At 32.0% G+C, this 137323-nt stretch overlaps 6 protein-coding genes across 8 annotated transcripts; 2 read left to right on the top strand and 4 right to left on the bottom strand.

Annotated features, from left to right (window-relative positions):
- Positions 1–3969: 3969 nt before the first annotated feature.
- LOC127706975 (cleavage and polyadenylation specificity factor subunit 3-like) lies at positions 3970–30424 on the bottom strand. Its single transcript, XM_052211717.1, has 17 exons — positions 30339–30424; positions 29368–29431; positions 28421–28518; positions 28056–28184; positions 22333–22417; positions 20745–20837; positions 20033–20122; positions 19274–19424; positions 18868–19043; positions 18225–18383; positions 16273–16419; positions 14659–14811; positions 11085–11196; positions 10277–10470; positions 9160–9247; positions 6654–6817; positions 3970–4407 (listed from the first exon to the last, which is right to left on the bottom strand). Exons 1-17 carry the CDS (start codon positions 30407–30409, stop codon positions 4303–4305), a joined length of 2079 nt encoding a protein of 692 aa, XP_052067677.1. The 5' UTR covers positions 30410–30424; the 3' UTR covers positions 3970–4302.
- Positions 30425–30625: 201 nt separating this feature from the next.
- Positions 30626–44116, top strand: LOC127706980 (peptide chain release factor 1-like, mitochondrial). 2 transcript variants are annotated; one of them, XM_052211725.1, is made up of 8 exons: positions 30626–30666; positions 34553–35121; positions 35759–35835; positions 36688–36871; positions 38090–38253; positions 40186–40303; positions 42007–42082; positions 43807–44116. In XM_052211725.1, the coding sequence occupies exons 2-8, from the start codon at positions 34620–34622 to the stop codon at positions 44078–44080; spliced, it is 1395 nt and encodes a 464-aa protein (XP_052067685.1). In that variant the 5' UTR covers positions 30626–30666; positions 34553–34619; the 3' UTR covers positions 44081–44116. The 2 variants fall into 2 exon arrangements, with proteins under 2 accessions (XP_052067685.1, XP_052067686.1); XM_052211726.1 differs by having other exon boundaries at positions 42007–42113; positions 43807–43893.
- Positions 44117–61084: 16968 nt separating this feature from the next.
- Positions 61085–77494, top strand: LOC127706673 (inactive pancreatic lipase-related protein 1-like). Its single transcript, XM_052211330.1, has 6 exons — positions 61085–61288; positions 61905–62058; positions 66414–66563; positions 72214–72500; positions 74447–74675; positions 77361–77494. Exons 1-6 carry the CDS (start codon positions 61085–61087, stop codon positions 77492–77494), a joined length of 1158 nt encoding a protein of 385 aa, XP_052067290.1.
- A 6845-nt stretch (positions 77495–84339) lies between these two features.
- Positions 84340–94896, bottom strand: LOC127706989 (short-chain collagen C4-like). The gene is made up of 4 exons (XM_052211753.1): positions 94373–94896; positions 91871–91939; positions 86745–86981; positions 84340–84655 (listed from the first exon to the last, which is right to left on the bottom strand). The coding sequence occupies exons 1-4, from the start codon at positions 94695–94697 to the stop codon at positions 84414–84416; spliced, it is 873 nt and encodes a 290-aa protein (XP_052067713.1). The 5' UTR covers positions 94698–94896; the 3' UTR covers positions 84340–84413.
- A 6873-nt stretch (positions 94897–101769) lies between these two features.
- Positions 101770–114815, bottom strand: LOC127706985 (inactive pancreatic lipase-related protein 1-like). 2 transcript variants are annotated; one of them, XM_052211741.1, is made up of 6 exons: positions 114710–114815; positions 112554–112831; positions 106211–106439; positions 104099–104200; positions 102689–102769; positions 101770–102048 (listed from the first exon to the last, which is right to left on the bottom strand). In XM_052211741.1, the coding sequence occupies exons 1-6, from the start codon at positions 114756–114758 to the stop codon at positions 101807–101809; spliced, it is 981 nt and encodes a 326-aa protein (XP_052067701.1). In that variant the 5' UTR covers positions 114759–114815; the 3' UTR covers positions 101770–101806. The 2 variants fall into 2 exon arrangements, with proteins under 2 accessions (XP_052067701.1, XP_052067704.1); XM_052211744.1 differs by lacking the exon at positions 112554–112831 and having other exon boundaries at positions 114710–114807.
- Positions 114816–119330: 4515 nt separating this feature from the next.
- LOC127706984 (inactive pancreatic lipase-related protein 1-like) lies at positions 119331–133911 on the bottom strand. Its single transcript, XM_052211740.1, has 7 exons — positions 133684–133911; positions 126622–126685; positions 125841–126127; positions 124938–125166; positions 123625–123723; positions 120414–120494; positions 119331–119586 (listed from the first exon to the last, which is right to left on the bottom strand). Exons 2-7 carry the CDS (start codon positions 126668–126670, stop codon positions 119351–119353), a joined length of 981 nt encoding a protein of 326 aa, XP_052067700.1. The 5' UTR covers positions 126671–126685; positions 133684–133911; the 3' UTR covers positions 119331–119350.
- Positions 133912–137323: the final 3412 nt, after the last annotated feature.

Genomic DNA, 137323 nt, shown 5'->3' with positions numbered 1-137323 from the left:
ATTTAACCCAATTTGGCCACATTCATTATTAGGGTGTCTCCAAAAAATTATTTTGTATTTGCTTATTATCTTAAAAACTATTAAAGTTGGATAGACACTTTATGAAGCCAAAATTATCAGCAAGACAAGATCTACTAATAAGATAAATTTTGCAGAAATCATTAGTAGACTCTTTAATTTTATAGGAGTGATTGCCCTTAAATGAAGATATTTTCACCCTGTTTTGTGTTTTTGGCAAAAGCTAAAGAAGATAGAAACTGTAAACATATAAAATGATTAGCAATACTAGAACCTAAAGATACAACTCAAGTCTGTCAGTTTAGTACAAAGCAAGGCTTATATTCATATTACTTTAATTTTTGCTTTTAATTTGCCACCAGATGTTAAAACAGCCATCAAGCATCAAAATAATTTCACCTGCCCAAGTTTCACAGAAATATTAAAGTTGGAAGAGTGATTATTAAAAACTTATGATGCAGCGGCTCTTTTCACAAATAATCTCAAGAGTAAAAATACTCGTAAGTCACCATTTTAATTGTAAAGTTTTTGTGAAAAGAGTCTAAGATTCTTCTGTTGGTCTCTTAACTTTATAATTAGAAACCTAATATATCCTTTTCAGCTAACACTTTTTTGCAATATAATTTTTGAAAATGTAACAAATTGTTAATCTAATTTTCAAGACTTTTCAACACTGTAACAAAGCAAAACACTTACATTTAGAGTATTTATCTTAACAATTAATAAACAGCTGACACAAAGATATGTCTCACCTGTCAGCAGAAAATTCAGAAAAAACAGCATGATTGCTATAATAAATTCAAAGTTGCTGGACAATAAACTAGTTGGCAGGGCCTGGAAATTATCACAAACCTGAGATGTACTGATAATAATGCAACTTTACAGAAAATATCATTGTCCATCAAACAAACTTGAGCAGAAAACTTAACATTGTAAATTTCTTATAAATTCAAATTCACTGGACCATGACCTAGGGGGAAGGGCCTTGAAATAGTCTTCAAACAGACTTGAACTAATAGCAATGCAACTTTAATCAAAATGTCATTGATCTATCACAAGTAGTTCCTATCAAATTAGCTTATGCAGAAAACTTAACATTGAAAATTGCTTATCAATTCAAAGTCACAGGACCATTAACTAGGGGGCAGGGCCTCAAAATAGTTGTCAATGATAGTAAGGCAATTTTATACAAAATATCATTGATCTATGACAATTAGTTCCAATCAAACTAACTTATGCAGAAAACTTAACATTTTCATTGATCTACAATGTATCACAAGTAGTTCCTATCAAACTAACTTAAGCAGAAAACTTAACAATTAATGATGCCAAAGTTGCCGCAGCCAGAAAAGCAACACCTTAGTGTCGCCTTCCACTACTTTCTCCATACGCGAGACAAAAACAAGAGGCTCGCAGGAGCCTGTATCACTTAACTGGCATTTTTGCCAAAAATAAATTGATACATTGCAAAAAGATTATTTGGTAAAAAGTAGCAAGAAATTGACATTCTGAGCATCATTGCTACCATGTATGTCACCCAATCAGTGCAAAAATAAGATTCTAAATAGAAAGTCTTCTTTTCAGTTCAAAAATATTTATATTTCCAAGAATTTTTTCTTTCAAAATTGATTAAAATCCAGAATTGACTCTTGGGCCATATTATTTGTCCAATCACAGCAAATTAACATAATTTTATGAAAAATATCTAATATCATACTTGGTAAGTTTGGTCCAGTTTGTCAAAAACCAAGGAAAACATGTAACTTTCCATAGGATTAAGTGTTGGGAATTATTGCGACTTGAGCATATCAGAATAGTTCTTGTCAAGTTTATTATAACAGGAATTGATATAAGAAAATTGAGCAGTAACGTCAAGAACAACCTCTAGCAGCCAGTGTTTTGCCTTATCTGGACAAAATTAATTGTTCTTTTAAAGACCTACCATTGATTATTTCTTTCAAGTTTGATCTACAAAACATAATTTTCCATATGGTTGAAAGGCAACCTATGTGGCATAATTGCTTCCTTATTTCCTATACAATCAGTTTTAAAACGACTTACCTTTGTAAAGGGTTTCCAAATCATAATAACAAGTTTCAAAAGATAAGGCCTTTTTGTTTCACCGATGAAATAACCAGAATCAATAAATGCTACTGCAGGCCATTACTCCATGAGTTGGAAAGAATCAACTAGAGGCTCTAAAGAGCCTGTGTTGCTCACCTTGGTCTATGTGCATATTAAACAATGGACACAGATGGATTCATGACAAAATTGTGTTTTGGTGATGGTGATGTGTTTGTAGATCTTACTTTACTGAACATTCTTGCTCCTTACTATTATCTCTATCTATAATGAACTTGGCCCAGTAGTTACAGTGGAAAATATTTTGTAAAAATTTACAAAAATTTACAAAATTTATGAAAATTGTAAAAAATTGACTATAAAAGGCAATAACTCCTTAAGGGGTCAATTGACAATTTTGGTCATGTTGACTTATTTGTAGATCTAACTTTGCTGTACATTATTGCTGTTTACAGTTTATCTCTATCTATAATAATATTCAAGATAATAACCAAAAGCTGCAAAATTTTCTTAAAATTACCAATTCAGGGGCAGCAACCCAACAACATGTTGCCTGATTGGTCTGAAAATTTCAGGGCATATAGATCTTGACCTAATTAACAATTTTATACCATCAGATTTGCTCTAAATGCTTTGGTTTCAGAGATATGAGCCAAAAACTGCATTTAACCCTATGTATTATTTTTTTGCCATGTCGGCCATCTTGGTTTGCGGGCAGGGTCATCGGACACATTTTTTAAACTAGATACCCTAATGATGATTGTGAACAATTTTGGTTAAATTTGTCTTAGTAGTTTCAGAGGAGAAGATTTTTGTAAAAGATTACAAAAATTTACGAAAAATGGTTAAAAATTGACTATAAAGGGCAATAACTCCTTAAGGGGTCAACTGACCATTTTGGTCAAGTTGACTTATTTGTAGATCATACTTTGCTGAACATTATTGCTGTTTACAGTTTATCTCTATCTATAATAATATTCAAGATAATAACCAAAAACGGCAAAATTTCCTTAAAATTACCAATTCAGGGGCAGCAACCCAAAACGGGTTATCCGATTCATCTGAAAATTTCAGGGCAGATAGATCTTGACCTGATAAACAATTTTACCCCATGTCAGATTTGCTCTAAATGCTTTGGTTTCAGAGATATAAGCCAAAATCTACATTTTACCCCTATGTTCTATTTTTAGCCATGGTGGCCATCTTGGTAGGTTGGCGGGGTCATCGGACACATTTTTAAAACTAGATACCCCAATGATGATTGTGGCCAAGTTTGGTCAAATTTGGCCCAGTAGTTTCAGAGGAGAAGATTTTTGTAAAAGTTTACGGACGACGGACGCAGGACGTTGGACGACAGACGCAAAGTGATGAGAAAAGCTCACTTGACCTTTCAGGTCAGGTGAGCTAAAAAGGGCCTTGTATACATACCCCTTCAAAGTTTGTTCTACATTTGCTCAGAATTTTGGAAACAAAGTTTAAATGAGAAGAGTTACTGGACAGACAATTTATCAGATGGTAAGTGATGTTTTAAGCTCATATTGACCTAAACTAAAAACTAATATACTGTTGACATAGAGATATGTTGCATGTGGGCAAAAAATTAAGAAAAAGACAATCTAATGGACAGCAACATTGCTACATAATTCAAAATTGCTGCACCATAACCTAAGGGGCAGGGCCTTGAAATAGTTGTCAAACTGACATGTACTGATAGTAATTGTCCACCAAAGTTCAAATAAAGTGGATGTAAGCAATTATAGGTAACCGTACGGCCTTCAACAATGAGAAAAACCCATATCGTATAGTCGGCTATAAAAGGCCCTGACATGGTTCATGTTAATATCACTGGTCATGAAACACCAAACTGGATAACAATTTTGCAGATCTTTATTTTATAACAAAGTACATTATACAACAATGATACAAATCATTAACAAAAAAATAGCTGCAACTTGAATGGTGCCTTTTTGATACTTTTTACAAATTCATATTTCAATGCGTTTTCTGATGGAAGAAACACGGTTAACTCAACAGTTTCTTAAGAGACTAAGTTGGCTACAGCCTTGCTGCATTTTACTCTCATGATCAAAATAGCTTAGTTCCAAGACTAAAATCCTATATTTCTGAGGTTAACATTTTTCCATGATTCTTTATTCTATGACCTTAATTCCCATATAATTATGTCCTTGACATTTGCCACTGTCACAGATACTGTGTATTGGCTTTGAGTGGCGACAGAGCTAAAAATAGTTTGGATACAGCTGTTTGTAAAACTTGTTGTAATGTCTCATCCTCACAGGCCACATCCTGTAATGCAAGTATATAAAGTTAGATCAGAAAGTAAAAATTATTTACATTGTACATCCCAATCCTGGACAGCTAGAATTCTTAAAGGGTAGTCTCGCCTGCTATTGCTACTGTCAGATTAAAACAATTTTAAAAATCAAACTTTTTTCTTCAGATGCTATTTCTTGATCTTAAAGAAGCATCTATCCATGTTTCATAACAGTCCATGAAGGATTGACAAAGTTATTTATGTGTACATTATTTTTATTTCCCAGACTGTATCTAAATGTTAACTGATAAAATAAATTGCTTTGCCGGGCGCAGCTGGATACGACCGCATAGGTCCAACCCTGAACAGTTGGGGCAAAAATGGACACAATATTCGCGCTTGATACAGGTCTGAATTTGGATTGTAATTAAATATTTGACACATAATAGGTTTCTGACACAGAATAACTGTAGTCAAAGAACTTAGAATTGGTTATATGATTTGAATTTATATTCAATTTTTTGCTTTTGTGCAATACACTGTGCCTGTGCGAATTGATCTCCCCCCCAAAAAAAATAAATAAAAATTAACCCATGTTTTATTTGCTTTTGTGCAATACACAATGCTGTTGCTTATTGACCCCCCCCCCCCCAAAAAAAAAATCCCCCCCCCCACCTTCTTTTTGCAAAAAAAAAATGTGTGAAGAAATTTTAATTTCTGAAATCTGAAATGAGAAAAAATTGCCCCCCCCCCCCCCCCCCCCCACTTTTCCAAATAAAAAAAAATTCTTTCCCTCAAGATATGGTCATAATCTCAATTCAAATTACCAATGGAGCAACCATAATTACCCATTTAAATACATCATAAAAGTCTTAAATAGATAATTTAAAAGCAGTGTAAGGGAGGTAATCAAACATTGTACAACATTGTACAATTTTGTTTTTGGATTACCTCCCTTACACTGCTTTTAAATTGTCCATTTACCAGGAAACCCTTGTTTTCCCCCCTTTTTGGCCCCAAATTCCTAAACGGTTTGAGCCATAACCCCCCAAAGCCAATCCTAACCATCCCTTTTTGGTATGGAAACTTGTGGTATAATTTCAGAGAGATCCATTCACTTAAACACAAGTTAGTGTCTGGAAGTTACAAAAATGCTTATTTTTTTGCCCCTTTTTGGTCCCTAATTCCTTAACTGTTGGTACCATAACCCCCAAAATCAATCCCAACCTTCCTTTTGTGGTATTGAACCTTATGATAAAATTTCATAGAGATCCATTTACTTAAACTAAAGTTATTGTGCCAAAAACCAATGTGTTTTTCGGACGACGACGACACCGACGTCATACCAATATACGACCGCAAAATTTTTTTGCAGTCGTATAAAAACTTAGTCCATATATGAGTAAAATGTGGAAAACTGAAGAAAAAAATGTTACCAAATTTTGCATCAGACATTATCTCTTAATCTTAAAAAGGCTTCTGGCAAAGTATCATTAAATTTATGAATTTTTTTTAAAGTTATTGATGTCTAAAAAAAATTTAACACCAGACTGTATCTAATTGCCTCCTGCAAAAAAAAAGTCCCTTTATCAGGAAAATGAACAAAACTTTTTTTAATTTTCACTTATGCTTTGGATACTGTCTTTTAATCATAAAAAATATTCTGTCTAAGTTTTGTAAAATTTCATGAAAGATTGACAATGTTATTGATGTCTGGAAAACTTGAACCTTAGACTGTATCTTAAAGTCATATGATACTTCAAATTAAAAAAAAAAGATGAATACTTTTTATATACTTGAATGGCTAAGTTTTACTAAATATAAAACAAGTGTACATGGACTCTATTCTAAAAGAAAATCATTTGTCTTATCAAATTCTTCAGAAATGTACTGCTGTAATTGAAATATTGTCTGCTCTGACTTTAATTTGACAATAGCTTTTCCGTATGCAGTGACCTTAAACATGAAACCTCTCATAAGAACTTCAGCAACCACATAGTGCATGTGGGAAGAAAAAAAAATAATGATGGAAAATGTAAACAAACATGCACTGAAAGGTAGATAGTGTTAATTGATTTTGAAAGAAAAAAATAAATACACCCAATCATTTGCACTAGATACTGTCTTTTTATCATAAAACAGCTTCTGTCTATGTTTGACAAATTTATTGATGTTTAAATAAACTTTGACCACAGAAATTGTGCTTTTTGATAAATTGGTAAAATGAAAGGAGTTACCATCAAGGGCAACACCTTTCCAATGCTACGTTTATTCTTACCAATGTGTCTACATTAATTACAGCTGTCTTATCATCTACTGTAACTGTCATTCTATCGTTCCTGATGAGCTTACTGATGGAATTAGAACCAAACATATCATTTAACATTTCTAGTAAACATTCCTGTACATGACTTTTATCTACCAACAAAGCTGGTGGTACATCTACAAACAACAGACAGTCATTGTAATCATTTTTAAAGGTACTGTGGATTCATTATTATCGCTATTTTACGAAAATTTCCTTTGATCTTAATGACTGATAATTCCCTTTCTCAGCGGAGTCGAGTGATATGAAAATTATCACTAGAAACTAAGGGGGCACGTGCCATTGCTAATGAAATTGACAACGTCGTCAGAAGTAAAATAGCGATAAACAGATTACCATAGGTCATCTCAACTCGATTGAGAAAATCAATGTCGTTGAGATGATCAGCTATAATCTATAATTACCCCATGGGTAGTCAAGGTTGTTAAAAAAAACCCTTGTTGTCGATTCATTATTATTTGTTGTATAACAGTTTTTGTGAATTTCAATCGGTTCAGGTTAAGCAGGAATTTAAATATTAAACATAATACACATTTTCTAAAGGCTGGTATGCAGAATTCTGGCAAAACAACGAATTCAAATATCCACAAAATACAATATTTCCTGAATCAAAGAAAATTGGTATCCATGAAAATAAATGAATCTACAGTATATGATATATCTGTAATTTAATGGATTGATTGATTGTTGGTGTTTAACGCCACTTTCAGCACTATTGGCTATATATTGGTGGCCAGTTTTTATTGGTGGAGGAAGACTGAGAAATCTACGACCATCAACAGGAAAATTGCCAATCCTAGTCAATTAAGATTGGAGATTTAAGGCACCTGCCTTGTGTGGATTCAAACTCACAATCTCAGTACACAGTCGCATCACAAGATTTGAATAATTTTTTTTTCATTGTTTTCACTGAATATTCAACTTTCTATTTTTACCCCACATACTGAACACTACTAAGCTTGCCTTACTTTGTTTTGGATGAATGTATCCACTCTGAAAATATCCCTTATTTTACTATCAATACTAAAAGACATTCTGATGGACAGCAACATTGCTAATTAATTCAAATTCTATGGACCATGAACTTGGGAGCAGGGCCTCGAAATAGTATTCAAACAGATATGTACTGATAGTAATGCATCTTTATAGAAAATATTATTGATCTATCACAAGTAGTTCCTATCAAACTGACTTAAGCAGAAAACTTAACATTAATAATTGTTTATTAATTCAAAGTCACTGGACCATGACCTAGGGGGCAGGGCCTAGAAATAGTCATCAAACTGATATGTACTGATAGTAAGGCAACTTTATAGAAAATTTCATTGATCTATTACAAGTATTTCCTATCAAACTAACTTAAGCAGAAAACTTAACATTGAAAATTGCTTAGTAATTTAAAGTCTCTGGACCATGACCTAGGGCTTCAAAATAGTTGTCAAACTGATATGTACTGATAGTAATGCAACTTTCTAGAAAATACCATTGATCTATCACAAACTGACTTAAGCAGAAAACTTAACAATAGTTGACGACACCGGAAAAGCAACACCTATGTCCCCTGTTGGCAATGTTTTTCAGTATACTTGAAGGTTGTTTTTTTCTGTTATGATTTCAGACAATGATATTATCTTACAAACATCTATTTTATATTGAATTTACTGACCTTAACCTAGTGACTTCAAAATCATTATTTACCGTCTCGGTGGTCTCGTGGTAGGGTGTTCGCCCAGAGTGTGGGAGGTCGTGGGTTCAAACCCTGGCCGGGTCAAACCAAAGACTTTAAAGTTGGTATTTGCTGCTTCTCCGCTAAGCATGTGACATTAAGGAGTAAAATCAAAGACTGGTAGGCTCGGAGTCAGATTAATGTGTTCGGGTAAGATGACATGTCTTTCTGCAGACTGTTACCTTGTGAACTACCACGTTAAAAATTTGGCTCAGCATATCGGTCTAGTACATAGTAGGGTAAATATTCATATTACATTAACATGTTCTCGTCCTGAATATGCATATTAATTTTCCGCTGGACGTTATGCAGCCATCCATCATCATCATCAAAATCATTAGAGATCGCCCTCTTGTTATTTGTGACAATACATGTATATCCAAATAGGGTTGCAGTCCTATATGAGGTATATGATTTAGCATCCAGAAACCTCTTATCTATAAAAATTTCTGTCTTTTTTAGTAACTATGACCTTGACCTTAAATGTGGTGACCTCAAAATCATTAGGGATCTTGCTCTGATTATATGTGACCATTTATCCAAGCAAGGCTGTAATCCCATATGTCGTATTTGGTCTAGCATCTGGAAACCAAAATGACTGACTGACAGACTTGTAAAAAAAACTATCCCCCACTACTTGGGGTATAATAAATGTTTAAGGATGTCACATGACTTCAGAAAAAAGTTATTTGCTTACATTCCATAATATTATTTCTAATATGAAATACTTACTTCTTTGTGGCATAGGATCTGATTCTGCTCTGAGTACAACTGTCATTACAGCATCTGCATACATATCTGCTACTGGATTAGCCATCCACTATAAAATCAAACAGGGATAGACAAGGATAGATAAAGATAACATACATTTAAATGATTCTGAAACATACAACATGACATTTGACAAACTCTATCACATGTCAAATATAGACAACTGTACACCAGTCATTTTTGCCATGATTTGGTGTATTACTTTTTACAGGAAGACAGATTAACCTGGAATAATCCTCTACTTAGTCCATATCTAAACTACTAAAGGAAGGGACCGATTTCATTGAGCTGCAACTCCTCTGAAACCATACAAAGTCGGAAATATTTGTGATATGACGTATAAATGTAGTGTTTTGTACTTCCTAAACTTGTCTTTGAAACAATCTTTTTTCCACAGAAAACGCCAATTTTTGAGAAAATATTCAAATTATGAGACCGTTATCGATCCGTGTCTTATACGCTTTTACACATGCTCAGTCGATGTACTGAATTCAATCATTGTCACATTGTTTCCTATTGTAGTGTTTAATCAGCATGACTTTATATGATCACATTACGAATACTAAAAATCCAAATTTAAAGTATTATAAGGCATAGGTACAGTTTCCAATTTATTAGCCAGTATGACGTAAAAATGGTGAATAAAAGAATTCAACTTTATATATAACTAATATAGGACAATGGTGTTGATTAAAAAATAAAACCATTCCAGGCCCTCTTGTTTTCCAAATAATTGATATTACCAATAAGTAATAAGTTCCAGGTCGACGGGTTCAAACAGAAAGATTTTGAAAGCAGAGAAAACCGTGCATCTTATAAACAGCATGACTTTATCAGATGACAATACGAGTACTAAAAATCCAGGCTCAAAATAAGGCTTATATATAATTACTCTAATTCAGTCATGGAACCGCGATGTCGCGGGTGTGTTCTAGTATAATATATTTGAGGCGATTGCTGATGGCATTTTTAATTAACACTATATCTCCATCTTTTTGAAATAAACTGTTTATGGAGATATCAATTATGACATATATAATGTACAAATTTAATGGCATCATTAAATTACTATACTAACTTCTATCACAGCCATTCTTGCTTCAATAACAACTGTTATACATTTGAAGACTTTTAGAGCTGGTTTACCAGAGACTTCAAACTGCTCTACATCACCAGATAACTGCTTCAGGTAATAACGTAATAGAGGTAGGGTACCAGTAAAACCTATACTGATTCTTTGTGTCACAGTACTCATGGCTAGATCAGTATAATCTGAAATAAAAATAACTCATGTTTGCCATAAAGATCTAATACTATTTGAAAGATTGCAAAAAGCAAGTAAATCTGAAATAAATTTTACATATATACATTATATTTGAACCTCAAATAAATTAATCATTTGTTTTGGTATTATTAAAATGGAAACAATCATAAATACTTTTCTTCAGATGGAAGCACTGAAATTTCAAAATTTGATATTCTATTTTATGGATACATGATTAATGTTAACATTATCAACAACATAAATAAATCTGGCTTCAAAAATTAGGAATTATTTCTGAAAACAGTAAAATACTCCAAAGGGTCGGGGGTAATAAGTTATATTCACTGTTGTTTAAAAAGAAAAATTCCCTTTGGTAACCAAGCTTCAAGCTTAAATAGGGGCCTCGGTGGCAGAGTGGTATAAGTAGTCCAACTACTGTCTCAAAATCATGTCAACACTGAGGGTGTGAGTTTGAATCCCTCATGTGGCAGGTGTGTTCGACTCCGATCTTAATTGACTAAGACTGCCACCAAAAAGCCAATAGTGCTGAAATTGGCATTAAACACCAATCAATCAAGCTTAAATATTATACCAGTTATATCAAAATAAACTAAATGCTTACTAGACAAATCTGATGGATCCAATATATGATAGTTGAAGTTCCTCTTTAATAAGATACCAGATATTTTCTTATTCTGTACATTTGTACGGTCTGCTGCCAATTTACCTACAACCTGAAAAAAACAAAAAAAAACATTATTAAAAACTTGATGAAATGATCATTTAAATATATGAGGTTTTCAATGATATTTCAACTTTAGAAAAATATTTTTTTATTTTAAATATTCATATGTAAATATTTCAGTGGTCTTTGAAACTATTAAAAAATAATAAGATATGCAATAAAAAAAAAATCTACAATATACATATCAATTGGGAATGGGTCCCATCTATAACAAATAAGTTACAGATCAAAGTACAAAGAAATTTCTAATAGATTAACAGCTGTACCACTCTAGGACAATGACCACTCTGAAATAAACTAAGGAGTTGCTTACTATACCCCCTATTCACTAGAAGAAATTGACAAGTAAATCTTGCTCAATTGGTGTCTTGCTCAGTTGGTATAATAAAAATTCAAAGTTTGGTCAAACAGGAAGACGTGCAAATTGTATGCACTGTACAACTCTAAATAGGCTTTAGAAATTAACATGAAACTTTGAAAATATTGTTTTGATGTTAGTTACTAGTTGGTCTTTGTGTTACAATTCTCATATCTAATATTTTGTAATAACAAGAGGCTCTCAAGAGCCTGAATCGCTCACCTGTTATTTTTTTGGCTTAAATCTTTCATCAATGATTATTTTTGCTTTTTACCCATATGTTCCATTTTAGCCATAGTGTCTATGTTTCTTGACGTATGTCGTAATTTCTGCTTCTTGCTATGTTTTTGTATAGTTTGAAAGCCAGCAAATACGAATAAACTCACAAAACTTGTGACTAAACTAAGGGATAAATAAATACGGCCGTCAAATCTGTTGTCTGTTCTCTCTCATCATTGGTAGCGTGAATAAATAATCAATAGTAGAAAATGATACTTTTATTAAACTTCTAGAACAGCCGATATATTTCCATACATGAACAATATTCGAGCAACAATTATATAGTTTACATACGGGGCGGAGCTACTAAAATAACATTCTTTCTCTTGTATTTTTGTACGGACCAAACAGGATTATCTTAATAAATTCTACAATGACAACGTAAATAAATGCAAGGAATACAGCTATCTGCGCTGCTTCTTACCTCTAAACTACGACCCTTACTTGTAATATAAACTGCAAGGCATACAGCTAAATGCGCTGCTTCTCACCTCTAGGAACCCCCGGGCTGAGCCTTGCTGCAAGCCAAATGTAAACACAGCAAAGACTGACGAACGTGACGTTGCACAGGTATTTATTTGAAATTCCCGGAAGTAAATATTCTTAGCAGGAAGAAAAACATAACATCAAACGCTGACATAAAATATACAAGTCCTCGACTCAAAATGCTTATAATAATACACTTTTGTTACTAAAACAATCAAGACATATTATTTCTTCCAGTTGAGAGCTCACAAATGAACACTTTTGGGTTCATGATTACAATATTTACCAAACGGTAACGTTCTGAATAATACATGACAAATTTGCGCCATATATGACGTTATCGATACATCTAATAACATAAAGTAAAACGTACGTTAATTACTCATTCAATATACTAGAAATACTAGAAATAACTTCTGACAACTCATATAAACTCTCTTAATACAATAATAACAATATTTCTTTACTTAGAAATAACCAATACACACATTTACAACAACGTACAAGGAAATGAAATACAAAATTTATACTTGATTCATTTGAGAAGATTTTTAAAGTTAAAAAACAAAACAACTTGTGTAAAATTGTCCTTAAAGGGCAATAACTCCTTAAGGGGTCAATTGACAATTTTGGTCATATAAACTTTTTTGTAGATCGTACTTTGCTGAACATTACAGTTTATCTTTATCTTCAATAATATTCAAGATAATAACCAAAAACTGCAAAATTTCCTTAAAACAACCATTCTAGTGGCAGCAACCCAACAATGGGTTATTCGGTGTGTCTGAAAATTTCAGGGCTGATAGATCTTGACCTTTTGAACATTTTTACCCCTGTCAGATTTGCTCTAAATGCTTTAGTTTCTGAGATATAAGCCAAAAACTGCATTTCACCCCTATGTTCTATTTTTAGCCATGGCGGCCATGTTTGTTGATGGATAAAAATTTTGGATACAATTCATAAACTAGATTCCTAAAGGAACATTCATTCAAAGTTAAGAAGTATTAGGCACAATAGTTTCAGAAGAGAAGATTTTTAAATGTTAGCAAACTTGATGAACACATTGCGTAAAATTGTCTTTAAAGGGCAATAACTCCTTAAGGGGTCAATTGACAAATTTGGTCATTTAACATTTCTGTAGATCTTACTTTGCTGAACATTATTGCTGTTTACAGTTTATATCTATCTATAATAACATTCAAGATAATAACAAAAAACTGCAAAATTTCCTCAAAACTACAAATTTAGTGGCAGCAACCCAACAATGGGTTGTTCGATTTGTCTGAAAATTTCAGGGCTGATAGATCTTGACCAATTGAACAATTTTACCTCTGTCAGATTTGCCTTAAAAGCTTTAGTTTTGGAGATATAAGCCAAAAACTGCATTTGACCCCTATGTTCTATTTTTAGCCATGGCGGCCATGTTTGTCGATGGATTATATCTTCGGATACAATTTATAAACTACATATCCTAAGGAACATTTAGATGAAGTTTGAAGGTATTTGGCCCAGTAGTTTCAGAGGAGAAGATTTTTAAATGTTAGCAAACTTTATGAACAAATTGTGTAAAATTGTCTTTAAAGGTCAATAACTCCTTTTAAAATGGGTCAATTGACAATTTTGGTCATACAAACTTTTTTGTAGATCTTACTTTGCTGAACATTATTGCTGTTTACAGTTTATATCTATCTATAATAATATTCAAGATAATAACAAAAAACTGCAAAATTTCCTCAAAACTACCAATTTAGTGGCAGCAACCCAATAATGAGTTGTTCGATTCGTCTGAAAATTTAAGGGCTGATAGATCTTCACCAATTGAACAATTTTACCACATGTCAGATTTGCTTTAAAAGCTTTAGTTTTTGAGATTTAAGCAAAAAACTGCATTTGACCCCTATGTTCTATTTTTAGCCATGGCGGCCGTGTTTGTAGATGGATCAAAACTTCGGATACAATTTATAAACTAGATACCCTAAGGAACATTTAGTTAAAGTTTGAAGGTATTTGGCCCAGTAGTTTCATAGGAGAAGATTTTTGAAATAGTTTACGACGACAGACGATGACAGACGACGGACGCCAAGTGTAGCATAAGCTCACATGGGGCCCTTTGGGCCCCGGTGAGCTAAAAAAATTGGACAATCCTTTAATCAATTTTGGATAAAACACATGCAATTAAATAAGCGATTTAGTTGTAATTCCTGAATAGATAATAATGAGAGAGCTTCTATTTGATTTTCATCAGTGATTTTTAATACCAAAATACAAGATATTTTGTTTTGATCCTTTCCAGCATCCTATTAGATAAGAACTGGTTTTTTCCTTTACCTTCGCCATTTTTTCTCCTCTAAAGTTTAATTCTACAGACACTGTATTACGAGGATTATGTACAAATGGTTGATATTCAGTGTCATCTTCATACTCTCTAACTAAAGCTGCCTTTAATCTGGACATTTCATTCTGTTCTCCATGGACAAGAACCTATGTGTAAATAAAACTCTGATATATAGATGGGCATAAACACATATCATGAGGCACATTAATAAAGATAGTTAGTTCAGTATTATCAATTTTAGTGTCGTCCTTTATCATTAAACATCATGCATCAACTAACCAAAGATCTTCACTCTATAATGTGTTGTTGCTTAGATCTTGAACTGAACTTGAAATTTGACTATAGCCATTCATGCATAAAATGAAGACCATGGTCACCTATTCTAATGTGGAGCTTTGCCAATAAACATGTGGTTGTTCAGATTTGACCTTAATTCAAAACTTAATCAAACACATTCATGTGTTAAAGGGTAAAGGTAACTTAGTTTTAGTCTGGACCTTCATCACTAACCATGATAAAACATCAGACAAAAGAGCATGCATCTGTGGTTTGTAGTTGCTTAGACCTGGACATTAGTGTACAACTTACCCACAGCCATTCATGCATAGTTCTTCTTGTTTGAATTGTTATGCATTTGTCATTTCAGGGCCTTTTGTATCTCACTATGCAGTATGGGTTTTGCTCATTGTTGAAGCTTGTACAGTGACCTATAGTTGTTAACTTCTATGTCAGTTGGTCTCTGGTGGAGAGTTGTCTCATTGGCAATCAGACCACATCTTTTTATATAAAACAATTGTAAAGGTCAAACAGTTTTCATGTGGACCTTTGCCACTAAAATTCATCAACAGACAAAAACATCATTCCTTTATGATTTGTAATTGCATAGACATGGAATCAAAAAAGAGTGCACACAGTGAAATGTTTCGCCTGCTTTACTGACCATTGATTTTATGCTGAGAGTTTTAAAGATAAAGGTTTTACAACAAGTATCACATAAACTAAACCATTTTTAAAGATCCATTACAATGAGGTGCAGGTCAGATAAAAACTGTCAGACAGACATGTTCACCTTACAATTATTCCATGCACCAAATATAGTAAGTTGACCTATTGCTTATGGTAATTGAAACAGACCAAAACACAAAAAATTTACATTGAACAATGAACCATGAAAATGAGGTAAAGGTCAGATAAAACCTGTCATACTGACATGTGCTTCCCATTTGTCTTGCATACTGCGACTATCGTCGCAGGTGAGACAACAAAAACCTTAACCTGGATTGAAGAAAGAAAAAACAAGACTGAATAGATTAAATGCTGTTATCACATTCCCAACTTTGTAAGACAAGGGGATAAAAAAAAGATGATGGGTTGTGTGTGAAATAATAATTTTGAATAATGTTTAAAAATTTCAGTGGATTGAGGAATTTTTATTAGCAGTTTTGATCTTGAATCAGAATGTTATTCATAAACATATTTTGATCCCTTAAGTCTCATTTGGTAGGTTCAAACTTTATTTTTTAACAGAAGGGTAATTATTCACAGAAGACACTTTCACTCAAAAATCTAAATTTTATGAGTTGTAAGTTGTAATATTGCTCACTTACTATATGTGTTGGTTTGAGTATTCTGATGAATTCACTAGTCTGTTGATAATCTGTATGAGCTGAGAATGAGATATAATCTACAGAACATTTCAAGGGTAGCCTGGCACCAGCCATAGTTACAATATCCTCTGGTTCTGATAAGATGTGCTGTAAAGAAAAGTAGCATTCATTTATTAATTTTATAACAATAATTTGTAACATAAAAACTTCTTCCGTTGGAGGGAGCTTTTATACAACACTCAGACAGGTTTATAAAAATATTGTTACCCAGTGTGAGTTAAATTCTCTTGTGCTATAAAATGACCATTTGTGTTGCTGTGTTTGGTGGCTAATTTATTTTTACATCACATTACTGGATTCAACATCATTATTGTCCTACTCTATTATGGGGTTTTATTCAAGAGAGAAAGAACAAGAATGTGTCCATAGTATACGGATGCCCCACTCGCACTATCCTTTTCTATGTTCAGTGGACCGTGAAATTGGGGTCAAAACTCTAATTTGGCATTAAAATTAGGAAGATTATATCATAGGGAACATGTGTACTAAGTTTCAAGTTGATTAGACTTCAACTTCATCAATAACTACCTTGACCAAAAACTTTAACCTGATGAGGTAGACGGACGAACGAAGGAACGAACGAAAGGACGAACGAACGGACGCACAGACCGAAAAACATAATGCCCATAAATGGGGCATAAAAATAGAAACAAAATAAATCTCTATTTGCTCATGAGATACAATATTTCTACTCTTTCCATAGTGAAGATTAATTCAATGACTGAACAACTAATTTCCTAAAATTCATCTCTTTTGAGTGAAGAAATTTCATAACCAACACAATAAAGAATCTATATTTACATGTATACCCTGAAACAACACAGGTTACCATCCATATAAAATATTAAATTTTGAATTCAATGAAAATGAATTAAAGTCATATGAAACTTCAAATTTAAAAAAAAAAAGTTGAATATGTTTTATATACTTGATTACCATCCATATAAAATATTAAATTTTGAATTCAATGAAAATGAATTAAAGTCATATGAAACTTTAAATTTAAAAAAAAAAAGTTGAATATGTTTTATATACTTGAATGGCTAAGTTTTACTATAAAACAAGTGTACGTGAACTTTCTTGTAAAAAGAAATCCTTTATATTATCAAAATCTTCATAAATGTACTGCTACTGAATAATATGGAAAATATAAAAAAAGTATCATGGCTCTGTTAATTCACTTATTTGTCTCGTGTTCCACTTGCTCTGTGTTGATTGTTTATCAATGTCACGATCCAGTAAACTAAAGTTAATTAGCTTGCCATCAACAATCACTGAATGAAATATTATTTGTCGATAATACATTATAGGTTCGAAAGGCCATAAAAAAGAATATGTTTGTTTGTCCTAACCCTACCTACCCAGAAAATAGCTGCCTACTCAAAATTTTGTATTGTCCTGATGTGAAAAAGTTTTTTTTTTAATTAGATAGGCATGAAGACTAAAAAACATCTGACACTTCAATTTCTCTTTGCGGAAAAAAGAAAGAAAATGCCTACCTACCTAACCACTGTCTCTACCTTTGGGTAGGGTTTTGGCAAACCAAAATATTTTTAAGTGTGGCCTAATATACATGTATATAAAAATGTGGATACAGGACTTAGTTTAGTATATATGCATGCATTGGTTCAATAATTTTGATAACATTAAAATTACAAGAAACTCTTTTCATATGACTTAAAGGCTAGCTTGTAGAGTAAGAATACATCAAAGAAAAAATCTATTATATTTGTATAAAGTAAGATGTAGGGTATATGTTAATGAGACAGCAACCCAATGACAAAATCAAAAGACATCTAAATATTTTTAGATTTGAGGGCACAAAAAATTAACAGGAGCCAGTATGTGACAATGATCATTTTTACAATATTTCAGATTGAACTGCTTATCACCTTTGCTAATGTACCCTCTACGCAATAACCAGCAATTATACAGCCATTTCTTTTATCTGTACACCAATTCTCAAACAGTTCCCTGGAAAGTCCACTCTGCATCATACCTGGGCTAGCCAGTACAACTGAAGGTCCAATATCTTCAAAATGTTCCATGCTCTATAACAAGAGATTAGATATATGTAGCTAGTACATATACAATTGTATCGAGAATTTTAATTGTATGCCCAAATTTGCTAGATGTTTTCTACTAACATCTTACCATTATGTTTTTAATCATCCAAACTAAATAAAATCTTGTACAATTACCACTTCCATGAAAAGCATTGAAAACCATAAACATTACTAATTCTCCATAAATGGTTAAGGTTTTATACACAATTTTTTTAGATTTTATTACAACTGTAAATTTAGAAATTTTTGTGTGCATTTATTATTGCTATTTTTGAAGAATGGACAAAAACATGAGATTAATTATTGCAATTTCCATTAAAAACTGCATACAAAAATTATGCAATCAAATTTATAATGCGATTTTTCATTTTTGTGGTACTGATTCCTTCTCATTTTTCGAACGATAAAAACATCTCAGAAATTTCAGACTTAACAGTAATTGTCAAATGTGCCTGATTAACATACATACCTTTAAATTAGATATATGTTTGAAGACAAATGGGTTGCTGATGCTGATCTGTCGTTTGATTTTATCGTTCATGGCATTGATATAAGTCTGATAGACTGTCATACATTTCTTAGCCAGGGATGAAGCATAGTATATAGGAATATCATGTAATTCAGGGTGATTACTCCAGTATTCATCTAAAAAGATATTTGTAAAAATAAATTTTCAAAACTTAATATTAACAATAGCAAAGACAATTTCAAATCATATCTTCTGTGTTGCTGATGAAATACTTTAAAGTATAGCATAAATTTCAACTTTTGTCTGTGAAGTTCTTTTGAAATTTTGATTGGACTTGCAGAAATGATATTAAGATAACATTAATTTAATTTTTATATCTTTATTATATTCTTAAGCATACACAAACCTAGAATCAGTAAAAGTTCCTGAGCTCTTCCAAGTGCAAATACTGGAATGAGACACCTTCCACCCCTACTGACTATATCATGGACCAGTCCAGTAAATCTTGCTTCCCTGTCTTCCCTCTTCTCATGAATGTGTGTGCCATATGTAGCTTCCTGGGAAAATAATATTCATTAAACAGTAAAATGTACAAAATGAAGGTGTACTGTAGGAGTTATATTGCATTCAAAACCATTATTTCTAATTCAATAGTTATGTGACAAAATCAGCTTTTTAGAAAAATTTAAAAAGAACTATTCAAACTTAATGATGCTTGAAAAAAGTTCAAGTATTTCACACATTCTGTTTCTGTTCTGTACTTATCAATATCAAGTCAACATCCTGTATTAGTAAAATGTGATTTTTAAAATGAAAGTCGTTTCTTATTAGTGTGTTATTGCATTTATAAAGAGTGTAGCATGAATGTAAGTTCACTGATGCTGCACACTTTAAACGATGCACTGTCAATTAACAGAACCACCATTGTACGAGTTAACGTTGTCCAAGTACAAAGTTATTGTTTTTGAGTCAGTCATTGTCAAATTATTACATTGATTGCCTTTTCTTACAAAGTTAAAAAAGATTAAAAATGGGATTTTTTCTTTATATTGATATTTGACATTTAATTCTAGTAGACCAGGTTCTTTTTACCTCAGTAGTAATTAACATGCAATTAACAAAATGAAAGCTGACATAATTTTTAAATGTGATAATGATAGCTTACAACAATCAATATATCTGGGTGAACATTTGGTATTTCTGCTTGCATTAAATGTCTGTCTTCTTGTCTGGAGAAATCACCTGTGTATAAAACCTGGAAAGAAACAAAAATAGAAATATGGTTCTATAAGATGGTTTTATATTAAATTATTGTATGTATATTTGTGGTCAGATATTTCAATATTTTTAATGTATTTCTACTGACATTGAAAGATTTTCAGATTTGAAATATGAATAAAATTTCATTAAATACTGAAAGTATCTTTTTGTTTTTTCATTGAGTGTAAAAAATGACCACAAATATGTTTGTATAAAGTAGGAAGTGTCAAATGAATATTGTGTTATTTAAAAAACACTGATACATGTATAAAGTAATGTTTTGAATTAATGTAATTAGATTGCTTTGGAACGTTTTCATTTTGATAACCAATAGGCTTCAAATAAATTTTGTTCCAAAAATAAAAGAAGTTTAATTTGAAGTGTGACTGACTATCCACATTTGACTTGCAGTTAAATTTTTAATTGTCTTTTAAATTTTTCTAGTATTTGTTCACAAGAAAAGCTCTCATTGCAACAGATGTAGCAAGGACCATGTATACTATGAATTAAAAAAAAAAGATTCAATTTGATATGCATGTAGGAATGATAACCATGGCAGAACAAATGTCAGATGATATCTGCTCATGTTTTCTAACAATTTGACCTGTGGCACTGACCTTGACACCAGCTATTTCTATCATAAACATGGCAGCTCCAAGAACATGTCCTGCTGTGTAGCACCAAAATTTAATTCCATTAACCTCTACTTCCTGTAAATAAAAGATTCCTCTATTAATGTGCAAAGTACATGTACATAACATCACAGAAGATATTTTGTTCCGAAAGCTTGCTTTCAAGATACAATGTAGGTGGTATAATTGCCAATAAGACAAATTTCCACCAGAAACCTCAACCAGAAACCATATGACATAAAAGTTAGCATCTATAGGTCACTGTACGGCCTTCAACAATGAGCAAAACTCATACCGAATAGTAAGCTATCAAAGGCCACAAATGTATAACAATTCAAACAAGAAAACTAACGGCCTGTTTTATGTACAAAACTATAAAAACTACAAAGAAATATGATGTTTCCTATTTTCACATTTTCATCTACTTGTTACAAATTAGTACAATTTCTGAGGCATGTTTTTTCTTAGCAATACAAGCACAAACACAATTTAACACATACCAGTTAATTAAGACTTGCTGTGTTATCAAATATCTACATAGTTCATAAATTGTTATTTTTTTTTAATTATTTCACTTTTTACAAATGTTATCCCCTGGTTTATGTTAACTTCAATACATAGAATTTTGTCTTAAAGTAATAATCAAAGAATCATATGCTGAGAGCTAGCCAGATAATCTGACTTGAATATGAACATTTATACACATAAATTATTAAATCAAGTTATTTCTTTTCAAATGTTTTGTTCAAAGCAGTTGTTGGAAATTTTCTTTTCCAAAATACTGAAAGGAATATAAACTTGCTACTTAGTGAAAATGTTTACTGAAATGAAGCATAATCAACAGTTAAGTAAACTTTGTGGATAGTTATCTCATTGACAATCATACCTCATAATTTTTATATTGTAAATGTCAACTTATCTTCATTTTGGATAACTGAGACTTAAATGTCACCCTTTTATAAAGGGGTTCAGAAAATCTAGAAACAATCAGCAAGGAAATCAGGATACCGTGTCTACCATAATGCATTAAGCACACCTCTATTAGGCATTTGAATCTCTGTGTAAAGAACAACTGACAGGTCTAAACTCAAAACTATCAAACAGGTCATTACCAGCAAATATGACCAATTAATAAGAATATGAGTACTGTGGATACATTATTATTCGTGGATGACTAATTTTGGTGGATTTTGTAGGTAGTGTAGGTGAACAATGAATTTAAATGTTCAATGAAGTAGATATTTACTATAGGCTTGTATACATGCCGACTTCAGCATTACCATGAAATCAAATATCCACAAAAATAAAGTTTTTCTCAATCCACGAAAATTTGAACCCACGAAAAAAATAGAATCCACAGTATATCATTGTATATCAGCTTCATTTTTTATTCAATTCAGGAAAAATGACTTGGTAGTACATGTAGATGATTAAAATGATGTTTTTTACTTCCTGTTAGTCATCTACTCATACATGGTTTTATTAGTTTAAAATTCTGCCCAATTTTAAAATCTAGAGAGATGACAAAGACACAATGGTTGGCTCAAAAAACTTCAATATGATTTTGTCTTACCTGATGAAAATTCAAAGTCTCAATTTTGTCCATACTTTTCTCTATATCACTATCTGCATATAGCTGATATTCTGTGGATATATTACTGCAAAATACCAAAACATATGATACAACAGTTTGCTGATAATATAAGAAAGAAATGAAAAGCCGAAGAATCATCTCAGAGGAAATGATTATGACTAATTAAAAGGTTGAAAGTCTTTGATGGCAAGGTCTTACTACATGTATCAAAAAAGCTTAACATTGATCAATGAACAATTAAATGAAGGTCAATGTCAGTTGACCCCTGTCACATGGACATGTAAACCATCCAATAATTCTACAGACCTAATACAATTCACCCAATACTTGTAGCAACTGAGAATTTTACCCAATCCTGAACACCTACCATTGATCATTGTTACAATGTACATGAAAATGAGGTCAAGTTTGGGAGAAACTTATCAAACAGACATACACACCCTAAGGTCAAGGTAGTGTAAGCGGGCTGTGTCACATATTTTGGTAAAATTTTGCATACAACTTAGGCTTGTTGAACTTTAAAAATAGAAAAAGTAATGCATCCATCTCTTTATTTTCTGAAATATTACTGAATGATTTTTCTTTCATAATCATAATAATAGGTGAACATTTGTATAGAAAGCACATAAAATTGACAAAAAATGTTCTTAAATTTGCCTTAAAATCATCAAATCTACAATTACAAGTCCATAGATTTTTCTTACCAAATTATATGTTGTTGATGTATACATAAATTTCTGTTTTAATGATGTAAAATAACTAGAGGCTCCAAGGAGCCTGTGTCGCTCACCTGATTTTTTTGTTTACAATTGATGCATGAAATAATGCAACCATTATACTTTTGCTTTAGTTTCAGTGATATAAGCCAAAAACTTCATTTTACCCCTATGTTCTGTTTTTAGCCATGTCGGCCATGTTGGTTGGCAGGCGGGGTCATCGGACACATTTTTTAAAATAGATACCCTAATAATGATTGTAGCCAAGTTTGGTTGAATTTGTCTCAGTAGTTTCAGAGGAGAAGATTTTTGTAAAACATTACAAAAATTTACGAAAAATTGTTAAAAATTGACTATAAAGGGCAATAACTCCTTAAGAGGTCAATTGACAATTTTTGTCATGTTGACTTTTTACAGATCTTACTTTGCTGAACATTATTGCTGTTTACAGTTTATCTCTATCTATAATAATATTCAAGATAATAACCAAAAATTGCAAAATTTCCTTAAAATTACCAATTTGGTGGCAGCAATCCAACCACGCATTGTCTGATTTGTCTGAAAATTTCACTGCAGATAGATCTTAACCTGATGAACATTTTTACCATTGTAAAATTTACTCTTAATGCTTCAGTTTCAGAGATATGAGCCAAAAACTGCATTTTACCCCTATGTTCTATTTTTAGCCATGTCGGCCATGTTGGTTGGCAGGCCGGGTCATCCGACACATTTTCTAAACTAAATACCCTAATGATGATTGTGGCCAAGTTTGGTTGAATTTGGCCCAGTAGTTTCAGAGGAGAAGATTTTTGTAAAAGATTACAAAAATTTACGAAAAATTGTTAAAAATTGACTATAAAGGGCAATAACTCCTTAAGGGGTCAATTGACAATTTTGGTCATGTTGACTTATTTGTAGATCTTTCTTTGCTTAACATTATTGCTGCTTACAGTTTATCTTTATCTATAATAATATTCAAGATAATAACAAAAAACTGCAAAATTTCCTTAAAATTACTAATTCAGGGGCAGCAACCCAACAACGGGTTGTCTGATTTGTCTGAAAATTTCAGGGCAGATAGATCTAAATCTGATGAACATTTTTACCCCATCAAATTTACTCTTAATGCTTAAGTTTCAGAGATATAAGCCAAAAACTGCATTTACCCCTTATGTTCTATTTTTAGCCATGGCGGCCATGTCGGTTGGCAAGCGGGGTCGTCGGACACATTTTTAAAACTATATACCCCAATGATGATTGTGGCAAAGTTTGGTTAAATTTGGCCCATTAGTTTCATAGAAGATTTTTGTAAAAGTTAACCAACGACGACGACAACAATGGACGAAGACGGATGCCAAGTGATGAGAAAAGCTCACTTGGCCTTTCGGTGAGCTAATAATAGGGTCACCGACTGTTTTAATGGCATTCATGGTTCAAACTGGTGTGATATGTGAAAAAATACCACAAAACGTTGAAATGATTTGATTTTGATTTTTGGTGTTTTAACGCCACTTTTAAGCACCGCTTTTGGGCTATTTCGAGGCGGTCAGTTTTTATTGGTGGAGGAAGCCGGAGTGCCTGGAGAAAACCACAACCTTCAATAGGAAAACTGACAATCCTAGTCAATTAAGATTGGAGTCCAGTGGACCCACACGAGCGGGGTTCGAACTCACAACCTCAGTGTTGACTGGCTAGTGATTACAGTAGTAACTACTTAGACCACTCGGCCACCGAGGCCCCTCAAAACGTTGAAATGAGCATAACTACATCGATTTATAAGCTGTAAAAAGTAGATTTTTAGCATTTTAACTACCAAGTAGGTAACAGCTTGGTAAATACACAAAAAAATTAACGGTCAGTGATCCTATTATTTTATATCAATCAATTAAGAAATGAATGCTCCTTTTTGTAATTTTATTGGGGTTTAAAAGTGTTGACCAAAGCACATATAAACACTTTTACAAACCTATCAAATTACTAAAAGAAGCATTAATTTCTTATAATTACATTTTTATGCTAAGTATATCAAGTTTTTCCTTTATGTACCTGTCCACGTTTTTGTGGAAGCACGTGTCATCACAAATGTAACATTTCATTTTGATATGAAGGTTAATTTTTGAATGATGCGCGATTGTTGTTAAACAATCAAACTAATGGATTCTCGTGAAACATAAATGTAATGTAATTATACAGAAATGAATGAAAAAGGAAAGTATGCTAGATACACTTACTGGAAATGTGAAGATATGATTGAAGCTTTAAATTTTCTCCTGGACAACATATATGTACGTTTCGGCAATAAAATGTATCGACAAGTAGTAGGTATTCCTATGGGCACTAACTGCGCCCCTTTAATAGCAGATTTATTCCTGTATTGCTATGAATCTCACTTTATGACCAAACTCAGGAAAGACACGTCATTGTTACATTTGGTTGATACATTCAACAATACTTTCCGTTATCTAGATGATATTTTTTCGTTAAATAATCCAGAGTTCTGTAAATATACTACCGAAATTTACCCAATAGAACTTACTTTAACTAAATCTAACATAAACAGCAGTAGTTGTCCTTTTCTGGATTTTTCAACCTCTAAAGGAAAACTCCATACGAAAATTTACGACAAAAGAGACGATTTTTCATTCCCTATTGTTAATTTTCCTTTTTTAGACGGCGATGTTCCTTTGGCTCCATCATACGGTGTTTATATATCCCAACTCATTCGTTATGCCCGTGTGTGTGTAGTGATGTCATAGATTTTTACGAACGTAATCAATGCATCACTGGTAAATTATTAAGTCAGGGATTTCGCTACCATAAATTACGTAAAACTTTTGCTAAGTTCTTTCATAGATACAAAGATTTGATTAGTAAATTTGGCTGTACCTGTAGAAAACTGATTAAAAACAGTATTTCACATCCTATATTTTACGGTAATATTGTACTTAAAGGGCGAAAATCACTATGTGATCCGTGTAAACTCATCAAACCTTTAAACAAACTTATTAGTAAAGGTTATCTTACCAATGTTGTAATTAGATCTTTGAATATAGTTTACATTAGTACTAATATCGATTTTGTCATCAGCAAATTAAAACATAATTAAATTTGTATTCTTTTCAAACGGGATGTATAAAGACACACCCATGTTCATTTTGATCTATAAAGAGGTTAAACTCCTAACAATCCTACTGCCTGTCGATACATTTATTTTTGGCATTGCACAAGTCATGTCTTCTTTGACTGTCCATGACGTTAAAATACTAAATCCCTGGGATGTGTTTTAGTTGATTTTAGTCTCTGATGCATGATTTTTTATTATTAATTGTTTTGGCTTTTAACTAACTGTCAGTAACTGCAAGTACTCTCAAATCGTACGTTCTTGTATATTTGACCTGTTGATACTAATTGTACTGCTTTTTTGTTATTAAATGTTATTCAGGGTTATATCTGGTCTATATACCAGCTTTGATAAGTGTTTGGTATTACTATAAATTTTCACTTCGTACTATGAACATCAAAAATATTTCCTTTTTCTATTGGAACTGTACACGTATACCTAACAACAAAATATTTTCATTTACCTGTGTTTAAAGGAATTGCAAATGGCTAAATTTTTGTTCGAGCATATTGTTTTTCTTAAATTGTTTAACATTTCATACCGATATAACATGTTACTTTTATTATTCTTCCCTTAGTTTATTTATTTTGTATTTACATTGTATCATAGGTCAAATTTATTTGTTCAGTGTATGTTCACTGGTGTTAATATGTCCTTTGATTGAGTTAAGCTATTTCAGTTGATATTTTATAGTGTGTCTTTCTATGTTGTGATGTTACACTATTGTTTCAGAAAAAGGGTGAAGGTTTGGTACCATTAAAACGTTTAAACCTGCTGCATTTGTTTGCACCTGTCCTAAGTCAGGAATCTGATGTTCAGTAGCTGTCGTTTGTTGATGTGGTTCATAAGTGTTTCTCGTTTTTTATATAGATTAGACCGTTGGTTTTCCCGTTTGAATGGTTTAACACTAGTAATTTTTGGGGCCCTTTATAGCTTACTGTTCGGTGTGAGCCAAGGCTCCGCGTTGAAGACTGTACTTTGACCTATATTGGTTTACTTTTATAAATTTTGACTTCGATGGAGAGTTGTCTCATTGGCACTCATACCACATCTTCTTATATCTATTCAATAACATATCATTTTTCCTCTCGAAACCTTGCTGACTTCTTTCTCTTCAAATCCTCATCTGTATAAAGTTAAAACTGATGATGCATATAAATTGTGGAAAAAAGGCGACCTTTTTGGGTATAATTCAATTTACATACGTATAAGTGTATTCTGGGAACAGTATATCTAACGGGAAATGAATCTGATACGCTTTTCAGTATAAAATTGATAAAATCTCGGACTCCCCGAGACTTCCCAAGATTTACGGATTTTGGTAGCGTCTGACTGAAAAACTATCAGAACTGCTCAACATATAAACCACATAACTCTAATTGTAAATAAATACAAGTTTTATCATTTAGTAGATATATTTTGTCATATAAAATTACCAAAATAAGTTTGATTTATTTGATGTGAAGTGTTTTATAATAGTTTGGGAATTTGTAAATCATCGCGGCAATGGCCGCCATTTTTTTATTACCTGGTTTGCATTCTGCACAATTCTGTGATGAAATGCTTGCGATTTTAACAAATTTGAAGTGACAGAATACAAGTTTGATACACTAGCATCGCTATAAAACTAGTTTGAATGACATTATATTGATAATATCAGAAATCATTAGGATAATAGCATGTCCGTTTCTGTATCGTATCTTTATTAACTATGGCACGACGATAAAATCGACTACAATCAGGTAGTGTCAAGTCCCATCAATATATATGTTCCTGGTGTATTTAGTATTTACTGTTACTTTACTTTAATGTAAGTGACACAGATAAAGGTGACATTAAAATCAGTTGGAACTATTTAAGTCTACCTGACTTTGACGTAATCTGACAACAGCCATCTATAAATAGCTTTTGAAGCATGGGTCATGAAACATCTTCCTTTGAATGCTGTTTTCTCTAGGAAATATGGCAATGCTCCACAATGATCTAAATGAAAGCTATAAAATATAAAGAATACATAATTTTATAGTTCTGAAGGAAAACTTAACTTAGTGTACCCTTAATATTATAACTTAGAATATACTACACTTATCAGATCTGTTTTATCATGTTTATTCTATCATTTTTCATAAAATCATAGTATACGTTTTTTTTCCTGGAATTATAATCACCGCATGAAATGTGAAAATTTGAAATGTGTATAAAAAACAAATGCTTTCAATTAAACACTTACTGACTGATCAGCAATAAGTCTATGTCTTCAACATCTACACAATCTAGGTATGGAAGGGAGGCAACTCCATGTAGTCCTGGGTGAATACCACAGTCCAACTACAATATATGAAATATGTCTCTTTAACAATATACATGATATATATACACTTACAATTGCTACATTTGCTTTAATTGTTAATTGTATGCATTGCAAGTTGACCTCTGTTAATTGATGCATTAAGCTTGTGGGTCAAGCCATAATTTTAATAGTAAAAAAGATGTGTCTAAAACCAAAGTCCTTTGAAGAGTTTTCTTTTTGGTAACATTCTGCATAATACACTCACAAGGCAATATTTAATATGTGAACCTAAATATCTGCCATTTTTGGTTACATGTATTTCAAGACTCCTACTTACAACTGATTTGACCTTTTTCTCCAAGCTAGCGGAGTACATATTGACAGAACTGATCCTCAAAACCACCTTTACTTACAACATATATATATGAAAGAGGTACTTTATGGACCCTTTTATGTAATATGTACATTTATTGTTTTTTTTAATGACAATATTGTGAATTAATCCAAGCTGTTGTATTCTTTCTTAGATAAAAGGATGGGGGTCATCTATATTATGATGAAGATTTTCCTGTATATAAGTACACAAATGTGATTTTGATATTTGATCTTACAAGGTTGATTTCTTAATGTTAAAGGAATTATTACAATCAACACCAGAAAAAATTTAATTAATATTATTAGCTAAAATATAATATCAGATAGCTCAGGCATTTTCACATGACAAACAACTCTTTATGGTTTCATTATTGTATGAGTTAGATAAATTGGGATATTTTTCCTCAAAAGTGAAAGATTTGAACTCCCAAATGTCCCAGGAAAGTGAAACAAACAGAAAAATAAAATAGCATCTATAAAGACTTAAGTGGACACTAACACTTGTAACTTACCATAATTTTCTTTCCTTTGAATTCCAGTATGTGACATGATCGACCTACTTCTTGACCAGAACCTCTGCAATAAATATTAGCAATATGAGAGATGTATGATATATAATTAAGGTTCATCATAACCTTTTGGCTAATATGGCCGTATTTACACCACAAATTTTACTCTCAGTACAGACAAACCTGTTCACCTGGAAAAGTTTTAAGGCATGGCAGGAACTAGATAATTAAATTTTAAATGCATTTTATGTTTCAGAAAATTATAAACTTTTCTGGATTTTGCTATTCATTTTTTTTCATTCCTGCAAAAGGTGCCAAAATAAACTAAGTTGGGAAAGAGGTTTGAAAAGCTCCCCTCATATTATAAATGTTGTGAGTAGTATTGATTTAAATGGACAATAGACATCTGCAAACAATAGGTGATTTAAACTGTGCAACTGAGTGGACCGTATCAAATGAAACTCATGTGTTAATTTTGCTATCTTCTGCAAACTGGAAAAAAATGCACATCAAAATCCAGGTAAGTTTTTAATTTTCTGAAACATAGACTACATATAACTTTTATATATCTAGGTCCTGCCATGCATTAAAACTTTCCTAGATGCTTCAGTTTGTCTGTACGCATAGTAGATTTTGTGGTGTAAACACGGCCATATTTTTCAATTCCTTTTGATGAACCTTAAACTTACAAGTTAAGTCAAGGAAAAGAAGTTTAATCCCAAAGAATAAAGGTCTGCCAAATCGCCCCACGCATGAAAAGTAGTTTAATCCCTATGAATGTCAGGCCTCATATCCCACTGAATAAAATTAGATCTGCCAACTTGCCCCAATAATGAATACTAAATTATGAAAACCTTAGAAAGACACAACTTGATGTGTGTAAAGGCTAAGCACAGTTACTATACTTTGCATGAGAGGACAACAAACTAAGTACTCTATAATATATATATCTGAGTGAAAATATATATGCTAACAAAGGTTTTATAATCAACTGATCACTTTCTTCTATAGGAACTTGGCCTTCTGTTGTTTCATTAGAAGCCATTTTTTTCAAATTGATACTTCTTTGTATGACAAACAGAACTTACTTAAATGCCCTAAAATGTCATTAATTTTTATACAATGATACAAAAAATAACTTTGAATCATACAATTTTACATATATGTTTGAACTCTTTATATTAATTTTATTTTTTTATTTAGCAATACATTCTTTTTTTTAGTTTCGTTTCTTTTAAAAATCTGCTTTTGTAAAATTCAAGATGTCTGCGCCCATGAAAAAATGCCGAAGAGTATAGCATTGTACATCTTAAAATTTAGTGTTCAGTTTGAATTCAACTTTGTACATTTCATATCTGTAGTCTTCTTATGGGACACAATTGATTTTCTGGGGGTGGGGTGCGGGTATCAGGAGATTTTGAAAATGAATATCCTGTCCTGAATGGAGGCCTAGAGCTGAACATGCTGAACATAAATAACCTTGCCAAAGGCAAAGACAGGACGAAAATGAATATTCTCCAACACAAAAATTAATGCAGAAATCAATCGTGTTCAAATATTTGCCACAATGCCGTGGAAAAATAAGCATGCATAGCAACAGATGTGATCCCCTATCTTAGCTTTAATCATGTTAATGGAATCAATATGCATCAGCAGCAGGGTAAAGCTCAATTGCATGTAATTTGCATATTTTGGCAAATTCATGTACACGAAAATTATACGAAAACAATTCAACATGGTCAGATGATAAGAGTTAATATCCATGAAGGTAGAAATAAAATTTTCCAGTTTTATGCTCCAATTTGGATGTTTTTTCATCTTATTTGGGCCCAGAATTGGTTATTTTTGGAAAGCCTCCAGATACACTGGTTTGCTCAAAAACACTTTTAAATTTATTCTTATTTTTGTTGCTTTTTAACCCTTACCATGCTGGGACTGTAATATTACACTCGTACCCAAAATACCGTTATTTGGCTCCAATGGCTCTCCATACTTTTAGAGGTCAACATTTTTACATTAATTTTGAAGTTTATGTATGTTCCCTCAACCTTAGGCTATTTATTGTCTGTTTCACAGGTTAAAGGTACATTTTGAGATCAAATAAGAACTTGGAAAACTGAAATCTGATAAAACTGTTTTTTTGGAGGGGTGGGCATCCCTTCAGTGTCTGACACTTGCAGTTCAGAGGTTTAAAACTTCCAAAAATAGTGTAAACCTGCAGGAATAGAACTAATGATTGAGTTTATTATTGAAATACACTTAGTGAACGACCACTTCCGGTTGCAGGTCCAGTTGAAGCCAAAAATTGGAAAAATCGTGAAATTTTGGATTTTTTGTACAAATGACCTTCTTTAGATTGCTATATCCAGATCAGTTTCACTCCGACCTAAGCTTTGTTGTGGTTAATGTGTTCACTGGGGTCCACTCTACATGCAGACAACAGTGGCCCTGGATACAAATTACAAATTACAAATATTTATTAGCACAAACTCATCAACAATAAATGGTTAAGGCTCATGGTATATTAATTACATAGCTGATCATACATAATAAGTATTGCAAATAATGACTATATTAATATGTAATATTATAAACAATGATTATGAATTAGACATAATGACAATTTTATAGAGTTTGTTCTGCTTTACGCAGGTTCAGACTGTCTGAAATGAAAGAGGAAGTCAATTTTAGGATTGTGTATGAATTATTATTTAATAAAAAGATTACATTATTTTCATTTTTTTGAAATTTTGTAGGATCAACGATTATGTTTGAAACTTTTTGGTAAAATATGGCCCTTTTAGTTGAGTATTTTTCACAATGTAAAAGAAAATGTTACATCTATCAGTCTTCCTGGTGAAGACATAGGACAAAAAAATCATTATTATTTTTATTGCAAAATACCAAAATTGTGCCGTTCGTTTGCCAAATTTTGGCAGTCAAATCCTTCAGACCACCATATTTCGTGAACTCTGGATTTAATAGTATGTAAAGAATTATAGCAAAATTCCATTTTTTTTTGCACATTAAAGGACACATTTTCATATTTTTACAAATACTAATGAAATATTTGTTATTGGGAAATAATGAGTGCTTGCAAGTACCACAAGGTCCACAAAATTATTTACATGAAAGTTTTTGGTCATATAGACAACATGGACAAACATTAATGTGGTAAATTATTTAAATGGTACTTGCACAAATGTTGCATGCGCTCTATATCTGGGGGTCCAAAAACTATATAACTATATTTGAATTTTCAAACGAAAAAGAAAAAAAGGTCATAAATTAATTGGACAATCAGTCACAATTAATAAGTTTACAGTCGTATAAATATATAAGAGAAATTCTAGTATGATGTGCTTCTTTTGCTTTTATCAGTCAGGGGACTTACTTAAATGAGTGATTTTCTAAATCACTGATTCAAGTAACATTATGTCCATAAAGGTTGGAAGTAAGGGTTGTCTTTCTTTAATAATCACCTATTTCAGTACATGTAGTACAAATTAATCACTAGACTAAGTGATTTAATTTTATTGTAGCTTTAAATATAGAATACTAATGATCCAGGGACTAATTATGTTGCTAAAATTATCAGAACCAACATCTGTGTTGATAGGATGACCGGGTCATGTCAGGTGATGATCTGACCTTGTACTAAATCTAGGATAATGACATAAAAATCACTTGTTTAAGTATCATACCTCAATTTCCTTAAAAAAAAATCACTTCTTTAAGTATCATTATCTTAATAACCCCCACTAATTTCAACACCCCTGAACAGTGAAATTTTTATCGTGAACAGTAGAATTTTATTACATAATCTATAAGAAGAAACCTTGAATTTAACAGGAAAAATACTCCCATTGCTGGGAAAAATCTGTTAAGAAAGTATCAGTTCATTATGTAAAGCCATTTTTATAGCATTTTTTCAACTAAAATAGAATTTGCAGCTAAATGATTACATCAAAGGCATAAACCTTGCTGCTTAAAAGAAGCAAAAAGCTCATTTTTTTCAATTTTACTAATGAAAAGATGTGATCTAAACCTATGTGCTTAAAATTTTGGTAAAACTACAAAATCACAATTTGTGACAAAACTTTGAATTTGCTACTTAAATAAGTGATTTTAAAATCACTTATATCAATAAGTCCCCTGACTGTTTATAAACAACAGAGTGGTAAAATCCTCAATATCTGTACTTAGTGCAGACTAACACGACTAAGAGATGGACATATTAATGGTTGTTACAATTTACCTCCCACAAATCCATATGTATCATAACCTACGTGCAAACGCTATATGGATTTCGATGTGTTAAAATTGAAATTAAAAAAAAAACACAGAATCGTTTTTCCTATTGTATTGAATAAAAAATAATCAATGTATTAGAGCTTGGAAGATTTGTAAAATTAGAATCAATAAAATTCCACTAAATACCATGAATGAACCTCCCAAAATATATTTTATATTGATGTAAATCAAAATAACCTCTTTTTAGCTCACCTGGCCTGACTGCAAAAATGGAAGGTCGCGGACCTCGGACCACCGCTAATTTGAACCCCTGAGTTATTGCCCTTTTAGTCAATTTTTAACAATTTTTTGTAAATTTTTGTAATCTTTTACAAAAATCTTCTCTGAAACTACTGAGACAAATTTAACCATACTTGGCCATAATCATTATTAGGGTATCTAGTTTAAAAAAAATTTCCGATGACCCCGCCTTCCAACTATCATGGCCGACTTGGTTAAAAATAGAACATAGGGGTAAAATGCAGTTTTTGGTTTATATCTCTGAAACTAAAGCATTTAGAGCAAATCTGACAGGTAGCAAAAATGTTCATCAGATTTAGATTTATCTGCCCTGAAATTTTCAGACGAATCCGACAACCCGTTGTTGGGTTGCTGCCCCTGAGTTAGTAATTTTACAAAAATTTTGCAGTTTTTTTTGTTATTATCTTAGATATCATTATAATATCTAATATCTAATACTATTAATTATGATTTTAACCTTATTTTACATGATTTCCAAAGCATCAGTAAATACAGCTGAGCAATACAGGCTCTTGAGAGCCTCTAGTTTAAGTGAGTTGAAGTGACAATTCAGCTTTTTTCTTGTTGACAGGCATACATGTACCTACTCAAGTATTGTCAAATAATACTCCATATATTTCACCTCTCTTTTCAGATTTACCTTCTCTGTAAAATGTACAGTAGTAATTGATTGAAGATTTTAAAGAATCTTTTTGAATACAATGGTAATGCAGAGAATAAACTTTTGTTTTGGAAAGACTTTGTACAGAATAAAACAAAAATGGAATCCAGTTATGACTTGGTGTAAATATTCACACATGCTCAGTTCTGTTAGGGCGCCATGTTGTATGTTAAAGACCAGGAAAGGATTACTATTATCCCAATTAACTGTGAGGTGTAGGACTCTTCAGACACATGTTCATGCAGAAACTGCTATAAATTCAGGCAGACATTGTAGACCATTACAGAAGTGTTATATGAGAAATGGACTCTTTATTTTTACACGAGAATATGCCTCCTTACAAAATGTAGACGATGGCCTCTTGATAAAGTATTTGGACAGTTTGAATGTGGAATATAATGATATTTTAGAATTATACAGGACAGGAAAGAAAACAAAGGAAATGGGTTCTAGAAGAGTATTTTTAGAACCAATTGTGGATGTTTATAGTGGAATGAAAGAAAAATATAATGAATTAGAGGAATTAAAACTTCTTGTTGAAGGTAAGCTTATTTATGGCTTAAACAGATTTGTCATGTTTGTCATGTATTATCTCTTCATTAACAGAAAAAGAAAAAAAAAATCACATTGTCCCAAAATATTAATATAAATGAACATCTTTGGTCGGGTTGTTGTCTTTTTGACATATTCCCCATTTCCATTCTCAATTTCATTATAATCTGCATATACCACCTTCATAAGTTTGGGCATATATGTTTTTGATTGACATCCAGGTCAAAAGATCATTTCAACAATTGAACTTCACCGAATAAATTACCATGAGATGGTCATGATATACCTACATACATGTATTTCTTGTTTGCATGAAACATATGTACATGTAATGGCTTACACTCTTCATTTCTGAGATCTCAATATCATGAATATAATCATCTTATATTTCTCACATCATTCTTATTACATGTATTAAGAGCATCCTCTTAATCTAAAATCTATATAATATATATCATGTTTAAATATCTGCCTTTACATAATGAATATTACACATATTGCAAAATTTTAAGGTTGTAGTTTAACAAAAAAAGTGGATATAACTACAAATGTATATGATTTTTAAGTTTTACTTTTATTATTTTTTTGTCTGTCATGTTTGTTATACCATTAACTATGTTTATTCAGAAGATGAAGAAATGAAGACAATGGCAGATTCTGAATTTAAGGCAATAAACCAACAGATAAACGACATGAAACAACAGGTTAGTGACTAATCATCAAAAGATGAATGTTTATAAAACATATCAAACATGTCCAATCCATATCCTACAAAAGTTAAACATCTTTTTACATGCATCCTCCCAAACAAAAAACTCCAGAAAACATTATTTTTTTGCATCATACTACACATGAATATACATTGAACACACATTTTTCAATTTTTTTAAAAATAGACAGCTGAAGGTTACTTTAATTAACTCCCATTTGACATGTTTGAGATATATGAATTTGAGCATGTTGAGGATGTTTTCTAATACATTAATTTATTAAATATTAAAATGACATTTTAGTTTTATTCAATGAACATTTGTGAAAGAGTAATAAAATGGTTAATACAAGACAATTTGTCATTTTGAATTTCTCTCTTTTGAATGGAAGAAATAATATATATACAAAGTCAGGATATTACAACTGAAAAGACTATCAAACTTATCTGACTGTTACCATAGATATCTTCCACATATCAGAACACTATCGATGCTGTCTTACTGTTTAATATATGAACTGCGTCGGATAGAAATCGACCTTATGCAAATGAATATCAATACATCTGTTAACCTATTTCAGGTTGAAAAAATCTCTACAGAAAATCTGTATACATAACTGTTTGAAAATTGAGTTGTTATAAGAACCCTACAAGTCGGACTAAAATTCATCTTTTATTTCATATTTTAATGTTCCTAAATCAATCAAAGTCTATTCATGTAAATGTATAGGTGAACTCTAAGGTAGATTTCTATCCAACACAGCTCATATATTCTTACATCTGAAAACTAAATTTCTGCATGACATATTGTTCAGGATTCAAGATTTGATACATTCTGCTTTATTAGATTTTAGATATCCTTGTACCCGACCTGAAGTATGATAAAAATGATGCTATATTGGAGATAAATCCAGGAGTAGGTGGGGAGGAGGCTAAACTATTTACCTTAGACTTGTGTAACATGTACCAGAAATATATAAGTTATAAAGGATGGTCAGTTGAGTTAGAGACTTCTCAGTCAAAGGAGAGTGGTAAGAATGATATATTTTATTACTACAATTAACACACATAAAGTAAGAAGAGGACTGCTACACAGTAGCCATATTTCCCTGGTTTCCCACACAATTTGTACCAGTATGTTGAAGCCCTCAAATGCACTGATTTTCCTGTAATTGCAATAATTATTTTAACATTTTGGTCTGTCATGTCGAGATCGCAATAATAAACATGATAAATGCACACAATCATTTCTGAATTTACAGTAATATGAATCTTTCATGTGAATTTCCTTTTCACACCATTAAGGCATTTGTAACTGAATGTTGAAGCCAAACAAACCTCAATTTGTAGTCATATTTTCAAATTTAAATTAGATATGTGTAAACGTAGTATAGATATGTCATGTTTATTGTATGGAAATCCATCAACAAACATAGTAAAGGAGTACTTTCAAAACTATTGCCTTGTAAATTACATTTTCTATGGTAATTACTAACATGCATATCTTCCAGTGGTGATCAATTTCTAATTTGGCAAAGATATTGGTACAAGATGTACTATCATAACTATCTTTTATATGAATTTCATTAAAATGAATTGACATGTTAGGATAAGAGTGCTTACAAGATTTGTTTTCTATGTAGTATACATTTCTAGAGGCCACAAATCCCATGAAAGATAATCTAGCATACTTATTGGAATATGAATAATATTAATCTTCCATATATATATTTCAATTGAGAACAACACCTGAGCTTGAATATATGAAATTTACAATAGCTACTTCCATTAGGAAAAAATGCATATATATATAAATTTGTTTTTTATATTACATATTTTTTTAGTAATTCAAAAGATTTTTTCACACAGTTTGTTATCTTCAAATCATTATTTATGTGCAATTTGTGATTTAAATTAAGTTTATAAAATATTGAAAGCATTAGTTTTCATGTTTTCTGATTACAAAAAGAAATACAAACAGGTTAAATTTGTACTAACACCAATTTTGAATGTATATATATTACTTTTAGTCAAAGACAGTTCCTAAAATCGGTATGTTATGGTTTATGATTATATATATCACTTTAGACAAAGCTTCAGATCTACAAGGGCTTGCCTATAAATTAAGTGTTTGAACTTTAAAAAAAAAATCATTACATGTACATGTTTCCGCAGAAGCACATGTAAAAAAATAACAGTTTAGCAAATTAGAACCATGTTTATCAATGTGCCATTTTTCATTATTTTAGGTGGTTTGGCGTATGCTAGATTATTAATATCTGGTTATGATGTTTTTAAAACTTTAAAGTATGAATCTGGTATTCATCGTGTTCAGCGAGTTCCTGAGACAGAACGTGGTGGGCGTATCCATACAAGTACATCAGCTGTTGCTATTTTACCACAACCAACAGAGGTTTGTATGCGTTATGCCTACAGTATATAGTTTATGAATGTCTATTCTAAATGATGGTGATAGATCTATAAAGTAATGGAAATCAGTCAATGGCAATATAACAAATCAAACATGATACCTTTCTTTTTTGCCCTTTTTTTTGCTTTGAAGGAGGGGTGTATGCTGTTTAACCTCTGTCAGTCCGATCATCCATCCCATGAAATAACGTCACATTTTTTCCTGGGACTACAAATCAGAGCTTCCTGAAATTTGTCATCAGTCTTCTTGTGATAATGCTTTACCGTGTAATGCAGATTCAGATTCATCAATCCCCAACTTCCTGTTTACAGAATACTTATATACTCTAACACATAATTGCCATGTGTAAAATTTTCATAACATTTTTCTATGGAATTACAAATAAGAGCTTCCTGAAATTTGTCATCAGACTTCATGTGAACATACTTAAGGATGTTCGCTACTTTGTTTCAAAATAACAAGCTTTTTAATAGACTGTTATAAATTGAAAGTATATGAATAAAGGAACTGAAAAAGCAGAAAAAATTGAAGGGTCCGTGTGCTTGTTTTCGAGATATAAGCCATTGAAATTTTGGCGGGAAGTGATTCTCTCTAGACTTTTCATACATTTAACATTGACACCTTTTTTCTTTCAAAAACTATGAAAAATAACAAGGATTTTATAAGATTTTCAAATATGGCCTTTAAACTATATGCAATAAAATTATGAAAAGAAAAGTAGGGTTTTGTGGGCAAAATTTTTAATGGCACTACATGGATAAAATCAGAGGATTCCGAATATCTGGCAAAAATTCAAAAACAAGAGGAGCGAACATCCTTAACAGTGTGATGCATTTTCAGATTCATTACTCCTCAATTCTTAAATTGAATCTTGAATTCTTAAAGGTGGTAATTATTAGCGAGCAGTATCTTACAGTTTCACTTGTTTTCTTCTTTGTTTTCTTTGTCTCTCCATCTTGATCTATTTTATTCTTCCCTCTACCCCTCTCACTTTATACTTTATAACCTCCATTTTCCACTTGTTATCTTTTTTAACTATTACCACCCAATACCTTATGGGGTTCTGTTTCTTTTGCATAAGCAAATCAAGATTTGATTTGAAACATTATTTAAGTCACTTTTACCTTGTATTGATGCTTGATTGAATAGTATTGATTTTTATGTTCAGGTTCATTCTCCTGGAACCCAAAATGGTGTGCATGTATCTGATATTTAAAAATTACACTTCCTTACCAGTATATAGTCAATGCATTACAATTTTGATTTGGACTAACAGTGATGTTTTACTTATCTTGTCAGTTACTTATTGAACAGTATATCTTGGAATATTAGAATCACAATGACTGCTATTTACCATCAACTAGCTTATCTTAAGATATACACCAAGGTCCAGCAACTCTTTTCACAAAAAATCTTACCATTAAAAGTTATACTGAAATGTTCATGACTTAAAATTTTTTTTTCACTCGTAAGATTTTTTGTGAAAAGAGCCCCTGATGGTAGCTTTTTAACATGGTTCTTTTCAGGTTAGGATATTCATTAGTTACAAATATCACTCATGAGATATAGCGTTTCAACCTAAGTCATGTGACTGCCACCATTTGCATTAGACAACAACAAATGAAGGAAAATAACTAATAATTCCTTCAATGTGGAAAAGCCTGCCAAATTTTAATGAGTTATCTTTACAACATCTTTATTATCGATCAATAAATTTGCTTACAAGTAGTTTGCCGCTGTAAAAAGGACTATTTTGGTTAAAGGAAAGAAAAAATGCTGTATTATCTCTTTTAATTTATTAGTGGTTACAATTATAGTAAAGTATATATAATAACTTGTATTATTAAAAAATTCATAACTCTTTTGTAGCAAATGTTATTATTTAATCACCCATGTCTATTTATTCTGTTTCAGATTGATATAATAATAAATCCTAATGACCTACATATAGACACATTTAAATCTAGTGGTCCTGGTGGTCAGAGTGTCCAGAAAAATGACACTGCTGTCAGACTTACACATACACCTTCAGGTAAAATACAAATGTACTTCTGTCAGACTTACACATACACCTTCAGGTAAAATAAAATATTATATTATACTGGCGTGAAATATCACGGTGAATCCTGCAATTTGATTGGTTACTTTGACAGGGAATATGAACCTATATACCCTGTGAACAAAATAGAAGATCAGAATGGTTATTAATGTTGAAATCAGGACACTCCAGTATTATATAATTGTTATTCGGGCTTCCCAGGGGATATGAGCTCAATTCCCTGTTAGTACTCTACAGTCCCTTTGCCGACAGCTCAGGAGATATAAAACACTTGCAGGGAGTATGGCCCCATATCCCCTGTGAAGATCCAGAATAAAATATAACATTAAATGTATATTTGGATACTTATTAAAGTTTAATTAGTTTGTTGTTTTTGTATCATGTTTTATATAAAAATACAAATTATAACTACCAGTCCTGAAAGTATGAAAGGCTTTAAAAGAAAATGAAAGAAATTAATGTATATTCATTAGTTTTACATTATAGAATATTAAAACCTATGAAATAAAAAAGAATAAGTACATGTACTATAGATAACAAAGCCACAAACAAATTCATTAGGCAAAGAAGGAAAAAGAAAAGCACATCCGAAACATAAATATTAAAAGACAACAAAAGACCACAAAACAGTAAACAGTACACAGGAAATTATAGATTTAGCAACCCCAACCTCACCAAAAACTATGGGTAACCTGAGTTGCTACAGTGTTCACTCTAGCATGTTTAAATTGCACTATAACATTTAAAATAGCATGGTGCTAAATAGCCCTAGCCAGAATACGGTGACAGGTATGGAAGAGTGAGCAGTTCCTGATTTGTAAAAGGCACTCATCTAGTTGCTCGAGATAAGTAAAAATATAGGGATAATCATTTATCAGGTATTAAAGGACAACCATTGTGGTCATCTTTAATTAGCATTTTCTATAAATGTCAACATGCAAGAACTTTATAAATTAAAGATAGCATGTTTGTAACACTATATATCTTTGTTACCTTTCAGTACTTACCACCATATAATGGTTAAACCTTTAGTAATTTAATTTAGAATTCATTAGTTTACCAATAATTTAACACGATATAGACCAAAAGATTATTTTTTTTTATCCAGTTTAATCAGTAATGGCAATGATCAAGAATTGTTTTTACTTTATTTGTTAAAACGTTTTTCAGTATTTGATAAAGCTTACAAATATTACTATGAATTTATTATTATCTATAGATTATCAATGGTTTTTCAAATGAAAAGATAATTTTTCTCAGCTACAATCTCATGGAAAGGCGACATCCCTGAGAAGAGATGTGGCAGAGAAACACCCTTCAGTTTGAAAGACCACTGATAATCTGTTTATCACTATTTTGCCTATGATGTTGTTGAAAACATTACACATGCCCTTAGTTTCTAGCAATAATGTTCCATCTCAAGTGAGTAGCATGATATGAAAAATTATCACAAAAAAAGATCAAAGGAAAAATACACAAAATAGCGATAATCATGGGATATCAATTTTTGTAGATTTCATGGTTAAAGGTGAACCACAAATTAAAATGTTTGAACAAAATACAAATTTTTCTATAAGGTTGTATGCAGACTAATACAACACCATGAAATAAGTTATCCATGAAAATGCAATGTTCTTTCAATCCACAGTATAAAATTTACAAATTTATTGTTTCAGGTGTTGTTACTTCTAGTCAGGAAAGTAGATCACAAATACAGAATAAAAAGAGTGCAATGAACAGATTAAGAGAAAAGTATGTTTTACCTGATTCAGGAGGGTTGAGTGTCAGTTCACTTTTGGTATCCTTGAAAAATAGACAATAGCATCTCACTATTTGGTTCTTAATGTCGTTATTATTTCTTCATGATTTATAATAAAAGGGGTTTATGTTTTGTTAGTGAATTTAGAGTTTATCCTTTTTTACTTACCTTTAAGTTAAAAGCAGCTATTATGTTCATTTTTATGACAGGAATTATGCAAAAAGCTTGTTTTATGAATGAGTATACATGTATATACAACCATTACACATTTAAAGTATTCTTTACCCCTAGATCTTATAAAAATTTGTTTTAGCTTGATTTCTTCTAGCTAGTCGATTTCAGACCTTGAGCAAGTTTGTTTCATGAGACTATGGTCAGTTCCTTGATACACATTTGAATTAAGATGTACTTACTCTATGCATAGTTGTTGGTGAAATGTTACAAAAACTTACATTTTGTGTTATAAAAAAGCATATTATTCACCATATTAAGATAAAATTCAACACAAAATAGTTTAAAAAATAACTGTGACTTTGTGTTTAAGAACACCAATAACAGTGATGTTCCTTTGCTTTGAGTGCTGTCAAAGTGTATGAAAGGTTTTGTAGCATGAAATAAAAACACCACAACCCTGTCTTTTCCTTTAATTCTTAATTTTATAACCAGTATAAAATAATTTTATAAAATTAGACTATGGTCAGTTAAAAAACAACGTAGACTTAAGCAAATCCCACATCTTCTTTAATTCAAATACATTGTGTGATAAATACTGTTTTCAAGTCACTATGATAAATTGAATAAATTATAAGAATATGCAAGATACTAAAGTTCATTTTACCTACCCTTGCATAGTATTTTATTAGAATCATTATTTCTGTGCATATTATGTGTTATTAATACTTGGATATCAACTTTGAAACAGTAAAAATCGTTTTTTAAGTGAGATTTTTGTACCTAGAAAATACTTGTATCAGTTATATGTTAAATAACGCAAAGTTTAAGTAGAAACCCAAGGGCGGTCAGAGAAAATAAGGACATATAATTTTCCTCAGAACAGAGTGACTGATCATAGAATTCATCATACTTCTAATATCCAGGGCATCTTAAGTCAAGAAGATGTTCCGGCTGAATTAATAAACTTATTACATGAGGTTCCTTGCCTGGAAGAAGAACCTTTCTACTTTGTACTTGAATTGATGTTTTTAGTGAAAACAGACCATACTAGTCAGTCAAATGGTCACACATGGAGATTAAACTGTAGTACAATAAAGGTTTATCACTTTCCAAAGAGAGGTGAAAGAAACCAAAGGGACATGTCATACTCATAAGTCGAAAACAAACGGACAATGCCTTGGAAAAAATAAAAAAAACGATGTAGACTTAGGCAAATCCCACATCTTCTTTTATTCATATACATTGTGTGATAAATACTGTTATGAATTACATTATAACTATATATTTACTTATTTTTCAAAATACAATTAAAATAATTTTCAAGTCACTATGATAAATTGAATAAATTATAAGGTTATGCAAAATACTAAAGTTCATTTTACCTACCCTTGCATAGTATTTTATAAGAATCATTATTTCTGTTCATATTATGTTATTTAACATGTAACTAATACAAGTATTTTCTAGGTACAAAAATCTCACTTAAAAAACAATATTTACTGTTTCAAAATTGATATATCTAAGTATTTTTTTCTTTTTTCAGGTTATATGAGATTGAATTTAATGCACAAATGAGCAAGATGAAATCTCAGCGCAAAGTACAAGTAGGAACCAAAGGGCGGTCAGAGAAAATAAGGACATATAACTTCCCTCAGAACAGAGTGACTGATCATAGAATTCATTATACTTCTAATATCCAGGGCATCTTAAGTGGAGAAGATGTTCTAGATGAATTAATAAACCAATTACATGAGGAATCTAGAAAAGAAACTTTAATTGAAATGTTACAGGAATTCGAGTCAAAGGGAACAATGTAATGTTAATTTTTGTATTAAAGTCAAAATAATGATTTACATCTTGCATTGTTTTTATTATCAAATTTTTAGGTTGCAAATTAACAACTTTCATTGTCACTGGCATTTTAAAAGTTGAGCATCTAGATATTGTTTAATATATATTTCTTATGTACTTCTTAATATTAACATGAAAATGGATATATCTGAATATTGATCAATAATGGTCTTAATGTTCTAAAGTAATAACTTTATATTGCAATCACTTAGTCTATATGTTCAACAGTCCATTCAACAAATATTTTCTTCACATTTTTCCCTTGTACTCCTTAGCAGAATAACTTCATATTTGGTTAGCAACTTAACAGTGATAACATGTGAATGCTTTTTCAGATCACACGCATACCTCCTGTTTGCCAATACAATGAATTTGCAATATATTGAATGAAATTAATAGTTATGTCACACATTTTTCCGGTACTACAGAACAGGATGACTTCATATCTGGTCTGCATCTTGAAAGTGGTGACTTGTCATGTGTAAGCCAATTTCAGTCTGTCAAACACTTACTTCCTATTTACAGATACTTTCAATTGTTAGTGTGGGTACGCTTAGCATGACAACATATGCAATTTCTAGTTTGCCTATTTGCTACTGGACATAAGCAAACAGTAATCAATCAATCAGTTTTGTTTGCTTTGACTGCTGACATGACTTTCTTCACTTTAAAATTTTAAAACTGATAAAAAAAAAGCTGAATATGCAAAAAAAAATAAATTATAAGCTGTTTTGGATTGTCATTAAAAAAATCCTATTTTGCTGGGCTAAAGTTTTAGTTTACTTGACTATGAGGGCCACATGTCATTTTTTGTCAGTTTTGCATCTATGATTCTCAGAAAAATTTGAGCCAAATACCAAAGTTTGAAGACGTAATCATTAGTTTGTCCTCACACAAATATGCCATTTTGGTTAGAATCCAGATATGTGTAAGCAGCTTTTCTTGGAAACCATTTCACATGCTGACATAGTATTTCACATGCTGACATAGTATTTCACATGCTGACATAGTATTTCACATGGATGATGTTTGTTACTAGTAGTTCTTGCACAAATTTGCTATTTTGGTTAGTATCCAAATACATGGAAAACATTTCACAGGCTGATGCTATAATGGCTGTTCTTTAAAACAAAATTGGAACAGAGTTTAAAATTGGACCATATGGGAATCATATGTTAACACTTTCTTATGAAATGCCTTCAAACTAAATCAGGATACGATAGTCCTTTCTCAAGTCAGCTGTTGTCAGGAAGCATAGAAGTAAATAAATGGTATTGGAAATACATGTTTTTGTTTATCTTAAAACACATAATGATAAAGAGCCTGAAGGTTTATATTACATAACATATATATGCATGCTAAGTCACTGAATGGAGTGGTAAAGTTAACTGGTTACACAATAAGGGCCTAAAATTGGTCTAGAATAAAAACTTGCACAATGAAGCCTTTTTTTATGTAATTCCATCAATAACTGAATCCAGTTTCATTTGTACATCAATAAAAAACAATCGGGTCCAACCCTACAATTTTGATTCTCAGAGGCATTGTTTCTATTTATGGATAGTGTGTTAATTAACCAATAAAAATAATTTCTGAAGAATACACAAGTTTTTGTCACAACAGTTGATGTCCAATCACCTTTTGAGAAGTGAAACATGTTACTGTAAATTCAGAAATTATTGCGTGCATTTATTATTGCGATTTTGCCATTTTAGACTAAAATGCGATTTTAACTTTTGCGATATTTAGAAAAATACTGTTTAATTCATATTAAAAATTTCAAAATGCGAGTTTAAATTATTGCGATTATAACCCTGTCGCATTTTTCGCAATAATAAAAACATCGCAATAATTTCTGAATTTACAGTATTTTTTTCAATAAATTTTGGACCAAAATATTCTACCAGATCATTGGTTATTACTCAATTAAGTATATGTGGTGACCTATAGTTGCTTGCATCCATGCCATTTGGTGTATAGGTTTCTCATTGACAATTATACCACATCCTCTTTTATATATATATACCAAGGGAGACCAAGAATTACAAACTTTTATAACAAATGCTAACAATCAACACCCTACCATCAAATTCACCCATGAAACATCTAATTCCACCATAAACTTCCTTGATACATCTAGCACCCTCTCTGTAGGTATAATAAACACAGATATATACTCTAAACCTGCAGATACTCATCAATACTTGTCGCCTGAAAGTTGCCATCCTCCACACTGCACGAAGAGCATTCCATACAGCCAAGCTCTCAGAATAAGGCGAATCGGCTCCTCTGAAGACACTGCAAAACAACGTCTGGGGCAGCTCAAAGGACATTTGAAAAGAAGGGGATATAAACACAAAAACATCAAAAATAGTTTTCGAAAAGCGGAATCCATCCCCAGAAGCAGTCTGCTAACTTACAAAGAAAAACAGAAAAGTAAAAGAATCCCATGTGTGCTCACCTACCATCCATGCCTGAGAAATAGTTTCAAGACCATTCGTGATCATTGGACAGCAATCGAGAAACATTCTAAGTTATCCAAAATCTTTCCTGAGCCTCCCATGATTGCCTTCATACAACCTAACAGCCTGAGAAATATACTTGTCCGTGCTGACCTTTCCAAACCTAACCATACTGTAGGTAATTGCCAGCCTTGTGGGGATAAGCGCTGCAAATGTTGCAACCAATTGCAGCATTCATCAACATTTCACAGTAAGACCACAGAAAAGACATACAAGATCTTCTGCAATGTCAACTGCAAAAGCTCAAACGTGATTTACGTTCTTGAGTGTCCTATATGTGGTCTCCAATATGTTGGTGAATCTATGCAGCCATTTCACAAACGCCTTAATGGCCACAGGAGTGACCTCACAAAAAAAACGTATATTCCTGTCAGCCAACACTTCAGGTTACCAGATCACAATCTGAAAGATTTTGATCACATGAAGATCCTTGTGATCGAACAGGATTGTACATGGCAAAATAGGCAAAGAGAGAATCGGGAGAAGTTTTGGATAAAAACACTGGGTGTCCTCCATCCAGATGGAATCAATAGAAAGAAATAATTAAATTTACAGTCTAATGTTTATATTATGATATTCAGGATTTTGGATTAAAATCAATCGACCAAAACTTACCTGTATTATTATTGATCTATGTTTACACCTTATACATTATATATCAGTATTGTTAAAACTTTTAACACTGAGGAAGGCCATTTGTTGAGCCGAAATATTTGCAATTATTGTATAATTTATATCATCTGTTCAGTTTTTCCATCTTTGTGCGATGATATTCAACACTTTTTAGTGTTTTGTTTTCCATCTATTTATCGGTATTGTTACACAATCTTTTAGACTCATATATATATACAATATATATATATATATATATATTCGTATTGAATCAAATGTAAAATGGATGGGAGGTTTCAGTGGCAGTTTCAATTTTGGACAAGGAGGCATCCTCGCAACTCACTTGAATAAACTCTATGTACAAAACCTAATTGAAGAACTAAAAACTTACTCAATTGGACCTCATCTTGGAAATACCCAAAGGGCTTGTAGGCTCACCTACCTTTGCAGATATATACAATACTGCCCTGTTAAGTTCAGATCCACTTGAAATGAATTAATGATTGACATTATTGCCAGGTATGCTGATCAACACAAATAAAACATTAATCCTACCAAAACTAAAGTTATACAATGTAACTGCTAGATTATTACACTAACTGTCAGTGGTTTCTAAAGGGAAATGTAATATAACCATTACCATCTACAACACATCTACATGATATTGGAATTCAAAGATTGCATACATTAGAGAATGAAAGTAACATATATCAGATGATAAAACTAGTAGAGGAACAAAATTCGCCTTAATGACCTGCTTACAGGATACATACATCTATGGGCCAGAAGTTTTACCCATGACGAAAATCCAATTTTGATGTTGGGGGAAAATGTAATAGGAATACTTCACGACAAGTACAATCTTTGCCACAGAAAACCTCTCACAACATCTATATATATATATAATGCCAGTAGGTGCCATTCGAATAAGGAAAGAAATACAAAAGAGACAGTTATTCTTATTTATTTATATAATCGGCAAAAAATAAAACAATTCAAGAATTAATAGAGCGTCAACAATCAATTAATTTTGACTGCTATTTCTATACACATGTGTTATAGTAATCTCAGATTTTGATAATATTAAAAATATTCTACTGTGCAATGGAATTACTTCAACAATATGATAATTTACCCATAAACCTAAACGGTAGAGAACTTTGTGAATTCTACACTAGCAGACTACTGGATAAATTATGCTCTCTGTAATAACGCAGAAGGAAAGACTTTAAAACTATCTGTCTGTAAAACATCTTGTATTGAGAACACCACATACTAGTATTATATAAAGAACATTGAAAACATTCGGTTCTGATTGTTTGCATGGTCTCATAAAAAGTAGGGTATGAGTAGAATAGGCATTGTGCAAACCGACAGATATACGTTAGAACCTGCTTGTCCACTGTGTAACCACGAACAAGAAGATCTCCATATGTTACCTGCATGTCCAGCACTTAGTGATGCTCGAAAAGAAACTTTTCTGCCAATGAAAAAGTCCATAGTTAAATATTTATTTATTGAATTACATAGAATACGACAAAATTTAGTTTACGGCCAGGAGCATGTAGTCCATTACCGTCTACCATGGTTCGCGAAACTGAACATGCTCACTTAAGATTACGTAGTACCTGATATCATTTAGGTTTTCACCATAATTACCATTTACCAAAGCTTATGTAATTCTAAGTGTTAGATATTGTATGTATCTTTTATTTGCCTTTGCCAGACTTGTCACCTATTTCCTGTTCTTTTGATTCATATTTGACATTTAAAATAACTTTTCTTATACAGAAACACGATAAAAGTATCTTATGTACTTGTTAGTAAAATTGCACATATATCAAAGACATTTAATTATACATGTCTATAATTTTCATCAACAGACCTAGGTCAACACCGTATAAGTTTTAACGGCAATCCCAGTATTTAAGACGAAATATGGATTTTTTCTTATATACTACACCCCGTCACATCATGGCAAAAAAAAAAAAACCCAACATATTTTCCTTTACCTATAGCTTAATTATTATTGTATCAATTTTGTAAGTCACTTCTATACCATTGAAATTGCAAAGATGTTTTTTTTTGTCAATCATTAAAAACTATCTCAATAAATTTTGTTTCTTATGAAGTAAACAATCACATGACATTTAATCTGTATCTCATATATGTCAGAGCTAAGATCATAAAACATGACCCAGTGTAAGCATATTATATGAAAAGCAATAGTGAGATTATCAAAACAAGCAATTGTTATTTTGTATTACCAGTTCATGACACAAAATCTATACACGCACTTGACATTCTTAAATTAAAGAAACAGCGCTTTCAAAGTCACATTGATACTTCAAAAAGGGAGCAAAATTTCACACCTCCCTGCAAGTTCAAACGTCCTATAGCATGTATAGCACATATCAGCGTAAGGATTTGGTAGATGTCGAGAACGTTAGATTTGAAAGAGACAAATTAATGACAAATGTATGCAGCATTCTGTTTTTTTTTACTTAAAAGAAATGCAAACAGTTAAAAGTTATCACTGAATAAACGATGAAGGAAATGATAAAAACTCACAATCAATGAGGAAGATGACACTGAAGTTTATATATTTGATAAAAGTAAACTTTGTATATAGGGTATCACAAGATTGTTGATACCTTATTTTTGTAATGTATATCTACCAAGGTAAGGGATATTCTAATGGCGATATGAACAAACTAATACTAATTGAAATTGATATTTTGTGTTAATTTGAAACAAAGGAAACCGTGCTTAATATTTTTCAATGTGTATTTCTATAGAAGCAATTTAGTTGCTTCTTTTCGTCTAGAAATAGGGTGTAAAGCAAAATTAATATGGACGAGACATCCCAGATGTTAAGAACATAGACAAACCATAGTTTTTATGTAAATAAACATGATAAAAAGAGGTATAAACATGCGTAATTATTCAATGAGACAGAAACACAACGAAACAACATGGTCTTTAACAATAGACCCTTTACAGTATGCCAAACTCTCAATTGCCCCGCGTCTAAAATCTCATGCCATTTCTTAATGACCACACAATTTTGCGGTTCAGATAAAGGTAATGCGGACCAAAGATTTTGCATCTGCGGGAGGAGGGGGGTTTGTTACAACACCAAAGACGTAAAATATTTGTGGCATACCTTTGATTACCATGATTATATTATGGTTCTTAATTAAAACCTAGGTATCTTCCCCACTTTTTAAAAAACAAAAAAACGAAACCGTTTATTTTCCCCGATGTCATTGGGAGTTCGACCTTCGTTATAATTACAATATTATTGAAGAATGTTCTATTAAATCAATGTGAAATTATGTTACTGTCATATAGTCTGTGTATGCACATTATTTCAATTAAATATTTCATGCCTATTAATATATATTTTAAATTCAAGATTTGAGTCTCAAACATCAAAGACAGTTGGTATGGATTCAGTATATGACATAAGTATTACCCGCGAACAAAATGAAACTTTTGGGTTCACTGTAATTACCTCTGAAGACGGCGGGTGTTGTATAGGTAATATAATTCTGAGATTATTACAACAGTTTTAATTCCTCACATCAAACATTAGAACAGACTAATCATGTTCTATTTCATGCCTCGTTCACACGTACATTTAATTCGAATTGAATTCGAATCGAATTCGCTAATCGCGTTCACACATTCTTCTTTTCTTAATTCGAATCGAATTCGAATTGGCTTATTCGCGTTATCCAATTCGCATTAGAAATGCGTTTTCGTTAATGCGAATTAGTTACTTCGCTTTAATTCGAATTCAACGGTGGTGTAGACACTGTCTATTAAAATTGTAATTCGAATTAAATTATAATTATTTAATTCATAATGCGAATTAAAAGTTAACGTCGTTCGGACAGTAAGACAAAAATTAAACAAATACAAATTTGCTTATACTTCGCTACGATGGTTTACATCATATTTGGCTGACAGATATCAGATGGTATCTATTTCAAATACATTTTCAGACTTACAAAAACAAAAAACCGGTGTACCTCAAGGATCCATTTTAGGACCTGTGTTGTTTTTAATTTTTATAAATGATCTTCCTTTGTCTAATCCTAATCATAACACCGATTTATATGCTGATGATAGCACCATATCAGTCATTGGACAAAATAAAAGTTGTATCAGTCATAAACTTAATACGGTTTTACAAGATATTTTTCGCTGGTGTGATGACAATAAAATGGCTGTAAATATATCTAAAACGAAGGCTATATGTATTGGCTCTAAACAGAAGCTTTCAGTTACATCAAATGAAAACATTAATATTGCTATGAATGGACAACAAATTAAAGAAAGTACATGTGAAAAGGTTCTAGGTATTTTTGTTGATGCATCTCTATCCTGGTCTTCTCATATTGATTATATCATAAAAAGGATTAACTCTTCTTTAGCTTTATTAAAAAGGATAAAGAAATATTTAAATCACAAAGCTAGACACATGTTCTATTACGCTTACGTTTTACCTCACTTAGATTATTGTTGTTCAATATGGGGAAACTGTAATAACTTTCTATTAGATAGTTTACTAAAACTGCAAAAGAGGGCAGCAAGAATAATTTTAGACGAACATGCTTACACCAAACCTTCAAGCGAATTAATTAACGAATGTAACATTGTGCCGATTACACAAAGAATACATTATCATAAATCATTACTAATGTATAAGGCAAAACATGGCTTAGCTCCAGAATATATGTCCAGTCTTATTTTATCAGCTTCTGCAAACCAAAAATACAATACGAGATTTTCGTCCTCAGATAACTTTATAATTCCAAAACCAAATACAGAGCTGTATAAGTCTAGTTTCTCGTACAATGGACCAAAAGTATGGAATGCTCTTCCTAATTCAATTAAAAAATCAAACACAGTATTAGAATTTAAACATAACTACAAATCTATGTACTTTTAACATTACCATGATATTTGTACTGTAATGCCATATATAATAATTGTTTATTGTATTTAAATTGTATTACATCTTTATTTATCATTATTATTGAATATGTATTGTTTATTTTTAATGTAATTATTATTGTATTAAGAGAGCCTTATTGAAAATTGGTGTAATCCAAATGAGTTACTCTCTCTAAATAAAGATATTATTATTATTATTATTATTATTATTATTATTATTATTATTATATGGCGAATTTGACGCGCATTGCAATTCGTATTAAAATTTACGTTCGGACGTAAAACGTTTCGAATGTGAATTAAACTAATTCGAATTAGTTAATGCGAATCGAATTCGAATTACGTGTGAACGCAGCATCAATTAAAAAATTACATATGATAACCACGTGATAAAGGTAAATCTAGAAAAGCGATTCGGACACATAGAATTTATAGCGTGTTGTTTTCATTTTTTATACTTGAATGTTGTTTATAATAATTTTTGGGGGTAAACTATATATAAATGTTATGTCATCGTGAAAACACTTTGAGTCGTTACTCTTTTCAAAATGTAGATGCCAAGAGGTTTTATCATTTATCTTTTCTGGCGGACTAGTTATTTACATTAATGTCCTTTGGTCCTTGTTGGGAGTTGTCGCATTGGCAATCACACTACATCTCCATCTTTTTAAGACTGCAATTTTGAAAAAATATATATATATCCAGCGCCTATATGTATCGGATACAAAGTTTCCTAATATATATTTATTGGCACTGCCTCATACGATCATTTCACCACTGTTGTAAACAGGTCGTATCACCAAAGACGGTCCTGCTGATCGTTGTGAAAGATTACACACAGGAGATAAAATCCTTTCAGTCAATGGAATAGACATTACATCTTTGCAGCACAACGAAATTGTCACCTTAATCAGAGATTCTACAGAAACGGTCTCCGTCCGCCTTATACAACGAGGTTTGTGTTCACTTAGGTTATATTAGTCTTTTACGACTAGGAAATCTTAGCTTATCGGTTTTACTACATTCGTTGTTCACACACATATATATATATATATATATATATATATATATATATTGTTAGACGTAAAAAAGTTTGACAAAATACCGAACTCCAATATAAATTCAAAAGGGAAGTCCATAAAAAATTAAAAAATCAATCGTCATCACTAAGTACAGGCATTTTCCGAAGAAAATGTTGGGTTAAACCTGGTTTTATAGATAGATAAACCTCCCACTTCTATGTACTGTGGATTCATTATTATTCGTTGAAAACCAATTTTTGTGGATTTCGTGGGTACAGGTGAACCACGAATTCAAATGTTCAACGAATTACACAATTTCTATAGGCTTTTTAAGCAGAGATTGGCAAAACCACGAAATCAAATATCCACGAAAATGCAAGTTTTCCTCAATCCACGAAAATTGGTACACACCTAAATAAATGAATCCACAGTATATTCTATTTATCTAGTGTTGCTTTATTGTTTTTCATATCGACCTGACGATTTCGTCAGAATGAACTTTGACCATTTTATAATAATAAAGTTTTCTTTATCAAATGAATGACAGCTACAATAATATTTGTCGGTAAAAATCATGGTATAAAAAAAATGCATGAAAAAGAATTTATTTGCTTAAGTGCCATTGGGCATAAAGCATTGAAGAAAACCATTATCGCCTTAAAACTTATAAACGTAAAGAAAAGAGTTAATGATACAAGACAGCTTACCTATATTCAGATTATACCTCAAAAAGCCAGGTATAAACATGAGTAGTCCTTTGTAGACGAAACGCGCGTCTGACGTACAAAATTTTAATCCTGGTATCTTTGATGAGAATAATAACAATAATATCAGATTGACAAAGTGAACATGTATGAACTGTCAGAATGTCCCTTGCTGGTTGAGAAACTGAGACACTAACGATCCATGATTCCTAAAGTATTTTTTATTTCCTGCTCAGGTAGTTGCAGATGCCTTACTGCTCCTTGTAAAGAAGATAAAATTGTGAAAAAGACAACTTGAACATATCCAAGGTCATCTGTGACACAGATATTCTATAAAACAATTCACAAGGAAGTCTGTAAAACTTTTGACGAGATAAATTTTAAAAGCTTGGCAATTTAGAATTCTTGGTGCAATAGTGTACTTGTGAGCAACTGCCTTATGTTCAAGAAGTCATGATAGGAAATACAAGCACTGAATTTAGTATCAACTTGTAAATACATACTTCATATAAAGGCAGCTTAAAAATGACAAAGTCACAATGGCGAAATTAAAATCAACTGTTTTCTCGAAAATTTGAGTTCTCAATTAAACCTTAACTGACCCTCAATTTTCTAGATTTAAGGAAAGATATGAGGCAAACCTAAATCTAAATGTATCTGTTATATGCGGTAGATGCGATCGGAATAGTCACAAAACCTTGATTTTCTTTGGTGACAGGATACATCTATCCAACTATACAGCGGAACGTAACGTTAAAGGGTAATGCTAGTTTCTTTTCCATTATCGTGTGGACAAATGAATGAGACTTTATACGAAAAAAGAACAAGTCGAGTAGAGTGGCACAGTTGATTCAGATAGGAAAACAAAAAGCTATTAAACACGTCAAACATACGTAACAAGAATTTTGTCTATAAAAACGAGAGTTTCAAAGATGCTTTTATTTTGATCCACGTGTTTTTTTAATTACAAAAAAAGAAACTAATGTCTTAAGTGTATCAAAGAGAGAGGAGAAAGATACAAAAGGGACATTCAAACTGATTAGTCGAAAACAAACTGACAATGCCATGGCAAAAACCGAAAAACGACCAAAAGACAAACAGCAGTATACAAAACATAACATAGAAAACCAAAGACCGAGCAACAAGAATCCCACTAAAATCGGGGGTTGATCTTAGGTGCTCCGGAAAGGGAAAAAGATCGTGCTCCACATGTAACACCCGTCATGTTGCTCATGTAAGTACAAACCCGGTAATAACTCTTATTCGGTAGGTCACAGTCGAGGAAAAGAGGATGGGATTGTGGTTAAGACAAAATTGAAACATACCCGTCGTTATCTGTGAAACTGACTTCTCATAACTGTTAACCAAATCGTGATTGCGTCTGCAAAAATTTGCAAGGGATGATTTCACCTTCACCACTTTTAACTCTTGGTTTAATAGCTTCCATGTAGGCAGCAATCCTCTACCAAGGCAATCATGATATAGTACATATGGAGGCGCTCCTAGAATGTTGCTACATCGAAATGGAAAGCTGAAATCCTCTCTTTTGTCGTAAAGTTTTATTCTCAATCGACCCTCAATTGTCAATTTCTAGATACTAGTATAAGTCAAGAAATAAAGCAGACTTAATTGTATCTGTTTGTATCCTTTATTTCACGTTCGATGGAATAGATACGTTCAACATAGTCATCAAACTTTGAATTATTTAGTGAAAGGACATTATCCATATATCTATATTAAAGCAATTCACTAAACAAAATCACATTGACAATTTAAATTGAGACGTCTAATTCATATGCGGCTAAGAAACCTTATAGGTCTTCCTGGACTAGAATTTCGTCTTCCGAACCCCCGCCTCCTCTTTTTCTTCACAGTGATTTGTCCTTTTTCACCTATTTTCGTCTTAATATCGTTTCATACATGTCTATAAATATGAATGGTGTATGTGTTTTTACTGAGCAGGTACTGCGAGACCGAAACCATACAGTAACAATAAAGAACTGTTATTCAGTAGGATGAGAACTTTATATTTAATCAAATGCAGTAATAAGAGTTATAATTCTACACAGGTTATATGTCGAACATCAAATATGCATCGGTAAAACCTGTTAACGATACATTGGATGTACAAGACAAGGGGGATAATATAGAACAGACAAATAAAAAACAAACAGAAAGACTAAAAGTACACAACCAAGAGGATGGTAATGGTGAAAAGACGAAAGGATTTAAACTGACATTGGCGAAAATCATTAAGCGAAACAAATCAAAAGAAAAAGAACAAGAAAAACTTATTGAAAAGGACAGTGAAAAGTCTGGACAAAGAGATACAGAAAAACCCCAAAATGAACCAAGTGAGTTGATCTAAAAAAAAATGTTTGAGTGTTTTGGAGCAATACTAATTGTCCTTTAACCTCGTATGACGAAAATCTTGTTAATCAGAATGCGCAATTTAAAAAAAAAAGAAATACTAATAACCCATTCGTTGAAAATTTTGTAAATTGTTCATATCGACCCTCTTTTACAACAATTTTTGTAAATTGTTTACTTTCAAATGTTTGGATGTGTTCCTAATGTTCAATTTTCGTTGCCATTTTTCAGGTTCTTTTTTATTAAAGTGCCTATATCCAGAGACATTTTCTATCTTCGATTGGCCAATTGCCAAACTCTGGTATATAACGCGGCCCTCGAGATTTCTTTTAAAACTTTTAAGTATGTATAAAATTCTTTAAATCTAAAAAAAAATATATCCAACTATCAAATAACTTAGATAGTACCTCTATTGTTTTACCAGATACTTTTTCGAAACTTTTAAAGCATGTTTGGAAATGGGGAAACACTTTGAAAAGAGGATATGTTAATTAATAATAGTATATTTTAATGTGGGAATTTAATGTGGGTGAATGGGTTTCCAATCTGCTATATGTCCGTGCTTTATTTAACATTTGAAAAACGCTAATCAAAAGTAAGATTCATTTTGTTTTAATTCATAACTCAAAAGGAGTTTTCCTACGAAAATATTTATGCTTTATATTTTCTGTTTACAAAATTTTGAATTATTAGAAATACTAAGGGTTTTCTATCCTGATGCCGTAGCCGTATTTGGCACAGTCTTTCGGTATTTTGGGTTTTCAATGCTTTTCAACTTCGTATTATACTTGGCCTTCAAACTGTTTTGATTCGATCTCCAACAACGAGTCGTATGTAAACGAAACTCGAGTCTGGCGTAATAAATTATAACATTGCCATATAAGCGAGAGGTTTGGCTAGCCATAAAACCAGGTTCAACCCACCATTTTTTCTTAAAATGTCCTGTACCAAGTCAGGAATATGGCAGTTGTTATCACATAGTCCGTTTCTATGTATGTTGGCGTTTGTTTTTGAAGCAGTTCAGTGTTTCTGTTGTTCCGTTTTGTATCCTCTTATAGTTGATGTGTTTCCCTCGGTTTTGGTTTATGACCCGGATTTGTTTCAGTTTAATCGATTTATGACTATTGAACAGCGGTATACTACTATTGCCTTTATAAGCCTGGTATCCTTTATGAGTTTGGTAGGTTTACGAACAATATGTATCATATTATTTTGAATACAGTTATTTGAGTAGTTATCTGATTAAAATATGTTTATGCAGTTTTTTTTTATACATGTACCAAGTTTCAAAGCAAATAGACTGAACGGAAATAATCAGATATAAAAAAAAAAGAAACTAAAATTTATTAATTTACCGAAACAAACTCACATGGACAAGACAATTCTACAAACATACAAAACATACAGATACAATAAATGGTTAGAAATTACATACTTACCAAAAAAGCTGCAATCGAACAGGATTATTATAATAGTATACGACGTTTAACGGCAGTTTTTGAAGCAGTAAACGAAAGGCAAACACCTAAATCTACACTCATTAAAAACAACAATCAAAACCGTGTTTGATATTTTGGGTTCTACAACGGTTAGTAAACGACATTCCCCGCATTGATATTTTGCAGCAATGGTATCTGATTAAAAATAATATCACTCTAACAGGTATTACAAGTTACAACACTGATTGCACTCTCTCAGAGATTTCACTTTGTGAAGATTGAAGCTCTTCAAAAGCGAAACAACTGTAATTTATGTGGTTGGTCATGAACGCTATTGATCTAAAAAAAAAAAGCGTATGTAACCAATTCGCGTAGAATTAGTTCTGTTAGTGCCTCAAGATCTTTTATCGATTTCTCTTTTACCGACTTTGACTCATTACTGACTTTTGCCAAAATTCCCGAAGATAAATATGGCAAATGAGGTAGAAAATGTTCTCCATTTAAAGATACCTGATTTCATTTCATGTTCAGATTGGAATTCAGTTGATATAATTTGTCCCGTATGTTTATTTGTATTTGGGTTTTTTCTTGTTTGATCGTTCAATCATATTCCATATTGTTGGTTTCATTGACTAGCTTGTTACCGAAATATTTAAGGCAGATTAACTGTATACCGCCATCTTGAATTGTAAATAGCAGTTCACAATAGGTCTAGTTCTTTGCTTAAATCTGCAAATTTTGAGACAGATTGGCAATTAATATGTTAGACTGTTTATTGTTATAAAGGAAAATAAGTGATTTATTGCATTATTCAGACTGATTTATCAAATACCAAATATTTGTGTTTTTTCGTATCAAATTGTCAACTTAGCCATTTATGGAGAGATAACTCAAATAGTAAAATATTTATAAAGGAATGATAGAGAAATTTTCAATTTTTACTTATAGCAAGAAAACAAGGTCGGTGACACCATTTTTTATTTTTATTTTCTTAAAGTATATTTTAAAACCTATCTTCTCATATTTTATTTGAAATTCTATCTCATAGATTTCTTTTTATTTACAAAAAAGTGTTTTTCATGAACAATCTATGCAAATTTGTGCAATTTTGCACGACTTGTAACTTGAAAAATAGCACGGTGACCCATACCTTTTTTTATTATATTTTTGAAAAAGGCATGAACAAATCTACATTCTGGCAAAGTATAAGAAAATTCTATCTGAGGAAATATATACCAATGATACCCCCTTAAATGCAGTTTGTTATCAATTTCCATCTGTTATAACTAAACAATGTTGATGCAATCATAAATCGTCAAGTAAAATATTTGTTACTTTATTTCAGAGTTTAATACTGGGATGCCAAGTACGACTATTAACTCAGCTCAAAATATCAAAAGAAAGGATTCTAAGTCAGCAGATGATTATTACGAAGGTTTGTGATGTAACCGATAAATGATATAGTTTATAGATTAAGAGTTACCTGCCGACACACCTGTTCGCCATCCTCCAAATAAAAGACTTGTGAGTTTGAATGTCCCTTTAGTATCTTTGGCCTCTCTTTTAATCTGATATAAATGGATTTTTGCTACGAAATGACCCTTCGAAAAAACCAAACAAAGATATAGCGGAGGGTTGAAATCTCAAAGAACAAATTTTACGCCTCTGTATGTTCATTTGTATACCCCAAGTTGGGATCTTATTATTTGTCCTAATTTTTATCTGATTGTTTCTTTCCCTAAGGAATAATTGTTTATGGCAGATCGTTTAAAATCATTATTAAATCTGTTAATAACTAATAATTTACGTTACTATGTGCCAGAATTGAGATCTATACATTCAATCAAACTTTGTTCTGCTGTCAAACACAAAAAAAGAAAGAAAATTAGCAGAGAATGCACATAATACACGAAAAAAGTTTTGTATACAGCCATTAATCAACATTTAACAGTAATATAAAAACAGAAAGTCAAAAAAACCTTGACCTATTCTTTTTATATATAAAACGCATTTCCACACGTCCGCACTTTTTTTTTTAAGTGTTCAGGTCCTATCTGATTGGTGTGTTTACAAGACCTTTATTTATTCATATTAGATGATATAAGTAATTTCTAAGTGGAACTTTTAAGATTGAAAATACTTCATATATATGTTAGTTACTTTTGTACTTGTTATCCCTTTTCCAGTTAGTAGGGACTTACATATTCTGAGATTTTGCAAAAGTTCTAGGATGAAGATGTTATTGTTGTTTGATATTACGATTTTTTTATTTAATTATGTCTTTACATTTAGAATCCCTGAACAATAATTATCTTCTTGTTGCGGCACTGGATTTTGGTACAACCTATTCGGGATTTGCATTCTCCATGATAGCGAATATGAATGACAATCCCTTAGATATTTATATTAATGAATCATGGAATGCTGGCGGAAGGCAACTTTTGTCTTTGAAGACACCAACGTGTTTACTTTTAGACGCCGAGAAGAATGTGGCTGGTTTCGGCTATGAAGCAGAAAATAAATATACTGATATTGTGTTGGATAAAAAGCAAGCTGATTATTATTATTTTTATCGGTTTAAGATGGAACTTTATAATAGAAAGGTTTGTTATCTTGACAATTCTAAAGAATTTTTTCAATATTTCACATCATATTATTTTACGAAATATGTTTCAATGACCCTCCTATTGTTGTCTGTTATTAATAACTGTATTGAATTTAAACAATAAGAAAAAGTCAATAAAAAATAAATAGTCTTCTTATTGTAAAGAAGTACTGTTTTCTTTGTTACAAAATCCAATACAGTATAAAAATCAACAAAAATGGAAAACATAAAATTGCCAAAGATTCATGAAATAAAACATTAGAAAATAATACAGGCAAACCCCATTTAGTGAAAACAGAAAAGAAAAGTAAATAAATTATCTGTTCTCTATAACAAGTTTGCTTTACAATATTAACCACGTGATATTACAACTCTAATGTTCGTTTTGTTGTCAATATAATGGAATTTCTTTACGACTGTCATACAAGTGAGAGGTTTAGCTAGCTATAAAACCAGTTTAATCCACCATTTTCTACATGTGGAAATGCCTGTACCAAGTCAGGAATATGACAGTTGTTTTCCATTCGAATGGTGTGTTTGAGCTTTTTATTTTACCATTTGATAAAGGACTTTCCGTTTTGAATTTTCCTTGGAGTTCATTATTTTTGCTACTTTACTTTTACCTATATTCCAACACTTATGATTTTTTCAAAGTGTAACAAAATTACATGACCCGAAGGTAGTCTTCCATAACACATTATTTTCTTCATTTTCAGAACGTTAAAGCCGATATGGCACTTCAAGATGTTACTGGAAAGTCTATACCAGCCATTGAAGTTTTCAGTAAATCCATTAAGGCCTTGGCAGATAATTTGTTTAAACTTGGAGTAACGCGTGGTTTCAAGTTCAAGATGGATGATATTAAGTGGGTTCTTACTGTACCAGCAATTTGGTCAGATGCTGCAAAGGAATTTATGAAAGAAAGTGCTACCAAGGTAACTAAGGAATGCACATTTTCCCCTAAACTATGAATTATGGACTTATCGTAGAAATATCTTTTCCTTCTCTTTGTTCAAACATTGTCTTTTCTTCAATGTAGTCAGGTTTTTGTTTGAATTCAATGAAACTAAATAGTTAATGTGCTGAAAACATAAAATGAAAAGAAGAAAACCCTTTTCCGAATAGAATATATCGATTGGTCCATGAAAACTTGTTTAAATGAGCCATTTAGAAAAGTTAATCCTGTGATATCAGGGATCAGTTTCTGGTGTTTCAGATGATTAGCACATTGACCTGAAAAGGAAGTGTTTTCTTACAATTGATAGCACTACGAAAGCTCATTTCTTAAATAGTAAGGACTGCCTTAATTTTTATACGTCGGCTTAGGAAAAATACCTTAAGTTCTATTTTTCTTGCAACTCGAGACAACTGTACTTTTTACATTGGGTTGCTGTTAAGACGTTTCTACATGTTGCATATTTAATACACCCTAAACACCTCGTCCAATTTATAGGGCGCATTAAAACGCTAGAAATTCGAGTAGTCAAATTTGTAAAATTTAGCCCATGTTTACCGAATGCTCAACATACGACATCACATTCATTATTTTAGGCAGGTATTCCAGTCCATCAACTGTATTTAGCTCTTGAACCTGAGGCAGCCTCTATATATGGTCAGTATTTTACATCAAATGAAGTCGAGAAAAGTGCAGTTGGAAAATTTATTGCCAAAACAGGCACAAAATTTATGGTTGCTGACCTAGGCGGTAGGTATTTTAATATATATATATATATATATATACTAGTAAACATATTAATGAATAGTAAGATTTATTGGATGCACTTATATGGTGTTAATATAGAAAATCTTAGATTACTTATATGGTGTTAATATAGCAGATCTTAGATTACTTATATGGTATATAATAGCAAGTCTTAGATACACTAAGATATTTCAGAACGTTTGGCATTGAAAAAAACCGATCCTTTCTAAACTTTTCGTTACCAACTTAAGCAATAGCCTCCATCATTTATTTGTCAAGTATGAAATAGTCTCTTTTACAAAAGTCAGTTTGTTTAAATCATCACTTATACTTATATCACACCTATTGCGACTAAAAATTCAATTAAAACAATACACCTGTTTCACTTGTATACTAAAAAATCCGAAGATCTGTTTGAGTACAAACAATGTATGTCACTCTTCTCGTGAAACACACACTTGAACTATGCACCCTTTACAAAAGTATACCTTATTGTAATATTACAGCCGATTTCAATGAGTGTGTAGGCAAAGGTAATATCTTTAGTTAGTTTGCTTGCTAGCTGAACCGTGAAGTCATTATTAGGTTAGGTAAAGTACCCTCCTTTAAGAGTAGACTAGTCCGACAGAAAACCAATCTATCTGTCTGTTGGACTAGTCTACTTCTAAAGGAGGGTAGTATACCTGACCTAATAATGACTTCACGGTTCAGCTAACAAGCAAGCTAACCAAAGATATTACCTTTGCCTACACACTCAATGAAATCGGCTGTAAGTAAGATTGAAAGAATTGTTTCAACTTTGTTTTATAGAAAGAAATGACGAACGTGAATAAAATGTTTTGTTTAAGGAAAGGGTAAATCATACTATATGTAAACAAACAATGTGAATCAAACAAAAGTTATTGGAAACTGACAACATCAAGATGCTTAAGTTTGTTTTATTGACAACATATTTGTAACGTTTGGTTTACAAGTTTTATAACAGACAGTCGGAAATCTCTTCTCTCTCATCTTTCTGGCTTGAATTTTGGTTTACAAATAGTATACTCCATACAGGGCCGTCTCAAGAAGAATGAAAAAAGCTAGCATTACTATTTTAAGCTCATGTTCCGCAATATAGATGACGTCCTTTTACTGAATAAGTTACTATGATGATCGTTTCAAATCAAAGTGTATTAGGTAGTTTATCCATGAATTGCGAATCAAATTGACACGTTCATTACTAAGTTTGGTCAATTAGAACTGAATACTTATTCATTACTGAAACTCTGCCAATGAGATTGGCTGCAAATATTAATTTTAATTGCTATGCTTGTTTCCGTTAGGGGAAGACAATTTGGTATGTTTTAGGGATATAGGGGGCACGGTAGTATTTCCTGGCCCATAAGGGATAATGATAACCTTTTTAGAATTTTCACCACATTCTAACACTGCCAAAAATTCTACTTAAACAGTTAACTGAAGTACTTTCATTATACTATTCAGAAATAAATTTGAATATGTATCATGACCATTTACTTTTTTTGATATCTTTAAAAACCTAAGGCCACTAGTGCTTTTAGGTCTTTCATCATGCAGTGAATACAAAATTTAAAAATTTCTCAAAAATTCATTTTTACCTGTATGTAAAATTATTTCATATTTTTCTACACCTGATTAATCCCTCAGTTTGGGAAAGTATGTTCAGTTGATACTGTATTTTTTGTCCAATCACACTGTTCAGATACATTGACCTAATTAGGGGACACAAAAGAGCCACCTAAATTCTGGAATGGAAATACTACCGTGCTACCTATAAATGTATATAAAAGTTAAAAAAAAATTAACTCGGAAAAGATCGAATCAGGTAAAATGGAAATTCCGTTACAAAAAAATCCTCCCGAATATCAAAGGGTCGTCCCCTATTCTAGAAAAAGTCGCTAAAAAAGAGGGACGAAAGATACCAGAGGGACAGTCAAACTCATAGATCGAAAACAAACTGACAACGTCATGGCCAAAAATAAAAAGACAAACAGACAAATAATAGTACAGATGACACAACATAGAAAACTAAAGACTAAGCAACACGAACCCCACCAAAAACTGGGGGTGATCTCAGGTGCTCCGGAAGGGTAAGCAGATCCTGCTCCACATGTGGCACCCGTCGAGTTGCTTATGTTATTACAAATCCGGTAAATAGTCTAATTCGGTAAGTCACATTCGTGAAAAGGGAAAGGTATTGTAGTTACGACATAAGGAACATATCCGATATCATCTGTGAAACGGTTATTCCATAACGGTCAACCAACTCGTGATGGCGTCCGTAAAATGTACGAAGGAATGACTTCAACTTCACCATTTGGAACTCTTGGTTTAATAGCTTCCTTGTGAGCAGCAATCCTCTATCAAGGAAATCATGATAGGAAACACAAGCCCGGGAATATCGTATCAATTGGGAGATATATACTCCGTATGCAGGCGCTGCTGGAATGTTGCTACATAGAAATGGAAAGTTCACAATTGGGAAGCTGAAATCATCTCTTTTGTCGTAAAGTTTTGTTTTCAACCGACCCTCATTGTCAATTTCTAGATATAAGTCAAGATATGAGGCAGACTTAACTGTATCTGTAGTATCCTTTATCTCTAGTTCGCTAAATGTACTAACATTTTTGCCTAGAATAAGTAGAAAAATATTAAGTTATCTTTTGGTATCATGCATCACCTGCAATTCGGTGTTATTTTTATCGGACAAACTGAAGATTTTGTTTTATCGTAGCATATACTTTCCAATGTCTTTTTTCATTTCTTACCTTGAATACAATGATTTTTTTGTTAAAGATACCGTTTAATAAAGATAGGCGAAATATACCAAAGGGACACTCAAACTCATAAGTCTCACATAAACTGACAACACCATGGCAAAATAGAAAAAGACCAAAAAACAAACAACAGTATACAATACACAACATAGAAAACTAAAGACTGAGCAACAAGAACTCCACCAAAAACCGGGGTGATCTCAGGTACTCCGGAAGGGTAAGCAGATCCTGCTCCACATGTTGCATCCGTCATGTTGGTCATGTATGTACAGACTCTAATTCGGTAGGTCACATTCGTGGAAAAGGAGGACGGAATTTTAGTTACGACGATTGGAACATATCCGTTGTCATCTGTGAAACAGGTATTCCGTAACGACCAACCAAATCGTGATGGCGTCCATAACATTTTCGAAAGAATGATTTTAACTTCACCACTTGGAAATCTTGCTTTAATAGCAACCCTTTATCAAGGAAATCATGATATGAAACGCAAGCCCTGGAAAATCGTATCCACTGGGAGATATGTATATTCCATATGCAGGCGCTGCTGGAATGTTGCTACATAGAAATGGAAAGTTCACAATTGGGAAGCTGAATTCATCTCTTTTGTCGTAGAGATTTGTTCTCAACCGACCCTCATTTTCTAGTCAATTTCTAAATGTAAGTCAACATATGATGCAGACTTAACTTTATCTGTTGTATCCTTTATACCAAGTTCGATGGGATAGATGCATTCAACATAGTCATCAAACATGTTAAATGAACTGATGTTAAAATCCCCAAAATATAAATATACATACTAGTATCCCAAAACTAATTTGTACAGTTAATAATTATAGTTCAAACTGTTTATCTGAGACTTTTAACATAAGTTTAGTAATCCATGAAATTTCTTTGAATATTCGAAATCAGCATACAATCATAACTCTTGGTAAACTAACTACATTTGCATTTGACTTATTTCATAACTCTAATATTAGCCATTCAATGTATTCTTCAATATCAAATTTTTCATAATTTTCATACAATCGTATAAAACTCCATTCGAAATATATATTAAAAAGTGAATAAATAGATTACGAATTCATTTCAATACAGGAGGAACTGCTGATATAATAATACAAGAGAAACTTGACAATGGTCATTTGAAAGAACTCCATCATGCAAGTGGCAATGATTGCGGTGGAACGTCAGTCGACAGATCGTACCTCCAAATATTTGAAGAAATAATGGGAGCAAAAACAGTTACAAAATTACAGAAAGAAGACCCTTTAACATTTTTGGATCTTTGTCGAGAATTTGAAGTATTAAAGAGAACTATTAGTCCATCAAAGGAGGACAGGGTTAACATAACAATTCCAATTGTAGGCTTAAATGATATATGTGAAAAATACCTAAAGAAAGATTTCAAAAACGCACTCGACATCTCGCCATATGTCGACAAGATAAGAGTGTGGAAAGACAAAGTCCGTATTGATGCATCTTTTATAAAGGCTCTGTTTACACCAACGATTAATGGTATTATTATGGTTATCAAAGAAATATTACTTTCTGTGTCAGGAGTAACTCAGATATTACTAGTAGGTGGATTCTCAGAGTGCATACTAGTTCAAGATGCAGTCCGTCGGTCATTTGAAGATTCGCATAACATAAAAGTCATTGTTCCTAAGGATGCAGGAATGTCTGTGTTAAAAGGAGCCGTATTATTTGGTCACAAACCTAATTATATAGTTTCTCGAAAAATGAGGTACACATACGGCGTATTTACGATGGAGGATTTTAACCAGGAAATTCATGACAAAAAGTATATGATTCGTGTAAATGGTCGAGTGAAATGTACCAAGCTATTCTCACCGATTATCAAGCTGGACGATACCGTCAAAATAAGACAAACATTTATATTTACTCTTAGTACAAACAGGGAATTCCAACCCGACTTATGCTTGCCTGTTTATTGTTCCTCTAAAGCCAGTCCAAAGTACACAGATGAGGAAGGTTGTTATGAGTTAGGAAAAATAACGATAGTCTTCCCAAATCCATCAAAAGATAAACGATTGGTACAAGTAAGCTTTATATTTGGACACACAGAACTTGAGATTAGCGCTGTAGATCAGACATCCGGGCAAGCGATATCATCGCGGTTAAACCTCATTTAAAGCAGCATATATAACAATACTGGAGAATGTGACAAATATTTGCATGCAATAAAAAGATTAGCGGCAATACATCTGCAGTTCATTTTTTTTACTGACAATTAGTACTAAATGGAATTTTTGAGACTTACCAAATCAAAATTTCTTAAATTCACAAAATTGTCCAATGAAATTCCTCTAAATGTAATCAAGAAATATCATCATTTCTTTTCGCTGGTGTCACCTTTTTTTTTTTTTATACTTTTACATTGATTATTCTTTTTGATTTGAGATTTGAAAATACACCTGTGACAAGCATGTAAACAATGTTACATATATCTTTTCTTTGTAGTAAGTCTTTCAATCTTAAAAAAATAAAAGTATACCAATACAATGTACTTGAAAATATATAAAAACAAATCTTAGTCATCGTGATGCAAAAAGAAATATGAAGTTTCATTTTCTGAACGAATTACTTGAATTATTTTTAGGTCTTTTTAGTGTCAAATAGCTTTTCAATTGTTTCGGTTCTTATACATCCTTGGCTTAAAATATTCTGCTTTGAGCGTTCCTGATGAAAATAAATCCAGAAAAGCGCTACGGACGCATTAAATTATAAAGTGTTATTTTAATTTTTTTTAAATGTCGTATTAAAAGCAAGGCGAACTATGAGCTATATTTTTATGTTTATGCTCATTTGTCAATCAGAATATTGCTAGCAATATACTTGATATTTCAAATTTTCTCATTCTGATTATGTCGGGTAAATTTGTGCCATGTTAGACTATTGTTCAGGTATGGACAAACCCGTGATTAATCACAGCAAAATTTGTAAAAAAAAAAAGAATCAAATGCAGAGAGCAATCAATAACAACTTAAAAGTCCACGGTCAAACAACCCTAGATGTATGCGATAAAGCAGCATTCGGAGGATACCAATTATTTTCATGTTTCACAATTCGGAATCGATAGAACACTATATCACAGATGCATAAACAAAAATATATTAAATAAATGTCAATTATGTAGTGATACAAACAACAACAGAAACAGATGCAGAGGTGGAGTAGACATGTTTACCACACTCTACGTATTATCTAGTGGTACATAATCATTGGGTTATGTGACAAGTGCAAAAACCAAAGGAAAACGTATAGTTCGTTGATCTTTCTTGACAAATCTTCATGTTGAAAAAAAAAATTTAGTATAAGGACACCTGTAGCAATAATTGACTAACAGAACGACCAAAGCCTTCATAAATTGCGAAATTTCTGAGTTTGGAGTTTGCCACCTGAAGTCAACTTTGTTCACATAAAAATAGGAAAAAGAACTTGGGGGGGGGGGGGGGGGGGGGGGGCAAATATGATGTTGGTCATCTATTGAATGAAGAATGAAAATCATAACAAAAACAGACAACCCCATGATAAAAAGGACAAAACACAAACACCAATAACAAAACAAAACGTCGTGTTGATCATGTGAGTTAAAATACAATGATAAGTCACTGTCGGTATTGTCACCACCCCATCAAATACCGGTAGTGCACTCAGGTGTTCTGGAAGGATATTCAGCTCCTAATCATTCACATGTGGCATCCGTCATGTTGATCATCTAAGTTAAAATACGGTGAAAAGTCACTTTCGGTATAGTCACAATCGTGGGAAAGCGGACATGTGGAACATATCCGTTGGCATCTGCGACACAGATATTCCATAACGGTCAACCAAGTCATGATGACGTCCATAAAACTTTTGAAGGGAAGAATTAAACACTTGAAACTCTTAGTGTAATAGTGACCTCTATCAAGGAAATTGAACATTCACTGAGGAACATTAAAAGTATTTCTTTTGACATAACTTAAAGATATCAAACGGCCTTCTTGTCATTTTCTTGATATTAGTTAAGATATGAGACAGGCTTAACTATATCTATTGTATCCTTTATTTCAAGTTCATTCAGATCCAATTTAAAATTATCAGCAGTGGTTGTCTTATAATGTATTATCTTAATGTTTTAGTTATAAGAATAACTTGGTATTGATGGTAGATCTTTGGTAGTGTCTGTTTAATTAATTTAACATCTTTTATAGACTTGGAGCGTTTTGTATGGTCACATTTATATCATTGAAGACTGTATCTAAGCATTCAGATATCGTTTGGTTATATTTTTCTGATGTTGCTGTCTCGTTAGAGTTCACCCGTATTTTCTTGTAGTTATACGAAACCTACCAAACACAGGGAACCATGTACCACTAGCATTCTTCATTTGTTCATGGATTAAAATCCGGTGATACGTGGTAATCAACGAAACAAAGATGGTTTCATATTTTTGTTTGGTTTATTTTTTTTTTAATTTTTAATGAATGCAAATTTGACATTTTCCTAGTTATATGTTTTCCCTTTTGTGAAGTGTCTGTATTATTATTTGCTGTTTCATTGTAGAAGCGCGCCAATCAGCCTTAACAAGTATGTTGCTCGACTCGGCATTCCGTGTATGAATTTCTATTGATACCTTATAATAAACTCATCATAGATACCAGGATTGAAATTTGAAGAGCTTAGTTAAGTAAGTTAACCTACAAGTATTCCGAAAATTTGTTTAATCTGAAATTCTTGATGACACTTAGCAGATTCAATCTATTAGGTTACTAGTTTTTTTTATGACGTTCAACAGTTTTTGTAGTATTTCAAATGGAGGAGATATTTAATTAATCAAAATAATGAAACAGGACCAATATCTAAATCAGGAGCTTTATGTTTAGAATTTTATATATCTCATCTATTTCTGTTTCCTTGTTGCAGCGCAAATCTGATTGTGCAGTGAAATATGTATCAATCATACGTGCAAATTGTCCTTTACTTTGTTTGTAAGTTAATAAAATTGAGAATGGAATGGGGAATATGTCAAAGTGACAACAACCCGACCAAAGAGCAGACAACAGCCGAAGGCCACCAATGGGTCTTCAATGCAGTGAGAAAATCCCGCACCCAGAGGTGGTCCTCAGCTGGCCCCTAACTAAAATTGTGTGCTAGTTCAGTGAAAATGGACGTCACACTAAACTCCAAAACATATAAATGAACTAAAATTACAAAAACATACTAGACTAACAAAGGCCAGAGGCTCCTGACTTGGAACAGGCGCAAAAATGCGGCGGGGTTAAACATGTTTTGTGAGATCACAACCCTCCCCCTATACCTCTAGCCAATGTAGAATAAAGAAACACACTGCAATACGCACAGTAAAACCCAGTTTAAAAGAAGTCCGAGTCCGATGTCAGAATGGGTAATAAAAGAAACTAAGCAAGATGACTATGATACATAAATGAACAAAGGACTTCTAGCGGTTACTGACATGCCAGCTCCAGACCTCAATTAAACTGATTGAAAGATTATGTCTTCATCATATGAAAATCAAGTACAATCCCTCTCGTTAGGGGTTTAGTATCATACCATCATAAAATATATGAGAAGAACATAACCCGTATCATGCCAACAACTGGTTTTAGAATAAATGTGTTTATTTTCGATGCAAAGACCTTATCAGTGAATCAATATTAATACCAATATATGCAATCCTTAATGACTTGACAACAGTATCGTAACTTTATCCTTTCCGAATAAGTCTGTTTAAAGGTTTGATTAGCTTTTGAGGTGAATGCCGACATGTTTGTGCTTTGTAAAGAATATTACCATAAAATATTGGAAGTGAAATACCTGAACGTACATACTGAAGTCGTCATTATTGAGAGCCAATATATCATCTAAATATCTAAAAAGTGTTATTAAATTTTTTAATCAGATGTTGTTTCGATGGGTCTTTGCTGATTTTAGTCATAAATTGTAACTCATAACAATACAGAAACAGGTCCGCAATAAGTGGTGTACAGTTAATCCCCATGGGAATTCCGATAACCTGACGATATACGGAATCTCCATAGCGAACAAAAATGTTATCTAGTAAAAATTCAAGGGCAGTTATAGTATCAAAGCAGGCCCAATTGACATAGTTCTTTTGTTTGTTGTTACTAAAAAATGACCTTAAAGAGTTTGAACATATATATTCGCATTCCGACTTTTTAAATGCCCATTTAATCAGGTGTGTGAATTTTTTCTTAATAAGATTATGAGGCAATGTGGTATATAGGGTAGAAAAATCAAAACTTTGAACAGATTCGAAATCACCAATATAAGCATGCAATTTATCAAGTACTTCCAACGAATTTTGACACACCAAAAGTAATTAATTCCACTATTTTCAAAGGCCTTATTTGAACAATTTTTTACCAAGTTTTTGATTGTACCAAGTGTACTAGTACGTAGAATAAATAGTTTAGTAGTGGAACAATGGCTTGAAGACGAAATAAATCTATATTTGTATAAATATAGTTGTAGTCAAATGACAGGAATGTCACTGATATGTCTTTCTGTGCGCTCTGACCTGTACTTGATACATATTCTTATCAGTTACTATTTAAACTAATATAATGTTTATATTAACTGTTCCGTTTCTGCACAACGTAACATTCCATTATGTGGTGTGTAAGTCTATTTGTTGCATCACTATTGCTCGTAGCGAATGGTAAGTCAACAAACGAAATTATGAATGGATTTTTCTACACTAATTTTTTAATAAAACATGAACTATGATATTTTGATATAATCAATTCCAAATTTGCTGATTTTGCATTTTTCATCTTTTATTATTATGATAAGCCTCAAAACGGGAATGCGTAAGAAATGAAATATATATTTCTCATGGTATTTTGTAGAATATCGCCGTTTCAGAATATGATGCATTCTTGGTAATATTTTTTTCAAAACTGAACACCAAAACTTTGTGATTGGCTGACAACGTCCTAAACAATAGAATTTCAACCAACGACGTGACGTTATTTTCATTTTGGGGGTACGAACAATGAAATTACCAATAGTCCTTTTGATTCCGAGTCGGCGAATTGTAAGATACTTATTTCCTAGTATATAACCAAACATTATCAAACATTGGACGTAATCTTTGATTAGAGACATAATCATAACATACGTATTTGTCATAGATGACAATTATTAAGATGAATTCTTTATCATAAAGAGCTTTGGTAATGTGCATTCTGGGATATTGTTTTCATAGTATTACTGGAAAATCATTTATTAAAAAAAAGCAAATGTTAGAACTGATAATGTAGTCTAAGAGATAAGTGTTGAATATACTAATTTAAACATGTTTTCATAGCTAAGCAAGTATGTTATGGTCATATTGGATGCTTCAGTAATGCCGCCCCTTTCTGGAACACTTTTGGTACGCTCCCGCTCTCTCCAGAACACATTGGAACCACATTCCATCTGTATACACGAGCCAATCCAACCAACGGTCAACTTCTGGATCCAAATGGAACTGGATCAACTGTAAAATCGACACACTTCAATGGTGCACACAGAACAGTGTTTATCATACATGGTTTCCATGGAGAAGAAGATAATAATTGGATTAAACTTATGACAAGTGCCCTTGTAAAATATGTAAGTTGATGAATATTTTTTTTTAATCATTATCGTTTCTATAAATATACCTTGAAAACCCTGCTTCAACAAATTGAGGGATAATTACAGGATGTCTTCAGAAGAAAAGACATAGAGGATCATAGAGTCAGCTTAAAACTCATCAAAGATACTAGGCGGATAATTGTGTACGGCAGACGTGCGATATATTTACAGATATGCTATTGATTAAATGTAAACACATGATATTATTTACATGTTTTATTTTTATGAAAATATTTCATATAATATAAAAATAAGACTATGTGGTATGATTGCCAATGAGACAACTCTCCACAAGAGACCAAATGACACAGAAATTAACAACTATCGGTCACCGTACGGCCTTCAACAATGAGCAAAACCCATACCATAAACAATGAACGAAAAACAAATATGATACACAGCAACAAACGACAACCATTGAATTACAGGCTCCTGACTTGTGATGTATTTGATCTGAGAGAGTTTACAAAGCCCGATTTTATGATCCAGTCAACAAGTATACTCCATTGTATTGTGATATTCGAAAGCTGTTACTGTATGTTAATATTGTGTGTTGTAGGTTTACTCGTATGTCATTTGGCTACATCTTTTTGCTGTTATGTAAAAGAGTTTAGCCTTATAGTTTTTCTTCTGATAGAGAAGGCCTGCAAATCAAGATGATAATGACTAGCATTTGATTAATTTCTACATTTATAAGTGATAAAACCAGCTGCTCTTTTCTGGACTCTTTCAACTGTATTAATGTATTGTTGGGCCCCTCACAGAACAATCATACTGTAGAGTCTGCCTAACGATGTAAATGCATTCTCTGTGATCGACGTTGTTATTTGTTGACATTTATGTACGGCAGTGCTCTGTTGAGTGAAAACATGTGATCTTTCAAACCTTGATTTATCAATAAGGTAATTTGTGTGTGTTTTTGTTCAAAACTACAGCTGTGTCCAATTTACGTATGGCTGTTTCGAACTATTTGGGAAAATAAAATCTAAAGCGCTTTCTGTGCTTTCATACCATATACAAACCATGGAATATCAACTTATAATACTAAATAGCAGAAAGAAACTACTGCAAAATCTAACCTTGGCACTTATGCCACATCTTCTTATTCATTTTGAAATATATTAACATTTTATAAAAATATTTCCAAAAAGGGAATATATTCAGTTTATTTTCTTGAAATCTAACATGCAAATGTTGTTCCGTTCGATGAAACTTTCTGATACATATATCTTTTTTTTGGAAGGCTGCAAATTTAGTCAATACATGCATATATCAGAAATAAATATCTTCAAATATCGTCCTTCTTCCCTGTAAGTGTATTTTACAGATGAAAGTTTTATCTAATTATATTCAATACATTTCGAACAATATCAAATCAATCAATTCGATATTAAGTGGATGAAACTATCCAGATCTTCACCATCAGTTTTATAGAGACTGAAGAAAAGTAAAGATAACACTAAATTAGGATATAACAGGAAGTACCAACATTTTTGGAGAGTATAACAGATTCCATCAACCACCATCAACCAGACAAGCATTCTGAAATTCATTTTCGATAGGAACACTTAGGTCATAAATCTTGATTTGCCAAACAATATATGCATACTGTTGGAGGAATTAATCCGAAAGTTTTTAATAAAGATATAAAAAAACTATAGTTTAACTTTGCCTAAGGGAGTTGCAAGCTTATGTTTAGAAACCTTATAAAATTACTTGCAGAGAATTGATTGAAATGTACGGTAATCGAGAACTGCAAACACGGAATAATACCATGCAAACGAGAAACTATCATTCATTGCTTGACAATGAACATTGACCCTAAAACCATATTTCATAAACGGATGATTCTTTTTTAAAAGTATGTAACTATGTTCCGCTATTTAAAGATTAAATATTTTTATTGTGTGTTCATTTGGCAGTTTAATGTAAATGTGATCGTTGTGGTTTGGACAAAAGGAGCTTATGATGATTACAACCAAGCTGTAGCAAACACTCGTGTTGTTGGTGCTATTACTGCTAACATGGTCAAACTGTTACACAGTTCCGGTGGTCTGACATTGAACCATGTACATTTAGTTGGCCACAGTTTAGGTGCCCATATTGCAGGTTATGTTGGTGAGAAAATTCCAGGCATAGGTAGAATAACAGGTACTTAGTTGTTTATATACAGATTACTTCTTCCTTCCTCGTTGATATCTTTTTGAGCATTTCTCCAAAAATATTTGGGCTTACTAAGTGATTGTTCGTTTGTATTTACATGGAAGTATTTAGTTAATGAGTATGCATTGATTTAAAAGAACTTGCTTTAAAATAATTAGAGCTAATTTTTGATTATGTAAAAGATCATTGTATGTTTTATGAAATTGGCTTGTTTTAAGTGTTTTTTTTTAAATCAAATTGCAGTTCATTTTCCCGAACTGGAAAAATAACTGGAAAAAACAGGAACGATAACTGCCCATCTTGCCAACATTTAATGAAAGTTCTCAAAATAGTTGTCCATTTCAATAAGTTTATCTTAAGATGTGAACATTTCAGAAAAAAAACAAGTTTGGTACTCGTCTTTTGTTTTTCTGAAGTCATATTGGTAAAATCGACAAAAGAATTTTTTCTCTCTCTCAAAAATATGTCATCAAAGATATCTTTGTCAACGCTATACTTTTTCAATGTATAGGATTTTGCATGAGTGTTAAGGTTTGGCAAGCATGGTAGGACATTTTGAACAAATAAAACTATATAAAACTATGTTTAATCAGCCCATTCAAAATAGTCGTCGTATTATTGTATTTTTGGTCCATCACATTTTTAAAATAACCGCCAGTTGACAAAACTGACGCATTTACCTATTTACGCTCAATTTATATAACATTCAAATCTTTTATGGTAATATTCTTTACAAAGCACAACAATGTCGGTATTCACCTCAAAAGCTAACCAAACTGTTAAACAGACTTATTCAAAAGGGATATAGTTACGATACTGTTGTCAGGTCATTAAGGATTGCATATTTTGGTATAAATATTGATTCACTCATAGGGTCTTTGCATAGGAAATAAACACATTTATTCACTCATAGGGTCTTTGCATAGGAAATAAACACATTTATTCTAAAACCAGTTGTTGGCATGATACGGGTTATGTTCTTCTCATATATTTAATGATGGTATGATACTTAACCCCTAACGGCAGGAACTGTGCTTGATTTTCATATGATGAAGATATAATCTTTCAATCAGTTTAATTGAGGTGTGGAGCTGGCATGTCAGTTTCTGCTAGTAGTCCTTTGCTAATTTATGTATCATTGTCATTTTGCTTAGTTTCTTTTGTTACCTATTCTGACATCGGACTTGGACTTCTTTTAAACTGGGCTTTACTGTGCATATTGCTGTGTGTTTCTTTATTCTACATTGGCTAGAGGTATAGGGGGAGGGTTGAGATCTCATAAAACATGTTTAACCCCGCCGCAATTTTTGCGCCTGTCTCAAGTCAGGAGCCTCTGGCCTTTGTTAGTCTTGTATGTTTATTAATTTTAGTTCATTTATGTGTATTGGAGTTTAGTATAAAGGTCCATTTTCACTGAACTAGTACACATTTTTATTTAGGGGCGAGCTGAGGACCACCTCCGGGTGCGGGATTTTCTCGCTGCGTTGAAGACCCATTGTTGGCCTTCGGCTGTTATCTGCTCTTTGGTCGGGTTATTGTCTCTTTGACATATTCTCCATTTCCATTCACAATCTTAAATGTTATAACACTGTAAAAGACATCGAAAGTACATAGGTACGTTAAGAGGAAAACAGCACCAAATCATTAATTTAATTTTTATATTTGAAATCAAACTTACAACACTACCCGTTAGAATTAAAGGTGTATGAGCTCAGTCATAATGACAGCATGTAGTCAAATACTATTGAAAAAAAGTATTGATCCATGAGAAACAAAAAGGTTCAAAATGAACTCAAATCCCCTTATTTGAACGTGATCAAAGTACGGCAAATGGTATGAGTGACTGCATTTTCTTTTACGTTACAACCCTAATTGAATTACTGTATTTCTATGATTTTTTGTGTGTTCTCAAGCAACTTACAGTAAATAATTGATGTCATTGGGGATCTCTAAAATATTAATTGCGTGATTGAAATGCTAGTATCATGAAAAATTGATAGAACTACTGTAACAGTTCGAAATAAAGGTCTACTAGATAAGGGTGAATATTTATAAAACTTTATCTTGTGTCAGAATGTAAGACATACCTTTCGGCATTTCTGGTTATAAATTTTGAACCCTTAATTACGTACGTGCGTTTATCTATACGAGTGCAATCGTCTTTAATTGATTTTCACATTTCACTTGGAACTTATTAGAAACTCAGAAGTTAGAATTTTTTCATCAGAATGTCCCTACCGTTTTTTTTTTAATAAGCAGGTTAACAGTTGCGGATTAAAAGCTAAACACAAATCCTAGAGGACTAAGATTATAATTTACTGTATCACTCTTGGTTCATTATATACCTGAATTGTGATTATTTTCAAACGCGTTTTTTATGGGGGGGGGGGGGGGGGGGTCTTTGGTTGATAGGTTGACTTTGGCAATTATACCTTACCTCCTGTTTATGTGAATTCAAATAGTTTGCCTATCTTTCCTCAGATGAATTTAATTTGTATATTTCTTATCAATCTTTGTACATTGTCAGTATATTGATATTATAGTGTTACTGCATCGGTAATGGTGAATATTGTTGAGTATATTTGTACGAGCTTGCGAGTAAAATATATAGTAAACGAGGGATAATAGACAATAACAGCGTTCATACACATTCCATTTCATTCATATTTACAGGTCTAGACCCTGCTGGTCCAGAATTTAATCGGGCGGATCATAATGTAAGGTTGGACTCTTCAGATGCCACATTTGTCGATGTCATTCATTCAGACGCAAGTAAATATGATATTCAATATAACAGTTTCAATTGATGATGCTGTACTTACCGAATTTGTACATAATGAAAAACACGACAAATACTATTTGTGAAGCAGGATCTGCTTACCCTTCCGGAGCAACTGAGATCATTCCCAAGTTGAGTTGTCAGTTTGTCTTAAACTTATGAGTTTGAATATCCCTTTGATATCTCCACCTCTCTTTTGTACAAACATGATCCCAATATTTTGACGCGATGCGCTTTTGTTAGACGGATCTCAGAAGAAATAGATTGTCCTGTGTTTGAATCTCTCCGAAGTTTTATTTGTATTTGTATTTTTTTAAGATTTGAACTAGCAAATGGATTGAATGTTAAAATCAAGTTCCATACTTTTATTCATTGTTTTATTGATTTTTATATTAGTGGTGTTTAACGCCACTTTCAGCATGTTTGCTACAACGTGGTGGTGAGTTTTTTTTATTGCTGAAGGCAGCCAGAGTGCCCGTAGAGAACCACCAACCTTCGACAGCTAGGAAAACTGACAATCCTAGTGAATTAAGATTAGAGTCGAATGCACCGCACTTGCAGCGTGCGGCGTTCGAACTCACAATCTCCAGTGTATATAAAGTGCGAATCCAGTTAGTTCATTTTCACTGTTGTATGCGAGTATGTCTATTGTAGAATAAAGGATGATGAGAAAAAAACTGCGTTTGTTTACTTTTTGAAAATACAAAATAATTGATTTGAATATATGTTTTATCAGAATTTCAATAGAATATAAATTTTTAATTTATAATAACAGGATTAAAGTCCAAAAAAGTGTAATTTAAGCAGCAGAATCCATAATATTAATTTCTGAATGCGATTCATTTTAACTATAGATGCGATGAATTATCACTGTAAGTGCAATCATTTCTGATGTGGAATTTTTGGAGATGCGATGAATTTTCATTGTCGTTTTATATGATAATTCGACATGCAACAACTGGAAATAGTTTTTAAATGACTTTAAATGATATTGGTGATATTTACAATTTAAAATGCAAGCTAGTCGTAGATGCTTAATTCAATATACACGGGTATAACCACGTTCATATCATGCATATTCAAAAATTGTTTGCGTGTTTGTTATTAGCTTGTCATGGATCCGAAAATTTACTGGAGCAGAACATCCATGAAATTAACGTATTTCTACGATGAACAGTTTAAGAACTCGCTTAAAAAAAGCTTTGAAAATTTGTCACGCCGTGTCATACATATTTCTACCATATTGATATCTACAATGAACGGTACTAAAGAAAGTAAACAAAATACAAAGAGAATGAATCGTACAGTGCCAAAAATTCTGAGGTAATTTTTTCAGGTAAATGTCTTCAAAAAAATTAAAACAATGGGTTTTTCATTCGTATTATGTATTTTAAAAACAACAAAGCACTAAACACACGGTCGCATTCAGTGTAAAAGCCAACCAACTATGCTCTATTTGTAGTTTAATCAAGTTTGAGTTACACATAGTGTTTGTTTCGCGATGTTTACAAGTAATTCACAGACCTGTCTATTTAAAAAAGTCACATGGAGTTCATGTAATATAAATGATATACAATGCTGCTGTTTTCATAATCATTGAATACTTAACTGAACAGTACAACAATTATTCTTTGGTGAAAATATAAGAACGGTCTATCTACCAACATCGCATCGCGATGTAACGATTAACGTCCGCAATCAACTGTACGGCGGTTATACCCCGTGGTATAAAACCATATAAACATGTAACAATAAACTGTTTTCAATATTTCTTTGTATTCTTACTTTGCGTATTTGCTTATTTGTAACACCGACTTATAAGAAATTCAAACATATTTAAGGTGACTAGACTGTTGCTCGAACTTCCTTTACTGTATACAAAATGACATGATAAATATCAATTATCCAGTCATCCAAGCGTCAACTGTTTGTGCAAATTGAAAACGTTTCCACTCATTCAATCGTGAAATGAAGATCGTTTTGTGTTTGCTCAATCTTAATTACAATGCTAAGGGCAACATTTACACAATCAAAGCAAGCAAGCCAACCACACCTTTAAACTACAAGCATTAGGAAAATAGCTATCATGACGTTTTAATTTATCAGTATGCGATGTACATTTAGACCGAAACAGAAACTTTGCTTTTTCGGTGACGTGGATTGGCTTAACTGTCCAAGATATATGTATTTAATGATGGCGTGTCATAGGAAAGGATAAATTTTATCCTACATATAGATCTGGATCTGGACAAATTATTAGAGAAAATAAAATTGACTATATTAGCAATAAATACCATTTTAAAGAAATTTATTGATATATTACCTCAGACTTTCACTCACTAAGTTTCCATAAATAAGCAATCCTTCTAACTTCATAAATTTTGTTAAAGAGTCGGCTGAATCAAGACTTTATATAACGAAAATTAATTAATTTCCTTCTGTGAAAATACATCGCATGTACAATAGAAATGAATCGCTCTACAGTGAAAATGAACTGTATCATTATTCGACAGTAAACATGAATCGCATAATTAAAACAGCATAGTGGAATTTGATTCAATATCAACAAGCTGAATAACAAAACCTGTATTAAGTTAAACAACATTAATAACTATGTTAAAAGGTACATTTTTCTGCAAACGAAACTTAACTGCTACTTTTAAATCTCTTGCACGCTCTGTTCTTGAACTATTCTTAATATTTATCTATTTGTGTATCAATTTTTTACCTGGATGGCTCTAGGCGCGATGAAAACCCGTCAGCATCTCATACCTATATCATGAATTTATAAAAACAGTACACAATATATATCATTTCTTATTTTTTTTCAAAAATCACGAATTTGTCGTCTGTTTATTTATCATTCTACATCAGAAATTCATCACGGATACAGTAAAAATGACATTTCAGGATTCGCACATTACATACACTGACCTCCATTTTTTAAAAAATCGTTATATATCAGCACGTGTTGATAAATGTCAGCCTTAACGCACTCAAAAGTCACACCCATTGTAAAAGATCTGTGTAAGTGATAAAATAAAAATTCCCTTTTCATACTGCATTTCAAACATTAATCCATGGCGCATATTGATGCTATAGCTAATTACGGGCTATAGCTTATATGAATACTGTTAGTATAAAAGGAACCCAATTTTATATTTTCATTAATGTTGTCATCACCTTATGTTGTGAACATATTTTCCGTGTTTGAACATTTTTTTTTGTCCACAATTATTTTTAATGAAAATCCATGAAATATTTGCCACTGGACGATAAGCAAGTAACAATCAATATATCCAGGCTTTGCAGAATCAATGTTTCGGAATTGAAAACACAAGACATCACACGGATAAAAAAGACGGTGCATGATCAAATGCATGCTTTGTAGATTGATTGATTGATTGATTGACGTTTTACGCTACTTTGAGCAATATTGGCTATTTCGTTGTGGTATGTAGTAGTTGGATTACGTAGACCACTCGGCCACCGAAGCCCCTGCTCTGTAGAAGAAATTGTGCAAGTTTAAAGAAATTTTTATTAGAGGGGTAAGGGGTTGACACTCTTGACTTACGTAAGCAGAAATTGCTAAGTCATTTTTTTGGTATAGAAAACACCAAAATTCACTCAAATAAGAAACTAAAACAGCAGGTACACAACTTCGTGTTCTGTAAAAGAATATATGCAAGGTCATTGAATTCTAAGCCATTTCCAAGGAATAACTCATTATGGTGCAGCCGACGAATCACGACGCTAGAAGTGATCCCTGTGTGTCGCTACAGCTTTGTTGTAATAAACACTAGCACCACTGAAGAGACACTCCTTCACTGTTTCAGAATCTTATGCATTTTTGGTAATATTTTCCAAAACGTACATAAAAACCTTGTGATGGGCTATCAATGTCATATACATTGCAAATTCAACAAAGATGACATGACGCAATTTTCCTTTTGGGGTACGATTTTGAAACGGCGAATTGTCGAAATTAGCATCTAGTGCATTAAAATTGTACTGTTAATAATATTAAATTTGGTAGATGATCAATGTTAGTGTGAAGTAGCAGTGGAGGTATGTTGTGTCAGTCATTAATACGGGTAAAAAGATCTAATTCAACATTAAAAGTATGAAAGTTCATTCTATGTTAATTTCTTATTTTCATAAAATGTGTACATGTATTTTGATATATATATTCATAGCATAGGGAATCTTAAATGCAACGGCACCCTTTCATTATAACCTAAATTTTACATTTTGTTTCTATCTAACTGTTAAAATACTAAGCGTGTATATTTTGCATTTTTTTCATTTTCTCGATTGCAGTTTTGGGATTTCAACATCGTATGGGGCATGCAGATTTTTACCCAAATGGAGGAAAAAGCCAACCTGGATGTGCTTTTGACCGTATAGTATATCTTTTGACCGTATAGTATATCTTTTGACCGTATAGTATATCTTTTGACCGTATAGTATATCTTTTGACCGTATAGTATATCTTTTGACCGTATAGTATATCTTATAACATCATTTTTCTTTAAATTCAATGAGTGTATCATATCATTTTGCCAATAAATATATTTCGTATTGCCCTATAGAATTCATTTATGTAATACAATTGCAGTAATTCACCAGCAATTTTTTTTTTCTTTTTTTTCTGATTTATGTGATTTGGATTGTTTTTTTTTATCAATTTTGGCAAGGTTTGTTGTTTCTCTCATTCCATCCAAATACCTGAACTTTAAGGAAGGGTCCTTGTTTTATCCAGGTCATTAAATGTCATATGAATTCCCCACGTTTATTAGTATTTTTGTAACACTCACCCTTTGGTATGCATGACAGAAAAGTCATCATTATATCCAAATATCTTTTTCTTTATAGCAATAGCACCTTTCTACAGTTGTGGTCACATGAGAGCGGTTTACTACTTCATTGAATCAGTGAATTCAGACTGCCATTTTACGTCCCACCCATGTAATAGTGGGGATGATTATAAGAATGGACACTGCGCACATTGTGGAAAGGGCTGCCAAGAGATGGGATATAACTTGTCACTCTATGCACGTGGAACTTACTACCTTAGGACTAATTGGCATTATCCCTATTGTGCTGGTTCACATTAAAACTATTGTTAAATTCCTTTTTTTTTCTTTCCGAAAAAGTAGTTTGCGAGATGCTTGAAAAATTACATCTTTAGAACTGACAAAAACGTCAAGCACTTTGTGCTTAGAAGAAAACTTTCATTTTTATTCAAACGGAACGGTATTAGGAAACTTCAAATCAGTGGATTAATTATTATATTTCAGCCTTATGTTATAATTGTTTGATGAATCTTGAATAATCATATGCATTTCCCATCGCATATCAGCTTTAATGGATCCAAAAACAAACAAAAAACCTGTGAAACAATTCTATGAAGAACGGTTTGATTTCAGCTAATAACATTTTTTATAGAAACCGAAATACAGGCTCCTGGCTTGGAACAGGCACATAAAGAATATGGAGGGATTAACTGCACAACACTAGAACACAAACTTTAAAATTGATTGAAAGAGCTTGACTCACTGTGCACAATATAACAATACAATCTACTAACAAAATACACAAAGGACCCCTAGATAGTTCCAATATATAGAGTTTTCATATTGCATACTTTTGTGATAATTTTTAAAACAGTTTCTAAGTTTCAAAAAAAAATTAAAATAATAAAAAATACCGAATTCCAAGGGAAATTCAAAACGGAAAGTCCTTAATAAAGACGGTTTTGTCTTTATTAAGGACTTTCCGTTTTGAATTTCCCTTGGAATTCGGTATTTTTTATTATTTTAATTTTTTTTTGAAGAAGTACAACCCTTCCGTTTGTTCCAAGATACTCATTATTACCTTTTTCTATGTTGAATCTGATATGAAAAATGTTCATATTTTGTTCATATGGCAATTTCCATCCAATTCCTACCAGATCACGACTTTGAGCACTAAATTCACGAAAAAATTCTATCACAATCACTTGCTGGAACCGAAGAGCGTAAACGTATGTTGCAATTGTGTTATCAGGAATGAATCTCATTAACGATACCAGTTTGTGAATTAATATGTCAGCGCGTTTCGTCTTTATAAAAATTGTACTTGGCACTCAAACAGTTGAATTCCAAATACAATCAAATAGGTTTTGAAGTTTATGATTTAGCCATTCAAAAATTAGAAAAGGCCATGAAGCCGAGTTAATTGACGAACAAGGTCATAAGTAGCAACACTGGGAAAGAAGCATGTCAAGCATGTCAGGATTATTTCTGCCGTGTTTGGCTTCATTTTATGCAGTAGTTCTCAAGGAGATCAAAATGTGAAAAGCTAACGGATGGATATTACGTATACATGATGCTAAAAGCTGGCATTGCAGCCTTCCAACTAACAGTCAATGTGTTATGTCGCATTGCAGCCTTCCAACTAACAGTCAATGTGTTATGTCGCATTGCAGCCTTCCAACTAACAGTCAATGTGTTATGTCGCATTGCAGCCTTCCAACTAACAGTCAATGTGTTATGTCGCATTGCAGCCTTCCAACTAACAGTCAATGTGTTATGATGCTGTTTCCCTTTTTGTCTGTAAAGTTTGAACATGTAATAAAATTACATTTTAGAAACGTTATGCATGATCATACATGAATATTTTTTTGTCGTCAGAAATTTTAGGTGATGCCACAATATTTTTCATTATTACGTATAGATACTGCTTCCTTGCACTTTGTACGTTAAAGATAATTTTTTCAAGGCGTCGTTCAAATATATAGACCAGAAAGGATGATCCTGACATAGAGGAAATGTTAAAAAAAAAATACTACAAGGTTGTTTCGTAAATTTTAAGTCAAAATATAAGGTAGGGAAGGTAAGTAATGTATTTATTTTAAAGTTTGATACATTTGAAACTCGGGTAGCACCAGTCTAATAATAGTAATTTTACTTGGAGCATACCACGCAATATACGTCTGCCTCTGCGTTATACGGGGGGCATCTCAAACTACCGCAACTGGTTCTAATTGGATAGAAGAGAACACCGTCACTATGATAGGATGATTTATTGTCGAATGGTTCGGCATTAACATCAACACATGCGTAATCAGTCTTTTTGTGATCGTTATGAGCGGCCATCAAGTATCCTTTGTATTCAGCATTCCAGTCTTTATAGCAGGTTTTTCTACCTATAAGCATATATAATTGTATCATGTATATGTAGAAAGCTGCACATTAAAAACTATTAGTACAACTTGATGATGAATATTTATTTCAAAAGATATCCTCTTAAATGATCATTTTCATATTGTGAAGTTCCTTGATAAACGTACGCATGTTGACCTTTCAAAGATCTGCTAACCCTATAATAATTCTGATTTCAAACGTTAATAGGTATATGACTTCGGAAGATTATGATACAATCGCACATGATAGAAGTAGATCTATGTTATAAAACAAGAAATGGAAATAGTTTTAGATTAAGAATGTATTTCCTTCATGCATAGCTGATTCAAGGTTCAGATTTTGGCCTACTTTTCTTTCTGTTGGCCCTGTTTGGGTTTGTTGCATCGTATTAAAAAATGAAATATCAATCTGTTTTCTTATTATGGGGAATATGAAAGCATGTTGTTATATAAAATATATACAATGGATAAGCGTTGGTTCGTTAAAAAGATACAACTATCCAACGCTTATCCGTTATGCCTATTATTTAAACTATTGTTGAGATGTCTATTCAAAATTACAGTTCTTTCATTAATTAGGCCGTATTGTCAGTGAGTTTTAATAATCACATAATCATCTTGAATGATTCACAAGAAACAATCAATAGTTAGAAGTATACAGGTAAGGATTTAAATAATGAAATGATTTTAAAAACAAAATCGCATGCACTTCTAGTATACTGTACTGACATGTCCATTAAATTATTATGTATCTGACAGAACATTATCCTCAATTCACAGAATAAGGCATATTCGAACTAATTTCTAAGTTCATGTGTGTTACCGATTTTTAGCAAGAAACCGGATAATATGCACATTACGATTTACTCTCATATTGATTTGTGAATATGCATTTATAAAGATATGTATTAAAACAGACGAAATCACCCTTTATGCATAAAAAAATGGACATGAATGTAATCATTTTCTTTTGAAATACGTGAAATAGCCAATAACCAAAAATAAACGGGAAGATTTATTCTTCTTACAAAAAATATCAACAATAACACACAAGATAAGGAAAAAAGAAAAACTAAAGAAAAGGAACAACAAAGAGAAAACAGAGATTCTAACCTAAACCAACCCGACAAATCTCTACTTACTTTGTCTCTACAACTAATTCGTCTAAACATCGCGGCTACCAACTCATACTACACGATTATCAATTATATATGTATATGTGTTTGTCTGTATGTGTGTGTGTGTGTGTTCACTGTACCTGTGTGTATCATATTCTAAAATTAATTTATGTTTATCGATACAATTTAAATCTAAATTGCAACCCATTGGTAGCTAAGAGGATTTGTCGATGTGTTTGATATCAGTAATACATAACAGACTTCAAGGAGGGATTCGTTTCCCAGTGAAGGCAAAGAAAAGTAACGAAAGTTAAAGGTAAGTTTTTAAATCAATTCCAGTAGTTAAGTGAAATCAGTAAATTAGCCAATGCAGCAAATTTAATGAAATGAAGCACACAAAGGAACTAATTGCAAATAATTTGGTGAGTCCATTTCAGCAAGAGATTCTAGAAAATTAAACCACCGTTAATGAATAGGCTGACGTCACGGCACTGGTTCAATTTGTTTTCGTTTATAAAGAGGCAAATCATTGTGATAGGAATGTTTTACTGTACAATATTCTATAAAAAGGACATCAGGAATTACCAAACGCATTGGACAGTACAACAGACCTCACCAACCATGAACACTTGACTCCTCCAAGAAAATAGATTAATGTAGCCACAGATGTCTGTAGAAAACTATCGCTTAAGAAAGCAAAAACACTCCCAACAGGTGTCAAGATTGTAAAATCGGACTTGTGAGAGGCCAGTAACTATTGATAATTATCAGAGCATCAGGAGAAAGAACCACTTATACTGAATCGGTTAGTAAATCACGCCTTCTTTGTAAATATTGAATATGAATGGAAAAAACCTGATTATTTGTTATGTCGTATTATACACCATTACGATATCCACCCTCGATGTTTTCATTGTATAAGCCTTCGATTGTTATTTTTGTTCTCATATTACTATAATTGCACTCATATTTACCAGGAACAATAATTACAGAAGACCTCCGCTTCCTGCGACAGACAACACATGGTACTTCTCGGAATTCCAAATTGCCCGACATACCATGTTGCTTCCTTCTTGCATGTATCATATACTCAGCTCCAAAAATCTGAGAATTTGCAAATGGTTGATGTTCTCCATTTTCTGGATCATTCGGAAGACATAGATTATTAACTCCACCGCCGCTATGATGGAAATAGTTACCACTAGCTTGGCCTATAACAACACAAATATAAGTGTACAATATTAAGCACACAATGACAGATTATGCAGATATGAATAAACCAAAAGTGAATTTCTTCGTAAATATCAACCTTGTCACCGTAACAATTTACTTCTGGTAAATCATTGTCAGTGAACATTTGTCTTTTTCTTCCAATTTTACGTTCAATTTGTTAGACTGACTTTGATTAGGAAGTTTTAAAGAATAAAAGGTTCGTTTCATATCATGTCATTTTTTTTTCTATGAAATGAACCATTAATAAATCAAAACTTTGAAAAACAAAAATATATATAGGCTTCTCTAACATCTCATTTGAGTAGTAACAGACATATACAATAATGTTGGGTAACGTCAACAAAAGAAAGGCGAAATGTACAAAAGGGACATTCAAACTCATAAGTCGAAAATAAACTTACAACGCCATGGTTAAAAAAGAAAAAAAGACCAACAGACGAACAACAGTACACAAAACACGACATAGAAATCTAAAGACTAAGCAACAGAAACCCCACCAAAATCTAGAGGTGATCTCAGGTACTCCGAGAGGGTAAGCAATAAAGTAGCAATTCAACAAACACACATTTAAAAAAAAATATTTGTCAATATACGGTTATCAATATTAGACAAATGTCTATACCGTAAATTAATCGATCGCCTATGTTCTAGAGTTGTGAATATTGTTTGCAAAAGAACAGATTTTGACAAAATATGAGTAGTCCATTCCTGAAAAAAAATTTATATAAACTTTAGCCATATTTTTAATCGTTGTTTTTTGAACATATGTTATTTGTATATTAAGTGAGAAGAGTGACGGAAGATGCAGTTTTTCATCTTTTATTGAAATGACAAAGGAACATACAAATGGAAAACAGACTTATGATTGCTCAGGATTTCATCTTTTGTATGTGTCGTCTGAGTATCTCATGGTTTTCCAAGTAAATTATCCATACCGAATTCCTTTATCAAGGAGTTTATATTATGTTATTTACGTATGAAAACGATATTTGTTAGCATCATTGTCTAGGAACCTATCTTTTTTAAAATTTCCATAGAAGCAAAACTAAACGAAGATACTAGGATTATAATTTAGTACGTCAGACGCGCGTTTCATCACCATATGAATCCTCAGTGGCTGTCGAATCAAAACAGTTGGAGGGCAAAATCACATACGAAGTTGAAAAACATTAAAAACCAAATTTCAAAAAACTTGTGCCGATTCTGAATTAGGTCATCATTACAAAGGGGTAAACACACTCTTAGTATTTAAAAAATTTCTGTAGTGAATTAACAGAAAATTACCATACCAATGATATTTCATAAAATGGTGATACCATCGTGGTGGAAACGTCCACCCGTAGTAGCATCGGCCCAGTGGTTGTAAAACTCATCAGAGCCAGGCTTATACGCCAGACGCGCGTTTCAACTCATAAGAATCATCAGTAGAGCTCTAATCAGAACAGATAAAAGGCCAAATTAAATACAAAGTTGAAGAAAATTTCGAAAACCAAATTTTCCAAAAGTTGTTCAAAATCTTGCTTAGGCCATCCGTGCCAAAACCACACCCATTGTTTAGCGATATTTGGGTTTTTAAAAATGAGTGTTACAAAACACACCAGTTTTGTAATGGTGGTTTGTATTAACAATCGCAAAGTTTAACTCAATTCTGAAAGACTAGAAAATCATTTTTCAGACGTTTTATACATTATCTCGAATAATCATCTTAAGAAGCCATTAGTATTTTAAAGCTTCACTTCCATTTTATAGATTAAGGCGCAAGGTATTTCGGCTCTTCGGCAAACAAATTTTGCAGAGGAATGAGTTGATAATGATTATGCCATTAGTCGTTAAAATTAATGTCCATCATGATTATATTCCCCTTTATATAGATTTTAGTTGTTTGTCAGATGTCTCTCTAAATGAAGTTTTTCGGTAAGTATTTTGAAGCAATGTTTCCTTAAATGGAGTCAGGCTTACGTAGAGACATAACTTAAGAATGTTCCCAGTAAATATACATATGCATATTGTCTATATAGAAATATGTGGAAATCCTTCAGTCAAGGTAGGGATAGTTAAGAAATTTAGTGTTAGTTTAAACTGTTAGAAGTTCGGAGCATATAAATGTTGAAAATATGCCGCACAGCCCTATATTTTGACCTTAGAAAAAAATTGTAGTGCATATGAACTTTCCATTCTAGGATATAATTTTTTTCAAAACTTCATAGTAAAAGTGGTACAGTTTTAGCCGTAAAAGGAGTTCCTATGGGAAATTGTATTGTCAGTATTTACAGAAATGCAACCTATATTGGGTGAAAAAAGAGAACATACAGAATTTGGTTTATCTCACAGATTTTAAAGAAATTATCTCAAATATGAAGTCATGTTTTTCTCTGACTGTTTATGACTTCTTTACACTAAATCCATTGGATGTTGGATGTGTACGAATTGATAATTTAGTCTTAGATGCATGATTTTTTTTATTAGTTGTTAGTTGCTTTGAACTAGCTGTCAGTAACTGCGAGTACTCTCAGTTCTGTACTTAGTGTCTTTTTGTTGTTTGTATATACAAGTACCCGGCCACGTCCACTTGTATTTGTAATATTTGTATTTTTATCCATCTGATGATTTAAGCCTCTTTCAACTGATTTTTACATCGCGATGACCTTGGGGTCATTCAGATGTATTGTTATCGCCTAGATTTCCATTATGTAAATTAGTTTTGGGTTTGTAACCGATCTATAAACATGATAAATATGCGCACATAAACGAATGCAAAATAACATTCATTATCGTTTGATATAAATACATCTCTTCAATGAATACTGATAAAAATATTTTTGTTTACAACATAAATTAATAATATGAAAATGTTTTGTAGTTAGATATATATATATAAGTACAAAATCAATGATAATATCAATGCAGACGTACCGAAAAATTGTGTTAAAGCATGCGGAAGAATATCTCAGAGAACTTTTTGCGAGGACCGGTAACTCTGTAATTGTTTTTGCGGGAAAATATGAATGCCTACTCGTATCCAATCTTAGAAAAATCGAATTTTTACAGAAAAGTGTCCACCATGTATACTGATTTGTATCACTACAATATAATAGTTATTACGGTGAAGTTGAATTTCCTGTCATTTATTCATCATCCACGCACGAACTTGTCTCAGAAAAAAATATATCTCTGTACATTAACCTCAGTTTCAGGTAAAGAGATATGTTGTTTTTTTCTGAGACAAGTGCTTTTGACCATCCTCAAGAACTTGTGGTCATCCGATGTTCAGTACTTCAGTACTTTGATTATATTTCGTTCTTATGTTGTACTGTCACACCACTGTCCCAGGTTAGGGGGAGGGTTGGGATCCCGCTAACATGTTTAACCCTGCCATATTCTGTATGTATGTGCATGTCCCATTTCAGGAGCCTGTAATTCAGTGGTTGTCGTTTGTTTATGTGTTGCATATTTGTTTTTCGTTCATTTTTTGTACATAAATTAGGCCGTTAGTTTTCTCGTTTGAATTGTTTTACATTGTCATTTCGGGGCCTTTTATAGCTGACTGTGCGGTATGGGCTTTGCTCATTGTTGAAGGTCGTACGGTGACCTATAGTTGTTAATTTCTGTGTCATTTGGTCTCTTGTGGAGAGTTGTCTCATTGGCAATCATACCACATCTTCTTTTTTATATTTACGGTTATTCGGCATTTTGGCCTATATATTCCGTAAAGATTAGTATTGACAATGTTAAGGTAACCAGTTGTACCGTGGTCAGCAGGAGAGTGTGACTCTCAAGATGGTTTAACTTATATTGAACGTTGGGTGCTTTCCCACTAACATATACCACAAATCATCCATTATTCTAATATATGAGTTCGAACTTTCGTAGATACACTCAGAAGGTTTTAAGTCGTTTATATTGAATTCTGTATCAAGTGTATGTAGGTGAATATTTCAGTTGCAATATTCATGGTATATGTATGATATAACAAAATTAGATTATAATTAGGAGTATTTCAAAAATTAATAGCAACAAGAACTTTGTCGGTACAGACATGTGTTAGATGATAGCATTAAGTGTTTTCAATGCCAAAATATCTGATAATTTTGTAGAGAGCAATATCCAAGATAATGGCTGTATATTTTTTCATTTATTTGGAATGGAATATGTAATGGGGATTGCCGTTAACCAACATCAGCATAAAATTTAGAAAGTCACTATCATGAAGTGAAGGTAAGACGTAGTCACGATGACCATGGCTGTTTCTACACCAAGATGTTCAGTTCAAGTTAAATGTTAATGCTGTGATATATTTTTTTCCGTAATGAAAACTGCCATAGAAATTGATTGAAATGTTGATATAATATGTCTTAAGCAGAATGCAGATAAATGGATGCACATCAGTTTCTTGGGTCTGCCCTTGGTTTCAACGACATATATCAACCCGCAAATGGTATACTATAGTCGTATAAAACATTTGATTATGAGGCAATATAATTGGTACTGTTCATATTATTACTTAACTGAGACAATCATTGCTCCTGTTGCAGTTAAATTTTAAACTACAACATTTGGTTTGTAAAGCATCTTTTATCAAATATTTACAGGTTTTGATGTTGTTGGTCTTATATTTGGATTTGATACAGTATTGTTCAATGTAATTTAGATCAATAGTAAACAGTAAAGTTTTAAAAAAAGTTGATAAGAATAATGCAACCAGAATAAAAAAAACACCACTCGATTAAACATCACGGTAATTGTGGTAAAAGAAAGAGCAATCGAAAAACAAAATCAAGTTAAACGTTTTAAAGCCATGATTACAGACTGTAACACTTTGCGCTAAATGAATAGTCAAGGGTGCAATTTTTTATAATAAACGATCTACCTGTATAAACCAGTTCAGCACCATCAGGACAACTTTTTCTTCCCCATCTAACATAGGTAACACCAATTCCTGTTAGAAATTATTAAAGCACAGTTACCATAAATGTACAATCACGTTCAATCGGAAATAACACTTACGTGTATACTAGAGCTAATGAAAGAGAGACGAAAGATACAAAAGGGAGATTTACTCATCAGCTGAAAATAAACTGACAACGCAATGGCAAAAAAATGAAAAGACCATAAGACAAAAACAGTACACGAAACACAACATAGAAAATAAAGACTGTACACTAACCCCAAGCACGAAAAACCGGGGATGATCTTAGGTTCTCCGGACGGGTAAACAAAGCCTGCTCCATATATGGCACCCGTCGTGTTGCTCATGTTAGTACTACCTGGTGCTTAGTCTAATTCGGTAAGTCATATTCGGGGGAAAGGATTATTGAAGAAGGAATACTTAAAACTCTACAGATTATTGAAAACAGTAATAGGGCTTAAACGTGTTAACAAACTCTTCCGTACATTATACTGTTTTTGTGGTGTTGCTCAATCTTTGGTTTCTATATTATGTAGACTTTTTTCGGGTTTTCGGGGTTTTTTTTAGGCTTTTTTTTGTGCCATGGCGTTTTCAGTTTTTATCTGCTTATGGGTTTTCAATGTCCGTTAGGTATCTGTTGTCTTTTCTTTTATATTCAAGTAAGTTATGAATTTAAAGTGAAAGTATTTGATAAATCATCTCGAATTATATCAAACATATTTCACCCGCACAATAAGTAATGATATAAGCAAGAGAAGAAAATACATTAGAGGCAATCAAAAACCATAAGATGAAAAAAACATAAAACAATGATCAAAACAACAATCCACAATATACTGCACAGGAAAATAAAGATTGAGTAACAACACAGAACCAATCAAAAATTCAAATGAAATTTGGTTCTCTGAAAAGTTCAACAATTCTAAATCCACAAGTGATCCCCACTATATTACTCTGGTCAAAATCATTTGATTAGTCATATCTGATGATTCGGCATCATACAAAAACGGATATTTTTTCGTCTAAATCTTAAACATTTCCAAATCCATACAGCATTATACAGTTATGTTTTCTAAACATAAATCTTAACAGATGTGACAGCCTTTCAAGACACAGATTTTACATCTACCATTATAACCCTAGTCATATACGGCCTTAACCGGGTTGAGATACTCCTTGAAAATTTTGGTTTTCATTGCTTTTGAATCTTTTTACTTATTTGGCATTCTAACTGTTTTTATTCGAGCGCCATTAATGAGTATTTTGAAGACGAATCGGGTGTCTTGCGTACCATATTATAAACTTGGTATCTTTGATTGGTTTTGAAAAAATCAAACGCAACACAAACCCTATTAAAATACTCGGAGTAAACCCATGTGCTTCTTAAAGGTTATTAGTTCATGCTCTACAAGTGGCATCCGTCGAGTTGCTATATCACAGTGGAGGGAAAGAGCATTTGAATGTAGCTTATACAAATTGACCATGTCAATGTTGTCAGATCTGTAGCACCGATGGCTTTATTGATTGATTTTTTTTGGTGATTTAACGCCACCTTTAGCACTATTGGCTATATCTTGGCGATCATTTTTTATTGTTTGAGGAAGCCACAGTACTCAGAAAGAACCACCGACCTTTGACAGGAAATCTGGCAAACTTAGTCAATTAATATTGGATTCAAATGCATCTGCCACATAAAGGGCTTGAACTCAAAACTTCAGTGTTGACAGGCTAGTGGTACAGCAGTTGAACTACTTACACCACTCGGCCATCGAGCAGGAAGACATGTCACCTTATCCGGACACAACTGTAGGTCACCGTACAACCTTCGACACTGCGCAAATCCCATAACGTATAAACAGCTATGAAAGGCCTCGACATGACAAATATGTCAAAAAGTTCAAACGGAAAAAAGGAAGGTCTGATTTAAAACACAACATTAATTGAAAAGCAAGTATAGCAGAGAGCAAACATTGACAACCACTGAATTACAGACGCCTTTTTTAAATATAAGAACGATGAACATTCACCTTTTAGTCTGGAATGAAAGTCTTGAATAAAAGGACTCATAATTGATTTGGAGAACCTTGTAATTTTTCGCTCAGACTTTCCACTTATTTTTTTTAATTCTATTTCGTATCTTAACTAAATGAATAGTGCAAAGTGTATATTTAATGGATGTTCTAGTTGTCATATAGTAGTAAAAAGGAAATTCTTATTTCACGTGATCGAGCTCTGTTTGAAGTAACTATAGATGCAATTTTCTAAGTATTTTTTTTATCTTTTTTGTTTATATTCAAAATGTACTGACGATGTTCAAATAGAACAATCCTTGCAAGAATGACAATACATCATTTAAAAGGAGTTTTCCTTAAAATATCATTACAGAATTAAAACATTGACATATTCAAAATATTCAAATGAAAAAAAATATAAAACAGAATTAAACTAAGATAAATAACTTACTTTTTTTAAGCTCTTCAAGAATCGTCGCTTCTATTGTTGCATTGGCCTCTTGAAGTTTGTTATCAATCAGCTGTCTCATTACATCTTTCATGGCTGTTTCAACGCTTTTCCGTATCTCTTGTTCAATGTATGCTTTCAAATGATTGTTTATATTTGAAACATCTAAATCCGCCTTTAATGTAGCTTTCATGTCATCCATTAATGGCATTGAAATCATATTTCTACAACTGTTCCCACTACATTCATCAGCTACGGACGGTAAGACAACAATCATCAACAAAACACAGCAAACAACAATGGTATACAAAACAAAGTTCCTATCCATTGCAATTAACTGCGGAGTGATAAAGAATCACATGATACAAGCGTTTTTGTTGTATTTTTTTCAGTTTCTTATAAACAAGAAATTTAATCTTGCAATGTGGTTATGGTTAATTTCTTGTAATAAAGAATTGTTAAGTCAGTATCAAAATTATCCTTTTCATTAAACTTTGGCAGTATCTTATCTTACATCCCATTTGAAAGAACATTATATCGAAATCTATTTTAACAACATATAATTTAACGGATTTCTGATACGCAGGAAATTACTTAATTATCAAGATAAGTCAAAGTTAAAATGAAATATAAGGTGATATTTCTAGATAGAAAAGAGTATTTGTTTTATTTTAAAACGAAATGATAAAACACAGAAAGTGATTAAACTGTAATTAACTAGGTTGAAGCCTTCTTATGTCTGAAATACCCGAGAAAGATAATTTTGCTGACATGATTGTATAGATAGCTATAGAAAGAATAACCATGCATTGGAAATGAAAGGACGTGCTGTATCAATTCATTACATAAAATGCCTCCGGTACATGGAATAACCAAAAGCAAAACAACCGCGCTTTTAGTGCTGTTTTTTTTTTTATCTCAAAGTCCCAGTGATGTCTTCATCATCTAGCAAAAACCCACACCCCAAAACTATGATGTCAGTGTTATAAGTTATATAGATACAATGGATAAGCGTGGATTCTTGAAAAAGAAACCATGAGCCCGGAGGGCGAATGGTTTATTTTTCATGAATCTACGCTTATCCATTGTATCTATAACTTAAACTATTGTGTTTATTTCTTTTCAAAATTAAAGCCTTTTTCTTAATTAGAAGGTATTGTAAGTGAGTTTAAATAACCATGTTATCGTGTCCAACGATGCATTGATAAATCTCAGATCACAATTAATTGGTTAACAAAATACAAATATAACCCTTCTACCTTTAAAGATCTTTATATTATCAGGCATCTGAATATTATCTGTTTTTACAAAATAAGACATATTCGAATTTATTTCTAATTAAATTGAGAATGGAAATGGGGAATGTGTCAAAGAGACAACAACCCGACCAAAGAGCATATATAAAGTATATATAATAAGTATATCACCGAAATTTCTAGCACTCAAGGCACATCACGATTTTTCTCGCATAGGAATTTGCGAACAAACATTTGTAAAATTATGTAGTAAAACAGAAGAAATCATACTATATTTATACAACAAAAATGGACAAATAGAATGTAATCATTTTTGTTTCAAACATGTGAAATAGCCAATAATAATCCAAAACATAAACGGTAAATTCGCTATTATTACAAAAATATCCACTATAACATGCAAAATTAGAAAAAAAAAGAAAAAACAGAATTGGGACAACAGAGATAATACTGGGATTCGAACCTAAACCGACAAATCCCTATCTTTTAACTCGTTGATTTTATTGCGAACCCAATGAAAGTTTTCCACAGTGCCATCTCTATCTTGACCAGGTATTTAAACTTTTGCAAGTTCACCTGTCCTATTGAATAAATACAATAGCTATTGTTCTCTGTGTAGTTTATTCTCTGGGACCTTTAAATTTCTTCTAAGAGAAATCTATCATTCATTGATTAAATCACCTGAGTAAAAAAATGATCTTATATGTAGACAAAAATACTTTTTTTATACTCATTAACTGGGTGTGATGATGTAGTTATTCAATATTAATAATATATTTTCATTCAGTTTAATATAAACATTGATTCAATCATAAAAAGTTGATTTCTGACAAAACTTTCAACATTGTTCCTTTTAAAAAAAAGATTGTTTGACATGAATAAGAACTTGAAAATAATGATGTTTCAAATTAAGATCTTCTTAAATGTATTCTATAACTAAACAAAAAAAAAATCAAATTTCAATAGGAACATTGATAAAACTTTTGTTAGAAATTAACTTTTTATGATTGAATCAATGTTTATATTAAACTGAATGAAAATATATTATTAATATTGAATAAATACATCATCACACGCAATTAATGAGTATAAAAAAAGTATTTTTGTCTATATATAAGAATTTTTTTTTACTCAGGTAATTTAATCAATGAATGATAGATTTCTCTTAGAAGAAATTTAAAGGTCCCAGAGAATAAACTACACAGAGAACAATAGCTATTGTATTTATTCAATAGGACAGGTGAACTTTCAAAAGTTTAAATACCTGGTCAAGATAGAGATGGCACTGTGGAAAACTTTCATTGGGTTCGCAATAAGCATGCTAACCTCCCGGCTACCAACTTATACTATACGACCGCCCATTGTGTATATATAAAGGTACATCCCCTGTGTGTCCGATGTTCATTTATATATATAAAATAGACATCTAAGTTGTAACCCATTGGTAGCCGAGAGGTTTCATCGATGTGTTGATGTCAGTCATTCATAACAGATTTCAAGGAAGGGTTCGATTCCCAGTGAAGGCATATACAAATTACAAAGATTAAAGGTAAGTTTTCAAATTAATTCCATTGGTGAACAGAAATCGGTTAGTTAGCCAATTAAAACTTAATTGAATAAGACACACAAAGGAAACAATTGAAAATAATTTGGTGAGTCAATTTCAGCGGCAGATTTAGGAAGCGTTGATTCTAGAAAAAGAATCCACGGTAAATGAATAGGCTGACGTCACAACAATGGTTTAAGGCCGGAATAAACACTGATAAAGACGTTGATTAAAGAATGAAGAAGTGGAATAGTAATAATTGATATTTATTGTATTGATAACATTGTTCCTAAATTGTCACAAACATGACTTTTTTTCATATACAGTAGCAACGTCTAAACCGGTATATTTAAAGCTCAAATTTGTCCTTGGTATTTTTATCTTCAAGTACATTTAGGGACTCGATGGTCAAGTGGTCTAAGTAGTTCATCTAAAGTTATTACTACCTGTCAACACTGAGGTTGTATGTACGATTCCCAATCGTGGCAGGTGCGTAGGACTCCTATCCTAATTTACTAGGACTGGTAGTTTCCTACCGAAGATAGGTGCTTCTCTAAATGTACTCCGGCTTCCTCGACAAATAAAAACTAGGCGCTATGATATAGCCAAGAGTTCTGAACGTAAATTAACATCAACAATCAATCAAAATTAATGCAAGTACATTTAATTTAATAAAGTTGTTCTCAACTATAAAATTCAATAATAGGTCCATTACCAGGAAAATTAGAGATTAGGGGGTCACTGGTTAAACCAAAGACTTTAAAACTAGCTTTGCTGTTTTTTTCGCCAAGCATGCACAAGCAGCATTTGGAAGTATAAACATAGACTTGCCGACTTGGAGTTTGAAAAATGTATCTGAGTAATGTGATATATCTTCCTGTGGACTGTTACCTCTTGAGCTAGCACGTTTAAATCAAAATCAATTTGTCTGTCTAGTACAACGCAAGCTATATGTTCAAATTATCATTTTGACGTCATTAAAATGCATGAAATACAAGCTACTAGACATATGCATACAAAGATTAATCCGTTATATAATAGTACATATATAGACACCCCCCCCCCCCCCCTTAAAAAGGAATTGAAAAGGAGCAAAGATGTCGGTAAAATAATATTTAGTTTAATTTTCAAAGCCTTCAAATCAATATTTTTTTTAAAAACATAATGACTGTTGATAAAAAAATCAAAGGAATGTTTGGAGAAAAAACCAATACCTTCATCAATAAAGAAGTATGCATCTGATGTTGAAACGATTGTAATTTTAAGATTTATTGATGACGTTTTGTAATTGTTTAATATTGTACAGTTTTAGAAAAGCTGATTAATATAACTTTTTTTGCTTTTTTTTTTTTTGTTAACACTTAAAGTGAGCTCATATTAAGGTTTGATTGTTACAATGGGAGAGGATAATTTTGTTATGTCATTCGAAGGTGTGAATATGTTCTAAATTAGTCAGACAATGCTTGGTCATGTTTTATGAACATTTGAAACCCACGGCTAGGCCTCGGGCTTTAAATATTCATAAAAACATGACCAAGTATTATCTAACCTATACTTAGTTCATGATTTAGAAATTGATAGGTCAAGACAGCAAGACAAAATCAAATGTAACAAAGAAGCTAAATAATTAGAATATAGTAATAAGATGAAAAGATATAATCATAGTAAAGAATCAGATAAGGTTTATTTATGATATAATTTCAATTTGTTAATTACCAAAAAGTAAGCGAAAAAAAAAATTCCATTACTTGTATAAACTATGTGTTAAAATTATGAAACAAAGCTGTAAAATTTGTATTGATAATAGTCTACCGAATTTGTCACAAATGACTTTTTTTAAGTCGCGAAGTCTCCGATTGAATTCAATATATTTGTATTGGGTGTTCGAATCTTCAATTACACTGCAACTACGAAGTTATTGCAATACGCAGGAAACATTAGTCAGTTAAAGAATCAAAGAACTGGACTTACATTTAAGAAGGTAAAAATGGTCTTCGAATATAAGGGATTAGAATTGGCCGTGGATTTGGAATTTTTCTTTATTACAAATGTATGTCGTCAGATTGGATTTGAGGAACGAATGTTGAATTAAGACTGGATTCCGATCTGAGCTAAACACAAGAATCAAAATTTTCAGTGTCCCTTTTAGTTTAAGAAGGAAGATCTTGATATTTCCACAGCCTGTTTCTCCTCCCGACTTTTTTTAATACAAATATTTTGGATCCGCCACGCTCTAATAAAAAGGTTAACAATAAATAAATGTTTTACATCATATCGTCATCCCTTTCTACTGAACTACTTTGGGAAATCCTAAAAAATAGATTGTTTAGGCTCTTAAGTTAACCTTACGACATATTTAATAAACTAATCCTAGATCTAATGCTATATGCTTGTATTACCTACCATCCATTCGATCTAATAAGATAGTCTTACAGTATTCTATGTTCATACATATATCTTTATTTTTATTTAAGTGTCGTATATGAGCGCATTTGCAAGGTTCAATTTTTCTCAAATCTAGTAAGTATTTCTTTTAATGAGGACACTCTCTTAAGCAATACTGTTTTTACGGTAAAATAAATCCTTTGATAATATATCAATAACTTTAATTCAAACATGCACATTGTGCCTTCAAGCTTTGCAAATACATGGAATAATTCACCTGTATTTAAAAAAAAATATAAGAGACTTTTTAGGAGCACTGTGAATGATATTCCCCACTTTTATCCGACTAAGTTGTTTCCGTTCTTTACGCGAAAACAGTTCATGACTAGGAAAAAATCCATGTTATGAATCTGTCTGTTGCATCAAACTAATCAGATATTTCGAGAAATAAAATTGTGTTCAAAAACAAGATGATATCAGAAGTCGTCCTGTGAGACAACTTGAATATTCGTTAACCTACACTATACGGCAAAATATCAACTGATTTCTTATAGCAGTTATTGCCATAGCATGAATACAACTTTTACAAATGTTTGCTTATCCTTTTGAAAAGTATAACAGGTAAAAACAGAAACTGTAAACAACAAAAGTGATTGACAAAAAAGTTGATAAAACTGAAAATATCAATTGACTCTCTATGTTATTTCTCTTTAATGTTGATTTTTATGAATTTATGATGTGTTGGTACACATATTCAAAATACGATACAACAGCAGACAGTTGCGTGAAGATTGTGTTTGTGTTAATGGAGCTACCATTTATTTTTATGGGGGGCTAGGATGAAAAATTTTGTCCTGCATTTTTTTTTTAGCTGTAATCTCTGTCCTGCCTTTTTATTTTTTTTACTCTATTCGGTCCTGCCTTTTTTTTATTAGTTTATCCTGACTTTTTTTACATAAATTGTCATCCTGCCAAGTTGCTCATCCTGCCTTTTTTTTTACTCAAAACTCCTGTCCTGCCTTTTTTTCAAATTTCATCCTAGCCCCCCCCCCCCCCCCCCCCCCCCCCCCACCCATAAAAATCAAATGGTAGCTCCCTAAATAAAAACGGCATAAGTTATACACGTGTTATATTAAATTACTGCTATGTTAGAATATTTATTGACTTGTATGAGCATTTGATACTACAAACCAAATTGTAATATTTATTGACTTGTATGAGCATTTGATACTACAAACCAAATAGTAATATTTATTGACTTGTATGAGCATTTGATACTACAAACCAAATAGTAATATGTATTGACTCGTATGAGTGTTTGATACTACATACCAATTATTTTTGTGATTTTCTATACGATTTTTCAATATGTTGTCTCCAATACCAAAGATTACATATAATATTTCGGTATCCTTTGATTCTTAATCAATTGGAGCTTTGTGTTAATGGGTATACTAATAAATAGCGTTCCTTTGTTTTATTTTCCATTTTTCTTTTGGCAACAGAACAGGATGCGCTACCTGAATGCAATACCTTGCAGCAATTAAATAAGTTTATTAACTGCAATGACTTTCTTTTTTCATTTGGAGAATAATTATTTTTGGTATCCTTTCTTGTATGAGGAAAGTCTCGTGGTGGCATGCTCACCATGAGAGCGTGGTTTTGTACTGTCAAACTCAGTCCTGGTCGAATCAAAGTCTTGAAATATTGTATTCGGTGCATCCCAAGCACTTGACATTTATGAGTAACAGCAAAGACTGGTTGCCCTAATGGTATCATTCAACCCGGGTAGGATTGTAATATGCACAGTGACGCTCTGTGAAAAGGTCAAGCCCAAAGTAGATTACATTTACAAATATGTCGCATACATAACATCGTTCTTAAGATGAATGAAATATGTGTCACTGGACCTTAAATAGCCACCCATCATTTCTTTACTGTGGAAATCGCTGGTGTTGACACGAATTTCAAAGGGACAATTTTGAAATGGTTGCGAATCATTTGAGTTTTTATTTCAACGACTGTTGGGATAGTTCGGTCTGTTGATCTTTTGAATGTATGTTTGGATATTTCGGAGTGTTCTTGTGTTCTTTTTATTTTGATGATTGGTTAGTGTTTCGGTGATATTTCATGTTTAAATAGATAATTTACAACAAGCAGTTTTTGCATATAACAAAATGATGTAAACTAATATTACTTTCAACATTTCAAAATACAAACACTAATTTATTTTTTATGAAGAACTTCATGTTATACGTTTTTTGAGCAGTACGGATAATGCCATCTAGTTTTAAGATAAAATGTTCCTGAAGTGTTCCTATGTGCCTTATATCCCATTTCTTGACATCCACTTCCGCAGGAATTGCATTTATCGGAAAGGAAATCATCTTTTGTTTTACATGGAAATGATTTATAATGACATGATGGATTTATAGACTCAATAAAGTAATAAATAGCTCTGACATGACTGCACGCTATTGATGGATCTAAATCTGAAAAAAAGGAACACATCTAAAACTAAATAATGTTTGTCAGTAAGTATACGGTTGATATATAAACCTCTGGATGCCTTATTGTCTTGTGTTGGTTTTTTGTCGTTTGCGTATTTCATTGTCGTTTACCCAATCGTCTTGTTCCTATCCTTTTATTTTCAAAACATGTGTTATTGATATGACATAACATGTTCTTTAAAAGTAATAATTAAAGAGTGTTTTCTCTGTCTATCATCTTGCAATACAAGTTTTTACTATCATTGGCAATTCAAGTTATTTTTTATATTTTAATTCCTTTCAATGACAATAGGCATGCGCACTTCTGGTTGTTGTTATCTTATTATTTTTCTTGTTCATCAGGATTTGTTTTTGTCAGCACTCCAATGGATTGCGAGTATAACTTTAATCTTTAGTCATAGAGACGCGTGGTGTTGATGAACAAATCAAGCTAGTAGTATTTTCGTATGATATATGTTACTTTTCGTCAATAGAGTGGCTGTCGGTGTCTGGTTTTGTAATTTTAGTACCCATTAGTGTTAATCCCTATTTTCTGAAGACAGCATATACAAATCATAATTTTTGGTCATTTTTTTTTAAACAGAACAACGATTATGTATGAACAAATGAACAGATAACGTACGATCTGAGAGGCATGCCGGCTGGTGCGCACCACCATTTGGATAAAAATCAACATCACCAACAGCTTCTTTCAAACCATATCCTGAAAGAATTTATACAATTAAACTTTTATATGAAATGCCAATGACTCAATTTGTTTAAAAGAGAAGCGAAAGATACCAATGGGATAATCATGCCCATAAGGCAAAAACTGACAGACAATGCCATGGCAATTAAATAGCTGCGCTAAGAGCGCATGATACGCCCGAATGGTGCATATTGAAATTGTTGTTATGTTAACCAGTTCCAAGTATGCAAAGTTTCCACTAAATCAATTCAAGCAAACTCAAGTAATGTGAAAAAATTACAAAGATCTGACAATTAAAGTCCAATAACTCTGGAGCAACTAACCGGCAGCTTTAAAAAACCCAAAAGGGAGCTTCCTTTCAGAAATGCCCACAATAATGTAAAGTTTAGAGGAAATCACTCCAGGAATACTGTCCAATTTCTGAAAAATTGCCTGTAATGTAAAAGTTAAAGTTCCGTAACTCTGGAACGATAAACCGAAAAATAGAAAAAAAAGCCAGGGATCTTCCTTTCTTCAATCCTCACAATAATGTAAAGTTTGGAGAAAATAATCTAAGGAATACTGGAGTTAGTGCACGATTAGTAAAAAATAGCCTTAAATCTAAGGGTCAAAGTTCCGTAACTCTGGAATGACAAAGTCAAAAGTTAAAAAAACGAAAGGGAGTTTTCTTTTGTCAATTCTAATGTTGTGTAAAAGTTATGTGAAAATTGGTTAAAGCGAACTTGAGTTATCGTACGAAGTGTTGACGGATAGACGGACGAACATTGGTATACCATAATGAAGAAACAAAAAAGACAACAGTTTACAAAACACAACACAAAAATCGCAGGTGCTTCGGAAAGGTAAGCAGATGCTGCTCCATATGTGACTTCATATTTGTTTATGATAAACATTATCCTGAGTCTCCTCTTTGTTATCTTCACTTAGCTTTATATGATCGTTACATTAAAACTTACTCATGGTTAAAAATACAGACATCTGATTGAAGCTATTTAACTTCGTTGTATTAATCAACACGCTACTATTCTTTCACAAATATTTGACATTTCGAACGTATAAACCAAAATGTTTGTAATTTGGTAAGTCGTTGAAAAATTTGTCAAGTTTTAACAGAAAAAAACCCAAAAGTTATGAATGTGGAACTACATTAGAAAATAAAAATTCAAAGGACAGCGCAAGATTTTGACCAATTGAAAATTTAAAAATTATTCAAACAAACAAACAAAAACGGCGTTAAAAGATATTTCTGGTATATTAGACAAGTAGTACTATTAATACTAGTCAATCCAGATAAGTGTGGTTTGATATCATGCTTTAATACATGTTCGAAAAGTGCTAACTTACTGCTTCCATCTGTGTGGATTATATCTACAAAGTCTGCATCTGTCGAATCTATTCTAACAGCAGAATCAACGTATTGAAAGAATGGCCCTGCAGGGTCCAAACCTGAAACATACAAATATTACTGACATGGTTAGAAATAATAAATACATGCAACTTGCCTGGTGGTCGTGAGTTTACCCTTGACGAATTTATCCCATGATGCATTGGTACATGTAAATAGTGACGTTACACATGATATCCTTATAATATAAACAGAATTAAAGGCTATGCGAAATGATTGCAAATGAATCAGCTATCCGTCAGAGTTTAGATGACGTGGATGTAAGCAACTATAGTTCACCGTACGGCCTTTGACAAAGTGCAGAACCAGTACCGTGAAGTCAGCTTTAAGGATGTTCGCTACTCTGTTTCAAAATAACAAGCTTTTTAAAAGACTGTTATAAATTGATAGTATATAAATAAAAGAACTAAAAAAGCAGAAAAAAATGAAGGGTCTGTGTCCTTGTTTTCTAGATAATAGCCATTGAAAATTTGGCGGGAAACGATTCTCTCTAGACTTTTCATATATTAAACATTGGGACCTTTCTTCCTTTCAAAAACTACGAAAAAATAACAAGGATTTTATAAGATTTTCAAATATGGCCTTTTGAACTATATGTAAAAAAATTATGAAAAAAAAAGTAGGGGTTAGTGGGCAAAATTTCTCTAATGGAACTGCATGGATAAAACCAGAGGATTCCGAATATCTGGCAAAATTTCAAAAACAAGAGGAGCGAACATCCTTAAAAGGCCCCGACATGACAAAATGTGATACAATTAAAACGCGACAACTAAGGGCCTATTTAAAACCAAAATAATATCAAAAACAAACAGACATGAACTAACGACAAACACTGCATTAAAGACTCTTGACTTTGGGATAGACACATGAATAGCATGGCAGTGTAAAACATGTTTGTGAGTACTCAACACACTAACCGTGGACAGTGGTGTAACAACACAACATAAAAACAAACTGTAAAAATCAGTTGGAAATTGATTAACTCAAATGATTGTTACGAAACACAAAAACAACTAAAAAACACAGATTACTCGCAGCTACTGAAAGCTAGTTCAAAGTCACTTACTACTAATGTGATGTAAAAATCATTTTGAAAAGTTTTTTCGTTATTTTCCTTTCCATCCATAAGAAAGAATACGTGTATTACTTTTTTTACAGAATAGTTTGGTATATCGATAGATAGTTCGGTCAATAAGAGACATTATGGATTTTATTTGTGATTTTTCGAGAAGCTAAAAATGATATTTCAAATTCTAGATGGTATTCGAATAAAATGAATAGATGAGATGTGAAGGGTGAATTAAAGTTAAAACTATCAAACGATTTTACTACCAAAATTTGCACATTTTTTAATTTTTCAATCGACATACATGTAATATATAAAGTGACATTATGTTATATGATATTGTAGCTTTTCAGTTCCCATATGTTTTAACATATAGAAGAAAATTGAGAGTGGAAACGGGGAATGTGTCAAAGAGATAACAACCCGACCAAAGAGCAGAAAACAGCCCAGGCCACCAATGGGTATTCAGCGAGAAAATCCCGCACCCGGAGGTGGGCTTCAGCTGGCTCCTAAACAATAATGTATACTAGTTCAGCGAAAAAAAATATGAATTGATTTATTGTTTAAACTTAACTTTATTTGTGTCTGTGAGTGTCTCCCATTTGTCGGATACACGTATTTTAGGAGTAAGGTCAAATTAACTTAAATGAATAGAATAGCTAAAAGTTAAAGAACTGAATCGATTATTTCCTGCAATATATTGTCTTGAAGTGTTATATAGCATATGTTTTTCTCTATGAATCCCAAAAGCATAGCATTCTTTCCATATTTAAAAAAAAACACTATAATATGGGGATAGTAAAATATTTCATTAAGTCGAAGAAAGACAGTACATATCATGCGTGAAAAAAGACGAAAAGACGAGCAACAGTTCACACACATACACTTAAGATTCAGAAATAAGAACAAAGGCCCCCAAATTTCATTTTCAGGCATTGAAATCAATTCAATACATTTAAATGAAAATATAATTTTTATATTGTACCTGTAATCCTTCCAAGACCTGGCAGCCTTTCACCAGCATATCCACAGATATGCGCCCCCAGACTATGGCCTACTAGATAAATATTAGAATACTCTGTATTTGTTAAGTTGTGGAGCACTTTAACTAATTCAGCAATAACAGCCCCAACAACACGTGTATTGGCGACGGCTTGGTCATAAGGATCAAATGCACCTCCGGACCAATCAACTACAATAATGTTCATTTCACCCTGAAAAATATTTCAGAAAAAAAATAAAAAAGATGAAAATTTTGGGAACAATAATTAGTAAATGAAAATAATACTTTATTAATTTCGTTTATTCGGAGGCCTTTTCTGGATTTACCGTCATCAGGAACGATAAAACCCAAACATTTTAAGACCAGGGTACCGTTTCACAAAGCCTTCGTAAGTCTACGTGTCATCGTACGTTCATCGTAAATAAATCGTAGGTTTTACAGCCGTTTTACAAAGCCGTCGTAAGTTAAGATGAGCGTAAATAATACGTAAATCCTGGCGTAACTTACTACAGCTATACCCAGTCGTATCTCGATCGTAGTTTTTCCGCGAATATGAATTAAATCATATCTAAGATGGCTTTATTCTCGATCAAGATGCCGCAAATGTTAGAAGACGAAGAAGAATAGTCAATATTAGAACCACACTTTCTTCATTTGATCATTTTGAAAATGAAATGGATATTATATCCAGATACAGACTGGATAGACACAGTATCAATGAAATAACATTGGCAATAGAACCAGATATAAAACATGATACAAATAGGTCCCATGCACTTACTCCTGAAACGCAGGTTTTGTTAGCTTTGCTCTACTCACTGGTTCTCCGGTAAAGCGCCTATTTTATGACACTGATTTATCCCACCGTAACAAAGCAAAACTAACGACTTCGAGTTATATACCCGTAGTTTATATACTTATATCTGAGATTTTTATATTTCTTTATCATCTATATTTTTAATTTTTATAAAGTTTAGTACATAGGGGCCTATTGCACAACGATAGTGATCGTACCGGCCGTCATAATGTTTTCTTCGTAAACCTGTAATTCCCGTTAACGGATAGAAGACCAAGCAAGACTAAATATTTAGCACAACATAAAGTGTGTTATGAGTTCAATTTAATTATAAGGTTACCATAAATAATTTTGTTTTTAAGGTTATCATAAATAATTTTGTTAAATGGTAATTTATTCCAAATCATATCAGTCTTGAAAACTAAACAAAGTTGAAAACTGCAGAGATTTGTTAAGCATGTAATCTCCGTGGAATGGTATATTCTAAACAAACACCTATTTTGAAAATAAATTCTACATCCAACAGGTCGATATCGGTGTCAACATTCAATTTTAATACAACTTCTATCTTCAGATTCACGTATTATGTTTTATAAATGACGTTTTATAAATCCGTTCACGTTTTTGTGAAGAGTGCTTTCTTTCACGTCCGCACTTCTATCGAGAATGGCATGCCAAATAAACATTTTAGATAATAATTACGGATCGCGAATATTTAAACTACAGATCAATATCTTACATTGTAATTCAGACGACATAAGAAGACACCATGTGACAATTTTAATTAGTCAATTGTTTTAGTGTAACAGATAAAATTGAGAATGGAAATGGGGAATGTGTCAAAGAGACCCGACCATATAGCAGACAACAGCCGAAGGCCACCAATGGGTCTTCAATGCAGCGAGAGACTCCCGCACCCGGAGGCGTCCTTCAGCTGGCCCCCTAAACAAATATGTATACTAGTTCAGTGATAATGGACGTCATACTAAACTCCAAATTATACACAGGAAACTTAAATTAAAAATGATACAAGACTAACAAAGACCAGAGGCTCCTGACTTGGGACAGGCGCAAAATTGCGGCGGGGTTAAACATGTTTTTTGAGATCTCAACCCTCCCCCTATACCTCTAGCAAATGTAGAAAAAACAAACGCACAACAGTACGCACAGTAAAACTCAGTTTAAAAGAAGTCCGAGTCCGAGTCCGATGTCAGAATAGGTAACATAACCCGTATCATGCCAACAACTGGTTTTAGAATAAATGTGTTTAATTCCGATGCAAAGACCCTATAAGTGAATCAATGTTGAAGCCAAAATATGCAATCTTTAATGACCTGACAACAGTATCGGTACTATATCCCTTCTTAATAAGTCTGTTTAAATGTTTTGTTAACTTTTGAGGTGAATACTGACATTTTTGTGCTTTGTAAAGAATATTACCATAAAAGATTGGATGTGAAACGCCCGAACGTATAAGATGTCTGCATGTTGAGTTATATTTAGGAAAGATGTCCTTATACCGATGATAAAATTTAGTAAATGTTTTGACTAATTTATGATATCGAAAACCCTGGTGTAATAAGTTTTCAGTAATACATAAATTTCTCTCGCTGAAATCTAATACGTTGTTACATACACAAGCGAATTGTACAAGTTGAGATATATAAACACCATAAGATGGTGACAAGGGAACGTCACCATCTAAAAATGAATAATTAACGATAGGAAATGAAAAATCATCTCTTTTATCATAATTTTTTGTATTGTGCTTCCCGTTAATGATATAGATATCAAGATCGAGGAAAGGACAGTGGTCATTGTTAGTATTAGCTTTATTTAAAGTAAGTTCAACAGGATAAATTTCTTTAGTATACATACTGAAGTCGTCATTATTGAGAGCCAATATATCATCCAAATATCTAAAAGTATTGTTAAATTTTTGTATCAGATGTTGTTTCGATGGGTCTTTGCTGATTTTAGTCATAAATTGTAACTCATAACAGTACAAAAACAGGTCCGCAATAAGTGGTGCACAGTTAGTCCCCATTGGAATTCCGATAACTTGACGATATACGGAATCTCCAAAGTGAACAAAAATGTTATCAAGTAAAAATTCAAGGGCAGATATAGTATCAAAGCATGTCCAATTGACATAGTTCTTTTGTTTGTTGCTACTAAAAAATGACCTAAAAGAGTTTGAACATATGTATTCGCTTTTTTTTATCTACAAAAAAAAAACACAAAAAAACGAACTGGATGTTTTTATATCAATACTAATGCAAGTAAATAATTTTTCAATATTAAAGATCTGAAACTTTTATTATTAATATAAATTTGATACAGAATTTAATACGATTAAACAATTATGCAAGTAGTCATAAAAATTGCTCTGCCTAATGAGTTTAATAAATCATATTGCACAGGGAGAGAAGCTTTTGAATACTTTCTTTCATTAAAATGAAATTACGACGTCGGCTTAGAGGGCATGGTATATATTGTCCGTTACATTTATTAACAACACCTTGTACAAATATTCTTTTCGAAAATAAAAACAGTTAAATATAACAAACAAAACTATCCGTCACAATGATATATGAGGGGTCTGGATTAGGGAAAAAAGGGGGTGGGGGTTTACATTTCTGTATTCTGTAATTCTTTTAGCCATCTTTCTCTATTCAGTAAGAAATAGGTTTATTCTGTAAATTCTTGTGTTCAGACCGTGCATATGAAAATTTCCTATTGTATCATGATTTTGACATGATAGATCTTTTTGTCTGTATCAACAACATATAAATATTTGAATCTACATTTTAAATTGATACAAAAAATCAAAATTCTCTGCTCTATAGATTTTCATAAATGGAGTCTAAAATATATCCATAATAAATGCACCGTATCAAATGCATATATGAGAACAACTACTAATAAACTACTACGCGTCGCATACTATGTATAGAGACATGCATCATAAATCTAAGTTAAAAGACAAATTAAAAAAAAGGAATTCTAAAAACTTTCTTTGACAAATTTTATACTAACTTCATTTTAACAAGTTTAAATTACATTTTCTAAAATAGAGCTAAGAACTGTTTGTAATGTTGTAAATTTAATTCGTTTGAAATTTTTATTCAAATACGCTGTTGAAGATTACTAAGCTCCAATAAAATACAATAATTTTGTATTTTATAAATTAGTGTCTTCGATAATGAAAAGTTCGTCATCGAACAGTCTCAATATCATGTCGGTATTCGAAATGACTCGTTTCATTGTTATTACAAAAAATACGTCATAATAACATGACAGAGTTTTTTTTGCTTCAGAATGTTCTAGATAAATATACAAAAAGCAAATTTTAGACAATGTACCCTCATAAGCCTGGAAGTGGCTAGTCACATATAGTTAACGGCGTTTTTCTCACAATGATGTTCTACCTCCATAAGCCTGGAAATGTCGTGGCGGGTCACATATAATCAATCCTTCTGACTTCATAAATTTTGTTAGAGAGTCGGCTGAATTAAGACGTTATGTGATGAAAATTAATTAATTTCCTTCCGTGAAATGCATCGCATGTACAATAGAAATGAATCGCCCCTACAGTGAAAATGAAAGTCTAGTATCATTATTCGACAGTAAACAGGAATCGCATAACGAAAACAGCATAGTGGAATTTAATTCAATATCAACAAGCTGAATAACAAAACTTGTTTTAAGTTATACAACATTAATAATTATGTTAAAAGGTACATTTTTCTGCAAATGAAACTTAACTGCTGCTTTTAAATCGGTTGCACACTCTGTTCGTGAACTATTCTTAATATTTATCTATTTGTGTATTAATTTTACACCTGGATGGCTGTAGGCGCGATGAAAACTCGTCCGCATCTCATACCTATATCACGAATTTATAAAAACAGTACACATCATATCTTATTTCTTATTCTATTCAAAAATCATGAATTTGTCGTCTGTTTATTTATCATTCTACGTTAGAAGTTCATAACGGATACAGTGAAAATGGTATTTCAGGATTCGCACATTATATACACTGGTTTTGTTTATTTTTATTGGACTTTTTTTTAATTCCTTTTCAACGACAACGCATGGAACTTCTTATTTCTTGTTTGAAAATAAATTCTTCTCTTGGTCATAAATCTGCATGAAATATTTGCCACTGTACGTTAAGAACAGCAATCAATCAATCATATCTCCTCTAAAGTTGCAGTACTATAATAACTTTAGACATTATCAAATAATTGTTAAAAAATTCGTTTAATCCTTTGAACAGATATAAACACATCTCGTCACTCTCTTATTATTTCAAATTTCCGATACAAAGAAAAAAAAACTATTATTGAATATCAAAGGAAGTAACCCATCAAAGATATAAGGCTTGTGTTTCGTCTACAAATGAAAAACATACGAACACACCCACTCACCTGATTCGCTCGTCCTCAAAAATATAAAAATTCAAAATATAAAAACAATTATATACAAAATAAAGGATAAGGTCACCCCAGATGCCGCACAAATGCCAAGGCAACGAACGAGAAACCTGAAAGGACATACTTGGATTCCAAACCAATACCGCTAAATGCCCAGCTGTATTGCTGGTAGAGGAAAGCCGAAAATCCTACGATAAAGCATTTCGGAAAGAAACTACCGATCCATTAGGGGAACAACAGTTAAAACCCTCAAACAACAAATAGATTGGTCTGATAGTTTCCCACATGGAAACTACTAATGGATTCCATCTGACTACATGTCTCAAACAAACCTGAAAATATCTGCAGAAACTTTCCTCAACAACAAAATAGACCCAAAACATAAAATGTAAGATGTAAGGATAACAATATTTATCCATGAAACCAATTTGGCAAAACAATTTCAATGATGTTGAAGGTTTCTCTCTGCAAACATTTTCACGTCCGCTCTCATCGGCATACTCGACTCATCGATCTATGAAGGAAGATTGTGCCATATTCCGATGTAAATAAACTACGATTCACACCTCCTGTTTACAGAGCTCCGTTTTACGATACACTTACGATGATACACAGTGCGTAACTTGCGATCAACTTAGTAGTCCTTTACGATGCCTTTGTGAAACACACGTAACGGGAACGTAGAACCACACGTAAACGGATCGTAAAATGATACGATGATCGTAAGTTAAGAAGGCTTTGTGAAACGGTGGCCAGGAATGCATAAATACGTGTAAACGTCGTGAGCAATATGACCAAAAAGGGTCATAAGAAGAAAACCCAAATTAATTCTAGTAGATTTTTCTTATTATTTGTAATAGTAAATAAGAAGAGCCCTTTGTACATTTGAAACGCTTTTTGAATTTACCTTCATCCGTAAAAACTCACAATCAAAGTTTTGAATCCAAAGATGCATAAACTTAAGGTTGTATGTGACCAAAATGGACTAAAACGAATAGCCAAAAACCATCTAAGGTCTACTTAAAATGGGATGATTTTTTTTTTGGAACCTAATATAGCAATTGTTTATATATATTATACATTGTACCTGGGTCATAAAAGCGTCCGCCAAAGGCTTAATCCATTCACTGGTGTTTCTACTATGGAATCCATGAACTATAATGATAGTTTGCTGCTTTGGTTTGAAGCCTAAACCAGTAATGCTTAAAGGGTTACTTAAATCTAACTGTACTGTGTTGTTGTTCCTCGTGTGCATGGTAAAACTGGTTCTTATGTAGTCGGGGGATTTTGGCAGTTTCCCCATAGAATTATTGTACGGTGTCATGTTTTTGAAGCATCCAATATTACTAAAACAAACTTCGGTAGCTAAAAGACATAAAAATAAAACACCATAAAACTATGATCCTCTCTCTAAAGCATACATACACACAAACACGGAGAGAGAGAAAGAGTACAAAAAATCGAAGTCGAAAAGTCAGGATATGATGTTCTCGAGAATTTCAACAAAAAAACAAAGAAAACTTAAAAAAAGAAGAGAGACAGACAGAGCATAGACGACACTACTATGATAAAAAAGCAGGACGAACACCAAAATTCTAAAAGCGTACATAGAAAAGTTGTAGTTTAAATAATTATGAATTAAAGATTGCTTTACGTAATTCTATTTTTCTATTTCCTGTACTAGAAATTAAATCATCATACTGTCTAATTCTACGAATTTTAAATAACATGGACATAGTCTACGAAAGTGATAATATTAATCTTAGTAAGTTATTAAGAGCTAAAATCCTGTGGTATGTTCTACACGGCAATGACACATCAAATTCACTTCGCAAGACGACTACAAAAAAAAACCCCACAAAATCGACTCCTTCAAATAAAACAGATGAAAAAAAACAAAAAAAAAACAACAACAACGAACAAGACACGGTCATGCAGCTCAGCACGACTTGGCACATGCACAAACTGCGTTGAGGTTTTTACCAGTTTTAAGTGCAAACAAACACCATCTTTACTATCCATTTCATCTAAGTCAGAAAGATTTTTTCGGTCTATGACTTTAAGTTGCTTCATAGAATACATTTGTTATCATGATTTATTATGTTTATATGAAATAGGGATATAGATATACCATATGTTTATATGCAGTGTTGGAAATCAAAACTGACATTGGTTTATAATACATCATTGGAATGTAATTATCGAAAAGTAGCTGTTTATAATTACGTACATTAAATTTCAGTCATAAGTAATATTAAATCTGATATGAATAATATTTATTAATTTTGTTTTAAAATTTAGATGATTGTTTTTAAGCACGCCTTTGAAAAAATGCAACAAGAGGGTTTTATTATAATTAAATATGTATGTTATTGCTTCAAAATAAGTAATACGATAATTACTATCATTTCTAATTACAGAAGAATACTACTGAAATATAACATAAAAAAGTTTTTTTGGATACCAACAATAGATTCTTCCTTTTTCATTGAAATATTGCAGGCTATGCTTATTTGCAAGACATCATTTTGTTTTCTCATAATTTAAAAAGAATAAAAATGATTGAAAAGTTAAGATAGGATAGGGCAAATATATAATTAGGGTATCTATAATAGGTTTACAGAAGCATACGGTGACTACTTCGTTCGGGCTACAGCTATTTATGTTTTTCTAATGCACATGCAAGAGTTATTCTGTTCAAAGCAACCATATTTATTCAATGCCCCCCTCCTCCTCCAAAAAAATGAAGAAGTCATTTCAATACATTCTGAAATTTACCTTTTTCTTACTTGATACATCCATACAAAATGAATATCAGAACGATGCATGTTCGTGCCGAAATTTGAAGAAGCTTTAACAACAACAGACCTCTTTTATTTATACTAATTCAATTGACATAACCTCGCAACACTTTCTATCCTTATCCATTGACATAAACTCTCGTCTCCCATTGTTTATACACGCTAGTGTTAAATGACATATCGTATTCACACTTTTAAACGTTATTGCATCAAAAGAAATGTATATTGAATATGTACCTATAAATGAATTAGTCAGAACTCTATATCGTATTCACATTTGAAATTCGAAATGTTACAGAAAAATATTCGTCATTTCTGTAAGTTTTTTTCTTTCATTCTCATTTAAAAAGGGGGGGAGTGGCAACCCTTTCCTGCCATCCTTTGGGTCTTGATAGAAATAAAGTTCTTGACATATAGGAAACATTATTTGTAAAACACTTACCTCTTGCATATACACATAATAATGTCAGTGGAAATATCGTGAAAATCATTGTTCAAATGAATGAACATTAATTAGAAAATATCACAACCAGATATTGTATGGTCTAGAAGTAAGATAAGTTATAATAAATACTATAAAGTCAAAGTAGAAAAGTACATTTGATGACCTGTATTCCCTTTTCACCTTTTCTCTATATATAGGGTAATATTATCTGAAAGATAAGGACAGTATCTTAATAAGAAGTTTAAGATAAGACTATTGTTGACAACTATAATCATTGTTATCATGTTGGCATATGGTTTAGTAATGATAGTCATCAAACTTGTCTTTAAAACGTATTTTTGTATTGCCGGTTTTATGAAGCGGCTGGTGTGGGAAACCGCCTGTTCGTCCGTTTTTTTAACTTCGCCAGGCCGGGTGGGGATAATTTTATGAGGTTGTGAGCAATTATTCAAGTGTTTAGTTAGTTTTCTTATTTGCATTTGAAAGCATATTCTATTTGTCTATTTTTAACCCATTTCATTTAGCAATTATAAGTTAATAACAAGGTTTTTTGCGAATCTTTTCCCCTTTTTTCAGATAACAATTTGATCATGTGTAATTCATTTTCTTGATGTCTTAAACAAAGTAACTGGATTACACAGGTAGAACATTTAAAAGCCGTAATATAATATATATTAATTTTAGCGAAACAACTGATCTGCAAGGTACTCTTTCTTCATGCCACCTAAGGACAAAAATGAAAACCTAGGCTGCTGCTTACAAATATTTTAAAGGACATCGGATACGGAGGAAATATTCCATTTATTTCAAAGACTTCAAAACATAACGTTTGATTAGATCGAGGTAAACTTTACAGAGAAAAAAAATCGACAAATGTAATCCAAAGTCTTTGATGTAAAAACGCGAATATGATCCCCACCCCTGTTGTGCATTGCTCAATGTCTCTAATTAATTGCTAATGCTGGTAAGACAAATGGTAAATCACAAGGGGTCAATTAACCAACAAAATGATTCTTTCTACTCAGCATTGAGTAGGATGGCGGTGATCTGATTGATTTTTTTAGCTTTAGTCATCTCTTATTTGATAGTGGATTAAAAAAAGTCATTGATGTTCATCAAATTATATAATTTTTTTTTCATAAAGGGAATGCCCAGAGGATTATGTTCTAATAGCGAAGAACCAATCAAAATACATATTTGCCATAGGGGGAATTTATCGAAAACCAACGTTATGTCAACTCTTGTTTAAATTTATTGAATAAAAAAAAAGATTTGATTTCCTCCAAACACACACCTAAATACAAGTGATGCACTGTAACACCTAATTTGGGGGAGATGTATGAAAGGCGACAGAGTTATTACATTTATCAAACTAGGTTTTTTGTACGTTTACCTTTGCATCTGCATAATATGTAAATGTGAAAGGACATAATAATTTGCCGCTTAATACTAGAGATTAACGGAAATTCTCGGTACCGACTGTTGACATTGACTTTGACAGGTAAAATGAAAGGGGTCGTCGTCTAATTGTAAATTTTTCGAAATAATCAGTCGCAGTTTTGGCGGAGGGTCATTCCAGAAAAATTTCTTCCGTCTAATTTCAATACATTTAGTAGTTTGCGACGAGAATTCTATCGCTCAAAGGCTGTGATGGCCAGTTTGAAAATTGGATAGGGCTGTAGTAAACCATCTATAGAGCATTCCTATATGGGGCATTATAAAAAAAAGTCAAAATTGCAAAATTTAATAAAAGTTACTAGTTTAAACCATCATCTTTATGTTTTTTATCTTGTTACTTTAGCTATAGTTACAGGAAAGACAGTAACACTATAGACAAATTTCTATATATATGAATGCTGTTGTTAAATAACAGTTACTATTTCTTTTTTTTTTTTGCAGTGATTATGTTTTGCTTTCAGTGTGGTCTTGGTGTCCAACACGTAATTACACTTTTTACAAGTATAGTATTGTTGTCATTTATAGATTTGTTGGTAACAGAATAGACGTGATAGAAGGGTACGCACTTAATTTTTTTACTTAAGTTCTTGCATTTTCTTTTTAGTCCAGTCATTCTAGTGCAAAATTAACCTAACCTCAAAGTAATTGCACCAGAAACTATCTGATACTAACAAGGCAGTATTATCCCATTTCTTTGACATATCAAAAATCGACAAGTGTCAGACCATCGGAAAATTGTAACTTTGGGGTAAATATTGACTTTTTGTTGAAAAATCGCTGAAAACTGGAAAATTTCATTGTTTTTATCTGACATAATTTTTGAACATGTGTCTTGTTAAATTTGTAGAATGTAGTCTTCTTTGGTTTTAAAAAAGAAAAACATCAAATTCGTTCAGAAAATTGTAATTTTGAAGTAAATTTTGGCTTTTTTGGTGAAAAATCGCTGAAAACTGATTTTTTTTTAAAACCTGACATATTTTTGAACATGTGTCTCGTGAAGTTTATACAATAAAGTCTTTAGTGATATGTGAGAAACGTGCCGTGTACAATTTTTAGAATGCTTTGTGCTTTTTATATGATCACTGAATTGTTTCACATTTAAATGAAGAAATAAATTAACGATTGATCTAGTATCGGTAACAGAATAGACAAGCATTTCATGTACGTCGATTGAAATTAAAAAGTAAAAAAAAATATTGTTACATAGACTATAGATAAACTGAGATTTTACGTGAGAGTTATTATAAACATTCTTAAATAGTCCATTTTGCAGATTTCAAGTCAATTAGAAAATCGGGAATAAAATCATTTGAAATGTGTTACCTCGACACTGTACGCACATAAATTACGCAAACATCATACATTTTCTGGTTTACTTCTTTATGACAATTAAATACACTAATTCAATTCAGGACATTTAAACGTCTAGTTCAGTTTGTAAATATGTAAATGTGTTTTATTTTATTTTGGCACAAAATTATTTTTGGGGATTGTACTACTTATTTACTTTCTTGAGTGTATTGGGGGGGTGGGGGTTGGGGGGGGGGGGGGTACAGGGGTACTACTTATTTACTTTCTCAAGTGTCTGTTAGTAATGTGCCTGCATATAGTTTTCATGTTCTGGTGGATTGTCGTACGATATAATTGTATTATGTATATGTAGAATTGTCGAAATGCGCGTCTGGTGCAGTACACTGATGAAAAATTGGTTCCAATAATGTTATTACTAAAGACTACGAAAATATAAGTAACTAGACTTCTACGTCATTTGGTCTCTGGTTAAAAGTTTTTTCATTGGCAATCATACAAATCTTCTATTTCTATTATTCGAATGACGTCTATATGTACTATAACATGTGTCCGCTTGCACGATCATATGTCCATGTTTAGTGAATCGTAAAATTGAGGTAAAAATTGTTTTGTTTTTATTATTAACATTAATAAATTCTTGTTTGCACTAACTAGTTGTGAACAATTGCCCTGTGTCAAAACTGTTATTTGGCATATACTTTTACATTAACAGTACCAATTTCAATGCACCAGATACGTATTTCGTCAACTTATGTCTCTTCTGTCAGGCTATTAGTTTTCAATGTTAAACTACCTTAACAAAAAACGTTATGATAATGCTTCAATTTAACTGTATCTCATTTCTATGTTCAGTGAACCGGGAAATGAGGGTCAAAATCGAAATATGAGCATATAATTTTAAAAGTCCACATCATCATGAACATGTGTACTATGTTTCAAGTTGATATGACCACAACTTTATGCTATTATACTTCAACCAAAAACTTTAACCTGATACGGGACTGACTAACGGACGGACAGACCGGTGTAGAGTCTACACTGTAGACCAGAAAAATAGTACCCTCTACTAACTTGTGCTATTTAAAGTAAAAACAAAACTAAGGAAAGCATATATATCCATCACTGATTATGTTTTAAATTGTAGACTATCAAGTATTCAAACATCTTTGGCATTCCAAAGTTATGTTTTTGAGCGGTAAAGGTTAGTCAGGAAAAACGTTTCGAACGCACCTTCTTATGATGCATATGTATCAAGTGATACCTGATAATATATTTATCCCTAATTATAATTGACAAAAAAGTAAAACAAAAATACTGAACTCCAAGGTAAATTCATAAAGGGGAAGTCCATAAAAACTGACAAAATCAAACGTTATCAATCAACGGAACAAGTGAAAAACTGCCATATTCCTGACTTGGTATAGGCATTTCCCAAAGAAAATGGTGGGTTAGACCTGGCTTATAGCTAGCTAAACCTACCACTTATATGACAATTGTTTATAGTTCCGTTATATTGAAAAAATTGGTAAGCAACCCAAACAGACATAAAAGGTTAATGTAACAATAATTGGGATCCAGCAGTCAAAAATGTGTAAACATACATCACAGACATACAACACAACTGACTAAAAAAATTCAAACAAACATACAAATTAATCTAACAAAGACGCCAGAAAAAATAAATAGTAATAACTCATCATAAATGCGAAGAGCAAAATTTTGTACGCCATTTTGTCGCGCGTTTCGTCTACAAAAAAAGTTTGGGTTTAACGTATTGATGGCTAACTCAAGAAGAATAGATGTTTATTTCCACAGAAAATATTAAGCAGGGATATGAAAGACGAATACATCTTTTTTAATGGTTTATTGTCAATAATCACAATACGGATATTTCTGGCCTGTTCTCAGGTAGTACTCTCCATCTGCATTGTATGCCAAGTTGTATCCCATCTCTTGGCAACCACTTCCACAACTTTCACAATTTCCATCCTTAAACTCATCCCAACTTTGACATAGTTGGGAGGTAAACTTGCAGTCTGGATTTACAGATTCAATGAAGTAGTAAAGTGCCCTCATGTGGGCACAACTGTAGACCGGTGCTATTGCTAAAAAGGAAATACAAAGTTGAAAATTATACTTATTATACATTTATGTTGACCAAAACAATTATGTTGCAAGAAATGAAAAATTTCGGGAAATCATAACACGATAGCAGATATTAACATAACACCATTTGAAACTTAAGCAATGAGAACGTATATTAACGAGATTGTCAACGAGATATTATATGTTATTCGGGATCTCCACCGGTGATATATTATACTGGAGTGTGCTGATTTCAACATTAATTACCATTTTTATCTTTGTTTCCTTCACAGGGGACATGGGTTGATATTCACTGTTTATGCAACCAATTAATTGGATTAACCGGGATATTTCAGTCCAGTATATTAGACAGAAGTGCATGGTTCAGTTTTAAAGGTCCTAGTCCACAAATGAAGTCGGAAAAAGTCATATTCGAGAAATACCCTATCATATCAGACACATTACTCTGAAATCGAACCTTCCAGTGTCTGTTCTGACTACATAATATCGCATGCTCAGTGGTGAAGAAACAGATGCCAAACTTGATGTTTGTAGCTTGAGCAAATTGGGAATCAAATCCACAACTCGCCCAAACTAGAGGCGATTACGCTACCATAAGATAACCGAGCATTAAACCAAAGTTGATAAATTACGTTAAGATGTGAATAATGAAATATATCAATTGTGGGAAACTTATAAGGGGGCATTTATTTTAACTTCAGTAAATGTAATACATCAGTGAAATCGGCATGTACAAAAATTAATTAATGCAATGAAAGAGCTATTTATAAAATGCTATAAAATATATATGGTTTAAACAAAATAATGAATAGATAAAATACAGTACGGTCAGTTAAACATCCAGGTTGGATTTTGCCTCCATTTGGATAGAAATCTGCATGCCCCATATTTTTTTGCAATCCCAGAACTACAAAAAAAAGTAATAAAATCCAAAATTTGTTCGATGATACATTAATAGGGTTACAAATACTAAAATGTATATGTTGGAAAACACAACAGACCAAGCCAAGAACAAATTTTAAATAATCGAATGAAAATTTTTAATTAATTCTTAACTTGGGTTGTTCCATAAAATTCTCATAACGCTGTGACGTTACGCACGTTATTGCGTCAATACCGTGTAATCAACCAGTCCACACTAATAAACATCTTTTCTATAAAATCATAACAGTGAAGTTATATAAATTTTTTATCCATAGACTAGACTAGTAAAAACTATTCCGAAAAAAAAAAATACAAACTGTTTTATCATATTTTACAATAGTCTAAAATAAGGACAACATATTGACAAAACGTACAAAATATGCGTGTCAGACGTAACAGACTATACGCATAATAACTTTAGCAGGGGTGTTTGTGTTCTTCAAAACAGTGTTATATCCGCGAAAATTTGAATGAATGATATGCTTTATATATAAAGTATTACAATATTACTGAATATGCGTTCCTGTAACAACCAACGTTATTTTTTGGCAAAAACAAAAAGTGTCCATTATGGTCAGATTTAGGAAAATCTTAAGTTATCAAAATTTATAGGTTTCAAAATGTAAGATTATATGAAATTTCGTTTGTGTAAATTATGCTCACAAAAGTACATATATAGACCATATCAAAATCGAATTTTTGCAGCACTCACACCACATATAAAAAGGCAACGGCTTCTGGCAAATGTCTTGCAAGATGTCCAATGTCGGATTTCGTCGCTTTTTACAAATAAACTGTCATTTGCGACGTTATTATTGAAAATTGAGATTTGTTGCATGCTAAATATTGCTTTTCCGTAATTGTACTTTAACTCTACGAAACAGCTACATACTTTTTGATAATTTGCGTAGTCAAAACGACTTCGTTTTCAAAGAAATGAAATGTCTTGCAAGTTTGTCCACTGGACGATTTTGATACGTTTTGAACGTTGTAAATTCGGGACGCTATTTATGGTGGATCATCTGTATATATTTCCTCAGATAGAATTTTCTTGATAGTCAGATACTATCAAAAAGACCACAAAGTATAAAAAAAAAATCCGATGGCTGGGGTTGTTCGTTTAGATGAGGTTCTTTAGTTGTGAAAAAATTGTGTATTACGAGAGGATAAAAAATAATCTTTTTCAAATTTTCAAATTTGGGGAGCGTAAAACTGCGATTTTTTTTATTTCTCTGCAATAAGATTCATATGTATAGAACTTGAAAGTAAAAATAAAATTCGACCTGAAGCGTGGCTATATACCTCTCCATAATATACAAGGCTTGTAAACATATGAGATGAATAGAATTAACCTTTTTTCTGACAATCGTTTCATCTCTTAATCATTAAAGAAAGTACAGTGAATTTTATAAGCAAGACCCGTTTAACTTGTAATTCCCGACAAACATTTTTTAATTAAATCAAAATATATATCTTCTTCTTTTTCGGATCAAAATGGGGAAACATTGCATTTTATTACGTTTTATGTCAATTGGTCTCTGGTAGAGAGTTGTCTCATTGGCACTCATCATACCGTATATCTTTTTTTTCATATAGACTTATGCATTACCCAAATACGATATATTTTGTTGTTTGTTGCTTACGTTACTTTCAGTGGGAAATATTTCATGCATATTCAGTACAACCAAACATTAAGAAGTATCAATATTGATGTGCAAAACAGAAATTGCAAGTGAAATAAAATAAATATCCCCAATATAATCATGATAATCATTAATCGCCGTAAAACGTAAAAAAATGACGTTACCATTTGAGACGCAATATCGTGCGTAACGTCTGTATGGTCCAAGTATTGCAATCCGATACATTTAGATTTTTCGAATACATTGAAATTCGAAAGAAAAAAAATATACGTTTATTTCTAAGTATAAATAAGAAGATGTGGTATGAGTGCCAAAGAGACAGCTCTCCATCCAAGTCACAACGTATAAAAAGTTAACGATTATAGGTCAAAGTACGGCCTTCAACACGGAGCCTTATCTTATTTCTAAGTGCTTATTTTTACGTTTTGAAAACTGTAGCTTTCCTATTCTTTTGACTGACGCATTGTTCCTCCGCTATATCTTCAATTAACCTTTGTTTGTCTATCAAGTTCATATTAAGGCTTATCTTAATATGATAGAATTGGGAATGGACAATGTCAACCCGACCAAAGAGCATAACACAACCCAGTCTGTTTAACATGTCGCATCAATTAAAAATGACAACGATTATTATTATTATTATCATTATTATTATTATTATAGAAGTTTCCGCATTGATGTTTGTAATATACATGTTTGGAGAGATTTTTACTACTGAAAAAAAGTATGCAGTTAATTAAAAGTAATCAACTAGATAAGTATTTACAGCTGCCGTCAAGTGGATAATTAAACGAATAAACCAAAAACGAACTGGCAATGCCATAGTAAAATAGGAAAAAAAAATCAATTGTTCTTTGCTAAAACAAATCCCGTGATATGTACGACATATTTTCCTAGCTTCCTTAATTATGATTATCAAAGCCGGACAATAACAGTTGACGAGAATAACCTATCACAAGAACCTGTATGTTTTATGGTTTGATACTGAAATTTAGTACGTACATAGATTTACCATATTACGTATTTTTTTCATTGATATACATCTTTACAATTTGTTTGATTTTGATATTGTCATGGCTATCATTTATTCTAATAAATACCGTTTCTAAAAAACTAGTTCCACTTCATTTGTTGTAAGTTTAAGTATTAAACTATTCATATATTCACATAATTTTTTTCTTACCTTGACACATCTATCAGTGTTCGCAAAATTGTCCTTTAAAGTTTTGAATATAAACGCAAGATTTCGGTTCCTTTAAACAATCAAATACACAAAAGTTTCCGAACAGCAAGGTCAACGGTAAAAGGTTTCATAGCATCAAGGTCAACGATAAAAGGTTTCAGAGCATCAAGGTCAACGATAAAAGCAATAACCGGGGTTCACGGTCCGCCTTGCAAGGGGAATTACAAAGAAATATGAATACTGCAGTCAGTAAAATAAAAATAAAATACCTTGACCATTATACTTACCTCCGTCTGTGTGTATGACGTCAACAAATGTGGCATCAGAAGAATCCAATCTCACTTTAACATTTGCAATATAGAATGCCGGACCTGCGGGGTCTAGACCTGTAAATATAATAAATATAACACCTGTAAACAACTGTTGAGATCTTTACTATCACACTGTTCATATATGTAAAAAAAATTATAACTAAAATACCGAACTCCATGGCAAATTCAAAAAGGGGAAGCCCATCAAAACTGACAAAATCAGACCCTATCAATCAACGGAACAAGTGAAAAATAACTGCCATATTCCTGACTTGGTACAGACATTTTCCAAAGAAAATAGTGGGTTAAACCTGGTTTTATAGCTAGCTAAACCTCCCACGTGTATGACAGTAACGACGAAAACATATACAAATGAACTGGAAAAAGACACACTGTATACAAGTTAATGTTACTTCAAGTCATTAATATACTAACTAAATCTTAACAGATAAAAATGAATTGTTTATTAAATCACGAAACCAGTTGTCAATTAAAAGACCAAAAGTCGAGAAAGAGAATATTTACAAAACAAGGAGAATATTCACAGTCAATAGTAAACAAAGACCTATATCAGTAGCTTATAGAGGAAATTATATAATCTTATCCATATTACCTAAGGTTCCAACTCCCTCAAGCAAAATCGACATGGACTAGCCCACATTGGTCCTTCTTGGTCATATAGTTCGTCAAGTAATAATACATCGCTTGCTTTCAAAATTGTAAACCTGTGCGTTCCTGGTGAAGATAAATTCAAAAAAGCGCCTCGGATGCACCAAATGTTTAAAGTGTTCTTCTTATTTTTTACTGTGCAAATTGCATCATAACATTATCGTGCAAAAGTGATATTTTCATTTTTTTATACCTGCAAACTATTAGTTTTAGCTCTCAGCCAAGAAACGTTACCTTTAAAGTAGTTCCAATATCGGTAAAGGTTTCACATATTTTAGTGTGTGTGTGTTTCTCGTCGAATAAGGCGCCCATTTTACTAATACTGACGAAGAGTGATACCTGGTATCGGAAATATTTATTGATTTGTGTTGATATTTTTAAACCGTTAATTTTGGGTTAAATTCTTTTTAAAGGGCATTGCATACTTCTTTTCCTGTTTATACTTATGTTTTATGTTGGTGTACATATTTTGGTCTATACATCTAAAAAGTGTGCAACAACACAAAAATTAAGATAAAAGGAATATTCAATAATAAATAATAAAAAAATAAAGCTTGCAATTACTTATAAAGTAAGATACTTAAAATAGAGAAAAAAGTTGTGATATTAATCTAAAGTACCTGTTATTCTACCAATGCCCGTTATTATCTCTCCAACATAACCAGCAACATGGGCACCTAGACTGTGTCCAACTAAATGTACATTGTTCAACGTCAAACCACTGGACCTCTGTAATAGTTTGATCATGTTGGCAGTAACAGCACCCACAACACGAGTGTTTGCTACTGCTCGGTAGTATTTTTCGTTCGCTCCCTCTGTCCAAACCACAACTATTACATTTACATCAAACTGCCAAATGAATACATACAAAAACGATTTAATATAATGTTGAATCTCTCTCCGAAAAATCGTGCTTTTAAATCTCCAAACAATGTTAAAAATATCCTTAGATTTAAGCTTACATCTAGGTTCTATTGTCTACAACAGTGCGGTTCAATAAAGTGAATATGATTCCCGTAAAGAATATCATTATAACCGGTTTTGAAAGAATAAAAACTCATCAAAGATATCGGGATTATCATTTGGTACGCCAGACGTGCGTTTCGTCTTTATGGGACTCATCAGTGCCGCTCGAATCAAAATAGGAAGGCCAAATCAAATACGAAGTTGAAGAGCATTAAACAACAAAAGTTCCGAAAAGTTGTGCCAAATACGGCTAAGGCAATTCATTTTATTGATAGTAAATTTACAGAAAATGAACATATTAATGACACTTTATGTCAACAGTCAACACAAAAGTGCTCGGCTGGTAAAACACAAAATTATATCTTCCAGAAAACGTCGAAATAGTCATCTGAATGGAAATGTCGATATGAACACCAGACTCTTTCGTGATTTTTTTATATCATTTAGTTAAAAGGATTATATGTTTTACCGATTCCCACTTTCCATGCACAGCACAGTAACAATGCATACAAAAGGCGGTAACAAGATAATTACACAAAGTTATCTCCTCTACTTACATATTGTATGAGGGCGGTTGTCATTAGCTTTATCCAATCATCTTCTTTTTCTCCGTTGAAACCATGAATGATAAACACTGTCTTGTGTGCACCATTGAAGTTTGTCGACATTACAGACGTCCCAGAGCCATTTGGATCTAACACTTGATCGTTTGTTGGGTTGATACGAGTATACAGATGAAAAGTGATTCCATTTTGTTCCGGGGAATGTGGGAGGATACTAAAAGTGTTCCAGAATGGCCAGGCATTACTGAAGCATCCAATATTGTCGTAGCATACTTTTGAAGCTATAAAAATGTATTGCATTACTATCCTTTTCGTCACTACTTTATAAGTACAAACTTTCTTTTTTTATTTTAACTGAATAATGATTGTATATACGTGTTTGAAAATGCCATAATGGATATTACAAAACCTCTTATGATATTGAATATAAAATCTGAATTGTCGTTCATGAACCAGAAATACATTTTTTTTTATAATGACATGATTATTTCAAAGAATGTTAAATTATTCTTTACATTTCAGGAACAACGTGTGCATTGTTTTACTTCAGTTCTCATAAACTATTTGGCGAAATATAATTATATTTTCTCAAATAATTTTGTAAAGTTTTATGTAAGACTCGTTGTCATTGTAAGAAAATGGTCGGACGCAAATGTAGACATTTTTATTGTGACATATACGAATTAATTCTAAAATGTAATCATCACTTTATGATAAAGGTTTTATAGGGAAAATAGAATAATAATTGTCATTCATAATTTTATTGTTGACTTACCATTCGCCATGAGCAGCAGTGATGCAGCAAATAGACTTACACACCACATAATTGAGACGTTTGTCTAGAAAAAGAGCAGTTAAAGTTATATGAAGCGAATTTCAGGTAATTATAATGTCGAGGAAATTATTGTACCAATGAATGCAGACATATATTAAACTAAGTCCTCTGCGCACGTTTTTTTATAACAATTATTACGAATCCAAACAGTATAATCGTAAAAAAAAAATCATTATGTAATAATGATAAAAAATTAACTTTCGGGTTTTGTTGCCAAAGTTTAACGATCGTTACCTATTGATAAATAATCAACACAGATTCATGGAACACGTGAAAAATAAGTGAGATGACAGAGCGAATAACATTTGTTATTTTAATGTTTTCGATGTGTTCCCATTTGTTAATTGAACTTTGTCATAACAGTTGTTAAATGATTTATTTAAATTGTTATTTTAGAATCGGTTAATATTATCTTCTTTCCACGTTTGTTTTTTTTTTTTTTTTTTTTAACATTCATAAATTCTTTATTGCACTCTTTGCTGTTTTAACAAAATACTTGATGTACAGCATTCCATCAAGTATCCCTGTTATACACAATTATTACTGAATATCCAGGGAGAATATACAGTAAAACTTATTTTATTTTATACATAGTCATTTTAATACATTTCTATTTTTCTATAATTACTTTATAAATAATCATAATATCATATAAAATCTTATCGAAGTAAAGATGTTACAGACGCTGTGTCGTGAAATTTACGGAGAAAAATCCGTTATCGATTCTTTTGATAAAATTTTGAAACATGTGAGGTATGTGAATGAGAGACAGCGTGGTTACTGACATACTGTTTCTGATACTTTTTGTTATTTTATACCTTTGGATTTATACAAGTTTTTGGAAGTGTTGGATAATAATAAAGAATGGTAAGTTACATTTGATACTGTTTGTTTCTTATAAGCTCTTGTCATGAAACTTTATTTACAAATTTGACCCCAATTTAACTACCCGTGATCTTTATATTTGTAAACATTACAATTGTACTTATTATACTTATATATATGTTCTTAAAGTTTCACATAAAAAAGAAAACAATCATTAGACATATGAAAGTTAATACCATTGTACAAAAGCTTTGTTGACTTCTATAAACATGTACAGATAAGATAGGATACATGATTACATTATATAAAAATATTTCTTTTTTTCTACAATACATTTACGCCCCCCCCCTTTTTTCTTGCCAATCTAATTTTATGTTTCACTTACATACATACATAACTTTCCTACCTACATGCATGCATACACACATACATATGCATACATTCATACATATAGTTACATACATACATGTACACACATATAAAGACATATACAGATACATGCATTCACATACATGTATACATGCATTTGCATACATAAACACATATACATACATTATAGTAGCATATACACAGATACACTTGAAACATTGAAAACAAATACACAATATTAACATATTAATACATGCATTCTGCTTTTAAAACTGTTTTTTCCAAAAGTTAATTTTATTTATTTTAAGATCTGTAACACCTTTTTTAACATTCTGTTTATTTCTATATTGGCCGTACAATATAATTCAACTGTACTATTGATTTCATATTTAAAAATTTTCAATATGTCTATTTTTTTTTCCTTATTATTGGATTTTTAATGTGATTTATAGACTGAGAAAAACATTAAACTCAGCAAGTGATTCAGTCCAAAATAAGTATCATCATGAATCTTGTATCCTATTACTAGAGAGTGTAGGCTTATTACATGTTTGTCAATACCTAGTTTGTTAAATATATATCTCATTGATTTCCAGAAGGTTGTGTTATATGAGCATGTGATGAAAAAATGATTGTAGTTATCTTGTTCATTACAATATGTACAAAGGCTGTTTTCAGAAATTTTCCATTGAAATAACAGCTCTTTATTTGGCAAGATAAAGTGCATTAACTTCCACCTGAACATCTTAATTTTATTATCTTTTAGATATTCAAAAGTGAATTTTATAGTGTCTTTGAGTTCACTATTTATATTTCCTGTATGTAATACCCTTTCCCCATTTTAAAAATCCAATAGGTGTTTCTGTTTTTATTCGACTTTGTACTATCTTATAAATATCTTTATTATTAATGCCCAGTATATCCTCATTGTCTCTTAGTCTAATTTTTTCTCTGTTAATATTAACTATAGTTTTGCATGATCTCTCAGTTTTAAGCTTCTCCTCCCAGTGATTTGGTATGGCTTTTTTAAGTTTTGAAAATTCAGCAATCCAATTACTTTTGTTTTTTAGTTTTAAATTAATTACTTCTTCTGATATTTGCCCTCTGTTATCAATTATGTCGTTTATAAATAAAATGTCACTTTCAATCCATTTGTCAAAAAACAGACATTGTCCTTTAAATTTTATCAAACTATTGCCCCATATTATTTGCTTTCTGATCTCTAAAAAGTTACATATTTGATTATTTTTAGTATCATTCAAATTTATCCATGATTTTATCAGTTCTTGATAGAATAGTGGTGTATTGTTCCATATTTTTTTATCAAGTGATTTTATGTTTCTTATATTTATCTTGAAAATTAGCAAATTTTTGCCAAACTTATTCAGGTATAATTTAGGCAACACAGACCAGTTAGCATTTTCTGATTGTATTATTTTTTTAATCCATTTTATATGTATTGACATTATATAAGACTCCAGATCAATCATTTTTAAGCCCCCTTCAGCAAAATTTTTTGTTAATATTGACCTCTTTATTTTATCTTTTCTTCCATTCCGAACGAATCTATAAATTATATTGTTTATGATTTGCAACTTATCTTTAGTAATAATACCGTTAGTAGCAAAATAAGTTAAATTTGGTAGCAGAAGAGCTTTTACAATTAAAATTTTTCCAAGCAATGTTAAATTTCTTTTTGACCATCTGTCTACAAGTTTTGTAATTTTATCCAAGATTTTTTCTATGTTCAGTGTTAGACATTCCTTATTATCATACCCAAAATAAATACCAAGACTTTTGACTGGTTTATTTGTCCAATTGATATTTTCATATTTATCTTTACTGCTTTTTAATCTCCCTAACCATACCCCTTCTGTTTTATTCCTATTAAGTTTCAGCCCTGATAGACTTCCAAATGTCTCTATTATACTGAGAGCCAGGCTTATATCTTTACGAGACTGAAGAAACAATGTTGTGTCATCTGCTAATTGACAGATTTTTAAATTACAAGATTGTCCATCTAATTTTATTGTTATTCCCTTAAGTTCTTTATTTTTTCTCAATCTTATTGCCATTAATTCAACTGTTATAACAAACAGTAAAGCAGAAATCGTACATCCTTGTCGTATTCCCCATATATTTCAAATGTATCTTAAATTTTTTTGAGACCCACCCATTATTCAAAATACACCCTTTAATATCGCTATACATAGTTTCAACCCATCTGATAAATCCACTTTTAAATCCAAACTTTTTGAGAGTTTCTGTCATAAAAATCCATTCTAAAGAATCAAAAGCCTTACTAAAATCTAGAAATAGTACTGCTCCTTCTATATTAAATTTCTCTGAATAATCAATTATGTCTTGAATTTGTCTTATGTTAAAGCCAATATATCTATTTTTTACATATCCAGTTTGGTCTAGACTTATAATAGATGGTAAAACTTTTTTAAGTCTTTGTGCTAACACATAAGCCAGTAGTTTTGTATCTATATTAAGTAATGTAATTGCACGGTAATTATTTAATGAAAGCGGGTCATCTTTTTTATATATTAAGGAAATTGCACCTTTTTTTTGTGAATTGGTAAGTTCTTTTTTCTCATAATTATTATTGAATGCTTTAACCATAATATTTTTTAAATGATTCCAAAATTGCCTATAAAATTCCACTGTCAGACCATCCAGGCCAGGGGATTTATTTAACTTCATCTTAAAAATTGCTTTTGTACATTCTTTCTCAGTCACTTCCCCTTCACATTGATTACTTTCTAAATTCATCTAACTGCTTTGATATTTCTGTTTCTATTATGTACTTCTTAACTTCATTATCACAGGGATTAGTTGATTCATAGAGTTTTTTTTATAGTACTTTACTTCCAAGTCTAAAATTTTATTTTGATTTTTGGTAGCCAAACCATTTTCATCATATAATTCAGTAACAACTTTTTTTGTTTGACGACTCTTTTCTAGCCCAAAAAAATATGCACTATTTTTTTCACCTTCTTCAAACCATTTTACCCTTGACCTTACATTTTGCCCTTTAATCTTGTCTTTATACAAACTATCTATCTTATTTTCAACATTCTCTATTTCCTTTTGTAGTGTTTTATTTATATCAGTACTATCATTTATTTCATTATTTAGGTTATTCAACTTTGTTTCCAGAACATTTATTTCATCTTTCTTTAATTTAGCTCTTCTTTTACAATAGTCTAAACTTGCGTCCCTTACTTCTATTTTCAAATTATCCCAAAGAATCCCCAAATCATCACAGTTGGTTAATTCTTTTTCATATTTAGATATTAGCTTTTTAATAACATAACCATATTCTTCATTGTTTATTATACTAGCATTTAACTTCCAATACCCCCGTCCTTTATTTCCTCTTTCAGTATTTAATTTGAGTGACACTGCGTTGTGGTCAGTTATTTTTTGGACAATAGGTCTAATATCACAACTTTTGCAGTTTTTTGTACCTCTTTAGAAACAAAAAAATAATCAATTCTGTTAGCTTCTGTTCTATCTTTCCTACTCCAAGTAAATTGTCTAGTATTTTTATTTTTGCTTCTCCAAATATCGATTAGTTTACATGATTTTATAAGCCCTTTTAAACTTGTTACTGGTTTATCAAATTTTTTGGGAGATTTAGTTTTATTTTTTGTATCTAGCAGTGACGTTTGTTTACCTTTTATTTGACCGCAGTTTTCCCCCTGGAACTTGCAATGTGTTATTGCCGAATTTCTAACGAAATGTGTCATGATAAAGGTCACGGCATACACAAAAGCCGTCTGTGGGTTGGAGTATGGGAAGACAATAATTCAATGGCAGTACATTTCTGAAGATTTTGATAAAGTAAAGGATTTTCGTTTATAAGGAAGTCTGTTCACATTTTTAAAGTAAAACTTAGCCATTAAAATTATATAAAACGCGTTCCCCTTTTTTGTTTAATTTAAGATAACATATGACTTAAATGTTAAATACAATTCGTATAGAACAGATAGATAAATTCATTAGTTAACTTATCAATGACAATTCATAATCGTCTAATGACCTGCTTACATAGACTTTGGGTAATACAGATGCAAAACTGACAAAATTAGGGGTTCAGAATTTCCTTAGAATTGAAATATTGCGCTTCGCTTGAGACAATTATAATTCAGCCGGTGGCCGAATAATGCAATAATAGTGAACTTACTTGTTTCAGAAAATCTATACCTCTACTAATTTTTAACAAAGTATCGAGAAGATGTCGTAACTGCTAAATATGATTCTTAATTTTTTTCATATTTTGAATCATATTAGTATGCAGGGTATTTGATAATCTTATGTGTTTTCATGAAATCTTCATTCAAAATTTTATTTGCAGACGTTATCCTCTAAGAATAATACAGCATAACGGTAGAATTCCGTAAACTACGGTTCAAATATTGATGCTACGTATATACAGTGATCCCCTCAATTGATTTAGAGTTACCATTTTTGGGGGAAAATAACTTATTCTCCTGTCCTAGTATAAAGGTGTTCCAAGAATATTTGGTCTTTTAATATTAGGTCTTTTTGTTTTTAAACATAATTTGCATTCTTAATATTCTTTAGAATATGCAAATAATACTTTGTAAATTATATGCGTCCGAAGCGCTTTTCTGAATTTACCTTCATCGATCAGGATTGCTCAAACCCACAACTTTGAAAGCCAAAGATGTACAAATACTTTACTACTAGAGGAACTATATGACCAAAAGAGTAGCCAAATCCAACTCAGATCAACTTTGCTAGAGGCAGTTGGAACCTTTGTTTTTTTTAATAATTTTTTTAATTTTTCAAGGGAAAATTTAATAAAGGTATTTTAAAAATAATGTGAGTACCAAAGCATCGACTACTGGTCAAATGATAACCTTGGAAACTACGCTCCCTTGCCATATTCTGACTACGGAAGGAGGAAATAACGCATAACTGTGTCTACACTACCCGATTACAACAACGACAGAAGGCATGTAATAAACAGAATGAAACTTCTGAACATATAAACAACCTTTTGGTCCAAATAGCCATTAACACGATTAATTGTAAAACAGTTCATTACAACGTTGAATCTCTCTATGACAAACATTTAAAACATGATTTCAATTATATTATAACCATTTAGTTTCTTGCTCAAACTTTTGGTCATCATCCTGTTATTATCTGCACCGTGTAGGTGTTAAATGTGTGCATTAGTTTTATGACATATGGTCTAGATAGGCGAAAAGGTGAGGTGGTGTTCACGTAAGACGGTTTTATTTCCACCACAATTCGTGCATGTGCTTACTCAGGGTATCCGTAACATGTGTTGTTAGTTGTTGTGTTTTTTGTGTGTCTTGTTTTTTCGGTGGAGTGGGTTGCTTTTTTGTTGATGTGATTTGTTGTAATGTGTGGTAATTCTGGCGATTCCTGTTATTTCTTTGTATGCACTATTGTTGAAAGTTGCACAAAATCTTTTTTCATTTTATATCTTCGACAAAGCATTTTTCATATTAAAGCAAAATCTTTCAGTATTGTTGAGGATAACTTAAATAAAAAAAAGATGAATATTGTAACTTACAATACAATTTTTTGGTTTTTGAATAATATCCAAAATTCTTATAATGCTTGAAAACAATTAAGAAATTTCATATTTCTGTTAAGAATGTTATTTTAATAACCAATCTTACAAAATGTTGTTTTTACATGGTACCATGTATCATTAAGGAACCGTTAATTGGTAACCAATTAATCATGTATATTCATTTTGGTATATTTCACAAATATATAAATTTATAAGATTCTTACCTTGTCATAAGCAGCGTGATTGAACACATTAACAATTGTCACTTATATACTGCATATCGTAACCGCTTCATTGGCTCGTCGAAAATGTCACTCAATACATTAAGATATAATCACTGTAAAAGCATCAAATTTTCGTGACATTTAAAGTCGAAATCTTTATCATCATTTTATCTGTTTCTTACAACTTATACGTTAAGATTCATAAACAAAATCGCATTTAGTTTTTGGGTGCAAATCAAACTGATTATTACAGTCGAAGAAATTATATGTTCATTGAATCTGTCACTTTAATATTTTTCGTATTTTAATTGAATTCAGGTTTTTTTAAATCAAATTAGGAATCAGGTAAAAATTTTAATATAAATATATTTGACACTATAAAACTCCTTTATTGTCATAATAGATGAACTTTTCCATTTCCTTTGATGCCAATATGCACAACTAGTTTTGATCTGGTATTATGTTCCATTTGTAAATAGAATTACACTTATTGTCGTGCATGATCGACAAGCTCGTATGACGCAACAAATGTATATGTCTGGTGATTTAGGCAAGTTTTGAACAGCTACAGGTATCGACTCTATCTACTAAATGTCACTATTGAATAATATTCACTTTTCTGTTTTTGGTGGGATTCATGAAGCGCAAGATAAGCTTTTCACAACCACTGGGTCGATATCAATGCGGTTGTGTTACTTGTATAATTCAAAAATCTCAAATTTCATGGATATTAAGTATTTACAATAGACGATGCTTTTTCATTTATCCCTTTTGGTGCCAAGATTTTTAACTTTCTTATCAAATAATTTTCCCTAGTGACTCTCTCCTCCAAAGACCAAGCTATGTTTTGGTAAATGATGATAATATTCAGTCGATTGAGATTTACCTTTATGCGGTTAGGGATTTCAAATGTCGACTGAGAGAAAGGTCTGGATTACAGTCAAAGTCACTACGGTGGCCGTTCATACGTTTGGGAAATGAATATTCTGACTTAAAACATACTGTTTTCCACATTCACACTGTATTAGATAAAATTATAAGTAATCTTGGAAGTAACCGTGCAAAATATGGTGTATTTCGTACAAGTAGAGTGGCTGTTGAAAGTCTTGGTATGCAGGTTTTGCTTGCAAGTCAGACATCGATTGTTCCAATAACCCTTTCACGAGCCTGCTGACGATGAGCCTAGACTAGAAGATACACAAGCCCTCCAAAGGTAGTATTTGAGACTCTTTTGCCTACAGACAGCTATAACGGGTGGCTTGAAAAATTTAGAATGTTTTCGATTTCTTTCCAATTTTCGCGGATAAGCAGTAAAAATTTGTGAACATTGGGTGTTCTATATATACGCAAACGTAAAATCGTATTTTTCTCATTTTGGTTATCAGCTAAGGCTTTTAAATCTATAGTGCTAATCTCTGCACGCTACTGTGTACGGTTCACCTATTTTAGATTTTATTTCCCTAATAGAATTGTACAATTCCTAATGTAAAAGAAAAGTCATAAGTTAAATAATAAAAACAGTAATTCTAAAAACAATTTGCGGTCGGTCCTTTATTCCTTTTTTATTTTTTACAAATTTCGATCAACCGCTATCAGCCAGTTCGGTATTCAATCTTTTCTTAATATTAAGAAAATAATTCGTTTCAAACATTTATTATATACTTAAGGTAGCACAATACAAAGATTTTTTTAAATTCCCAATCAGACAACTTTAAAGTGATGTAATTTCTTTCATCCAGCTGTAAAATTCATGAATGAGGAACCAAAAGAAAGAAGAAAGATTAATCATTCAAATGGTGATCATTTCATTATTACATAATCATTATATAATTGATTATTATGTAATTATTTGCTAGATTCTTTTTTTAACAACATAATTAGATATTTATTTCAACTATTTGCTAGATTCTGATGTCCACATTTAAATGAAATTAGCTTCTTTGTTATTCATAGCATCCCAAAATTTTTTTATAGATTCTTGTGCAACACAGTTTGACCTCCCAAATCATGTCCCAGATTTTTCATATTGTGTTTCATTCTCTCATAACCCTTCAATTACGTTTGTAACCTTATTTCATAAGAAATCACTCAATTTAATTGGGTATAAATTTTGTTCTATTGATGTTTTTGGAAATCGGAGACACGGTTTTGAAGATAACTTGTCAAGGAACAACATGTGGTAAAATCAGGCATATAGGGGCATCAATGTAGGAGCTAATTTCATTTAAAAGTACATTTTCATAAAAAAAGGTATGTGTCACAATTGAATACAAGTAAGGATTTTCCTATTTGCCTATTTGAACCTCATTAACTTCAATATCATTCACACATGTACCATGGGGATACTTCAAGATTGGCCTTTAATCATAAATCAATTAGGTCAGAAAGCATTCCATTTCAGCAATTCTAAATATATAACGAAAATGCACACCCTATGCATCAAAAACCAGATCTGGCGGGAGAAGTTATGTCATTTTTTACCTTGCTGTACGTCAGTTGCTACTGATATGGTCGAAACTCCGCCAACATTGATAAACATCAACCCTTAATGATCTCAGATGTTTAATTACACATTGCATTTGCTTTTTCCAATATGGTTTTTTATTCAATTAGTACATGACACAATATATTTTGTTATTAACATTTCCCCAAAAAGTAAGTTATGCATGTGTACATTACATCATCAGTTGTTCAGTCTATAGGATTCGTATGGGGGATTTCTAGATTTATAATTGCATACAATAAAAATATGTAGTTTTAAACAAAGTAGAATTTTCTTTTTTTTGTAGTTTGAAAATAAAATATTTAATTTGTGTGTTTTCTTTTAAAAAGAATTCATATTTACACATTCTTCTCAAGAAAATCTGATATAACCATCAGTATTAACATCAGCAACATTAATGTTGTACAATTATATTTGTTTAATATCTGTACATTTATATTTGATTCCATCTATAGCTCCAAATTATTTCTTTTGTTTTTTCTCCTGGCAGCTCCAATATAGAAATGTATTTTTATTTGGATTTCATCATCTTTTTTTCTATAAATCCCGAATTCAACCTCTTTTCTATGCTTGTTATTTTTATAGCTGGTCAGAGGTCATTCGGTTGATTAACCACAAAGTACTGCCCACATGTTCTTTTTAGAATCAGTCAGACACGTGCATCTGTTTATAAAACTAATTATCATCAAAACTCATTAACAGTGCAAGATATGAAAACTTATTTTTCTTCTGAGGTTTTGTAATATTAATGAGTAACAAAAACAGCTGAAAATGAAACTTTGATAAAATTTAGTTGCTTTTGTATTGTTCTACCTTAAAACAGTTAAAATGAACATAATATGACATGACGCAAATAATCATTTTCACCCTACTGCAATTTAATGGTCTCCATGATTATGAACCGTTACGTATCTTAAAAATCTACTATTATAGTTTATTAATCATCATTATTCTAGGTATTTTCAATTGTTTGGTTTTGGGCGTTGCTGAAGAAAGTCAATTCAGAAAAAAAGAAGCTTAGGACGCACCATTTCTATAAAGTGTTTCATTTTCAGACACTGCTGAAAGACTGATATTAACCCGGGGTACATATATCATTAGCTTAGCAGTGCTTTGGTACTGACATGATATATAACA

Source organism: Mytilus californianus, unplaced genomic scaffold (assembly GCF_021869535.1).
Source record: "Mytilus californianus isolate M0D057914Y unplaced genomic scaffold, xbMytCali1.0.p SCAF_6, whole genome shotgun sequence".
In the NCBI taxonomy this organism is placed as follows: domain Eukaryota; kingdom Metazoa; phylum Mollusca; class Bivalvia; order Mytilida; family Mytilidae; genus Mytilus; species Mytilus californianus.
Note: the sequence above shows the minus strand (reverse complement) of the source record. Positions and strands in the feature narration are given on the sequence as shown.

What these genes read in the sequence shown, in the direction of transcription:
- LOC127706975 (XM_052211717.1), bottom strand. Translation starts at nt 30,409, where the DNA reads ATGGCTTCTAATGAAACAACAGAAGGCCAAGTTCCTATAGAAGAAAGT. An exon ending in TACTCAAACCAACACATATA is followed by an intron (nt 14,812 to 16,272) that starts GTAAGTGAGCAA and finishes ATTTACACATAG; the next exon opens with GTTCTTGTCCATGGAGAACA. An exon ending in TAATTAATGTAGACACATTG is followed by an intron (nt 4,408 to 6,653) that starts GTAAGAATAAAC and finishes CTTGCATTACAG; the next exon opens with GATGTGGCCTGTGAGGATGA.
- LOC127706980 (XM_052211725.1), top strand. Translation starts at nt 34,620, where the DNA reads ATGGTAATGCAGAGAATAAACTTTTGTTTTGGAAAGACTTTGTACAGA. An exon ending in TAAACGACATGAAACAACAG is followed by an intron (nt 35,836 to 36,687) that starts GTTAGTGACTAA and finishes CTGCTTTATTAG; the next exon opens with ATTTTAGATATCCTTGTACC. An exon ending in TTCTCAGTCAAAGGAGAGTG is followed by an intron (nt 36,872 to 38,089) that starts GTAAGAATGATA and finishes TCATTATTTTAG; the next exon opens with GTGGTTTGGCGTATGCTAGA.
- LOC127706673 (XM_052211330.1), top strand. Translation starts at nt 61,085, where the DNA reads ATGGCACTTCAAGATGTTACTGGAAAGTCTATACCAGCCATTGAAGTT. An exon ending in AAAAGGAGCCGTATTATTTG is followed by an intron (nt 66,564 to 72,213) that starts GTCACAAACCTA and finishes ATGTTTTCATAG; the next exon opens with CTAAGCAAGTATGTTATGGT. An exon ending in AGGCATAGGTAGAATAACAG is followed by an intron (nt 74,676 to 77,360) that starts GTACTTAGTTGT and finishes TCATATTTACAG; the next exon opens with GTCTAGACCCTGCTGGTCCA.
- LOC127706989 (XM_052211753.1), bottom strand. Translation starts at nt 94,697, where the DNA reads ATGGATAGGAACTTTGTTTTGTATACCATTGTTGTTTGCTGTGTTTTG. An exon ending in TCTTGAAGAGCTTAAAAAAA is followed by an intron (nt 91,940 to 94,372) that starts GTAAGTTATTTA and finishes AATTTCTAACAG; the next exon opens with GAATTGGTGTTACCTATGTT. An exon ending in TGCTGAACTGGTTTATACAG is followed by an intron (nt 86,982 to 91,870) that starts GTAGATCGTTTA and finishes GTGTTGTTATAG; the next exon opens with GCCAAGCTAGTGGTAACTAT.
- LOC127706985 (XM_052211741.1), bottom strand. Translation starts at nt 114,758, where the DNA reads ATGATTTTCACGATATTTCCACTGACATTATTATGTGTATATGCAAGA. An exon ending in CGGACGCTTTTATGACCCAG is followed by an intron (nt 106,440 to 112,553) that starts GTACAATGTATA and finishes AATATTTTTCAG; the next exon opens with GGTGAAATGAACATTATTGT. An exon ending in AGGTCTTGGAAGGATTACAG is followed by an intron (nt 104,201 to 106,210) that starts GTACAATATAAA and finishes TGTATGTTTCAG; the next exon opens with GTTTGGACCCTGCAGGGCCA.
- LOC127706984 (XM_052211740.1), bottom strand. Translation starts at nt 126,670, where the DNA reads ATGTGGTGTGTAAGTCTATTTGCTGCATCACTGCTGCTCATGGCGAAT. An exon ending in ACTGCTGCTCATGGCGAATG is followed by an intron (nt 126,128 to 126,621) that starts GTAAGTCAACAA and finishes ACATTTTTATAG; the next exon opens with CTTCAAAAGTATGCTACGAC. An exon ending in CGTCATACACACAGACGGAG is followed by an intron (nt 120,495 to 123,624) that starts GTAAGTATAATG and finishes TTTTTTTTGTAG; the next exon opens with TTCTGGGATTGCAAAAAAAT.